The sequence below is a fragment of the Ovis aries genome, chromosome 15 (genome assembly GCF_016772045.2).
Source record: "Ovis aries strain OAR_USU_Benz2616 breed Rambouillet chromosome 15, ARS-UI_Ramb_v3.0, whole genome shotgun sequence".
In the NCBI taxonomy this organism is placed as follows: Eukaryota; Metazoa; Chordata; class Mammalia; order Artiodactyla; family Bovidae; genus Ovis; species Ovis aries.
In genome coordinates this window covers 73,273,705-73,416,360 of record NC_056068.1, presented here as the reverse complement: position 1 = coordinate 73,416,360, position 142,656 = coordinate 73,273,705, and the positions used below count along the sequence as shown (strand labels likewise).

The following is a 142,656-nucleotide window of genomic DNA, read 5'->3' as shown; positions in this document are numbered from 1 at the left end:
ATTCAGAATATTGAATTCCTGGTATACACCCAAAACTCTTGCAACTCCTGTATAGCAAGACACATGTACAAGTGGTTTCAGAGTAACACTCTCATGAGAGCAAAACCTCAGAAGCAACTCAAAGGCTCAACTATAGATGAATCAACATGGTGAAATTGCAGAGGGGAATATTATATGGTTGTCAAAATAAGTGAACCAGAGAGGCGCCATCACAGATCAGAGCCCAAGGAGACATGACAACGAAATGCAGTGTGGCGTCCTAGATTAGCTGCTGGAACAGGAAAAAAAAAAAGACGTTAGAGAGAAGATTAGTGAGATCCAGATAAAGTCTGTAGTTTCGTTACTACAGATTGCACCAGTGTTCACTTCTTAGTCTTGGTCTATGTTCTGTAGTTACGTAAGACGTTACTATCCGGGGAAGCTGGGTGAAGGGCAGATGGAACTTCTGTACACTTTGTCAGTTCGATGTAAGCCTAAAATTATTTCAAAATAAAAAGTTAGAACGGGGATGTCCTTGGTGGGCTAGGGGTTGAGAATCCTCCTTCCAGTGCAGGAGATGAGAGTTCGATCTCTGGTAGGGGGAACTAAGATCCCACGTGCTGTGGGGCAACTAAGCCCATGGTCCACAGCTACTGAGCCTGGGTGCCGCAGATGGAGGGAAGGGAGCCACAGGGACGATCCTGCATGCCACAACTAAGACCCAACACAGCCAAAATTAAATAAATATTTTTTTCAAAGTTAAAACTAAAATTTTAGAAGCTAAGTGAAACAGGGCAACACATAGCAATATGGATAAATCCTGAAGTGAAGTGAAGGCGCTCAGTCATGTCTGACTCTTTGTGACCCCATAAACTGTATAGTCCATGGAATTCTCCAGGCCAGAATGCTGGAGTGGGCAGCCTTTCCCTTCTCCTGGGGATCTTCCCAAACCAGGGATCAAACCCAGGCCTCCCACACCGCAGGTGGCTTCTTCACCAGCTGAGCCCCCGGGAAGCCCTGATAATAGAATATTGCCATGATCTGAATGTTTGTGTCCCCTGCACCAAAATTCGTATGTTGAAAATCTAAGGCCCAAGGTGATAGCTTCAAGAGGCGAGGCCTTTGGAAGGCAACCTGAAATGGAATTAGTGCCTTTATTAAAAAAAAAAAAAAAAGCTAGCTCACCCCCTCCCCCAAGTGCGGACGCAGCAAAAAGTCAGCAGTCTGCAACCAGGAAAAGGGTTTTCACCAGAACCAAATCATCCTACACTTTATATCAGCCTTGAAGGTCATAAGGAAGGGGTCCCCTAGGGCCTCCACTACGCTGCTTGGTTTCTGCATCTGTCCTTTGCTAGGTCCGTCAAGTGATGAAAAGGCAGCCACCTGGAGTACACCATCAGGGCACACCTGTGTCAGTGACGGCATTTTCTCAGATGTCTGTGGAGACGCCCCTCCATGGCTCCTTCTGAGTTTGGAGATGGGGCGTTCACTCGGGGCCCCACTTTTCTGCAGTTCATCATGATCCCCAGCAGCCTAACAGTTCCCACGCAAGGCTGGGTGGGCCAGCTGGGTGTGAGAAGGGGTCCTGGAGGTGTTGCCGTGGCCTCCGGCCAGGCCTAGACAGCACAGGATGACAGCTGCTTCTGGGGAGACCGGAGCCCTGTCTCCCTTGATGCCCCCTGCCTGCCTGCGGGTGGTAAATGCTTGTGCAACTTGGCAAGGTGGCCCCAGACAGTGAGGTTCCCATGGTGGGATCTGATGCCTGGAACACATGAACTCCCACCAAGCAAGTGAGCTTCCCAGAAACATGGCCAAGAGCAGGAGGCTGGGGAGGGGCTAAGCCCTATCCAGGGAGCACACCCTGTTCTTGGCTGTTCCTGGAACAGCAGCATGGTGGGGAGGGGGCTTCCAGACAGTCAGAGTCACAGCTCCCACCCCCACTGCATTGCAAGGGATTTCAAAGCCAAGACCCAGGATGGGGTCCAGGGAGGGGGACCCACAGCCTCCCATCAGGATGGCCTCATCAGTGGTTTTGTGTTGTTGGAAAGCTCTGCATTGGAGGCCCAGGATTGCAGCAACATGGGGCTTTAATCCAGGCTGGGCACAGGAATTTGTGGCCAGGAGCCCCGAAAGGGGAATAATTAATATCTCCAAAACTGGTCCTTCTGCCAGGCTCCATTTCCCCTTATGCCCCCGCCCCTCCCCAAAGAAGGTCTCATATGATTCTGTCTGCACCACAAAGGCTTGTATTCCAGAAGGTTTACAGAGATGTTTCTCACCGTTTCAGCCTGTCTCTCTCAGCCTCTTTCACACACAGACTCACAAGCTCTCTGTCTCACGTTGAGGGCAAGCAGAATGCAAATTTGCTCATCAGACAAAATCTAGAAACCGTGGAGCTTGGTGTAGCCTTCAGCCTGTCAGCCCTAGATGGTCTTGCTTCCCACAGAAATCACTGCCCTAGACCTGTATCCTTAGCTATAACTGAGGGGTTGGGGCTAAGCCATTGCTTTTCAGGATTTTTGAGCCAGGGATAACTTTACCAGTGAAGCTGGCCTGAGGACAGTTGAACCAATGGGCCACACCTGTACCACCACCTCCTGCAGATGCTTTCTCCTGGGCCTCAGGCCACCACCCTCATCCAGGTTTCACCTAACTTTGCTTCATGCCCATTCTAGGTCTCCTTTGCCATTTTTCTTTATCCTAAATAATTCCTGTTCTGCAGTCTGGTTCCTCTAAGCTTCTCAAAGCAGCCCAGCTGATCTTCCCAAAACTGTATATCCAGTCATGAACCTCACCTGCTACTATGGTCTGAATTATGATTCCCCAAATTCATATAGGAAGCCTTAACCTCCAAAGTGATGTTTTTTGAAGATAGAGCATTTAGGAGGTTTAGATGAAGTCATGGGGGTGGGGCCCTCATACTGGGATTAGTGCCCTTGTAGGAAGAAACAACAGAGAGTTTCCCTTCCCTCTCTCTGTCTCTCTGTCTCTCTCTGCTTTCTCTGTCTCTCTCTGTCATAGAAGCACACAGAGAGAAGGCGGCCATCTGCAAACCAGGAAGAGAGACTTTATCAGAAATTAAATCTGTCAGCACCTGATCTTGGACTTCCCAGCCCCTAGAATGGTAAAAAAAAAAAAAAAAAAAAAAGGTCTATTGTTTAAGCCACTCAGTGTATGGTATTTTGTTATAATAGCCCAAGCTAAGACATGGATTGAAAAAATCCTCCATGGCAACTGCCTAATCTCCCAAACTTCCACTCCCCATTCTCTCCCTCACACTCTTGGCTTCAGCTCTGCTGGATATGTATACACTCCAGTCAAACACTCCAGTACCACACCCCAGGTGAAATGTGCTTCTAAAAGTGATCAGACAGCTGTCCCCTGGACTCATCCTTGTGGAACCCTCTCCCCTTGAGAGTGGACTGGACCCAAGGACTCCATCCTAGTCACTTCTGACTAGCAAAGTAATGGGACTTCCCAGGTGGCACAGTGATAAAGAATCTGCCTGCCAATGCAAGAGATGCAATTTCAATCCCTGGGCTGGGAAGATACCCTGAAGCAGGGAATGGCAGCCTGCTCCAGCATTCTTGCCTTGAAAACTCAGTGGACAAAGGAGCGTGATGGGCTACAGTACATGAGGTTGCAAAGAGTTGCACACAACTGAGTGACTGAGCGCACACACACAGCAAAGGTACTGGCTGCCACTGAGACTGGGTCATGAAATACTGTGGCTTCTGTCCTGCTCTCTCATCTGCTCTCTCTGATAAAGCCACCTTCCATGTTGTGAACTCTCTGTGGAGAAGCCTACGTGGCAGGGAACTAAATTGGGCTGACCACTTGGGAGGAATGGAGGCCCTCATGTCAACAACCAAGGAGGAACTAAATTTAGCAAAAATTCCGTTGGTTGAGCTTGGAAGCAGATCCACTCCCAGTCAAGCCTTAAGATAACTATAGTCCCAGCTGAGACCTTGACTAAATGTAAGAGACCTGGAGCCGGAAGACCCAGCCAAACCACGTCCAGATTCTGACCCTCAGACTCTGTGAGATAGTAAATGTTTTAAGCCCCTAGCTTAGGGATTTATTTGTTATGCAACAATAGCTAACTAATACACCAGGCTTTACACACACTCTCCTCTCTGTCCAGGACACACCATTGACCCTCCAGACAGATGCTTCCTCAACAGGATAGCTTAGGCTCCTCTGGCCATCAGAGACCACCTGAACCTCACTTTTCAGTCCCCTTTTGCCCTAAATGCTCACCCTACTTGACTATATTGTAGTGCTGGAGAAGACTCTTGAGAGTCCCCTGAAAGGCATGTAGATCAAACCAGTCAATTCTAAGGGAAATAAACCCTGACTATTCATTGGAAGGACTGATGCTGAAGCTGAAGCTCCAAAACTTTGGCCACCAGATTCAAAGAGCCAACTCATTGGAAACAACCCTGATGCTGGGAAAGGTTGCAACCAAAAAGAGAAGGGGGCAGCAGAGGATGAAGTGGTTAGATAGCATCACAGACTCAAAGGACATGAACTGGAGCAGACTCTGGGAGAGAGTAGAGGACAGAGAAGCCTGGCATGCTGCAGTCCATGGGGTCTCAAAGAGTCAGACACAACTTAGCGACGGAACAACACAGAAAACTAAGAAAATGAACACAGAAGGAATTTAATACTTTTCAAATCACTGTAGAAAAAATGCAAAATTATGCAAGAAAGAGAACAATGCTATTATTTTGCATCTTTCCATGAATAATATTTACATAGTCATGATGATGAAGAGCTGGATAATGAATTTTACTAAAAATTGGGATAAATTGTTCAGGGAGGATGGAGGGAAAGGACAACCCCTTGTGTGCATAAAACCATTATGAGTGTGTAAAAGTTAAACCCTCAGTAGAGAGATCATAATTCTGAATAAATCAGAAAAACCAAGGACTTCTGATACAAAGATATTATTTAGAAATACAGAGGTAAATATAGGTAGCAGCCAAAAGAACTAAAAATACTACTTCTGAGAAGCAGAAAGAAGGGGGAATAGGAGCCTGCTGTTTTTAATGTAACAATTATTTGAATATAAATTTCTAAAGTTATGCACATATACTACTTTAAAAAAATAGGCATTACTTCTCAAAGAAAGTAAATAAGAAAGAAAGAATTTCCTATTATCAAACACCATAAAGAAAAAGAGTAGGTAATGAGAGTGACTAGTACTCTTGCCTGGCAAATCCCATGGACAGAGGAGCCTGGTAGGCTGCAGTCCATGGGGTCTCAAAGAGTCGGACACAACTGAGTGACTTCATTTTCAATTTTCACTTTCATGCACTGGAGGAGGAAATGGCAACCCACTCCAGTGTTCTTGCCTGGAGAATCCTAGGGACAGGGAAGCCTGGTGGGCTGCCATCTGTGGGGTCATACAGAGTCAGACACGACTGAAGTGACTTAGCAGCAGCAGTGATGAGGATGCTTCTTAAGATGGGTGGTCACGGAAGGCCTTTTGAGGAGGTGATCTCTGACTTAGTCCTACATGAGGAGTCAGCCACCTAAGGGAGTGGGGAAAGCAAACTAGACCCAGTGAACAGCACAAGCAAAGCCTTGGAGGTGAGACCAAGCTTGGATATTAGAAGGACGGGAACACCAGTGTGTGTGCACGATGGAGAGCAGAGAGAGTGACTGGATTGAACTGGAGACCCCCTGCAGTGTTATCAAGGGGGGTCTGGACTAGAAAGGAAGCCCAGAGGACACAGGAGAGTTGGCGAAGCCACATAGGAAACTCAAGAGGTGGAGGTTAAAAGTCACGGGACTGGAAGAGATCAGCCAGGCAAGGAGCAAACCTCAAGTCAACCTTGTTTTCAAGAGTCCCTTAGGACTTCCCTGGAGGTCCAGTGGTTGAGCATCTGCCTTGCAATGCAAGGGACATGGGTTCCACCCCTGGTAGGGGACCTAAGATCCCACGTACTGCAAAACAACCAAGCCCTTGCGCTCTGGAGCCCGTGAGACCCAACTGGAGAGTCGCATGCCGTAACAGAGACCCCGTGTGCTGCAACTGAGACCCGATACAGCCAGAGGAGTAGATACGTGAGCCCCTGGGGGGAGCCAGAAAGAAAAGGCAAGAAATTCAGGCGCGAGTTCCCTATTTGCCACCTACACAGATAAATACCAGAGAGAGAGGAGCTAACAACCACAACGGAGCTCTCATGTGCCACTCACCATTGCAAACCTCCTCTACTTTTTGAAGCAATTCCCCATCGACTATCACCACCTCATTTCACTCACTGAACAAAGGTTGGAATCAGAAATGTAATTAGAAACACGATTCTTCGGCTCATTGTCCAGCCTGCTCGAGGGCCTTGATAGCTCCTCTCCTCACCACCCACAGGCTCAGCCTCCCCTGACTCTCATCCTGACCCATCCCCTGGCCTCTCAGTCTCCTGTGGTTTCACTGATCTCTGTTCTAGGTTTTCTCTCTTCTGCGTTTTTGATGGAATAGACACTTAGACACCAGCTGCTTCTTCCTCCAATTCCAGCCTCAGAATTTGGCCCAGGGCTAAAATTCGGATTCCCTGGATCTCCCACCCCATCCCCCCGAAACTCCATGACCCGTGCCTGAGTCCTCAGCCCTGTCTGAGCACTCCCCAGGAGGCCAGGTGAGCCACTTTGACGGAGGGAAGTAAGTTGAGGACAGAACAGATGCTGAAAGCAGAATTCAGCTCCTCCTCCTCCCCATGGATGGGGAGCCCCTGTCTCCTTCCTCCTTACATTTAAAATCATATGCTGATCCCAGGGACCTATTCCAAGGGACAAGGTGGTATCAGCAAGCTAGCCCCCAGTTGCTTCACAGTAATAGCTCAAAATGCTGTCTTGAATGAAAAAAATAAGAAAACCTTGTTTTTGTCCTATGTGTAAAGACTGAGCACCAAATGAATCTGATATTATGATGTAAATGACTGATGTAGTAGAGCTTTTTGATATGTTTTGTGTTTTATTCTTTAAAGCCCAGCCTTGGGTTTACCTCCTCTGGGAAGACTCACTTAACCACCCCCAGCCCACAGAATTTCTCCTTTCTCTGAAAACAGATCTCTTGAGTGAGAGGGTGTCTACACAACTTACCCAGCCTAATTTATTCTCATGCACATCCAAAAACAGATAACAGAAAGTAGGATAAAGGAAGTCTCATTTTCTCATCAGGGAAAAAAAAAAAAAAAAAACCCTCTCAAAGGTCTTCTGCTCTTTAATAGTGCCCCCATTTAAAATCAGAAGGCTTTGGTTCACACCCCAACTCTGCCAACTACCTGTGTGACCTTGGGTAAGCTGCCGGTCCTCTCTGTCTCCTCGCTGATGGAGGGAAGAAGCACTGTGCCCTTCAGGAGCTCTTCCTAGGAACCACTGTCTAACTGCTTTGTAAACTGTCAAATGCTGAACAGATGTTAACTTACTAATTAGCATTAATACAATATTCAGGTTGTTCAGAATGTTAAGTACTTAAATAAAGAGCTTGCAACTACCTTAGGGCTGATATTTCATCATGGAGGCTGTTCTGGCCTCCCACTCATTCACACCACCCAAGGAGGGTGGCCGAGAAAGAGCGAAGAGTTGGGGAAACCAAAGCCCCCCAGAGAGTACATTGGCCTTGACCATGGGCGGAGCTGGGAGACATACCCAGACATCCTGACTCTGCACAAGGCGGAGGGCCAGCAGGGAAAGGGCTGCTCTGATGTGGCTTGGGGTATTGTTCAGTCCAGGGTTTTTTGGTTGTTTGGTGTTTCATGTCTTCATAGCTGTTCTTCTCTTTCTAATCCCAATAACAGAGGCAAAAGGAAGCCTAGGCAGTGGGGAGAAATTACTTGGAAACTGGGAGCTCTAAAAACCCATGTGTGGCAGGTCACTCCGACCTCTCCCTGGTGGAGGAGACAGAGGTGGTGTTGGGATCGGATCTTGGCTGGAAGCCTCCTGTGGAGGAGTCAATCCTCTTGCCCTCCCAGGAGAGGCTGGGCTGGGAGCTGGAAATCTCCCCGGCTCATCAGCGCATGAGTTGTCAGGATGGAAGGCACCCATGCCAGCTCGCAGACCCACAGTTCTCAAAATGGGTTGTTCAGGAAGCAATTCTGCTGGATCTTAACATGTGTTGTATGGAGGTAACATACCAGAGTTGAAAGCATTTGAGCAAGGCTCACAGTCAAGAGTCTTCTTTTTAAGTACAGGACCTCTCAGGACCTTGGGCTTCCCTGGTGGCTGAGATGGTAAAGAATCTGCCTGCAGTGCAGGAGACCCTGGGTTGGGAAGATTCCCTAGGGAAGGAATAGCTACCCACTCCAGTATTCTTGCCTCGAGAATTCAATGGACAGAGGAGCCTGGCAGGCTACAATCCCTGAGGTCGCAAAGAGTCGGACAAGACTGAGCATCTTTCACTCAGGACCTTAAATTCTCACATCTAATATTATGACTGTCCGAGAAAGGGCCATGAGAGATGCTATTGATTGAAAAATTATTTAATTTGATTTACATGATTTGTGTGTATAAGATCGTCCAGGAGCGCTACCGTTCTAGGCGGAGCGAAGTTGCCACAATCATGTTGTTTATTTCTCTAAAGTTACTCTAAATCCCCTTATGAGTTTGCACTCCATGGGAGAAGGAAAGAAGACGAGAAAGGAAGAAGTCAAGGCAGGGGTGAAAGAGAGAGGGAAGCTGAGTTTTACCTAGTCTGGTTCACAACTCCCTCTAATTCAACCACTTTAACAATCTCTTTCATCAGGCATTCTGTTCACTGACACTTCAATTCCTCCCCAGCTCTCCCTAACGCCTCCTCAGATAGCGACTGGATATTTTGGGAAGGGGCTTGTGTAATCTCCTGGCACACAGGGGCGTGGGCAGTGGATGTGGAGCCAGGCCCTTTGGGTGTGGGCTAGCTGATGTCCACCAAGTTCCCATCCTTCTGGCAGCTGCTGCTGGCCTCTGGAGCCATTGGCCTTGTAGTCAAAGCATCACTTAACACTCTCGTTGGATCAGTTCATAATTTATTAACATAAATACCTCTTTGGTATTTGGTATTTATGTCCTCCGCATTAATTTCCTCAAAATTGCAGGTTTGATGTGTGCTTTATTTTCTTCCAGGACCCTTTTAAATCAATTTCACAATTATCTTAAGTTCAGCCTTGTGAATCATAAGTTCACCCAAATCACTAGCGATTTGTCCCCCACCCTCGGACAAGTACCAGTCTGGACCCGTCTTGGAGGCTAGAAACACCAATCAATTTGATGTGGACCTTGCAGTTCTTTCCATGAGACCTGCGTCTGCACATGCATTTGCCCAAAAGAACTACTCATCTGACCCCATAACTATGGTGGCCGCTCAAGCTTCTGCAGGGGGCTCCAGGGAGGAGAACTGCATTGCACAGCTTGCCGTGAACTTACTTGAAATCTTTCCCCACCTGGCCCTCCCCTAGTCCCGCTTCCTGGCAGGTGTCACATCTCTTCCTCAATTCCACCCACTCCCCAAAAATAAGCCTTGTTTATTTTTAGAGTTTTTGCAATCTCTCAGCCGCACAACTGCCCCCAGAAAGCTCTCCCTGCGCAGAGCATTTTGATCCAGCTCTCCCGTCACCTGCCTCTGTTACACCCTCACATGCGGGGGGAACCCAGAGAGAGGGACTCCTGCTTGGAGGATAGGAAAAGAAAGGAGGATGGCAAAACTCTTTTTGATTTTCAAATCCTTGGGGAGAATGGATACATGTGTGTGAATGGCTGAGTCCCATTGCTGAAACTATCACTGCATTGTTAATTGGCCACACCCCAACACAAAATTAACAGTTAAAAAAGAGTCCTTGTCACCCAGGAGACTGAGGTCCAGAAGAGGCAATGAAGCAGCCCCAAGGTCAGCCACAAATTGTTGGCAAAGTTGGGGCTAGAACCCTGGTCGCCAGATTCCAAGTCCGTTTTTCCCTGTGGAGGCAGTGAGCTCAGTCCCAGGCTCGGCAGAGGGGAGAACCCAGGCTTTCCTCTCCAGGAAATGAAATGACCTCCTTTCTTTCCCCTACCCCAGCCCTGCCTGAGCCCCACTCTAAGCCCCCCACCATAAGAAACAGGATTTACAAGCCAGCTGCTATAATCCCTTTAAAATGAGGTTTGGGGACTACAGGGACTCTTTGGGCGTTTCATTTTTTCAAAACAATATTCCTGGCTCAAAAGCTAAGATTTCACCCTTCTCAGGAGAGTTAAGACAAAGATGGGCCAGGGTGGCCCAGGGCCCCAAGCTCCCTTCAGAGGTGAAAGGACACCCCCTGAGTTTCTCCCAGGGCTGCTGGGACAGGGTTTGTAGAAATAGGTGCTATTGTTCAGTGGCAATCCAGACATTGCTTTCTGCCCTAAAAAGCTCTCTGTTCCAAGCTTAAAAATGAAACTTCAAATGCACAGCCCACACAGAATTACTTTTAAGTATTACCACTGATAGCTCATCCTTCCTGACAGTCAGTCTTGATGGAACAGGGGAGGCATGAGACCCCCAAAAGATAGAAAACGCTGGAAATACGATAGCAATGAGATGGGGAGAGATGGAGAGAGAGAAGAGGGGATGGATGAGGCTGCCTAAGACAAATACTGTGAAGTGCTCACTCCAAAGGGCTTCCCTGGAGGCTCAGCAGTAAAGAATCTACCTCCCAATGCAAGAGACCTTGACAAACACAGGTTCAGTCCCTGGGTGGGGGAGATCTCTTGGAAGAGAGCTCAGCAACCCACTCCAGTATTTTTGCTGGAGAATCCCCTGGACAGAGGAGCCTGGCAGGCTGCCTTCCATAGGGTCACACAGAGTCAGACACAACTGAAGCGACTTAGCACGTACATACGTTCCCTCCAAAGAATTGGAAGACCCTGACTCTTATGGTTTGTGACCTGGGGCAAATAAGTTTAACCATGCAGTATTTCAGGGACCATGCCTCTGCCTGCCAAGCCATCCCACTAGATAGGTATTATTAGTATAAGGAGCAACTCAGAGTAATCAACTCACCTGGGTTTGCCCAGGACTTGCCAGGTTGCAGTGCAACCCAGGGCAGCCCCTTAGTCTCAAACCAAGGGGAGGAGCTGACTGCCTTAAGCACACCCACTTACACTCAGGCCCTGCCCTCCTTTCCCAGCTGCCCTGATGAGTCCTCACACAGCTCACCCCCTCTTCATGGCTGATTCAGCAGGTTTGGGCTGAAGCTCAGGACTGTGCATTTTTATCAGGCTCTCTGACCAGGGATTCAGTTGGGGAAACGCTGATTTAAAGGAGCCTCTAGGGGCTTTCCTGGTGGTCCAGTGAATTAAGAATCCACCTGGCAGTGCAGTGAACATCAGTTCCATCCCTGGTCCAGGAGATCTCATATACTATGAGGCAACTGAGCCCCTGAACCACAACGACTATGCTTGCGTTCTGGAACCCACGAGCTGCAGCTAACAAAGCCCGCGTGCCAGAGGGCCTGTGCTCCGAAACAAGAGAAGCCACAGCAAGGGGAGGCCCACACGCCATAACTGGAGAGCAGACCCTGCTCTCTGCAACTAGAGAAAGTCCTCGAGGAGCAGTGAGGACCCGTGCAGCCAAAAATAAATAGATATTTAAAAATAAAAATAAAAGAAAGGCGCTTTTAGCAAAACACTGAATAAACGCTACCCACAGGGGAGGTGTGGGGGTGATTGCTGGCCAGCTGTCATCCTCTCAGAGGTGGAAGGCTGAGCCTTAGAAACCCTCTCTCCCCTCCCCCCACAGCCCAATTATACCCAGAATGCAGCAGCTGGGGGTCTGATGGCCAAGAAACTGTGACGTAGTCCATATGAGGTACCAAGTGGTGGGACTTTGCAGCATCACTGTCACCTCTAACTTCCTGCTAATATGTACCAGGTGGGGCTGGGGGCATGGAGCAGCTTCAGTCTGCCTGCTTAGTTCAGGGCTCACGCATCCCTCCCAGGGCTGATTGATTAGGCACCGGAGCTGGTAGGGGGCACTTTGTCCTCGGGTCCTCAGCCCCATCTGAGGAGAGTCCCTGCACCCAAGACTCATGGTCTGCCTCCCTTTTATCTACAAGGCATCCTTTGGCCTGCCCCATGAGCACTGATGTCAACCCCCAGAAGCACTGAGCCGAATGACCACGTCTGTTCCCCAGCCCATCCACTCACGCCCCCCACCCCTTTGAAGAGGCCTCACTGGAAAGGCCCATGGAGGTGAGCAGTTGTGAGGAGGAGGGTACACGCACATCTGTGTCCCTGTGGGAGAGATGTGTGTTGGTTGCTCCATCTGTGTGTCCAGGTGTGTGAGCACATGCGTATGTGTGGGCACCTTATGTGTGGGGCCATCCATGTCTGCTGGGTGTGTGAACCAGCTGCTGGAGCTATGTGACAGTACGTGTCACACACGGGACGTGTAGGGGCCACGCGCACCTGTGTGTGTCTAGCTATGTCCGAGCACCTCACCTAGATGTGCTGTGAGTGTGTGACACATGGACAGAGATCTAGACTCATGTGTTCACCCTCAAAGAATCTCTGGTTTAGTAATTCGGTTCTGACTCAATGACCCACGGGCATCTAGACTTACCTTAAAAAATTCCTGGCTCCTTTACAAAAACAGTAGAGAGCATTACTTCAGTCATAATCTTTTCAAGTATTTTTATACGGTACCACATTTCAGGCTTCCCTGGAGGCTCAGACAGTGAAGAATCTGCCTACAATGCAGGAGACCCAGGTTCAATCCCTGGGTCAGGAAGATCCCCTGGAAAAGGCAATGGCAACCCACTCCAGCATTCTTACCTGGAGAATCCCGCGGACAGAGGAGTCTTGTGGGCTACAGTTTGTGGGGTTGGAAAGAATCAGACACAACCGAGCGACTGACACACACCACATTTCATCCTTCGAATGTGCTTTGAGTACGGTGATTGAATTCATGGCCCCAGTCACTGACTTCCTTAAAGGTGCCCTTTGCAATGTGACTGTGCTCCAACCCCCATGCAGAGGTGGAGTCCACTTCACCTCTCCTTCGTCTGAGCTAATCAGAGCCTCTCACCTTGGCCAGTAGAATGGGGTGGAAGTGAGGCAGTGCCAGCTCCAAGCGCAGGCCTTGGGAAGTCTGGCATCTCCCACTCACTCATGTGGAACTGTGTCACAGGCTCATGAAGAAGGGTGGGCCAGGGACTTCCCTGATGGTCCAGTGGTTAAGGCTTTGCCTTCCAAATGCCGGGGGTGCAGGTTCGATCCCTGGTCAGGGAGCTAAGATTCTTACGTGACTCATGGCCGAAAAGCCAAACCATAAAACAGAAGCAATATTATAACAAATTCAATAAAGACTTTAAGAAGAAGGGTGGGGTGGGGGAAAGAAGCCTGGAACAGCCCACTGGGAGGCAGAGACTTAGCTCTGTCCGTGTGATGTGCCAGGTGGCCCGTGTAGCATCTTCCAATGTGCGCCTGTAATGATGTTCCTGAAGGCAGTTGGGACCATCCCAGGGCGGTCCATAGTCAGCTAACTCCCAAGGATGTGAAGACCTAGCTGAGATGAGCAGGGCTGCCTGCTCAGCCCACAGCTGCCTGCTCAGGGGGAGTGTAGACTCAAGAGCAGGAACTGACGCTTGTCATCTTCATCTGCTTGGCTGTGGAGGGGTTGCTCCTGAGACAGGCATCATCATTCTCTCCATTTCACAGATGAGAACACTGAGAATAAATAAAAAAACTTCCCAAGTTCTCACAGCTTAAATGTAAACAGAAATTGTGTTAGTCACTCAGTCGGGTCCAACTCTTTGCAACCCCATGAACTGTCAACCGCTAGGCTCCTCTGTCCATGGGATTCTCCTGGCAAGAATACTGGAGTGGGATGCCATTCCCTTCTCCAAGGGGTCTTCCAAACCCAGGGATCGAACCTGGGTCCCCTGCATTTGGAGATTCTTTACTGCCTGAGAGAGCAGGGAAGCCCATAAACAACGCAAAAAAAAAAAAAAAAAAAAAGCCTGTAAAAAAAAGTAAGGGATTCAAATCCACCTAGTCTGGTCTAGGGTTTTCAAGTCTTAGCCCGCTCAGGCTGCCAAGTAAAATAGCACACACTCAGAAGCTTAAGCAACAGAACTTTATTGTCTCTCAGTTCTGGAAGCTAGAAGTTCAAGATGAAAGTGCCGTCAGGGTTGGTTTCTGCGGAGGCTCTCTCCTTGGCTTGTAGACACCACTTTCTCACTCCTGCAGCCCTGCTCATCTCCTCACATGGTCCTTCCTCTGTGCACGTGGAGGGAGATCTCTGGTGTCACTTCCTCTTCTTATAAGGGCACCAACCCCATCGAATTAGGGCCCCGCATTTACAATCCCATTTAACTCTGAGGCCTTGTCTCCAAACCCAGAAACCTTGGAAGTCAGGGCTTCAACATGTGAATTCAGGGGTGCGGGGCAGCACAGTTCAGTTCAGAACAAGGAGTGAACCTCTTTACCAGGCCACTTCACAGGCATGGTGTGGGCCACAATAGGAATGATGCCTTCCATCTTGAAGGCCCTAGAACTGAGCTCTGAGCTGCAGGCAAGGGACACAGGAAAGCTGGCCCGGCCTGTGCACAGCAACCGTGTCAGCCCCAAGGAGTATGTCCCTCTTCTGGTTCTCCATGGGTAGGGAACTCCTGCAGGACAAGGCTGCATCTCCCCCCCTCCATCGTTGTGTTTTTGTGCCTGGCATGAGCCTGGCCCAGGGTAGACAGGGAGGGAGGGGAAGCTTTGATTCAGAACCTGTACCCTCCCCACCCTTCCCCAGGGCACATGCTAGCCATTTCCCTAAATGAACAAAGCCCAGGATGCCCATGGTAATCAACTCAGTCGCTCACTCAGTTGATCAGTCACATCCAACTCTTTGTGACCCATGGATTGTAGCCTGCCAGGCTCCTCTGTCCATGAGGGTTCTCCAGGCAAGAACACTGGAGTGAGTTGCTGTGCCCTCCTCCAGGGGATCTTCCCAGCCCAAGGATCGAACCCAGGTCTCCCACATTGCAGGCAGACTCTTTACCGTCTGAGCCACCAGGGAAGCCCCAGTCAACTCGGTATGTCACCCTTGACCAGCTTGCTCCCTTTCCCACTCTGGATTCCCCACTCTTCTGCTGGAGTTTCCTGGGATCAACCCCCACATCAGCTACTTGCAATGGACTTCTGTTCTCTGTGTCAGCTCTTGGGGGAGCCCAAACTTAGAGAACTTCCAGAATCTGGTTCAGACCCTGATGTCTAAGATGATTCAGAGAATCAATCCCAGGGCAGGGGACGGGTGGGGGGAGGGAAGGGCACAGATACATCCTCTAGAAGTTCCAGAGAGATTGACTTCTGCCCACCCACCTTGACCAAGGCGGGAGACTCCCAGGCTGAGGGTAGGGACGGGGGCAGCTTCATCCTGAGCATGGGTCATTTCTCATGTTGGGGTGTCCCCCAAGTGATCACAGCTTGCGGCCAGACCATAGCTGGGAACAAGCAGGACCCAGCTGACTGTGCCAGAGGCCTCACTTCCTAAGATTTTCCTTTGCGTGTTGAGTTTCTCATTCACAGGCCTGTAAACAAGGCTACATCCAGACCAGCGCCTCTCTTGACCTGCCAGGCCCTGCCGGACAACAGAGCCCCGGGTTTCTCTCCCTGAAGGGAAAAGGAAAGCTCCAATGCCCACTCCCTCTTCCCTCTCTCTGGACCCTCCAGGACCTCTCTGACCATCACCCAGCAAACAGGACTTTCCCACCTCAGAAATGCCCTCAGAATCAGCCAAATGCTAAAAATGTGTTGACCCCGAGCCCATGCTGCTGGGCCCAGCCCCATAGTCCGCTCCTGGGAGCATCTCCTTCTCTGGTGTGTTGACCCCGAGCCCGTGCTGCCGGGCCCAGCCCCATAGTCCGCCCCTCGGAGCATCTCCTTCTCTGGTGTGTTGACCCCGAGCCCGTGCTGCCGGGCCCAGCCCCATAGTCCGCTCCTGGGAGCATCTCCTTCTCTGGTGTGTTGACCCCGAGCCCGTGCTGCCGGGCCCAGCCCCATAGTCCGCTCCTGGGAGCATCTCCTTCTCTGGTGTGACTGGATTTTCCCAGCCCTGCCAGGGATGGTCAGTAGGTTTCTTGTAACTCGGTTTCTCAGCCCATGTCCCTTTTTAACATCATAAAATTTTTAATGTTCTTTTATTTAAAAAAGGGGGGGATGGAATAAGAAGGGGAAAAAACGAGCAACTATAAACAAAACATAAAAGTTGTTTAATGGACGGCATAATGAGGCCGCCAGGAAACAGCCTGGCATTGATTTTCCCTGACATTTCACCTATTAAATTATGAGCTTCTTAAGGAAGAGCTCAGATTTTTTTTTCCCCTTCTTCTTCAGTCCATTAAGATTCCTTAATGAAGAACAAAGCTGCTATTGTCTGACTCGACATGGGTCCAAGTTCCTTGATGGGCAAATGGTGGTGCTTGGAGGGCAAGGGAGCCAGGAGGTACAAGATGCCTCCTGATTTGGGGGCCTGGTGGTGAAGGCCAAGCCAGGACCTAACACCTCGAGCCTCTTCTTAAGGATCTGATGGGCTGTCTGGTTCTGTCTCTGAAGTCAGGGTCAGGAGCAGGAAGTGTGGGGACGATTCCTTTGGGTGGGGTTGCCATGAGAACATGGAAAGATCTAGAGCTACCCAGCTGCTTTCAGGAAAATCTCGGTGGGTAAGCCAAGAATGCAGAGTATTGAAACATAATTCACACACTCGGTACTAACCCTGTAGCAGGGATCCATATTTAACAGATGAGGAAACTGAGATTCTGAGGCATTAAATGATTTGCCGAAGGTCAAACAACACTGTGTTTAGTTGGCAAGGGCAGGATTCTCTCCTCATTCCACGTGTTTCCAAAGCTCACGTTCTGTTCACTATATACGCTGCCTCCATTTGCAGGGTCCCAGGCACCAGGGAGGGGCAGGGCACCGTGAGGAGCTGGCTTCCTGGTGTGAGCCAGCGCCGCCTGGAGGAGGCAGCCACAGCCTCTCTGCCTTAATAATTCTCCCCATCAGCAGGACCCGAACCCACTTCCTTTCATACCCAATGCCCATTTCTCTCCCTCTCTCATCCCTTTATAAATCTTGTTTTCAGCACCTTCATTCACAGAGAGGTGTCAACAGTTATTAACTGCTTAATGTCAAACTCCTCCCGGGAGTATTTATGTCTTGGAAAGGATGAAAGTCTAAAACTCAAGGCACAGAGCCACGATACAGCACTTCAGGCGTGTGGGAACAGACTATTTTAAGGCTTTTCTGGCTGTTGAATAAAGCACCATGGGTCTCTTGTGTAGTCAGTCTGAGAGCGTGAGCCAAGGATGGTTACAGATCCCAGAAGGGGAAGCCTACTTTGTTAGGTATCCTGAGTCATTCTAGCCCACGTCCATGACTTTGACGCATGACTAACAAGTGGGGAGGTGTGGCATGCCTAGGCTCATGGACTCCAAGGCGTGCTTTCCCCACCCTGATATTATTTCACCAAGGGTAGGTACAGCCAGTGGGCAAGGACCATTCACACGTTTTACCCTCCCGAAGACAGAAAGACGGTCCTTCCAACAATCCAGGAACCAAAGCACTGCCACTTCTGCCTTAAAAGGACCTCACCTGGACCACTAATCCCCAAAAACCTCCCGAGAGGTTACAACAGAGTGCCAGGCACTCCGCTTGCTTGATAACATTGATAATGCCAGTGCCACTTGACTTATAAATGGGGAAACTGAGCCACAGAGAGGTAAAAGAACTGGCCCAATTCACACAGGCAGAGCGGGAATTTATTCTAGTTCTGTGTGATCTATAATCCCAGACCTTTCCAGGAGCAGCAAGAACACAGACTTGCCCTGCCTGGGAGGCCACACAGGCTTAGCCAAGTCTGCCCCTTGAGATGAAGTCAGGAGGAACTGGCTCCCCCTCTGTGGGCACCTGCTGTTTTCAGCAGTCCGGTTCCACTCCCCACAGTGATACCAGTACCACGGTTTTCCCTTTTCACTCTCCCCGCCCCTAATATGGGCACATGACCCAGGCCTGGCCAATCAAGTGATTTCATCTTCCCAGTCCACAGTGATTGGTTCAGGACAGGGCATGTGACAATTCGGACCAATAAGAGTGAGGCCTGAAACTTTTACTGTGTGGGATGGGAAAGAGGCCCTGCTATTTTACTCTATTAGCTAGGCTGCTGGGAAGGAAAGCCTGGAGCTGCTGGTGGCTACCTTCATGCTATTTAGGAATGAAAACAAAGGAAAGCAAAGTCAAGAAACAGAGAAAGGCAAGTTCCTGGTGGCGGAATCAGAGCCCTGGGTAGGCTCCCACGAACTAGTTCCTGGGCTCAGGTTCATTATTAGCCTGAACCAATAAGATCCTTACGCTCCTTGATCAAGTATTGCCAAATAAAATCCAGGAAATTTGGATTTCAGACAAGTAACAAATAATTCTTTATGTATCGCTAATATTGTATGAAACATACAAAAATTGTTGATTATCTGAAATTCAAATTTAACTCAGCATCCTGTATTTTTATTTGTTAAATCTTGCAAACCCTCCCTGACAGCACCCCCCTGCCCCGCCCCGGCCGCCCAGGTAAGTAGTGCACTGTGGGAGGCCTCACATGGGCCATGTCCTGCCAAAGCCACTCTAGGGGTCGGCATTCATCTGTGTCCTCTGTCCCTCCTCCCCGTGCCCACTTTTGCTGAGCAAAGCTCCTGTTCTCCCCTCCCCCTTTCTCCCTCCTCCCAAGGATTATCAATAATTTCTTCAGTGCGAGGACATAGATATTTATTATCCTTCTTTTACAAATGAGAAAACTGAGGGTAAGAGAGATTAACTCAGTTTGACGATTACATGTACATAGCAGAGTCCAAATACAGAGGAAATAGCAGAATTCACTGGCACTGAGCTCCCTGATCTGCACATTAAAACACCATGGCCACCTGAAAACTTGGCCAAGACCTTGACACTTTCACCCTCAGTTCAGTTCAGTCCCTCAGTCATGGCCGACCCTTCGCGACCCTGTGGACTGCAGCATGCCAGGCTTCCCTGTCCATCACCATATCCCTGAGTTTGCTCAAACTCGTATCAATCAAGTCGGTGATGCCATCCAGCCATCTCATCCTCTGTCGTCCCCTTCTCCTGCCTTCCATCTTTTCCAGCATCAGGATCTTTTCCAGTGAGTCAGTTTTTCGCATCAGGTGGCCAAATATTGGAGCTTCAGCAACAGTCCTTCAGCGAATATTCAGGACTGATCTTTAGGATGGACTGGTTGGCTCTCCTTACAGTCCAAGGGACTCTCAAGAGCCTTCTCCAGCACCACAGTTCAAAAGCATCAATTCTTCAGCACTCAGCTTTCTTTACAGTCCAACTCTCACATCCATACATGACGGGAAAAACCATAGCTTTGACTAGAGGGACCTTTGTTGGCAAAGTAATGTCTCTGCTTTTTAATATGCTCTCACCCTAACTCCATTATATTGTCATCCACAGACACCTTAACCCCAACAGGAAGCTCCCAGGGTTCTCTTCAGGCCAGTGACATGATGGAAAGAGCCCTGGACCATGGGTCAGGACACTAGGCTGAACTGAACTTTGCTTTTCAGCCCTAGGGTAACGTCAGGCCAATTGCTTCCAGGGTGGGCAGCCCTGTTCATCTGCAGGAACCCCTCTGTCTTCCGTGGCATCCTCACCACGTTCCAGAGCTCATAGGGAAAAGTCTCAGTGCCCTGCCTGTCCTAGATGACAGGAGTGGGAACAGGATTCGCACCTTTATTCCATGGAACCCCACTCTCCAGTCCAGCGTGATTGGCCCAAGAATTATGTATGTAATCCAGGCAGGGAAACTCAATCTCTTAATGAGGTTTGCTACATGGCTTGCTGGCAGAGAGCCATATAGTGTCTCCTCTTCTGGATCCCAGGCACCGTGCATGCCTCAGGCTCCTAGACGGTATCTTTTCTACCACAGAGAGAAAACTTACCTGAGAATAAAGCTGTACAGAGAAAAGCAGAGTCGAGAGGTAGAAAAGGCAAAGACATAGAGCCCCTGGTTCCAGCCTGACTGAAGACAGTGATCTCCGGGATTCCTGGATACAGGGAAACAGGTCAGTGTATATATGACCTCTGACACCCAGACCTTAGGAAACCTAAGCCAGAGGCAAAGGATATCAGGACCTGACTGCTTTAGGGGAAATTTTGTAAAATAGAACTGTAAAATCTTGATTTTGCAAAATATCAACATATCACTTCTTTTGGGGGTCTTCCCGATGGCTCAGTGGTAACAGTAGGCCTGCAGTGCAGGAGATGCAGTTTCCATCCTTGGGTCAGGAAGATCCCTTGGAGGAGGGCACAACAACCTACTCCAGTATTCTTGCCCGAATAATCCCATGGATGGAGGAGCTCGGTAGGCTACAGGCCATAGGGTCGTGAAGAGTCAGAGGTGACTGACAGGACTGAACGCACGCACACACACACACTTATTTTTCTGCTGCTTCAGCTATGAATTTTGTCAAAAGCTGGTGGGTTGGTGTCTTCTTTTGGTTTTGCTGCTTTTTTTCTTCCAGCATGGAGATATTTTGAAAACCCGTGTTGAGCTAGATACCAATCTAGAGATGGGACATAAAGGGGAGAGCTACTCCAGGAAGAAAGGGAGTGTAATTCCCTGGGCCCACCTGCTGCAGCCTAGGGGGAGCAGAATGCCAAATGAGCTCAGCGGAGCTAGGGAGGCCATGTCCTTTACTCACTGCTCCTGGGTACCCAAGTGCCCTCGTAAGCTCCCCTCCTAACCTTCTCTCAGGAAAGAGCGGATCCCAGTTTTCAGCAATTTTGGATTATATTTATTATCATTAATATTAAAAATATTTTCACCAGTTTAGATTAAAATGCAGCAACTTAACTCTCCTCTTCCCCAGGTATCCAGTCTGATCTCTTGCTGTAATACAGTGGTGGCACCTGGAAAAACAATATCAAGTCTCAGATTTGGTTGTGGGATTGTTCCCTTAGGATGAATAAACATTTCCTATGGAATTCTTTGGGCCGGTGTTTCTCAGGGTGTTTCCTATGGACAACCTGTGACACAGCTTCTAGAGAGGCCTTAATTTTTAAGTAGATTCCTGGGCCCTATCTCAACATTCAAAAAACTAAGATCATGGCATCCAGTTCCACCACTTCACGGCAAATAGATGGGGAACAAGTAGAAGCAGTGACAGATTGTAGTTTCTTGGGCTCCAAAATCACTGCAGATGGTGTCTGCAGCCGTGAAATTAAAAGATGCTTGCTTTTTTGGAAGGAAAGTCATGACAGACAGTGTATTAAAAAGCAGAGACATCACTTTTCCAACAACGGTCCACATAGTCAAAGCTATGGTTTTTCCAGTAGTCGTATAGAGGGATGTGAGAGCTGGACCATAAAGAAGGCTGAGAGCCAAAGAATTGGTGCTTTCAAACTGTGGTGTTGGAGAATACTCTTGAGAGTCTTTTGGACAGCAAGATCAAACCAGTTAATCCTAGAGGAAATCAATCCTGAATATTCATTGAAAGGACTGATGCTGAAGTTGAAGCTCCAATACTTTAGCCACCTGATGCAAAGAGCCGACTCATTGGAAAAGACCCTGATGCTGGGAAAGATTGAAGGCAAAAGGAGAAGAGGGCAGCAGAGGATGAGATGGTTAGATGGCATCACTGACTCAACAGTCATGAATTTGAGCAAACTCCAGGAGACAGTGAAGGAAAGGGAAGCCATGGGGTCGCAAAGAGTCACTTATGGCTTAGCAACTGAATAACAACAATCTCAAACTTACTGAGTTGGAATCTTTCAGGAGAGGGCCCACGACTCTTCATTATAATCACCCCCTCCCTCACCCACCTCCAGATGAGTCTTAAGCAGAGCAAAGTTTGAGACCTGCTGCTGCTGCTGCTGCTAAGTCGCTTCAGTCGTGTCCGACTCTGTGCAACCCCATAGACACCAGCCCACCAGGCTCCCCCATCCCTGGGATTCTCTAAGGAAGAATACTGGAGTGGGTTGCCATTTTCTTCTCCAATGCATGAAAGTGAAAAGTCAAAGTGAACTCGCTCAGTCGTGTCCGACTCTTCTCGACCCCATGACCTGCTAGCAAAAGCCAAAAGGCCGCTATCTCCCTGCCCAAGTCCATGTCCTGGCTGAGATTCACATGTAGACAGGGAGTAGAAGCTGGAGTGACGGCCTGAGCGTGTAATGCCAAGGAACCCTGAGGCTGTCTTCCACCAGGACTGGAATCAACCACACTCTCTTCTTAGCACTTTTTTTTGGTTTGTTTGTTTTCTGTGGATTTTTTGTTTGTTTGTTTTTGCTTGTTTTATCTGTTTGTGGTTTTTTGTTTGTTTTTGTTTTGATTTTGTTTCTAGCTTTTGGGGTCACCCCCCTCCCCCACCATGGGGTCTTAGTTTCCTAACCAAGGATCGAACCTGGGCCCTCAACAGTGAAAACATGGAGTTCTAACCACTGAATCAACAGGGAATTCTCCATAGCACAGTTTCAAGATTGCAGTAGAGAATATGCCTGATGGGAGCAATGCAGGAATGCAGTACCAGCGCTTACTGGGCAGCGTCTGAGTTTGATCTTGGCTCTGACACCAGTTGACTGTGTGGTCCTGGACAAGTCACTTCCCTTTGCTGGATTTCCCTTCCCAATTTGTCAGATAGGGAGGCTGGACTACACCAGTCATTGTGAAAGGTTTTTTAAGCAGCAGAGCTTTTTCTCCAGGAAAGCATGACATGGGCCCTGATATGGTGAGAGGACTTACTCTGGTTGAACCAGGACTGGGGAGCTGAATCAGTTAGAATGCAAGTTCCACTGACAGGAACCTATCTGTGTCTCTGTCTCTGTATCATCTCCAACTATGTCTCCCCACCATCTGATCGCAAGCATTCCAGAGCTGACTTGATGATTCCCAGTCTCCCACTATCATGTTGCTCTGCCATTCCTAGGCAGCTGCCCTGGTCCTCATGGTCAAGACTGGATAACGACCAGCAAGCTCAGATTGCAGCCAGAGAAGGGGACGACATGCCCTTTCCTTTTAAAGTCATGACCCATAATTGTACACATCATTTCTACCTGTATCCCCCTTCTTTCTTCCTGGAAGCGTCCCATTTTATCAGGGGAGTATCTATCCCCTACAGCTCAAACCAGTGTGGCCCCATCTCCAGCTGTAAAGGTGTATTCCCACTGGTCTAAGCCGACCACTGTAGTCCGTTCTCCTGTCTGGGATCGATTTAGACCTGGGCCAGTGACTCAATTCTGACCAATAAGATTGAGGAGAAGTATACGGAGGGCTTCTGGGAAGGGTTTCTCCACTGATTTACAGAAGATACCAGGAAGTGCCATGTCTGCCCATAGCATCGGAAATTGCTACAGACCTTGACCACCAAGAGGGGACTCATCTGGAGGAGAAGCCAACCCTCTGAGTTTGCACGACGGAAAGGTCTCAGTGGCTGCAGTCCAGCTCCTGCCCTAGCACAGGGCCTTTGCACATGCAGTGCTCACTGCCAGGAACACGTTCCCCAGTTCTCTTCTAGCTCATTTTTACCTTTCATTTGGATCTCTGCTCAAAGCCAGCTCCTAAAAAGGATTTCTCTGACTTCTTTCTCCTCCTTCTCTCTCTTTCCCCTTGTTTGTTTTATTTTCATAGCTCTTATTTGACATTGTTATTTATACATATTACATATATTATGTATATATAATACACATATATTATCATATACAATGTGGATATATAATATATATGTACATTGTGTTAATGTACGTATACACACACACATGATATATTTATTTAATATATTTCATGTATTATTTATATATTTCATATTTATATAAATATATACATATATAGTACATATATGTTATATATATACACTACTTATTACACATGTATAATATTAAGTATATAATATATATGTATAATGTACACACTCTCTTTATGTGTGTATATATATATATGTCTATATATATACACACATATGTTCACGTACACATTTAGTGTATGCATGTTGTCCTTCACCCGAGCGTGCAAGCTCCAAAAAGGCAAAGATCTTGTTTTTCACCACTGTAACCCCAGGGTTTAGGAGAGTGCCTGGCATCTAGAAGGAGCCCAGTTGTATCTGATGAATGGAAGACAGGAAGGAAGAAAGGGAGAAAGGAGACCCGCGTTCCTGATGACACTGTGGAGCCTCTAAATTAATCAGTCCTGAGGACTTCTTCTTGCTCGTAATAATAGATATCCCCTATTAAAGAAGTTGAAGCCTGTTGATTTGGGGGTTCCGGTTGCTGGCAGCTGAAAGCTCCCTATCCCAGGTGTCTGTAGAGTCCCCTCTGTCAGGGAATCCCTTCCCTCGTGAGGCTCCCTGATTCGTGCACCCCTTCCAGGCTTGCCTGCCATTCTGCACACTCTCCACAGAGCTCCAGCAGGGGAAGTGTAGCTGGGGGGTGTAAGCAGCAACATGGCAGGCAAATCCTAGTTCCTCCACTCACCAGCTGATGATCTCTAGCTTCAGTCCCCTCAACTATAAGATGAAATTCAGTGAAGTTCCAGGAAGGCCTTGGAGTCCGGTGAATTTGGGTAGAAGACCACACTGACCACTTTTCAGCAGTGCGGTCTGGAGCCATAACCGTCTCTCCGTGCCCCATGCTCCTCCCCCATCTGATGGGGACAATAACAGCGCTGACTTCAATGAATTATACAAGGTGGTGCATATGAACTGCTCCTTGCTCCTGAGTCCTGGTGTGCACAAGTTTTTGTTTGTGCCCTCCAAGAGTCTCTGGCATTGAAGATCATGGCATCTGGTCCTATCATTTCATGGCAAATAGATGGGGGAATAATGGAAACAGTGACAGACTTTATTTGGGCTCCAAAATCACTGCAGATGGTGACTGCAGCCATGAAATTAAAAGACACTTGCTCCTTGGAAGAAAAGCTATGACAAACCTAGACAGCATATTCAAAAGCAGAGACATCACTTTGACAACAAAGATCTGTATAGTCAAAGCTATGGTTTTTCCAGTAGTCACATACAAATGTGAGAGTTGGACCGTAAAGAAAGCTGAGCACCAAAGAATTGATGCTTTCGAACTGTGGTGTTGGAGAAGACTCTTGAGAGTTCCTTAAACAGCAAGGAGATCAAACCAGTCCATCCTAAAGGAAATCAACCCTGAATATTCATTGGAAAAACTGGTGCTGAAGCTGAAACTCTAATACTTCAGTCATCTGATGAGAGGAGCTGACTCACTGGAAAAGACCTTGATGCTGGAAAGACTGAGGGCAGGAGGAGAAGGGGATGACAGAGGATGAGATGGTAGGATGGCATCAGTGACTGAATGGACATGAATTTGAGCAAACTCTAGGAGATTGTGAAGGACAGGGGAGCCTGGCATGCTACAATCCATGGGGTCACAAAGAGTCAGACGTAGCTTAGCAACTGAATGAAAACGAATATGAAAGGCTTCTCACAGGGTTTGGCATATAAGTGCTAAATAAAAGCTAATTCTTTGGTGTGTGTAGGCACATCCATGATCAATCCCTTTCAAGGATACAAGGACTACAAGACCCAGCTTCTGCCCTCTAGAGGACCCAGAAGAGACAGCTGAAGAGACAGGTAGGGCCAGCTCTTGTAGGATGTGCCCAGGATGGTCCCAGGAGACCTGGAGAGATTCCTTTCTGACCCTCTGCAGGTGGGGTCAGCCTCCTCCCTGCCAAGGAGTTCACACTAGGAGAGTGTCTTACACAGGTGGGCGGCCCAGGAGCCCTACTTGGCCCTGACCTTGGGAAATTTCAGCCCCAGGTCAGCCCCCTCCACCACCCACAGGAAGTAGCGGAGGCCACTTGCTCATCCCTCCTTCGGGGCAGGTTATAAACTGAAGGCATTAGGTTTGCTAATCGCCTGTAATCACCTTGTTTGAATTAGCATGGCAAGTGCTTCCGACTAAATGGTCTGTTATTCCAAATAACCCTTGGTGGTTTTAATTAAGTCCCCTGGAATGCTCGGCCTCCTGGCCCTCGGCTTTATTAGGGAAAGGTCCTGTAAACCGCAGGATGGGGCGTGATTCCTGACCCCCTCCCCCTCGCCACAGACCTTAATAAAGAGAAGCAGGAGAAGGGATTTTATCCGTCCAAACTTGGAATGCTCCGCTCTATTTTTAAACCTAACTCAGGATGGAGAAGATGAGGCCACCGCCCATCACCCGCCCCACTCTTGGGTTCCATCTGCTTCCAGCAACCTCAAGAGCTGTGGCCCAGAGACCCACCGCAGAAAGCCCTCAGTCTGCTTATGCTTGGCTTTGAAACAGGCCATCCCGTTCTCCCTTGTTCTGTTTGGCTTATGCCAAGGTTGGACAGCAAGGAGATCCGACCAGTCCATCCTGAAGGAAATCAGTCCTGAATATTCATTGGAAGGACTGATGCTGAAGCTGAAACTCCAATACTTTGGTCATGTGATGCGAAGAACTGACTCATTTGAAAAGATCCTGATGCTGGCAAAGATTGAAGGCGGGAGGAGAAGGGGATGACGAGGATGAGATGGTTGGATGGCATTGCCGACTCAATGGACATGAGTTTAAGTAAACTCCAGGAGTTGGTGATGGAGAGGGAGGCCTGGAGTGCTGCAGTCCATGGGGTTGCAAAGAGTCGGACACGACTTAGAGACTGAACTGAACTCAACTGATGGAGAGTTCTTATTAGCATCACCCCAACTGAGTTGCGGAGGAGAGGATGCGCAGTGGAACAGGCTTCTCAAGTTTGGGCGGTACAGGAACACCTGGGGATCTTGTTAAAATGCAGGTTTGGGTGCAGTGGGTCTGGGGTGGTACCCAGGGCTTCTCCATTTCCAGCCAGCTCCAAGATGCAGAGGACCACGCCCGGAGAAATAAGGTAGCTGTCATGTTGGCTGAAGAAAAGGAAGCTGACATGTCCCCTCCAGGCCAGGGCCTGTGCTGGGCTCTACCGTTGTTGTTCAGTTGCTCAGTCATGTCTGACTCTTTGCAGCCCCACAGACTGCAGCATGCCAGGCTTCCTTGTCCTTCACTATCTCCCGGAGTTTGCTCAGACGCATATCCATTGAGTTGGGCTCTACCATGCTCACTCCTGTTTCACACCCTGGTCAAAGCCACATGTCACTCTGGGGCAGGGGGATGTTTATTCGCATTCCCTCTCTTGAGAAAGCTGAGGCTCCAAGAGCTGCAGAGGATGTTCCAGACTTGAGCCAATAAAAGGGGTAGGATGGAGAGGCTCATGGCACACTCAGCCCCGGAGGCTAGGAGTGTGTGTGGGTCAGGAGGATATTTCCTAAGACAAGCGGGCTACCAGGATGCAAAACTCCGGCTCTTTCCCAGTCTTCCGACCTTATGTCTCGTGTGCTCCATCCACAGTGTCTCATGAGCTTGGCAGGGACCCCCTTTACCAGGGTTCAGCCCTGCAAAAGTGGCGAGAGGCAGAAGAAAACCTCCATTCATTCTACAGCTTTTCCCTGGGCCAAGGGCCTAGTCCATAGGAGCGACTAAAGAAAGGGATGAGGAAGTGCCTTCCATGTCCAGGACCTCAGCAAGATGCTGGTCGCATGGCAGGGAGCCCAGCAGATGCTGGGCCTGCCCTCAAGGGGTTGACAGTCTTAAGGAGTATTGGGCAGAGTGTAGGGGCTTGTTCTGTCCTGGCCCTGTGCTACTTGCCTTGCAGACCTTATCCCACCAAATCCTTTCAAGCACCATAGAAGAGGCTGAGGATCAGAGAGGGTGAGTCACTTGCTCAGGATCACACAGCTGCTCATCCAGCAGGAGAGACAGGGTTTGAAGCTGCTTCTCTAGACCTGTCGTCTCCCCTTACTGCAGCCATCAGAACCAGGCTGAGGAGGGAAGGGAGAGTCTTCAGGGTGGAGCTGACTACAAAGGGATGGTTTTGCTTAATTGCCGGGGAGTAGGGGGACATTTTCCCCTGTCCCCACCCTGACGCCACGGTGAACCTTGAACTGCTAAATTGAGTGAGATGGGGCAGGGCCAAAGGTGAAGAGAGCCTGCTTGCAGCCCATGGGGCTGGGGAAATGAGCTAATTAGGACCTTTCAGCGGTGCTGACCCACAGCTGGGCGGCCCCAGCTGGTTTTGGGTGGACATAGTCCTCCCTGCCCGGAGTTCGGAGGGTCAGCCCTGCCTGTCTGCTCCCTTGGGTCCATGCACCTCTGTGGACGGAGGGTTCATTTTATTTCCTTTCTTTGGAGATGCTTGGTCATTGTGGGAATGGTGGGTTCCAGAAAGTGTCTCCTAGGGAGGCTCATGCCGCCCAGATCCCTGGCTTTATTCTGGCCTTACATGTAAATCTACGGGCCTGGACTGGAAGCTCCGGGGCTACTAGGACATAGGAAAGAGTCCGCCCTGTTGACCACTGGCTCCCCAGCACTTAGCGTGGGGTCTGCCCTGGGTGCTCAATGAATCTATTTTGAAAGAATTAAAAAAGAAACTAGCTGTGTAAATCACAAGGGTGTGTGCTAGCTTTTTCTGGGCAGTGTGGGGGTGGCTTGGGTTTGGTTTGCTTTGGCAGGATTCATTCAATTAACACTTACTGGTAATTATCTCTGTACCAGGCATTGGGAAGGCAAAGCTTCAGTGAGTCCCTGGGGAGCCACAGGCCTGTGATCAAAATCGTGCCTGTGCTTGTAAGTGTTTCCAGGTCTTTACGTCTGTTACAGAGAGTCAAGGAAGGCTTCTCAGAAGTGGTGACCTTGGAGCACATCCCAAAGGAGGAGTCAGCTTGATCAGGTGGAGACATGGGATGGCCATCAACTGCCAAGTCCTCAGTAGGAGCAAGGGTCAGGGATCTTCAAGGTTCTAATCAGAAGAGAGCATCAAACCTCCGTGGACCTGAATCCCCGACTCTGCGGCCGCTGCTGTTAGTCCCTGATACAGGGCTCTCAGGAAAGCAAGGGAACTTTTGACTTAACTCAGAAAAGGGACCCAAAGGAGATGGGAATGAATGAATGTTAAGTACTTAGGCAAGACCTGGATCAATAATGGGAGTGAAAACAGACAGGGCCCTGACTTTCTGGGAGCTCCTAGTGGGAAAGTGTGATGTCAACCACTTATAACACACAGTAGGTACAAACTGGAGGTGCTGAGAGGGGAGGACACAGAGTGTCACAGAGGGAACTGACCTAGTTGGGGCAGGGACGTGGGAAAGACTTCTGGAATAGCTGATGTTTGAGCATCTCACATTTACTTCTAGGTCCAGTGCTCAGCACTGTGCTGACCTAGCAAAGCTCAATGCTGCTGCTGCTGCTGCTAAGTCGCTTCAGTCGTGTATGACTCTGTGCAACCCCACAGGCCACAGCCCACCAGGCTCTCCCATCTCTGGGATTCTCTAGGCAAGAATACTGGAGTGGGTTGCCATTTCCTTCTCCAATGTGTGAAAGTGAAAAGTCAAAGCTCAATGAAAGGAAGTAAATGCAATGTTACTGAAAGCTCACTTTATTGAGACCCCATAACCAGGGAAGGAAGGCCTAATAATTACACCCATTTTACAGATGAGGAAAGTGAGGATCAGAGGGTCCCACTGAGGGTGTGCAGTAGAGCTGAGATTAAAACCTAGGCAAGTTCCACAACACAGGGCCTCCTGCTTCTCCAAAACTAATGTGGGGAAAACTGAATAGATTTATCAGTAGATCCATAAATTCTTTAAACAAGGCAATGCATGAGCAAGCTTCCAGCAGAAGCCAAGTATGTGGAGGCTGCCCAGCAAATCTGAGGGAAGGGGTCTTAAAGAGAAAGTGACTGGATGATTATTCCGGTTGTCTCTTGGGAACACGGTTTCTCTAAGGGAGTCACCATTCCAGGGGGCAAGTAAGAACATGGGTTAAAGCCTTTAAATGTAACAGTGCTTAAATCATTACTGTTATGATTTGCAAACTCTGTACAGAGAGTCTTGGTGATAACTGACTGGGGCCATATGCATGGAAAAGGCTCATGTCCTCCAGAAATCACATTTCTAGCTAAGGAGACAAGACAGAAATACCTGGATGTCTGAAAAGTTTGATAATACAATAGAGAAGGGATGGCAGCAACCCATTCAGCGTAAAAGAGAGCGATTCAGGTTTAACCCTCAGTCTGGAGCCATCACCAGAGGTAGAGGGTGGAGAAAAGTTTCCGGTGGAAGGAAAGATGTTGCTAGGTCTTGAAGGATGGAGGAAATCTGATTAGAGGGCTGGATCGGGGAAGCCATCCTGTTCATTTCTATCATCCTTGAAACAAATCCCTTTGGCATGTAGAACAAGCTACATCAGCTCTCCTTAAGAACAAGATTTATTTATTTATTTTATTAAGGAAAAAAAAGTCCAATCTGAGAAGAAAGGAGGACAGGGGGAGAATGCCCTGTGCCTTCCTCATCCATCCAGAAAATGACTGGTCTGGAGAAAGTGGTCCCCAGCAGCTGAAAGGCTGAGGTGCCCCTCTGGCAACCATGGAAAGATTTTTCTGTTTTCCTAATGTTCTCCAGAAAACGTGGTCCCTGAGAGACGAGACATGGTCAAAATTGGCCCCCCAAAACTAAGAGATTTCTGCTGAAAACAGCTCAAAATACCTAGAACTTGGAGTCATGTGGCTTCTCTTGGGACTAGTTGATTATGCCTTACTAGCCTGCCCGTGACATGCAAGGATCACTCAGCTCACAGCTCTGATCATGGCTGGAACCCTCTGCCTCCCGTGGGCCCCAGCATCCTGGCTACCAGGCCAAGGATTCCTGCTTTCCCTCCTTCAAGGACTTAACTCAAGCCCAAGTCTCGATTTCCTTCATCAGGTGAGAAGCAGGCCGGGCTGAAAGCCCCGCTACCACCCGGACTCCCCGGAAATACCGACACCCACCGCAGACATGGGACCGCAGGTCAGTGAGCAGAGAGCTGGCCACCTGCCCCACCGCCCATCCCATCCGAGCAGTGATCAGCCCTGAGAAGGCAGCGAGCAGGGGAAGCAGAGTGACATTGGAGTCAAACCCTCGCATATCAGTTTTGATTTCAACTGGAATTGCCTCCCTCGGCTGGATTTCAAAAGACAGCGTTACTAATGAGAAACACACAAGTTCTTGAAATGAAGTTAACTTCTTTAAAAAAAAAAAAAAAAAAGGCCTTTTCTTTAGCTCTGTTGATATATATTAGAACCACATTGTCTAAGAGTGGCGGGGGGTGGGGGGGGGGCCGGATAAAAAGCCGTTCTGCTTCTGAACAGAAATTCAGGAGTCCTGCACTTGGGAAGATGCAGGAGGCTGGTGTCCCGGCCCATCCTGTCTCCTGGGACCTGGGTCATTTTTGGTTTGGGTTTTGTGTTTCCAGGGCACTAGAGACTTGCAAGTTCCAACTAAAGAAGGAAAAAAAAAAGGAGAGAGGGTATAGAGTGTCTGAAGTGGGCAGAAATGAATGCAAATGGGCAGTTTGGATTTTTAAAGTGCTGGTTCGATAACTGTTTTCGTGAGAAGGCGGTGCAGAGTCCAGGAGGGACAGGGCTATGGCCTGCCCTTTCCCCTTCCATTCCCCACCTCTGGGCTCCGGGCAAGTCACGGCATCCTGTATTTATCTGCCTCCTCCACCTTTCCACGGGACCCTGAGAACATCTGCCTCACAGGGTCCCTCGGAGGGCTTAAGGTGACCCTAGAGGAAGTGCCTGGTGTGTGTGCGACATTCCATCCGTGGCCAGAACATGGCACTTACATTGGGAGTGTCTTGGTCATGGGAATTGTTGGACCCTGAGTGTTTTGGGGCTGGTTCTTTCTGAAGATACTGCGTCTAGTTTTCTCTGGAACCCTTTCTCCTCCACTGACAGAGGCCTTTCTCTTCCCAGAAGAGGTGAGGAGAAGGGAGCCACTTCTTCTTGGGAACAGTCAAGCCGATCAAGACTTGAAGAGGACAGGGACACCCTGCCTTTGCAGGAGGCTTCAGCAGAGAGGCTGTTTCTGAATATTCCAGGGGCTGGTTCCTCCCAGAACCTCTGAGCAGGCCCCTGACTATCCACTTCCTCCCTTTCCGCATCAGATCTGCGCCTGGAAAGGCAGTGTGGGCTCCTGGAAGGCTCTCCAGCCTGGGAGCCAGCAGCCCCACTCTGGTCCCCATTCCAGCAGTGACTTCCCCTCTCTGGGCCTCAGCTTACCCATCCGCGCCCTAAGGGAGCTGGATGAGATGATGCCCAGGGTCTTTTCCAGAGCTGATGGTGCACTCAGCTATGAAGGGCTGAGATGCTGTATGGACTGCAAAGGCTTCCTGATGCCCAACAGAGGGACTTACGGAAGCTGGGCATCCCATCTGAGTCAGCTCACAGCCTTCAGCATCTTCTGCAACCTCCTGATGCGGCCGGGCCCCTCAAAACACTGATGGAGTCAGGAGAAGGGTGGCTTTGTCCCCATTCTTGTGGGGCTCCCAGGGGATGAAGATGCATTCTTGTGCATAGCCAGGCGAAGTTTCAACCCCGAGGGAAACCAAGCTTCCCAAGGGAAGAAAGGGGGCTCTGTGTGTCCTAAAACATACTGCAGTGCTGTGCTGAGTCGCTCAGCACTCAGTCATGTCTGATTCTTTGCAACCCCATGGACTGGAACCCACACCAGGCTCCTCCCACCATGGGGATTCTCCAGGCAAGAATACTGGAGTGGGTTGCCATGCCCTCCTCCAGGGGATCTTCCCGACCCAGGGATCAAACCCGGGTCTCCTGCATGGCAGGCAGATCCTTTACCATTTTAGCCACTGGGGAAGCCCAAGAATATATTACAGGGGCTCCTTTTTCCCTCCGGAGGGATGAAGACTAGTCATGATGAAATCGGGTTTGGAAGAGGGGACAGGGTCCCAGCGTGAACCAGGGCCTGTTCTTGGCTCCATGTGGCTTTGATCTATTCCTTTAGCTTTCCCTGGGGGCCTTAGTTCTAAGAAACAGGACCTTTGTCTTTTGTCAAAGTGGCCTGAGGACAAATCACAGAACCCCCTCCCCTCCTCCGCTGTGCCCCTCACCTCCCCACTGCGCTCCAGGCTGGGACTCTTTCCGAGGTCTCTGGGGCCACCAGAAGTTTTCCTGGCATTTAGAACAAAGTGGGGAGAAGTGGTGTAAATTGCAAGGGGTTTCTTCCTCCCAGCCCTGGGGGATCAGCAATCTGGTCCCAGTCCTGCTCCCTTCTCAGCTGAGGAGCGTAAAGTCTCCACTTCTCTGAGCCTCAGTCTTTCCAGCTGTGAAAGGAGAATGGCCACCTCTCAAGTCTATCCTGAGGACTAGAGCAGTGGCTGGCCCTCTCTGATTGGGAGGGGCCCCCATTCGGATACCTGTCAGGTATCATGTACCCTTTGCAAGTCTGGAAATTGTCTAGAGGCAAAGTGAGGAGTCAAGTTAGGAGCTGCCCCCCAAGAAACCCATCTTAGCCTTCCCGCCTCTTGGACGGTCCTTCCGTCTCTCAGGTGGGGCCTGGCACGTGTCGTCTCTGGGGCAGAACAGAATCTCCCAGCAGACCAGCCCCTGCTTGTGCCCAGATGTGGTCTGGAGACAGCCAGTCAGGAGAGGGGGTGGAACCTGCCCTGGGAGAGGGAGGCCGCGGCCAGGATAGCCCCGGTGCCCGGGGTCTCACAGCTGCCCCATCTCGGGCGTCCCTGGAGTCGGCTACCCTGAGGGACGGTCAGCCCGGCCGGCACCAGCCTCCTCCCCGGAGGCTGTCCCATGCCTCCTGGCTGCTCCAAGTCTGGGGACTCATTTTCAGCCTGAGTCAGACCCTGACCCAACCAGCCTCAAACCCTTCCAGTCACCTTGAACGAGGAATGTTTTTTTCATTAACGTCCTCCTTCTCTGCTCCCCTCCCCAGCCCCCCAAAGAGGCCCCCAAGCTTGAGCTTCCTCTCCTTGTCTCTGCAACTTCATAATATCCCCAGGCAGCTGGGAGGGAGAAGGCAGTGATCTCAGCTGACAGCCATGCACTGCAGCCCCTGCCGCCCACCCCGACCCCTCAGCTAGAAAGCTGTTTTCCTTCCCTTCGCCCACAGTGGAGACAGCTCCGCGCCCAGATGACTTCCCCACCACCACCGCCCACCACCGCCCCCCGCGAGGGCTCCCAAGAGCTTCTACCCCAGAGGTGGGCTCTGAGGCTGAAAAGGGCGGCCTCCATCTTGTCTGTCTTTTTCAATCTTCCTTGTCCCCATTTGACAGATGAGGAAACTGAGGTGTCTTGTTCTGACCTTCCTCCCTGAGTGCAGACCTTGCTTGGGGGAGGTGAGGCTGGGCCCTAGGCTCTCTGGGCAACGCCCCGGCTTCTCCCAGGAGGCCCTGGCCTCTCCAGCTGCTCTGGGTCTGTGCTGACCCAGCGCTTCATCCGCCTCTGCTCACCACCTCTGTCTTCCTCTCTCCTCCCTTCCAAAATGCTGACTTCAGTCAACAACACAACTTTACTTGGGTGGGAACTGACAGGCCTATGGCCTGAGGAGTCAGATGGAGCACACTTCACTCTTTCAAAAGCAAAAGAAAAAAAATGGAGAAGCATAATTTGGCTTTAGAGTCTAATAAACTTTGGTTCAAACTCAGACTCTGCCGCTTACTGGCTCTGGGACTCCCCACAAGACACTTAACTTCTTTGAGTGTCGGCTGTCTCTTCTGTTAAACAGACTTATTTTTAAAAAAGCACCTACATCCAAGGATTTGGGGGAGAATTAAGTGAGAATCTTAAGCGCTCAGAAAAGTGTTAGCAATGACAATGGAGAAGAGAAAGGATGGCGACAAAGAGGAAGAGGGGTTTTTGAAGGCTCTGGATGCTTACTGCAAATTGTAACCACAACTACACTGTACTACACTACGTGGCCCTGAATTGCCCTCCACCAACATCAGGAATGGGAGAGAGGAAGCAACCCTGGAGGTCTGGACCTGCGCTGTCTCATACGGCGGCCACTAGCCACACATGGGCTATTTAAGTTAAAATTAATTTAAATCTAACATCCAGTTCCTCAGTCACACTAGCCAGGCATCAGGAGCTTGGAAGCCACGTGTGGCTGGTGGCTCTGCTATGGGACAACACAGAGAAGTCCTAGAGTGCAGATCTAAAACCTGGGCTCCGGAGCCAGGCTGCCCAGATTAAGATCTTGGTTTTGCCACCTAAGAACCGTGCACCAGGTGGCTCAGTGGTAAAGAATCCGCCTGCCAATGCAGGAGACGCAGGATACACAGGAAACACAGGTTCAATCCCCGGGTCGGGAAGATCCCCTGGAGGAGGAAAGGGCAACCCACTCCAGTAGTCTTGCCTGGAAAACTCCATGGATAGAGGAGCCTGACGAGCTACAGTCCATGGAATCTCAAGAGTCAGACACGGCAGAGCACACACTCGCGTCACTCTAGGCAAATGACTGCCTTTCCGTCTACCTCAGCTTCTTCATCTGCAAAAGGGGGTTGATCATAGTCCATACCTCCTAGAGCTGTTTTGAAGATGAACTAATATTTGTAGAGCATTTCATTAGCACTTTACCTAATAAGGGCTCATCAATAAAAATCAGTTTGCCAGTTGTGGAATTTGGTACTGTGTCCCTATGTGTAAATGTCCCTATGTATAAAGGTTTTGCTCTTCACTGTACATACACACACACACACACACACACACACACACACAGCATCTATCCAAATTCTGGATTCCATACCAAATGAGTCATGCACATGTAATATTCATATTTAATTTCAATACCGGTACATAATATAAGTGACCAATATTAAGGGAAATATGTCAGAAACCAAGGATCTGCAAGAAACAGCAGCTGAACACTAGATCTTACCCAGAGCTTCCTGGTGGCCAAAGTGCAAAAGAGAACACAACGCAGTTTTGTTCTTATCGTCTGCTGAGCAAATGAGGTCATGTGCTTTCCTTCAAAAGGAAATCTTGATATGTGTGTGCATCACTGTAGAATAAAAGCCTAAGGTTAGACCTCTCTTCTGGCAAATTCCAGAGTCTCTCAGCTCCTACACACAAGTAAGAGATGAAAACCCCACCAGTATGTCTCCCCATAACCTCTGCCCCCAAGAAGCAGAGTTTTCCAATAATCTCTGAAGGGTTCCCACCTGACCCTGATCCCCCCTAAGCCCCTCCCTCATGAAACAAGCACAGTGTGTTCCAGCTGCTTCAGAGCCTGGCACAATCTGTTCAGAGTGCAAGACTCGCCACAGAGGCTAGAAGAGATCCTCTGCCAAGCGATCCTGGGGTATCATCCTTTTCACAACCGGAGGAAATGGACTCACAGAGACTCTTGTCCTCAGCAGGGAGCAGATCAGTTTCCAGACCTGTCAGAAACAGCAAGGACACCCACGGCAGCATCTCGGAGGCCCAGAGATCTGTGCCCACCCTAAGCTTCCTCAGGCTTCGTCTGCCTTCTGCCTGGGAGTGGGCATCAGGCTCTGGGCAAGGCGGGTGGTGAGGAGCCTCAGGAGGTGCAGGATGTGGCCACTAACAGGATTAGCCTCAGACTCATACCAACCCCCTGCACCACCACCACCACTCCGCGGGACATCTTCCTGATTCACCAAACAGGCCACCCATCTTCTCCCTGACCCCCACCCCCAGGTCTGGTGGCCTAGCAAGTGACATTGACAAGTGTCCAGGCTGGATCTGAAGAAACCTGCAGAGAATGGCTGGGCCCAGGGCCAGCCTAGGGGACATAAGTAGCACTCAGCCACGGCCAGACGTCTGCCCTGGCCAGTGAGCATCCCTCCTGGATCTCCGTCCTCCATGGAGCCCAGCTCAGTCACTTCAGCTAACCTCTGCTTTTACTGCTTTTAGCTGCTAAGAGGACAGCTCTCCTCTACAGCTAGGCTCACTGGGAAAGTGAATTTTTTACATGCTTAATTAATTTTTATTGACGCATAGTTGATTTACAATGCTGTGTTACTTTCCACTGTACAGCAAAGTGAATCAGCTCTTGGGATCTTCAAGCTCAAAAAAACCTGTAAGACCCAAAGCAAGAAAACTATGATGGTGACTGATGGGCAGGCAAGTTGCTTTGGTTCAAGGCCCCTGTCATGGACTGAACTATGTCCCCACATAATTCATATGCTGAAGTTCTAACCCCCAGTACCTCAGAATGTGACTATATATATATATATATATATATGTGGGGCTTCCCTCATAGCTCAGTCAGTAAAGAATCCACCTGCAATGCAAGAGACCTGGGTTCAATCCCTGGGTCGGGAAGATCCCCTGGAGAAGGGAATGGCAATCCACTCCAGTATTCTTGCCTGGAAAATCGCATGGACAGAAGAGCCTGGCGGGCTACAGTCCATGGGGTCGCAAGAGTCGGGCACGACTGAGCGACTAAACCACCACCATATACATATATGTATATATGGAGGTCAGGCCTTCAAAGAGTTAATTAAGGTAACATAAAGCCATATGGGTGGGCTGAGACCCAGTGACTGGTGTCCCTCTAAGAAGAGGGGATTGGGACACAGACATGCACGGAGGGACAACCACGTGACGACGTGGGGAGCAGAGCACACCCTGAGGACAGAAGCCTCGGGAGAAACCAGCCCTCCTGACGCCTTGATCGTGGACGTCCAGCCTCGAGAACAGTGAGCAAATAAATTCCTGTTGTTTGGGCTACCCAGTCTGTGGTCCTCTGCTACGGCAGCACAAACTAACAGCCCCTAATGAGTCTCCACAGCCACTGAGGCAATGGGCCATTCAAGGGGGCTGGTCCCCAGCATCTTTTGGGGATGACCCGCCCTATAAGGAGTCCTGAAGGGACAAACTCATCTGCCCAATTAAAGCCTACTTCTGAAATTGTTTACTGCATAAAGTGGTGGCTACTGGGGGGAAAGCCCAAGATTTTTTAAGTGAAAAAAATATTACATGAGAGAAAACTGCAATGTCCTGCTCTGTTAAAAAAAAAATCTGTGTATATGAATATATATCAATGTATCCATTACTGACTATGCCAAAGCCTTTGACTGTGGGGACCACAACAAACTGTGGAAAATTCTTAAAGAGACAGGAATACCAGACCACCTGACCTGCCTCTTGAGAAACCTGTATGCAGATCAGGAAGCAACAGTTAGAACTGGACATGGAACAACAGACTGGTTCCAAATAGGAAAAGGAGTACGTCGAGGCTGTATATTGTCACCCTGCTTATTTAACTTGTACACAGAGTACATCATGAGAAACACTGGGCTGGAAGAAGCACAAGCTGGAATCAAGACTGCAGGGAGAAATATCAATAACCTCAGATATGCAGATGATACCACCCTTATGGCAGAAAGTGAAGAGGAACTAAAGAGCCTCTTGATGAAAGTGAAAGAGGAGAGTGAAAAAGTTGGCTTAAAACTCAACATTCAGAAAACGAAGATCATGGCATCTGGTCCCATCACTTCATGGCAAATAGATGGGGAAACAGTGGAAATAGTGACAGACTTTATTTTGGGGGGACTCCAAAATCCCTGCAGATGGTGATTGCAGCCATGAAATTAAAAGATGCTTGCTCCTTGGAAGAAAAGTTATGACCAACCTAGACAGCATATTCAAAAGCAGAGACATTACTTTGCCAACAAAGGTCCATCTAGTCCAAGCTATGGTTTTTCCAGTAGTCACGTATGGATGTAAGAGTGAGTGAAGTGAAGTCGCTCAGTCGTGTCCAACTCTTTGCGACCGTAACTTATCAGGCTCATCTGTCCATGGGATTTTCCAGGCAATAGTACTGGAGTGAATTGCCATTTCCTTCTCCAGTGGATCTTCCCGACCCAGATATCTAACCCAGGTCTCCTGCGTTGTAGACAGACGCTTTACCATCTGAGCCACCAGGGAATCCCTATGGATGTAAGAGGTGGACTATAAAGAAAGCTGAGCACCGAAGAACTGATGCATTTGAACTGTGGTGTTGGAGAAGACTCTTGAGAGTTCCTTGGACTGCAAGGAGATCCAACCAGTCCATCCTAAAGGAAATCAGTCCTGAATATTCATTGGAAGGACTGATGCTGAAGTTGAAACTCCAATACTTTGGCCACCTGATGTGAAGAACTGACTCATTGGAAAAGACCCTGATGCTGGGAAAGATTGAAGGCAAGAGGAGAAGCAGACGACAGAGGATGAGATGGTTGGATGGCATCACCAACCTAATGCACATGAGTTTGAGTAAACTCCAGGAGTTGGTGATGGACAGGGAAGCCTGGCGTACTGCAGTCCATGAGGTTGCAGACAGTCGGACTCGACTGAGCGACTGAACTGAACTGATACATAACATACGTATACATATTATATATGTACATACTTATGTGTGAGGGCTTAATCTCTCAGTCATGTCCAACTCTCTGCAGCCCCGTGGACTGTAGCCCTCAAATCCTAAAGGAAATCAACCCTGAATACTCTTTGGAAGGACTGATGCTGAAGCTGAAGCTCCAATATTTTGGCCACCTGATGCAAAGAGCCAACTCATTGGGAAAGATCCTGATGCTAGGAAAGATTGAAGGCAGGAGAAGGGGGCAACAGAGGATGAGATTACTGGGTGAGATCGCATCATTGACACAACAGACATGAGTTTGAGCAAACTCCAGGAAATAGTGAAGGACAGGGAAGCCTGGTGTGCTGCAGTCCATGGGGCCTCAGAGAGTTGACTCAACAGTAGGCTCCTCTGTCCATGGTATTTTCCAGGCAAGAATACTGAAGCAGGTTGCCACTATGGGGATCTTCCCAACCCAGGAATCGAACCCCCATCTTTTGCATCTCCTGCATTGAATTGGCAGGCAGATTCTCTGCCACTAGCGCCACCTGGGAAACCCCATGTACAGACACAGCACATGTGTATTCATAACATATTAATGTATTATGATGAACACCCACTCACCATCCTCTTGGTAACAACATCCCGATTCTCTTCTTCCCCACTCTCCAGTGAGGTGTTTCTTAAATCTGGGATAGCTGGACATGGGCTTCCCTGGTAGCTCAGCTGATAAAGAATCTGTCTGCAATGTAGGAGACCCGGTTCAATTCCTGGGTCAGGAAGTTCCCCTAAAGAAGGGCTAGATCACCCACTCCAGTATTCTTGGGCTTCCCTGGTGGCTCAGATGGTAAAGAATCGCCTGCAATACAAGAGACTTGAGTTCGATCCATGGGTTGGGAAGATCCCCTGGAGGAGGCAAAGACTGCCCACTCCAGTATTCTGGCCTGGAGAACTCCATGGACAGAGGAACCTGGTGGCCTATACTCCATAAGGTCACACAGAGTTGGACACGACTGAAGTGACTTAACATACACACACAGACATACACACACATATATAAACACACATACCTGCATAACTACCCCCAGATCAGGAATATAGAACATTTCCAACCCTCTTAGAACACACCCTGTGCCCTCTCCTGGTCAATCCCGGCCTTAATTCTAGAGGAAATTTCATCACAAGGATTTGCCCTCTACCAGGTGAACCGTGAACTTCCTGATGTTCAAGCTGGCTTTAGAAAAGGCAGAGGAACCAGAGATCAAATTGCCAACATCTGTGGATCATGGAGAAAGCAAGAGAGTTCCAGAAAACATCTATTTCTGCTTTATTGACTATGCCAAAGCCTTTGATTGTGTGGATCACAATAAACTGTGGAAAATTCTGAAAGAGATGGGAATACCAGACCACCTGTCCTGACTCTTGAGAAATTTGTATGCAGACCAGGAAGCAACAGTTAGAACTGGACATGGAACAACAGACTGGTTCCAAATAGAAAAAGGAGTACATCAAGGCTGTATATTGTCACCCTGCTTATTTAACTTCTATGCAGAGTACATCATGAGAAACGCTAGACTGGAAGAAACATAAGCTGGAATCAAGATTGCTGGGAGAAATACCAATAACCTCAGGTATGCAGATGACACCACTCTTATGGCAGAAAGTGAAGAGGAGCTAAAAAGCCTCTTGATGAAAGTGAAAGAGGAGAGTGAAAAAGTTGGCTTAAAGCTCAACATCCAGAAAACGAAGATCACGGCATCTGGTCCCATCACTTCATGGCAAATAGATGGGGAAACAGTGGAAACAGTGTCAGACTTTATTTTTGGGGGCTCCAAAATCACTGCAGATGGTGATTGCAGCCATGAAATTAAAAGACACTTACTCCTTGGAAGAAAAGTTATGACCAACCTAGATAGCATATTCAAAAGCAGAGACATTACTTTGCCAACAAAGGTCCGTCTAGTCAAGGCTATGGTTTTTCCAGTGGTCATGTATGGATGTGAGAGTTGGACTGTGAAGAAGGCTGAGCGCCGAAGAATTGATGTTTTTGAACTGTGGTGTTGGAGAAGACTCTTGAGAGTCCCTTGGACTGCAAGGAGATCCAACCAGTCCATTCTGAAGAAGATCAACCCTGGGATTGCTTTGGAAGGATTGATGCTAAAGCTGAAACTCCAGTACTTTGGCCACCTCATGCGAAGAGCTGACTCATTGGAAAAGACTTTGATGCTGGGAGGGATTGGGGGCAGGAGGAGAAGGGGACGACCGAGGATGAGATGGCTGGATGGCATCACTGACTCGATGGACGTGAGTCTGAGTGAACTCTGGGAGTTGGTGATGGACAAGGAGGCCTGGCGTGCTGTGATTCATGGGGTCGCAAAGAGTCAGACACGACTGAGCAACTGAACTGAACTGAACTGAACTGAGGCCATATGCTCTGGGTAGAGTTCATTCCACGTCCCCTTGTGAGACATGTGACTCAGGCTAGCCAATCAGAGCATCGCATTCCTCTAAACACAGTGACTGGTTTAGGGGTTGGCTGAAGGTGAGCAGGGCTGGAACCGCCATGCCAGCAGAGGCAGGGAGTTGTTTTCACCGAGGTGCAGGCTGAAAGATAGTGTATGAACGCCTGGTGCCACAGGAGGCCCTCCATGGGGCTTGGAAGAGTCAGGAGGGCAGATGAAAAGGCTGAAAATTGGAGAGAAACTGGAGACATTGTTTGAGACCCCAGATCAAGCTGCAGCCACAAGAGCCAGTTCAGAATCTCTTTTGCTGAAGCCGTTCTGCTACATTAACTGACGCATGCATGCCATCAAGAAAAATCAGAATGAATATATATCAAGTGCAAATATAATCATACGCATCCTTACTTAAGGGGCTCCCCTAGTGGCTCAGCAGTAAAGAATCCACCTGCCAATGCGGGAGATGCGTGTTCCATCCCTGGGCTGGGAAGATCCCTGGAGAAGAGAATGGCAACCCACTCCAGTATTCTTGCCTGGGAAACCCCACGGACAGAGAAGCCTGGAGAACTATATTTCATAGGGTTGCAACAGCACTGGACCCAACTTAGAGACTAAACAGCAATCGTTACTTTAAACAGTTTATAGCTTTCTTGGCTCTTAGAACAAAGACCCAAAAATCTCACCATGGTCTTCACAAAACCCCAGGAGCCTCTGCCGCTTCACCATGAACCAGTCCCTCTGGTCACATCACTCTTCTCCCTCTTGCCACCGGCCTTTGCATGGACGTTTTCCTTCTTCCTTGACCTCTCTTTCTTCCCATCTTCACAAACATGGGAGATTCCCAGCTCTATCTTGACTTCCTCAACAAAGCTTCACTAGAAATCCTCATGAAAGTTCCTCTCCCCAGTTTTATGCATTCATCTCTCTTCTTTTCAAAGCAAAACACAGCTGACTTTTTACAATTGTGTGACCGTTTCCCCCTCTTCTCCATTCAGCTGTGAGTCCCATCAGGGCACAAATGTCATCTGTGTTTGTTCACTGTTGCCCCTCCAGTCAAACCTGACACTTAGTAGGTTTGAAAGCAAATTGGAATTAACTGTGGTTGGTGGGAGGGGGATAGGAATAATACTGATATTTACTTTCTAAGTCATGTACATTTCTAGAAGTTCTACTTCTCCAGAAGTACCTATTATGTAGTTTTATAATCAGAGAATGAATGGAAGACTTATTTTTAAAGAATGAAAAATAATGGCTTTTCTCTCCAATGGCAACCCACTCCAGTACTCTCGCCTGGAAAGTCCCATGGATGGAGGAGCCTGCTAGGCTGCAGTCCATGGATTCGCTAAGAGTCCGATACGACTGAGCGACTTCACTTTCACTTTTCACTTTCATGCATTGGAGAAGGAAATGGCAACCCACTCCAGTGTTCTTGCCTGGAGAATCCCAGGGACGGCAGAGCCTGGTGGGCTGCCATCTATGGGGCCGCACAGAGTCGGACATGACTGAAGCGACTTAGCAGCAGCATACATTGGCCAGAGGTATTTGTTCCAGCATCAAAGTATATGGGAAATGATCCTTTTAGTTTTTTTCATATCCTCACATCTACACACACCCCCATGAAACTAGTGGATGGAATTATTTGCCTTTTGCTCCCACAGATTTTTCTAACCTTAGTGCTTGCTGCTGGGTGTCTGCTAGGAGCACTTTCAGACAAAAATATAAGTGAACAGGTAGCCAGTGGATATCAACTGCAAGACTCGAAAGGAAGTTAGTTTTTTGTGTTGGGATTTTCCCCCTGAGTAGGTGTACCCGACAATGTGAGTTTTCCAGCACACATCTAGGAAGTCATGTCTTCTGCAAGTAAAATGATTCCTGATTTACATGATGGGATTAAAGCATGGGGATCCCTGGAGCTTTTCCATCAGCTCCAGGACATCCAGGTGTTCGGCCGTCTGGTCGCAGCTGAAAGGAGGCAATGCTGTACCAAAACCAGAAAGAGGGGGCTGGGCGTCAGGGAACAGGCCCTGGGCAGGGCCATGGGGTGGGGGGTGGGGGGGTTGATGGTTAGCTCCCAGTCCTGTTCTCCTTTCACTCTGTGATCTAGGACAAGGACCTCCATCTCTAGGTCTCAGTTTACCCATCCCTAAAATGGAACGGGGGCGTTTAATCAGATCAGAAGTTTCCAAATTTGATTTTGAATGAAAAGCTTATTTTCTATTCAAGCAACATCAGAAGCAGAAGTTCAATACCTCAACAGGTAAAAGCAGAACTGCTCTGTCTGAAGTGGGAATGGGGCTCTGAGATCTGTCCATATGCTGCTCATTCTAGTTCCCTGACCCCTGGTCACAACACCTGTATGTGTGTACACACGCTTGCATACATGCACATGAGCACACGCTCACACGTGAACAACACACTTGCACATTCACAGCAGCGGACTGTAGGGACCACTCCATAGAATTCCCAGAATTCCCAGAGGCGCATCCCCAGGGCACCAGGGACCAGAGTCTACAAGCTGTGGGCAAATGCCCTCCCGACTCTGACTTGACATGCTACTGCTGCTGCTGAGTCGTTCAGTCATGTATGACTCTGCGACCCAATGAACCACAGCCCACCAGGCTCCTCTGTCCATGCAATTCTCCAGGCAAGAATACTGGAGTGGGTTGCCATTTCCTTCTCCAGGGGATCTTCCTGAGCCGGGGATCAAATCCAAGGCCCCTGCACTGCAGACAGATTCTTTACTGTCTGTTCCACCAGGGGAGCCCCAGAGAGTCTGTGATTTTGTGTATTTTCATATTAACTGTGCCTGATTCCTGTCTTTCCCTCCCTGATTGGTTTTTATTATTATTATTTTACACATTATTATCTTGCACATTTCCTCAGCATCTTTTGACTGAGTCAGTGAAAATGAGCACATGTCAGGCATTACGCTGGGGATACAGAAGCACACAAGAGGCGGTGTTGCCGTGATGGTGCTTACAGTCCTGGAGGGAAATAAGTCCTAACCCAGCAATGGCATGGATATCACGGGACGGTGGCAGTAAGCGCTATCAACAGAAGCTCCAAGATCCCACAAGAACACGTGTCCCCAGGGCCAGGCTGGGCACAGACAGAGAAGCAGCTTTCACATGCAGTCGTCCCTCAGTCTCCACAGGGGATTGGTTCCAGGACCTCTGCAGATACTGAAATCCGATGTTCAAGTCACTTACCTAAGATGGTGTGGTACTGTCAGCCATCTATATCTGAGGCTATGGAGCCCACACCTGCGGAGTGCCCACCGATGCAGACTGCCCACTGTAGGGACCTGGTGGAGGCAGAGGCAAGGGGAGAGAAAGAACATCAGAGAGTGGAGGGAGCATGTGCAGAGGCCCTGAGTCTGAATCCTAGCACGTCTGGGGGCAGGCAGAAGGACAGGGCCTTGCAAGGTGTGTTAGGAGGCTGATCTTTATCCTGAAAGAAGTGTGAAGCCCTGAAAGACGTATGAACCCGGAGTCGTCATATATACATACATACAGCAGCCTTTATTAAGCTCCTACTGTGCATAGCCACTGTTCTGGACCCCGGAGATAAAATACTTTTAAGAAAAAAGACAAAATCATCTACTTTCTGGACTTCCCTGGTGGTAGAGTGGCTAAGAATCCACCTACCAGTGCAGGGCACATGAGTTCGATCCCTGGTCTGGGAAGATTCCACATGGCAGGAAGCAGCTAAGCTGGTGTGTTGCAACAACTGAGCCTGCGTGCCCTAGAGCCTGTGCCCCGCAACGAGAGAAGCCGCCCCAAGGAGAAGCTCATGAACTGAAACTAGGAAATAGTCCCCACTCTCCACAACTAGAGAAAGCCCAGCTACAGCAACGGAGACCCGGCACAATCCCACAAATAGAATAAGTCATTTTAAAAAACCCTCTGCCCTCTTGGAGTTTGTTTTTTAATAGTAGAGCGAGAGTCATAGTGGAATGAAAACAGAGAAGTTGTCAGATGTAGGACCAGGTAGATCCAGGCTTTTGTGGGACCTGAAGCTTATACAGTTTGGTGGGGAGAGGGGATTCCTTATGAAAAAAGAATGAAAAATTATCAGTATCAACTCAGGTGTCGGGCCTTGGAACCTACTGATGAGGGGCTCTGAAGCTTAAGCATCATCGGCTTCTTAGAAACTCCACCACTAGCCGGACAATGGTCAACGTGATGAAGAAAGGCAAGGGGTTGGAAGCAGAGGAACGTCAGCAGTGTTGGCGAAGGGGGCTGCCACTTGAAATGGGGTAGAGCAACAGGGTCTGAGAAGATGTCCTCGGGAAAACCTAGATGAGATAAGGGAACCACACGGTTATTGGGGGGAAGAGCATTCCAGGCAGAAGGAACAGCATGTGCAAAGCCTCTGAGCCTGAAACCTGCCTGGAGAACCTCAGAGCAGAAACTGAAGGGCAAGAGGGGAGGAGACGAGCCAGGAGGTAGTTGAGGCCAATGGAATCAGACCGGTGCTTTTCAAGGTCATCCTGGCCCCTGTGAGGATCCAAGGAGAACAGGAGTGGAAGCCCGGAGAACAGGCACATCTCAGGGAGAGATGCTATCCACGGGCCTGAAACAGACAGACACGGGTGCATTTCGAGAGGAAGTACACACAGGGGGACATCTCAGCAGAGCAAAGGGCGTGGCCAGACAAGAAAAGGAAAGGGAGGGGCCAGAGAAGAAAGCTAGGAGAGTGCGCAGAAAGGGGACAGCATCTTCCTGCCACATTTCACTCACACCCCCAAAATCTCTTTCAACAAGTTAAATTGTGTCCTTCTGTCTGCCAACGTAACTCTCTCATCAGAGGTTGTTTATCATCCTCCAAGGTGGCAGCGCCTTTTCGCATCAGCCACAAAAGGCCTTCTGTGCTCCCACCCAGTGAACCCTGAAGCCCAGTAAGGCCCCTGTGGGGGTAGTGGCCGATCCTTTTTGAAGAGGGTGAAGCAATCCTGACGCAGGCGATGCCAGGGAAGCAAGAGGAAGGCCAGATGGCCAGGACCGGAGCTCGCAGTTTTGGTGGCAGAACGGGTGGGGTGGTGTGGGGGGTGAGGGGGGCCACGACCAGCTAATCAGCACGGAGATTGGGGAAGGCAGCCCCTGCCGCAGCCCCGGGCAGTGCTGTTTAGAACAGGCCACCTTTCATGACCATCGCACCTTCTGAACAGGCTGTGACGACCCAGCCTGACGAAGCAGCCAGCCATTCGTGTCTCCCAAGGCTGGGCACATTCCTTGCCTTCCCTGTTCCAGATGGGGAAGGGATCTGGCGAGACTCTGAGTCACCAGCCAAGTCAGAGTCATCGACCAAATCAGAGGCAGAGGGGTCCACTGAACACCAGCTTCACATTATTCCAATCTGTGTGCCGTGTTTGGGGAAGAATAGGTGGCTTGCCACAGGGCCAGAGAGCCGGCTTTGTGTCCCAGCCTTGCTATGGCAAGCTGTGTGAACTTGGGCAGATTACTGACCTCTCTGGGCCTCTTCAAACTCATCTATAAAATGCGGACAATGCTATAACACCACCCACCAAGGCAGCCATGAGGATTAACTAGGAGCCCAGAACAGAAAGTTAAGTCAATAAGTTGAGGCCAATATTGCTATTTACAAACCCAAATTCAAGGCTACTAGGCTGACACAGGAACCTTGGCACTGAGGCTTTTAAACTGTAGCTGTTTTAAATTTGGACCCTCGACCAAGGCACCTCAAGTTCTAGCACACTGTTCCAATTGAAAACCCAAAGACTGTGGGAACTTCTTGGACAGGGGAGGGAAGTCAGGCTCCTCCAGCCCTGGGAAGAAGGAAAGGCATCGAGTCAGTTCAGAGGCAGGAGGTGACAGGTCTTGGCAGGCAGGGGAAACACCTTTGGGAGGCGACCAAAGGCTCGTGTCTGTTGCAGGAAGACCGCCGTGCCCAGACAGTGGGGCTCCTTCCAGAGCAAGTCGGGGCCATCCAGGACTCCAACTCAGAGGGCCAGTCAGGGAGACAGACTTATCTCTAAAACTGACAGCGGTGACTATGAGGGCAGGCCCCATGTGGCTTCAAGAAGGGCTTACTGAGTGAGCGCAGGGCCAAGCATTGCGCTAACTTGGGAAGAACATGGCTAACAGGGCGCAGCCGTCTTTGCAGAGCTCAAGAAATCGGGTATGTTCTGACCTCCTCTGTGAGTTTTTATCAACGTTATCCCCTTGCAGCCTCAGAACCGCCTTAGGAAGCAGCAGGAGGAAACTTGGGTTCAGAAGGAGCAGCCCCCAGTCATCGGCAGACCCCAGAGAAGACCCCCGTCTACCTGCTCATACCACCGTGTCTAGGGCCCTCAGATTCTGAGCCCCGCCCTCTCGTCATGCTTGCCCACAAACCACCTCTCCTGTGTCCACGAAAAATCACGTCCAGGCTTGCTGGTGATAAGTTTGAAGGGAGAGCAGCTCTGGACACCAGCTCTAACCCGTTCCAATCTGTGCACTGTGTCTGGGGCAGAACAGACAGTCCACCGTGGGGCCAGAGACCTGGCTTTGTGTCTCAGCTCTGCCATTATACGCTGTGTGATCCTGGGCAGGTTACTAACTTCTTTGAGCCTCCGTTTTCCCATCTATAAAATGGGGACAGTGCTATCATGCCATACCGCAGCAGCAGTGAGGATTAAGTCAGTGCCCAGAAAGTTGAGAAAGTCAGTAGGTCAAGGCCAATATCGGCATTTACAGACCAAAATTCAAGGCCACTAGGCTGACAGTGGCACTGAGGGTTTTAAACCATACCTAGAAAGCCAGAGCATCCAGATCTCATCACTCAAGCGCAGCGCCCTGCCCCCGCCTCCGCCCTTGGCCACTTGCCCCATCACTGGGTCCAGGATCAGCCCCACCCAGAGGGCCACCCCCTGAGTGTCTCACACTCAGACCCCACGGGGACCCCCCAGGCCACCACTGCCGTCAAGCAGGCAAACCCAACCATGACCCAAAACCACAGTGATTTTTCTGAACCTTGAAATGAGCACAAACCTTCCTGATTTCCAGAACCTCAAATCTCGTCAGAGGTTCACACCTCCTGCAGGCAAAACCAGCCAACAAACAGAAAACATCCAGACAGACGGATCCAAGCCTGAACATGTGCTCCCAGATGGTGTCAGGCCAAACCTAGTGCCCCCAAACTTCCGGCCATGGTTTCGAGCTTTTGAATATGAGGAGGAAGGCGCTTTTGAATATGAGGAGGAGGGCGCTTTTGAATATGAGGAGGAAGGCGCTTTTGAATATGAGGAGGAGTCAAACCGAAGGAGGCTGGGGGCAGGGCAACCAGCAGAGCAAAGATGAGGTGTGTTAAGGTGCAAAGACAAGGCCTCTCGTGGTCTCAGGGTGGGGGACGGTATCTGTAGTGCTGATGAAGTAGGTTCTTTTCTAGGAAGCCACCAGTTCCCCGCACCCCCAGGGTCCTCAGGAGGAGAGGTAGGGAGCAGAGGACGAAGCTAGGCCAGTCTGTGGCCAAGGAGGGGGCCACCTCACCACCAAACCAGGGTGTGGGGCATGGACTGGACCAGAGTCACCCTCTTGCCTCCCTGCTTCCTGTCCCTCCAGGCATCACACGGATGGGAGGTGTGGGCGTGGGGAGCCTTCATCCTAGGTGGCATAGAGGTCCTGCCCTTGAGGACTCCTTCCTCCCGCATCTGGCCTAACTTGGATCCCTGGGGAAACAGTTGTTGGGGAGATGGGAGAGGACAGGACTCAGGCAGTGGAGGAGCAAGGGTCAGTTCAGTTCAGTTCAGTCGCTCAGTTGTGTCTGACTCTTTGTGACCCCATGGATTGCAGCACGCCAGGCTTCCCTTTCCATCACCAACTTCCGGAGTTTACTCAAACTCATGTCCATTGAGTCGGTGATGCCATCCAACCATCTCATCCTTTGTCATCCCCTTCTCCCACCTTCAATCTTTCCCAGCCTCAGGGTCTTTTCAAATGAGTCAGTTCTTCACATCAGGTGGCCAAAGTATTGGAGCTTCAGCTTCAGTATCAGTCCTTCCAATAAATATTCAGGACTGATTTCCTTTAGGATGGACTGGTTGGATCTCCTTGCAGTCCAAGGGACTCTCAAGAGTCTTCTCCAACACCACAGTTCAAAAGCATCAATTCTTGGGTGCTCAGCTTTCTTCACAGTCCAACTCTCACATCCATACATGACCACAGGAAAAAGCATAGCCTTGACCAGACGAAACTTTGTTGGCAAAGTAATGTCTCTGCTTTTGAATATGCTATCTAGGTTGGTCATAACTTTCCTTCCAAGGAGTAAGCGTCTTTTAATTTCATGGCTGCAATCACCATCTGCAGTGATTTTAGAGCCCCGCACCCCCCCAAATAAAGTAAGCCACTGTTTCCACTGTTTCCCCATCTATTTCCCATGAAGTGATGGGACCGGATGCCATGATCTTCGTTTTCTGAATGTTTAGCTTTAAGCCAACTTTTTCACTCTCCTCTTTCACTTTCATCAAGAGGCTCTTTAGTTTCTCTTCACTTTCTTCCATAAGGGTGGTGTCATCTGCATATCTGAGGTTATTGATATTTCTCCCTGCAATCTTGATTCCAGCTTGTGCTTCTTCTAGCCCTGTGTTTCTCATGATGTACTCTGAATGTAAGTTAAATAAGCAGGGTGACAGTATACAGCCTTGCTGCTGCTGCTGCTACTAAGTCACTTCAGTCGTGTCCAACTCTGTGTGACCCCATAGACAGCAGCCCACCAGGCTACCCTGTCCCTGGGATTCTCCAGGCAAGAACACTGGAGTGGGTTGCCATTTCCTTCTCCAATGTATGAAAGTGAAAAGTGAAAGGGAAGTCACTCAGTCATTTCCGACTCTTCGCGACCCCATGGACTGCAGCCTACCAGGCTCCTCCGTCCGTGGGAGTTTCCAGGCAAGAGTACTGGAGTGGGGTGCCATTGCCTTCTCTGATACAGCCTTGACATACTCCTTTTCCTATTTGGAACCAGTCTGTTGTTCCATGTCCAGTTCTAACTGGTGCTTCCTGACCTGCATATAGGTTTCTCAAGAGGCAGGTCAGGTGGTCTGTATTCCCATCTTTTTCAGAATTTTCCACAGTTTATTGTGATCCACAGAGTCAAATGCTTTGGCACAGTCAATAAAGCAGAAATAGATGTTTTTCTGGAACTCTCTTGCTTTTTTGATGATCCAGCAGATGTTGGCAATTTGATCTCTGGTTCCTCTGCCTTTTCTATCTCTGGTTCCTCTGTCTTTTCTAAAACCAGCTTGAGCATCTGGAAGTTCATGGTTCACGTATTGCTGAAGCCTGGCTTGGAGAATTTTGAGCATTACTTTACTAGTGTGTGAGATGAGTGCAATTGTGTGGTAGTTTGAGCATTCTTTGGCATTGCCTTTCTTTGGGATTGGAATGAAAATTGACCTTTTCCAGTCCTGCGGCCACTGCTGAGTTTTCCAAATTTGCTGGCACATTGAGTGCAGCACTTTCACAGCGTTGTCTTTCAGGATTTGAAATTGCTCAACTGGAATTCCATTATCTCCGCTAGCTTTGTTCATAGTGATGTTTTCCAAGGCCCACTTGACTTCACATTCCAAGATGTCTGGCTCTAGATGTGTGATCACACCATCATGATTATCTTGGTCATGAAGATCTTTATTGTACAGTTCTTCTGTGTATTCTTGCCACTTCTTCTTAATGTTTTCTGCTTCTGTTGGGTCCAGACCATTTCTGTCCTTTATCGAGCCCATCTTCACATGAAATGTTCCCTTGGTATCTCTAATTTTCTTGAAGAGATCTCTAGTCTTTCCCATTCTGTTGTTTTCCTCTATTTCTTTGCATTGATTGCTGAGGAAGGCTTTCTTATCTCTTCTTGCTATTCTTTGGAACTCTGCATTCAGATGCTTATATCTTTCCTTTTCTCCTTTGCTTTTCGCCTCTCTTCTTTTCACAGCTATTTGTAAGGCCTCCCCAGATGGGCCCCTTAGATGCTCCCAACGATGAGGATAAAGGGGGAGCAGGCAGCATAGTTCCCACGTGTGTTTCCCGGCCACGCTCAGCTCTGTGGGGACAGGTGCGGAAGCGCAGAAGGGAGACGGCAGCAGGTGACTGAAGACTCTGAAGATGGGTCTTGGCATCTCTGGAGCTGAGGGGCCAGGAGATGGTGCCTGACACACACAGAAGTTGCCAGGTACAGAAATCACCAAGCCTTTCCCCAAAACGAGGTGTCTGCCCTATCCAGCCAGCACTCTGAGTTCGTGGTTGAAAGCCATGTGCCCCTCAGCCCTGAGTAGGGGGCTGTCTCAGCGCTGCCCCTCCCACAGGGAACCAGCTGCATCCCTGTGGGGCCTGTGGGGGGAGGCTGGAGCCGGGTGGGAGGGGCAGGCACTGGAGACTCAGAGGCCACTGAAGGATGAGCTCCAGAGCGTGGAGGTGGGGAGGGAGGGAGAGGGACAAGACCCCCTTCCTTGGTGGCAGGAAGATAACAGGGTGGGGCTTAAATCCTCAAGGGTCCCAGAAATAGAATGGAGCTGGTGTTCTCAAGAACCAGGTCACCTCAGTCAAGGCTCAGTCCTTTTTCTGGGACAGTGAGCCTTTCTCTTGGTGAGACAACATTCTGGAAAATTCTAGCATAAAGTAGATTGTATAGATCAGGACACCAAGGGCCAGAGAGGGCTGTGTCTAAGTCTGCATTTTACTCCTATGTGGTTTTAGCAAACTAACCTCTCAGTTTCTCAGTGTTCCAGTCTGTAAAATGAGGGTAATAAGAGCAATTAAAAGACACTTGCTTCTTGGAAGGAAAGCTATGATAAGCCTAGACAGCGTGTTAAAAAGGAAAGACATCACTTTGCCGGCAAAGATCCATATAGTCACAGCTATGGTTTTTCCAGTAGCCATGTACAGATATGAGAGTTGGGCCACAAAGAAGGCTGAGCACTAAAAAACTGGTGCTTTCAAACTGTCGTGCTGGAGAAGACTCTTCAGAATCCTTTGGACTGCAAGGAGAGCAAACCAGTCAATCCTAAAGGAAATCAACCCTGAATATTCTTTGGAAGGACTGATGCTGAAGCTGAGGCCCCAATCCTTTGACCGTTTGATGAGAAAAGCCAACTCGTTGGAAAAGACCCTGATGCTGGGAAAGATTGAAGGCAGGAGGAGAAGGGGACGACAGAGGATAAGAGGGTTGGATGGCATCACCGACTCAACAGACATGAGTTTGAGCAAACTCCAGAAGCTGGTGAAGCACCGGGAAGCCTGGTGCTGCAGTCTATGGGGTCACAAAGAGTCGGACACAATTTAGCAACTGGACGACAGACAGCACTGGTGTGAGGGCTTGAGTGAGGTTTCACGAACAAGGCTCCAGGCACATAGGAGCTGCTCTGAACGTTTTAGGTCACTCCTGGAGTGGCTGGTTGCCCCAGATGCCCAGAGGCGCTGGGCATCCTGAAATGCTTACCCACCCCCCAACAAAATGCTGCCGCCTCAGCACAGGCTCTGAGCCCTGACACCCGCAGCCTCGCCCAGCGCCCAAGTCCGTTTAAAGAGGGCAGTTGCTGGGTTCCCAGTTGGCATTCGCTGAGCCCCTCCATGGAAAAAAACTTCGATGGGCTGGAAAATCCCAACTACAGTTACATTTTCAAACCTTCTCACAATCCAAATGTCAACACCAATCGAAACAATATGTTTATTTGCAGACCTCCTGCCAGACTGGATTAATTTCTACAGGCTCAAAGCCCATTCTGGAACTGTAATGTCTCAATTTTACAGATGAGAGGAGGGAGGGGAAAAAAAAAAAGAGCCAATCCTTCTTTGCCTTCTCGATTTGGGAACTGTTGGGACCAGGAGGGTAGATTCCATGGCCGGCTCTGTCGCCCAGAAGGTCCCAACCCGCAGAAACGGTGCCTGGGGTCCTAATCACCCCTGCGACTCACATCTGCAAACACGTCTCTTCTCCTGGTTTCTACCTCACAGCTTCCTTCTCCGTCTGCTCTTACGGGTCACCAATTTCTCTGCCTGATGGGGATCTGGAGGTGTGGCAGGTGGCTGGAGGCATTCAGCCAAGGTGGGGAAAATTGAAGCCAAACAGAGGGATGAAACATCTCCGGAGTCCCCGGGGTTCACATGGGCCCCAGATGAGCGCAGACTCAATGTGTGGCTTTGTAATAAAGAGAAGGATGTCTTGAGTCCAGACACTGGGCCCTGCTGGCAGGGGACTCGGCCCTGTCTCAGGCATCCTGGCATGTGCCAGGCATTAAGTGGGTGCTTTGCCCATCTGAAGTCTCACAGCAGTTTGGCAAGGCGGATGTTGCCACTGTACCCATTTTGCTGATGAGGAAACTGAGGCTTGCTGGAGACCTCCAGCACACACGTGACAGAGTCAGGGATGGAGGCCAGCCTGTCCAAAGACCTTATTCTTTCCAGCCCTGAGAACAGGAAAATGGAAGATAGGTCTCCAGGGGAAAGCACTCCCTGCCTCAAAAATGAAGGGGCAACCAGTTCCCCAGGATGAGAGCAGAGGAGACAGGAGATTGGACTCTTCAATACTGTTTGGTTTTATCTAGCACATTCCCTCTGCTTCCAGTTCAATCTAGCTGAATCCAATCTAAGTTTCCTAGGTGGCTCAGGTGGTAAAGAATCCACCTGCCAACACAGGAGATATGGGTTTGATCCCTGGGTTAGGAAGATCTCTTGGAGAAGGAAATGGCAACTCACTCCAGCAATCACATTCTTGCCCAGGAAGTCCCATGGACAGAGGAGGCTGGTGGGCCATGGAGGTCCACGGAGGTCGCAAAAGAATCAGATACAGCTTAACAACTGAACAACAGCAATGACAGCCCGCTGCTGCTGCTGCTAAGTCGCTTCAGTCGTGCCCGACTCTGTGCAACCCCAGAGAGGGCAGCCCTCCAGGCTCCCCTGTCCCTGGGATTCTCCAGGCCTACCCTCAGAAAATTCAAATTCTAAGAGTATTGTGAGAAATATGCAAAATCATACACATGGAGGGACTGTGAAAACCCCTCATCTTTCTTTCCCAGCTGCAACCCTCACCGTGTCAAAACTCCTATGCATCCTTCAAGAAACCTCTCCTCTTTCCCCATGCTTTTACCTCTGGAAAACACTTTTTTTGTTCTCCCTGGTATCTTATGTAGAAGCTTATATGTGAGCCCTTGTGAGTCCAGTAAACAGCTTGGCACACAAGGCTCTCAGAAAAATCTATGTTAAAGGAATGAATTGAGAATGAAGATAGGTGAGCCCCAGGAGGAAGGTACCCTCAGCGCACCCATTTTAGAGATGAGGAAACTGAGGCTCAGAAAGGTGAACTGACCTGCCCCAGGTCCTACAGCAACAGTAGCTGGTTCATGGCCCAGGTCTGTTTGATTCCTCATTCTTGTCTACAGAGTCAAGAGGGGTCCACTGTGCCCACTCAGGACGCGCCCCCCCCGGGACCCCTGACCAGTGACCTGTAGTCACTGGTCACTACAGGGATCAGACTGGGCTTCCAGGAAGTCAGGTGGAGAAGCTAGAGGGCTTCACTGGCCTTCCTGTTTGCATCTCAAAGATAGATCAGAGGGGGCTTCTGATAGGTCCAAAGGACCCAGGCCATGAGACTCAGGGGCTCAGGATGGACACGTAAGTCGATTCACTTCAAATGGGTCTCACCTTTGTTCCTTGATGGGAGATCAGGGTCAACTAGGCACACCACCCCCAGGCCCAGGCTGGCAGAGGGAGGAAGGGGTCTTCCCCACAGCTGGTAAAGGGGTAGAAGCAGCAAAACAGACAGTTAAAGGGGGATGCATGTGTAGGACAGTCCCTCAAACTTCATCCTCATTTGATCATCAGTCCAGGGGTCCCCAGGAGAGTCCTGGAGCCACAGGGCAAAGCCAAACGCAGATCAGGGTTCACGTCAGCAGCAGAGCAGCTGGCCGCAGGGAGCAAAGGGGAGGTTGTCCAGGCAGGTTCTGTGATGGGATCCCAGGGCCTGGCAGGGATGTCAGCCCTCTTAAACACGTTTATAAAAGAGGGCCAGGGTCCATGTGCCCATCCATGCATGTGTTTCTTCATATGCGCTTTTCTCTAATCAAGGTTTAGAATTATAGAAGGAGTGAACAGATAGACAAAGGAAATCCACCCATGATCCCACCTTCTGAAGATAATCATCGTTTTACCTGATTGATATATCCGATTCCAGATTATTTTCTATGCATGTTTGTTTGTTTTAAAAATAGGATTACGCTCTTCAAAGCTATTTGGTAACCTACTCTTTTCACTTTACGATGTAAAATTATTATGTGTACTGACATGCTTTCATAATCACACAAAATTTCTGGAAGAATATGCAAGAAAATATTAATTCGGTTGCTTCTGGAAAGGGAGACTGCAGATCCAAATTGGGAGGAAAAATGACTTCTAGTTCCATACACTTTTATTTATTAAGTGCATCTAGTGTTTATAACATGCCAGGCACACTGTTCTTCTAAGCACTGTACAAACATTAAGGTATTTCATTTACTTTAAAAATACTTCTGTACAGCTTTCATTTCTTACCAGATGTATGTGTTACTTTCGCAATTACAAAAATGAGTCTGTATTAGTGCCTGCAGTGAACATCTCTCCACATCAAATAATACCTATCTTACGTATTACCAGGTGGATCAGTGGTAAAGAATCTGCCTGCCATTGCAGGAGACATAGGAGACACAGGTGCGATCCCTGGATCGGGAAGGTCCCCTGGAGAAGGGACTGGCAACCCGCTCTAGTATTCTTGCCTGGAAAATCCCATGGAGAGAGGAGCCTGGTGGCTACAGTCCAGAGGGTCACAAAGAGTCGGGCACAACTGAATATGCACACATGTGCCTGTCACCTCTACCAGCCGGCTGCAGTTTTCCATTACACAGGGGCCTCAGCCGGGCCCATCTGAATGACCAGCCCAGGGTGGAGAAGATCAGCTTTACCAGCTTCCTTGAAAAGGAGCAGAAGCCAGGAGAAACGACACCAGCATTGGCCAACCACGTCTGCACATGTTTTATAAACAGAAACATTTCTCTGTCCTTGAACCAAACCAGGTGGCAGATAAAAAGCCAGACGAGCCATGCTGATTTGTTGAACTTCAAACCAAAAGGACCCAAACCCTAATTTAAAAAAAAAAGAAAATGTCCATGGAACCAGACCTATTTCCTTAAACTCCCAAGGCCGCCGGCTCGGACTGGCACCAGACTTCTGTATTTTCATAAGGAGTTCAGTTAGACCACTGCTCAGATCTCTGTCTGAGAAGCTCTGTTTCAGGGTCTCAGGGCCCTGCCTTTTTGTCAGCGGGGTGACAGCTTGGGACATCCTTCAGAGAGGCTAGGTTCAAGATTCAGACGAGAAAGCCCTGGGCTTCAGGTGACCTTAAATGAGTGAAAAACTGTTCTGAGCTTGAGTCCTACTTCCTGGGACTGCTGTAGGATTGAATCGTCCTAGAAAGAGGGCCCCTAAAACAATAGCCTTGAATTTGACTCCAGCCCCTTAGTGAATGAAGCCATAGGTCATTCTGGGATGAAGGCATAGACGCGGCTAGTGGAGTCGAGGCCTCAAAAAACAGCACTCTCCGTGCTGACCCACAGGCCTCTTCAAAGCAGCTCAGAGCCTGGGCTCAGAGGCTGGATGCTGCCGCCTGGTTCCAGGCCCCGAAGGTCACGGGCCGGAAGGAGAAGCAGTAGTGACCCCAGCGGCTCTCCTTTCTGAGGTCACACCTGCCCCCATACACCCCTTCACCTACACTCACACAGTCCCCTGGCCCAGCCGTATGCAGAGGGGGGCCCACCTCCCACCACTGAGGCCTCTGCCAGTGCTGCCACCCTGCCCAGCTCTCGCGAGCCCCATCTCTCCCTGCTGACCAGGAGGAGAGGGGAGAAGGGCTGAAATCTGTGTGCCGCGGCCCTGGACTGCCCTCCGGGGAAGCAGCTCAGCCCTTCCAGGCTGAAGCGGGGGTTTCAAGAGAGGAACATTCCCAAAGCCAGCCCAGGAGGCCTCACGAGAGACCCTGGCGCCCCAGCACTGCGCTCTCTGCCTCTCCTGGAGCCTCCCCCGCGGCAGGCTAAGGCGGATCCTGAGCAGCTTATTCTGAAAAGGTATTTATCTTTTAACAAGCTTTCCTAACATCATGAGAGCCCAAGTAGCCTAGGATGGCCTCACAAATAAGAGACATTCCTGGGGGCAAGAGTGCTCCCCCGCCTCCCTGGGAAGGGGCCTCCAAGCCGCCATCCAGGCCCAGCTGTCTGCTCGGAGGGAAAAAAAAAAAAAACTGTGCCACAAAATAAGCCAGCACCCCAGCCCCTGCGCCCCACCTCTGATCGCTGTTTGGGACCAACCTCCTTCCCTGTTCCCATTCTGGCCTGGGGACGGCTGGCAGTTAGACATCAAATGGGAGCTAAGCCCAGGTCAGATCTGTCTCCCAAGCCTCGCTGGGGGAGAGGGGTCAGGCCCTCCGGTCTCAGGCACCAGGCCCCCCCATCTCCCAGGACTATTGTGACAGCTCAGGAAAGGGTTTTTACCTGAAACACAGTCCCCCGTCCTCAGGAAAGACTTTGATCACTGCAAACCCCGAATGAAAACCATCTTTATACGCCCAGGAGATGCCAGGTCCCCACCAACCAACAGGAGTCAGGCCCTCCAAGGAAGGTTCCAGAACTTGGAATGTTCCCACAGAGGCCAAGTTGGCAAGTGAGTCCTGGGGAAGTAGAGTCCACAAATTCCCAAAAGCATCCAGTGGTAACCCGTCCCCACCCCCACTCATCCGAACTCGCCCTGCAAATACCTCACATTCTTCCAAATTAGAAGGGCCAGTCCCTATTTCCAGGAAAATGCAATCTAAGACTAAAATCCCCCCAGTCAAAAGGAGGCACCGGGCCCCTTAGAAGCCGAGACCCTGCTCTCTGCTCGCCTTGTCTGCCCTCCCTCTGGCCAGCTTCAGTTTGCTGGCACTGACTGTGGCCACCCTTAACTAATAATAATCACCTGGAGAAGCTAATGCTACCTGGACATAGCTTATCAACCTGTAATTTAGGGTTGTTGATTTCTGGGCTAAGCAAACACAAAGAATGTCACTTTGGCCTTGCCACTCATCTGCCGTTGCCGAACATTAAGTGGAAAAAAACAAAAACACTTTCCTATCAAGCCGGCGTTTGGGTCTGCCCTAAAATGCATACACAATTCATAATGATGCATTTGATTAATGGTAAACGAGCATGGAATTCTGACGACCAACTCATGTGACGGCCACATTAGCACCAGATGAAACTGTCATGTGGGTGATGTGACGAAAAACCGAGACCAGGAGCCTGAAATCAGGGGACCAGGGCCGTGGGGCAGACGAAGGCCAAGCTTTCTGCAATTTCTTTTTTTTTTTCCTTTAAGAGAGGGAAGCCAAACAATCCTCCACAAACGAACATCCAGGAAAAAAATGAATCCAATTTACACTCAGAAGTTGTCACTACAAATGAAAATGTGAGTGAGCATCTAACAGAAAAGGGTGGACTTCCTTTTTGTCTCTGCTCTCAGCATGGGTGAGCTGATAAATCCCCAAAGAGATCAATCTGGGCAAGCAGTATCTCGTGATTCTCTGATAAGTTCAGCTACTCCTGATGGTCAGGAAAGCCGTTTTTTCAGAAAGGACAGAGCTCTTAAAACCAGTCGGGCGTTTAAAACTGCGCTGAATAAGAGTCACCGGGACCTCGGAGAAGCAGGCAGCACGGCTGGCCTGTGGCCGCGAACCAGCCCGGCACCAGCCCGGCACCTCAGCCAGCGGGTCGGCGTTTCAAACGCCTGTGCTTGGCTGGGTGTGGAATGTCTCAAACTACAGCCCGGGCCGGTCTTATTGGAAACATTATCTTTTCCATCAATAATACCTCTAGGTTCTTTATTAGCAAACTCCCTGGCAAAAGCTGACATATTTACAGCACGCAGTAAACTTTACGTATCTGCAACAATATTAGAGGAAAGAGGGAGAGAGCCCCACTCAGTGACCACGACAAATCATTCCGTTTTCAACTGATCAAGTGAGGGACTAATTGTCCCGAAGAGAAGGACTCCTGCGACTCCCAGCCCATCCAGCGGCCAGAAGGAGCCTAAACAAAGATGAAAAAAGTATGTGTGAGGATTGGAAACATAAGAATACATATTTAAAAAAAAAAAAAAAGAAAGAAAGAAAAGAAAAGAAAACCCAACTGATATCACCGTCTAGGCTGAAGGAGAAACCCGATCTTGAGTTGGAATGGTTAACATTTGGGGTTGTTTGGAGAGAATTGCTCCAAGCTGTTTTTGTTCAAAATGTATAGATTTAAGGTAAGAAGCTCTGTGTAGGTCATAACCACTCTGGGAACAATCCCTCATTACTTTGCATCTGACAAAGGTAGGGACGAATTTTGTTTTTGCCTTTCTTTAACTGGGTAGCTTGATCGGTTTTAACTTGGAAACGCGCTAGGAAAATATTTACTTGTCTTGTTCTTTTTATCTGTCAGTGTTTTCTCCTTTGAGGTCATGGCTTTCTCTTTAGTTTATCACCCCTTTCCCTCTTGCATTCAGACCAATGAAGCATCTAGCCAGGGTCCCGACTGTACTCCAGCTTCCTGGAGAAAGAAAGCCAATTTCATAGAAATTCACAAAAGGAAAATTATATATATATACACGTATATATGTTTAGTGAAATCTCAAAGTTCCCAATGATGGGTACTGGAGAAGGAAGGGCCCCTAATCAGCAGAGAAAATTATTTGTTTTGGTGAAAATAGGAATAGATGCATATTTATTGGGGAGGTCTCCCATCAGTGGTCTTATGGGAAGTATTTGATTTTTGCGTTGTTATTTGGCAAATCCAAAGAGGGAATTGGGTAGTCGTTTGAAGCTTCTGTTTTCCATCCATTTCCATACATCTCTCTCCCTCCCTTAAACTTTACATTAAACCATTTTCCTCCAGGAAAAAAAGAAAAAAGAGAATATTTCCAGCTCTTAAAAAAAAAAAACATAAATCCTTCTTCAGAAGAAAATATCAAAGGCATCTTAGGCAGGAAATAAAAATAACTGTGTTGTAGAAGGACAATTTTTTAAAAAGATTTTCAGACTCTGTATTTGAACAGAAAGATTTTGGAAACTTGCCTTAAGAGCTGGCTTCATTTGTAGGAATCTGCTCCTATAGCCAGCATTTTTAAATCCCTCTTCAAAATAATAACTTCACAAATGGACTCTCACACACCTTCACCATTTACCAAAAAATAAAAACAAAAAATAGGAGAGTGGAATGCATTTAAATCAGAAAATTCATCTTCAGGGGCAAACTTTTGATAAAGAAATCTACATTAAGAGTTCTGTTTTTAAAAGCAGTGGTTGGGACAGATTAAAAAGCAAATTGGTGACAATAAAATGTCATCAGATTTTTATACGTTTGCTGTACAGAACATCATCAAAGTCACCCCATCTGTTAACATGGTTTTTATATATCTTTTGTATGCGGCATCAATTTAATTTTTATCAACAATGACAGTCCCAATCTCCAAATATTTGTGTCAGGGGCAGGAAAGGGATACGCACCCAAAAATACCCTCAAAATCATATACTGATGTCAACACCACTCTTTAGAGCTGTTTTGCTTTTGCGGTTTTGCTTTTGTAAAAACATCTCTTCCACGGGCTTTTTGTCCATACCATATCTATTTATGATTTCTTTCCTTGCAGTAATGGGGACCGCAGCTTTTGGCTGCTCCATCAGCAATATCTTTTAATTTGTTCTTTCAACCTCAGGGAAGCCATACTATTTCTTTTTTCAGTTGGTCTGGGCTGGAAATGAGTTCCACAATTTACAGGGTCCTCTGCATCCCTTATCCCATAACAATACAAGATGTGGAAAATGTGCTTAAGGTTGAAAATCGCATTTCGAAAATCCAACCCTTTCTCTTTCTAGACTTTTGCTAAGCAGCTTATTGTACAAATCCAGGTATTGCTTAAATATCTCTAGGGGTTAAAAAAAAAAGAGCATGATGTACTATTTATTATATTTCATTAGATAAACCTCAAAAAAGTAAACATTTTCTCCCCTCGATTCACCCATTGCCTGTTTCAGATTTTAATGCAATGATATGTTTTTTCAGGATCTCGAATATTTATATTTCAGAACTTACATATCTTTATTTAAACCATACAGTCCCAATCTCCCAAACCCTGGATTTTTAATATTTTGGCGACTGAAATCTGGCGTGTTTGAAGGTTTGCCTCTCTGCAGAAGTCTCTTGTTATCCAAAGTAGCAAAACAAACGAGGGGCTGATTATAAACTGCCCAACGCTGGCTGCTAGCGCAGCAAAAACACTTCAGCCGACCCCCTTCACGCTCTGCCCCAGGGACAACTACTTTCTTAATAATAAATCAGGAAAATGTAAAATGTTTTCTTTAAATTAAAAATCGAAACGAATTGTTTTAATGAATATCTCTGGTTATGAGGGTAAAGCATGCCTTCGTGTGTACACTTTCTGAAGAAAAATTTCCTGTGTGGTTTTCCCTGTGAGATCAAAAGGAACTAATTAACTTTTCTATAAGGTAAACAAAACTTTAACTTGAAATATCCCCATGAAGTATGTGGGACGTGAGCTTTTTGTGTGAGTGAAAGCAGGGGAGGGGGGCGGAGGGGGGAGGGGGGGAGGCAGAAGGGAGTTGGATTTAATTTTATATTTGAAATCGTCTCATGCTCGGAAGGTATTGGAAACTCAGGGCTGTCCAAGAGTCAGCCTTCTTTTTTTTCTCCCCCATTACCAAAATGATATTTAAATCAAAGGCTGAAATGTGGCCAAGTTCAAATCCCTCGTAAGATTAATAGGGCATTGTTCTGTTCATAGGAAATTCGTTCTTCTTAGAACCCCTTTAAGAAGAACTGGATGTGTGAAGGAGGCTTCGGGGAAAGAGTGTGGGAAAGGGAGAAGTCTGGAAAACCGGCCCGTTGGTTGAGAGGGAGGGCGGGACGCAGAGAGGACCTTCCGGAGGGCAGACGACCGCTCTCCCCACCCCCAAGCGGCAGTGAGTGGGGGTCAAGGAGGACCGGGTCCCCGGCTGGAGCCCCCTCTCCCCAGGACTTGGCTCGTTTTCTCAGGTTTCTGGGACAAATGAACAGGAGGAGGAAGCAGCTCTGAGCGGGTCTTGGGGTTGTGCCCTTTCTGGGGCGCTACCCCCTGGGTTGAGAGGTCTCTGCTGAGAGATGAGATTGCTGCCCAGCCCCTCCCAGGAGGAGCAGCTGCAGCGTAGGGCTGCTCCCCTCCCAGGACACAGAGTCCTTGGCCTGCTGGGCCAGCCGCCCCGGGGGCCAGGGCCCCGCGGCTGGGCCTCCTCCCTGCCCTTGCCAGGGAAGGGACAGGCGGCCAGCCCAGAGGACAGAGTCTGCAGGAGGCAGCCTGTGCGGGAGGACGAAGTTCCTTCTCGCCGGAGCAAAGACGGGAGACTCATCTGTATGCCTCCACAGTCTGCCCCAGCAAGACAGGAGACTCATCCATATCCCTCCAGAGTCTGCCCCAGGGCCTCAGTGTCCCCAGAGCGGAGGCAGGGGTCACACACACCCTCCCACCCTCACACAGGGACACTCACCTCCACTCACCAGCTCTTCCATCAGCCCTGCCTGGCAGATGATGCTAACTGTGGTCCTAATAGCTAATGTTCATTCAGAGCTTCCCAGGTGCCCGGCTCTGTGCTAAGTGCTTGGGCTAAAACTTCACAGCACGTTGGAGGTGGTAATATTATCCCCTTTTAAACAGATGAGGAAGAGAGGGCTGGAGTAACTTGTTCAGGGGCACCCAGCAACTTACATAGGACATCATTCGTTACAAAGGGGCGTGGGGATTTAGCAACAAAGGGCCCCCTCCTTCACAATCCCTGTTTAGTAGCCAAGAAGCTAGATAAACAGACCGGCTTAGTTATTACAGGAAGTGTCTTCGACCAGGTTTGTCTGCCAAGGCTCTCCGCCACTTACCTAGGGTTTTGGGGGAGGGGGACACCAGTGTGACCTGCAGGGACCTCCCCCTGGGGATGTTCTCACCCCGTGCCACTAGCACAGGCTCGGTTGGATCAGTCCCCAGATGTGGATTGATTATGGGATTAGTGCGGAAACACGTTTAGTTCTTTCATTGATTTCTCCAGCATCTAAGTTTGCAAAAGATTTGCTTTTATACCAGTTGACAGGGATGAGCTGAGCTGTGCTGTTCTAAGTCGCTTCAGTCCTGTCTGGTTCTTGGGGACCTCATGGATTGTGTAGCCCACCAGGCTCCTCTGTCCACCGGATTCTCCAGGCAAAAATACTGGAGTGGGTGCCCATGCCCTCCTCCAGGGGATCTTCTAGGCCCAGGGATCAAACTGGCGTCTCTTATGCCTCCTGCATTGGCAGGTGGGTTCTTTACCTCTAGCGCCTCCTGGGAAGAGGCCACCGCCAAAACACATCCTTCTCACTTACTACAGCATCCGGGGATGGCTCTTGAAGGAATAGGAAGGATAGGTTTGTGGGGGAGGGCACCTTGCAGGAAGCCCATGTTGTCTTTTTTTTTTTTTTTTTAATAATTTCGTTTATTTATTTATTTTGACTTCGCTGGGTCTTAGTCGCTGCGAGGGTTTTTTCTCTGGTTGCGGAAGCCCGTGTACGGGCTTCTCATTGCAGGGGCTTCTCCTGCTGTGGCGCTCGGGCTCGCGAGGCGTGGACTTCAGTACCTGCGGTTCACGGGCTCAGTAGCTGCAGGTCCGGGGCGCCAGAGGACAGGCTCAGTAGCGTGGCTCACAGGCCTTTCCTGGGTCAGGGATTGAACCCTGCACTAGCGGGTTGAATCCTTCTTGAATCCTCCTGCACTAGCGGAAGGATTCTTTACCGCTGAGCCGCCAGGAAAGCCTCCCATGTTCTCTCTGATGGAGCCCTTGGAAGAGGCCAGAACTGATGTCCTTCCTAATGGCATTTGTTGCTGGTGTTGTTTAGTTGCTCGGTCACGTCCAGCTCTTTGCAACCCCATGGACTGTAGCCCACCAGGCTCCTCTCTCCATGGAATTCTCCAGGCAAGAATACTGGAGTGAAAGTGAAAGCGAAACGCTCAGTCGTGTCCGACTCTCTGCGACCCCATGGGCTATAGCCCACCAGGCTCCTCCCTCCCTGGGATTCTCCAGGCAAGAATACCAGAGTAGGTTGCCATTTCTTTTTCCAGGGGATCTTCCCCACCCAAGGATTGAATCCAAGTCTCCTGCATTGCAAGCAGATTCTTTACCACCAAGTCACCATGGACGCCCTCCTAATGGTATACCAGAGGAGGGAAAAAAAAATCCCCAAAGTTTGAATACCCCCCAAACATATTCTTTTTGCTCTAGAGAATAACTAAATCCTCACAGAAAAAGAACAAAAAGGGAAGGTCAAGCAGGCAATACATAGCTATTACCTAGATTCAGCAGCTGGACCAATACAGGAGTTGAGTCAGACCGATGTTGCCACATCCTGGCTGTGTGACCTTGAGCAAGGTGCTTTACCTCTCTGAACCTCAGCTTCCTCATCTGTTAAACAGAGATCATTCCAGTGACCTGCTTTTCCAGGAAGAACATGTGTGCAGTCTGGAGCATCCATCTTCACAGGAGCTTAAAGAAAGATCGTTCCCTTCCCGCCCCTTCCAAGCCTCACCTGGAAAGAATCTCCACCCTTGAACTGCTCTTCTGCTTCTAGCATCCCTTACTGTGTTTAAGCTCTCATCCTTTCAGGAATGTTTACTTATTATAGGACGTGTCCTTGGCCAGAGCCCCTCTGACACAGGCAGATCTCGTTCGTTTTCTGTTAACCCAGCAGCCAATTCCTGCCCCAAGCTGACTGCCCACCCACCCTCTTCCCTAAGACGCCGCGTTGGCTTTAGGGTCTTAGCAGAGAATTCCCTGTCTACCAGGGTGAAAACACTGCTCCTCTGAGCCCTCACAGTCCCGAAGGCCCAGAGCTCTATCCCCAGGCCTCAAAGTCATTAATTCTTTCAGCAAACACCAGTTGATGGCCTACTGTATGCAGGTTGGCATGCTGGTTACTGGGAATTCAGATGTGAAAGTGCCATACAAGGGCCACCCCCAGCATCCCCCACTCCGGTGGGCACGGTCAGACAAGGCCTGTGGCACAGGAGGGTCCTGGTCCAAGGCGGGTGGTGAGCTGCAGCATTTCTGGAGCAGGGAGTCTGCTGAGTCAGAGCGTATTTGCACAAGCCTCCCTCCACTGCCTGGTGGCCCTGGACACACCCCTTCACCTGGCTAAACCCCGGAGTTCCCAGATTTTATGAAGAGCCTCCTAGGAGGCAGGCTCTGGGCTGGGCTGTGGAGGAAGAACAGCCAAGTCCCAACAGCACCCTTGGAGTCCAGCAGGCGGGGCAGGGGGAGATCGTATCACTTCAGTTACGAAAGGAAGGGTGACAGCAGAGCGGCCCCTCCCCTGGCCTGGCCCCCTCATGGAGAGAAGTGCCATCAGGGAGGGGGTGGCATTGAGAAGCACACAGCAGGTCTCCAAAGTGGTGCTGGGGCCACAAAGCATCCAGCGCCCTTGTATCCAGAGAGGATACGTCCCACTCTGAGGATGCTCGGAGTGCGAGAAGGCAGGAACAGGTAGCCGTGCCCCGAGATGCTACTCTTCTCAAAGTGCGTTTCTGTTCCAAGTCCCCACCAAGACAGAGGGAGTGACAGCTTGGGGACAACTGACCAGAAGGGGCTGGGAGCCCCAAGCCTCACCCTGATGGCATTCCTCCCGCCCCCGCTGTCTGTCCCGTGCTGACCCCTCTCTCATTTGGGGGCTGGAGCTCACCTCCAGGCTCCAGCCTGTTCCCAGCCAGGGAATTTGAAGTATACGGCTTTCCAGCAGCCATGCTCCCTCACTGGCATCTAGATATTAGGTTGGCTTCTGGTATAACCAGCTACGTGTATACATTACTGTGTACGAACGCGAGTTCTTCTCTATCTACACACCCACATGTACGCACACACCCTGCACAAGGTGAATACTGAATAAATATTTGCTGGATGGAATTGTTGAGCAGATATATGTATGCATCTGTTATGAATATGTAAGCATCCAGTATGCATAGAGAGATAGACACATATGGTTTTGTATACAAGGTTAGAGATCAGTTTATATGAGTGCGCAGATACACATAACTTTATTTCCAGTTGGCATCAGGCAGTCAGCTGGCATCTGGTATAAACTAACTGTTCCTGCAGTTGGTCCAAGCATGTAATCTGGATGTACAGAGTAAAAACTAGAGTTGCTTTTTTTTCCTTCTTTTTCTTCAAAATGTTTAATATACAACTTGCGAGACTTCTGATAAAGATTACATAAATGTGATCAACTTGTACCCTAACTGTTAACTTGGAATTTCCAAAATTAACAGTAAAAAAATAACACAGGGCTCTCAGTCCTTCCAGAAGGAACTAGGAAGCCCAGCTCTGAAGAATCGCTGTATTTAGACATGACAGTGAAAGTCACTCGGTTGTGTCCGACTCTTCGTGATTGCATGGACTATACAGTCCATGGAATTTCTCCAGGCCGGAACATGGGAGTGGGTAGCCTTTCCCTTTTCCAGGGGGTTTTCCCAACCCAGGGATTGAACCCAGGTCTCCCACACTGCAGGCAGATTCTTTACCAGCTGAGCCACAAGGGAAGCCCAAGAATACTGAAGTGGATGGCCTAACCCTTCTCCAAGGATCTTCCCGACCCAGGAATCCCAGAGCCAAATTCCACTGTCTTTACTGAACCGCTTTAGCCTTGGAGGCATCATTTCATCTCATCCTCACAGCACCCTCTGAACCAGTGTCATGCTCACTACGAGGATGCTCAGCCAGGCCTGGAGAGATCAGTGACTGATGCCAGGCCATCCTGCTCATAACTGATGGAGTTCGTTTGTCAGCTTTCTTAACAAGAAGCCATAACAAAGTACCACACGCTGAGTGGCTTGAAACAACAGAAACTTACTCTCGTCCAGTGCTGGGGCCAGGAGTCCAAACTCAAGGTGTCAGCAGGGCCGAACTCTCTGCTAAGGAAAGGGCCCTCCTTTGCCTCTCGCCACTCCTGGGCAGCGCCGGCAGCCGTTGAGATTCTTTGGCTTGCGGGTCCGACACTGCATCTCTGCCCCCATCTCACAGGGCCTTCGCCCCTGCGTGTCTGTGTCTAGATTCCCACTGCTTACAAGGGTGCCAGGCACGGACTTAGAGCCCACTCTAATCCAGGCTGATCTCATCTTAACTCACGACACCTGCAATTACACCTCTGTCCTCACAAGGTCACATGCACAAGTTCCAGGTGGTCGTGAATTGGGAGGGGACCCTACTCAGCCCCGCTCACCTAGGACTTGAGCCAGGTCTGTATGGCTCTTGCATCCCTGCCCTCCCCAGTATAACCGGGCCCGGTCCTGCCTTTGTGGCAGAGCCCTCTGGCTGACCTTTCCTTCTCCGTCTAAGTCAGGGTCACACACAACCCAGAGGAACACAAGCAGCTGTTTGCCCTCCTTTGCAGTGGTGACCGAATTGCACAAGAGGCATTCACATGTGCCGAAGTTCGGAGCAGGGAGGGGCCGACATGGAGGGGAGGGCCCTTGGTGACAGCTGGCCCGGAAACATCCTCCCGGAGTCCTGCCGTCCAGCTTCGGTCTGCTGTCCCTGCAGGTCCCCGGAACACAGCGTCCTCTCCACGCATCCCTCCTCATCCCCCTCCAGCTGCTCCCTGCCATCCCAGACACGTGCTCCCCTCTCCGCAGGATCACACTCAGGAAGCCACGGTGGAGACCCCGTAGCTTTGGGAATCGAGCTGGAGCAGCAGCCAGGGACAAGCACCCAGAGAGGTCCTGGGCTCATCTGGGGAAAGCTTGTAGCTCCGTCCCTGCCATCCCCTGGGAAAAGCGGAAGAAGGAAAACCAGGTGAGGCGCGTCCCTGGGTCACCCACGGGGAACTCTGCAGGGGCTGCCCGCAGGGACTGGGGGCTGACAGCACTGGGCCCCTGGGCGCCTGTTCAGCTGTTGCTCTGTGGTGGCGTCACATTTGTCATCAGTGCCACCACTCACCATAAAGTGTTGGGCGTTCTGTAGGCTGACTCTTGGGGTCTGACTGCTGGACCTGGCCCTTCCTCACTGGGTGACCGTCAACAAATTAACTGACCTCTCTTTGCCTATGCCCTCTTCTGTAAAAGGGGCAACTATAGTATCAACCTTACATAGGGATGATAATTAAGCAAGTTTCTGCACATAAAATGCTTCGCATAATAACAGGTGCTTAGTAAACATCCTTTAGGGGTCAGCCATTCTCATCATGAACATCGTCACGACTATTGGTCCTTGTAAACCGACATGCAGCAAGATGAGGGAGTGAGGCAGAGAAATTCTGGGTCACAGGCTTATCACGGTTTCCATACATAGCCTTGTTTTTGCAGATTTGGATTTTTATAGAGTAGGAGCTCAGTTGGTAGGAGAATCTGCCTGTGAATACAGAGACTTGGGTTCGACCCCTGGGTCAGGAAGATTCCCTGGAGAAGGCAATGGCTACCCACTCTAGTAACCTTGCCTGGGAGATCCCATGGACCAAGGAGCCTGGTGGGCTACAGTCCATGGAACCGCAGAGTCAGACACAGTGAGCGACAGCAGGCACACAGGATACAGTGAAATCCACTAACTCTCAGCACCAGTGGTTCCGGTCCTGCCCAAGTCACATCACTTGCCTGCACCTCTGGTTCCTCACCTGTAAAATGGGATAACAATTCATACCTCCGGAGAATTGTTCGAAGAATTAGAAACAATGAGCATCATCGTCTGGCACGTGGCAGAAACACAGTAAACAGTGGTGATGGTTCTTATTCAGCGTCCTCTCACCTTCTAAGGTAAACGTGTGGAAGCTCCAGGTGGTGGCCTCCGGGGAAGGGGATTCTAGATAGCAGAGTTAAAGGGTGACTGTCACGCACACCCACCCCTCCCCTCCACCCCTTCGATCTTCTAGTCCGTGTGTGTAACAGGGGGGATCGGGTGCAGAGCATCACACAGGGAGTCGCGGGCCAGAACCAGGCACTGACTGCCAGGCTGGGGCTCAATGTCTGGAAGCCCCGAGGGAGAGTGGGGGAGGATGAGGAAGCAGGCCCCTGAGGGGTGAGCACTCATAAATTCATTGGCAAGTAATTTACGGCAGCCAAGTGTAACACCTAATGCCTGCCCGTGTGAGAGGTTAATGGGGAAGGTTAAGGGGCACAGGCCAGCTGATTTATGGGCCTGGCCAGAGGCTTTCATCCTGGCCAAGGCTCTGGCTCCAGAGACGGGGCTGGGGGAGAGAGAAGGGACAGGGGCAGACCAGGTTGCTAGAGGGTACAGAGGGAATGTGGGGGAGAGGGAGGCTCCAGGAGAAGTGTGATCGGAGAAGGGAGGGAACAGCGTAGAAAAAATAGGCAGAAAGGGATCAGGGCAAGCAGGGTACCATTATACACACGCCTGCAAGGCAGCAGTCATAGAAACCACTTGTTCCAAGGCTTGTCTCAGGTGTAGCCATCACATGACAGGTTTCAGAACAGTGTGCGTCCATCGGCACGGCCAGAAAAACCAAATGTTAACAAAGACATTCAGCGATGCAAACCAGGGGATGATTGATACTTGCAAAGAGGGAAGTGATTGACAAATAAGTTCATCATCAACATAATATTACAGTCTGTGGCCAAACCGGGCTAGGAGACAAAAGGCCTTGAGTCCAGCCTGCTGGCTCCAGTGCTTACTCGCTGAGTGTCAAGAGTCTCGGTTCCCCGGCCAGTCAGTGGCAACGCTCATGCCTACTGCCAAGGGTGCTTCTGTGCATTCAGCGATCACCTAGCCAGGTGACCCCTCCTGGAGAGGGTGAGAGGCAAGGGCTGTGTCTGAAGGGATACCAAGGGCAGTTAACACCTTTTAAAATTAACACCAAAAAGGGCAGGGAGTAGTCATCAGTCATTCACCCCCCTGGCACTGGGAGGGTGTTCACAGGGCAGATGGACCTGCACGAGGGCCCCCGCCTCCTAAAACAGACTGATTTGGTCACATTCAAGAAGATTAAATACAACAAAATGAAGGCTGAGAAGATTTTTTTTGAGACAACCCAATAGGTACCCTGCTTCCTGAACACCAGGCCCAGAAATTCCTGGGAGCCCAGGGCAGGGCCAAAACTGGCGATCCCAGTAAGAAACCCAGACCTCACACACCAGGACTCCAGAGCCCAGCCAGCCCCGTCCCACCCACCCGTCCATGCAGGCCTCCAGCCCCCAGGTGGCGCCACAGTGAGGAAGCCGGGGTGAGAGGCCAGGTGATCTGCCCCAGGTTGCACAGCCTGTTGGTATGAGCTGAGCTAAGCCAAGAATCTGGATTCTCGGGTCTAAATTCAGAAGCTCCTCCTGGGCACGGTTCCTTGGCTGCTGAGCCCCTGCACGTTGCCATCGGTTCACAGAGGGCCCAGGATCACTGGTGGGGAAAGGCAGGGATGGGGACAGTCTTGCTGGATGCCCCTCACCGCCTCTAGAGTGTCCCCACTCCGCCCCCCCCCCCCCCCCCCCCGCCACCGCCAAGGACCACCTCCCCCTTGCCTGGGTCCCTCCCTCTCTGCTCTCTTCCCCTCCCTCTGCTAAATCCCTCTGGAGGAATTCTGTGTCTTGAGCCCCTGCAAGCCCATCCGCATCCCCCACACCCTGTTCTAGCCCCCACAAATGCCAACTTTCCCACAGTGGAGGTGGGGCACTCCTCCCGATTCAGACCCTCCAACCACCCCCCACCATACCAGCCATCTGACTCCATTCCTGGGTGGGGGCTGTGTTCACAGTCTGGGGCAGGGCAGTGGGGATGGACAGGCCATTGGTACCCCAGGCGCACACGTCCACATGCACACAGGCCTTCAGTTAGAGCAAACGCCCCCACCCATGTGAATACACACACGTGCAGACGTGTGCACACATGTAGAGAACCCCATAGACACATGAACCCTCGCAAACGAGGCTGGCACATGCCTCTCTCTCGACACAGTTTCAATCCACAAAATGTCAGCCGGCATCCACAAGTAACTTAAAATTCTATTAAAATGTTGACTGCAGACTCACCAGAAAAGGAAGATCATATTCGTACTGTCTTAGGTGGAAAAATACCTTCAAGACTCTCTCTCCCCAACTCCTAGACCTGGTAGCTTCCTCCGAAGCCTCCCTTCTCTGACTCCAGACCCCCAAAACTCCCCCTCTCACCCGTAGGCCACACCTCCACCCTTTCTCTATGTTCTCCTGCTTTCTATGTCTCTGCAGCCTTTCCCATAGAAGTCTGCCTAGTTTGTCCAGCTTCTCTGCCCCCGTCTTCCCTCCACACTTACTGATCCACACAGTAGGGTAGGGCAGGGTCAGATCTTTGTGTTTTACACACACACACAAATACAGATGACCTTGTGAGTTATACAGCCAACAAAAATGAGACCAGGAGCTAACTGTGGCTCAGATCATGAACTCCTTATTACCAAATTCAGACTCAAATTGAAGAAAATAGGGAAAACCACTAGACCATTCAGGTATGACCTAAATCAAATCCCTTATGATTATACAGTGGAAGTGAGAAATAGATTTAAGGGCCTAGATCTGGTAGATAGAGTGCCTGATGAACTATGGAATGAGGTTCGTGACATTGTACAGGAGACAGGGATCAAGACCATCCCCATGGGAAAGAAATGCAAAAAAGCAAAATGGCTGTCTGGGGAGGCCTTACAAATAGCTGTGAAAAGAAGAGAGGCGAAAAGCAAAGGAGAAAAGGAAAGATAAAAGCATCTGAATGCAGAGTTCCAAAGAATAGCAAGAAGAGATAAGAAAGCCTTCTTCAGTGATCAATGCAAAGAAATAGAGGAAAACAACAGAACGGGAAAGACTAGAGATCTCTTCAAGAAAATTAGAGATACCAAGGGAATATATCATGCAAAGAGGGGCTCAATAAAGGACAGAAATAGTATGGACCTAACAGAAGCAGAAGATATTAAGAAGAGGTGGCAAGAATACACGGAAGAACTGTACAAAAAAGATCTTCACGACCCAGATAATCATGATGATGTGATCACTAATCTAGAACCAGACATCTTGGAATGTGAAGTCAAGTGGGGCTTAGAAAGCATCACTATGAACAAAGCTAGTGGAGGTGATGGAATTCCAGTTGAGCTGTTTCAAATGTTGAAAGATGATGCTGTGAAAGTGCTGCACTCAATATGCCAGCAAATTTGGAAAACTCAGCAGTGGCCACAGGACTGGAAAAGATCAGTTTTCATTCCAATTCCAAAGAAAGGCAATGCAAAAGAATGCTCAGACTACCGCACAATTGCACTCATCTCACACACTAGTAAAGTAATGCTCCAAATTCTCCAAGCCAGACTTCAGCAATACGTAAACCATGAACTCCCTGATGTTCAAGCTGGTTTTTGAAAAGGCAGAGGAACCAGAAATCAAATTGCCAACATCCGCTGGATCATGGAAAAAGCAAGAGAGTTCCAGAAAAACATCTATTTCTGCTTTATTGACTATGCCAAAGCCTTTGATTGTGTGGATCACAATAAACTGTGGAAAATTCTGAAAGTGATGGGAATACCAGACCACCTGACCTGCCTCTTGAGAAATCTGTATGCAGGCCAGGAAGCAGCAGTTAGAACTGGACATGGAACAACAGACTGGTTCCAAATAGGAAAAGGAGTACCTCAAGGCTGTATATTGTCGCCCTGCTTATTTAACTTCTATGCAGAGTACATCATGAGAAACACCAGACTGGAAGAAACACAAGCTGGAATCAAGATTGGCGGGAGAAATATCAATAACCTCAGATATGCAGATGACACCACTCTTATGGAAGAAAGTGAAGAGGAGCTAAAAAGCCTCTTGATGAAAGTGAAAGAGGAGAGTGAAAAAGTTGGCTTAAATCTCAACATTCAGAAAATGAAGATCATGGCATCTGGTCCCATCACTTCATGGGAAATAAATGGGGAAACAGTAGAAACAGTGTCAGACTTTATTTTGGGGGGCTCCAAAATCACTGCAGATGGTGACTGCGGCCATGAAATTAAAAGACGCTTACTCCTTGGAAGAAAAGTTATGACCAACCTAGATAGTATATTCAAAAGCAGAGACATTACTTTGCCGGCTAAGGTCCGTCTAGTCAAGGCTGTGGTTTTTCCTGTGGTCATGTATGGATGTGAGAGTTGGACTGTGAAGAAGGCTGAGCGCTGAAGAATTGATGCTTTTGAACTGTGGTGTTGGAGAAGACTCTTGAGAGTCCCTTGGACTGCAAGGAGATCCAACCAGTCCATTCTGAAGGAGATCAACCCTGGGATTTCTTTGGAAGGAATGATGCTAAAGCTGCAACTCCAGTACTTTGGCCACTTCATGCGAAGAGTTGACTCATTGGAAAAGACTGTGATGCTGGGAGGGATTGGGGGCAGGAGAAGAAGGGGATGACCGAGGATGAGATGGCTGGATGGCATCACGGACTTGAAGGATGTGAGTCTGAGTGAACTCCAGGAGATGGTGATGGACAGGGAGGCCTGGCGTGCTGCGATTCATGGGGTCACAAAGAATCAGACACGACTGAGTGACTGAACTGAACTGAACAAGGCGACCACATCATAGCCTGGGTCAGGACCCTCATGCCTTCCTTCTGCCCGCCTGGTTTCCAGGCTGCAGTACTGAAATGGGGGAGGAGAATTGGGCAGAGCATCACAAGACCTGGCCCTGTATCTGCTTTGTCACTTCCTGACTGTGTGAGTCCAGAGGGGTCATTCAGATTCCCCAGGAGGCCATGCATCTGAGAAGTGAGCTGAGCACAGCCTTTCCATCCCAGTCCAAACCCCAATGCCAACTCAGCCACCTCCTCGCTGTGTGTCTTTAGGCAAGCACACAACCTCTCTGAGTTTTTACTTCTTCGTTATGAAATGGTATAGAATGATAACAACGTGATGGGTTTCTGTGAAAACTACAGAAAGTAAACTATTGTAGGATCATGAATATAAATATTCGGGAAGTATTTATTCAGACACAGGGGCCTCAAGTTTCCATTTCTGATAAGACCTTCTATTTGCAACAGAGCACTCACTCTATCAGAAGCCAGGTGGGTGGGCTTAGGTTGTGTGGGGCAGAACAGCACAGATTTCAGTGAAACATTCCAGGGTCAGAATCCCAGCTCTGCCCTTCCTGTGTGCCCTTTGTCAAAACTCCTGGCCCCTTCTCTGCCTCAGTTTTCCTGTCTGGAACATGGGGATAACCATAAGATCACTCTGAAGATGATCTTTTCATTCAGATGAAAAATAAAATATTTTCCAAACACCTCTTCTGTACCAAGCGCTTCTCCAGGCCATGGTGTATGAACAAACAGACAATTTTCTTGTCATTGTAATAGGAAAGATGCATAGTAGACAAAGTAAAAAGATAAATGAACCAGATCATTACAGCTAGTGACAAATGTTGTGAAGAATTAAAGCAGGTGAGGGGCAGTGAGTCCCCAAAGAGGGAGTTAATTTTAACTGGCGGTGTGGAGGGGGGAGGGGTGGCGCAGAGGAGGGAATTCATGGGATAAGTCGAGAATTGGGCCTGATCCATAATAGGTGCTCAGTAAATGGTACTGGCGATAATTACTTCTGTAGGGTAGACATCTATACAGCTTGCTCAGGAAGGGCCTCTGTGAGGCCCCAGATGGAGCAGGCCTGGCTGCTCTGTTTGAGAAGGGAGAGATGGCAGGGTGCAGGATGGCTCAGCTAGGGGAAAACTTCCTCCAGCTGCCATGATGGCCTGGAAGCTCCTTCGCCACCTCCCCCTCCAGCCCCATCAGGCTTTCATTTCCTCAGGCAGAGTCTGAGTGCCAGCGCCCTGCTGCCAGCCTGAACAGCACATCAGAGATCAAGACCACTTGCTGAGGGTTTCACAGGGTGTAAAGTGATCGGCACCCATCAAAGTTGGAGGGGTTGCAGGGTGGGGACTCAGATCCTGCTGAAAGGCTCAGAAACACTTTGGAAAGAGCCAAGAGCAGCCCTGATCCTTGGCTTTGCCCTGGCACTATTTATTTCAGCTTTAAAATGCAATGGGCCAGGCTGAGAGTTTGTAAAAGGGAAGAATGTATGGTGTCCTCACAGAGCCAGGATGAGTGAGGGGGTCTTCCTGAGAGCTCCCCACTATGAGCAATGCAGCTTCCTGCCAGTCCATACCTCCAGAGCCGCTAGTAAGCACTGTCTGTGTGTAGTTCCTAGGACGGGTACCCGGAGCATCACATACAATGTCTGCTTCTCATCTCCTTAGAGAAAGGGAGAACATTTATCAAGTGCCTGCTGTGCAACAGGCTTCCTCATCATCTTCAATCCTCAGGGCAATGCACCGAGGCCAGCATTATCATCCTCATTTATCAGATAAGCAAACAAGAGGCCCAGAGAGGTTAAGGAATTGATCTGAGGTCAACCAGCAAATAAGTGGAAGAGGCAGGGTTTGAAACCCTTCATGAAAAAACAGTTTTTCGCCATGGAGAAGGCAAAGCAAAGCAGCTTGGAACAGGCTGTCCTTCCCTTCTGGGGAGGGCTGTGCGGTGAAGGTAGGGAAAGGGAGGGCCCCAACCCAGCCAGCTGACGGTGCCCACAGGGGTAGAACCAGGTCCCCTCCCAACCTGAACAGTGAGTCAAGCGCATCCCGTGAATGACTTTCTCAAATAATCCTCTCCTTCTCCCACCTCCCAGGATCCAACTGCTGAAGTTATCCCCAGCTTACAGATGAGAAAACTGAGGTCTTACACCAATAAGCGCAAATCATCTGACTGCAGTGTCTGACCCACCCACTTTTGTGCCTCACAATCACTGAGACATACATGCTGTTAGGGGCCACCCTGTGTCCCAGGCACGCCATAGTTTACAACCGTTTTTTTCTGTTCATTATCCCCACCGAGAATTTGAGTATTATCCCCTGTCTCCGGAACAGGGCAACCCTAGAACCCAGGCTTTGATCACTGGCCCCATGGGAAGACAGGCTGGGGAAATGTGAGGTTCTTAGAAGGAGAGGCTGCTGGGGGCCAAGGCACAGGGCAGATGAGCATTAGTCAGCTATCAGGCAGTGGGACCCTCAGCCTCAGCCTCCAGGAAGCGGTCCCCACCCATCTGTGACCGTCTGGACCAGTGTCCCATCTTTCGTTTCTACCTGGAGTCAAAAGAATAAACTAGAAGCCTCCCTTCTGACGCTGGGGATAAGACGACTAAAATATAGCACCTTTGAAGGAAAAGGGATTGTGATCTGATCTCCACGTGATTTTGAACTATTTAGATTCTTTTTTAGGGAGAAAATCATTAACCATTCCAAAATAGCTGCCTTCGCGGAAGCAATTCACATGGAATGAAACAGAATGCTCCAACCTACTCAGTTCACTTGTTCATTCATTCAATATTCTTCCATCTGAGCCCGTTCCACCCACAGATTCCACTACAAGTGTTAAGTGAATGGAATGAATGCTGTTCAGGGGAAGGGCCCATAACTCTAGCGGAGAAAGGATGTGGGGAAAGTTCCAGAAGATGAGACTTCTCAGCCTCAGAAGCTGAGGGAAGAGAAAAGGGCATCTCAGGCTGAATGCATGGTATGGGCAAAGGAGACATTCCAGAAACCCTCTGGACACCCACCTTGGCAGGACCTGGCCAGGGCCTCCCCCCATCAACCTCCTAGAGCTGAGGCCACTGGCACTTCTCATAGGGTGTCATGATTGCCCTTCTTCCTTTCCAAATGTTGGCTCCCCAATTTGTGGGGACCTTTTTTTTTATTATTAAAAACACACAGTTAATGGCTAGGAAAGAGGAGCCTTTTCGGTTTTTTTGTTTTTTTTTTTTTTTGCTTTCTCCCTCCCCACCCTGAGCCCCCACTCTGACTGGAATGTAGCCATCAAAATAAACATTAAATGCAAAATGCCAGAGCTGAGTTATTACTTGTGAGGGTGCTGGGAGAAAAATTTATAGCAACATTACAGTGTTTTGTTAGAAATCTCTTAATGCACCAAAATGGGAAGGTGTGTGTGTTTTTTATTAAAATGTGACACTCTATAAATCCAATCTGTGGGAAGGACACAGGTGGCAACCCGGGGACTATCCGTGGAGCCATCCTGCTCTCTGGCCTCGGAGCAGCCTCTCCCCAGCCCTGATCCCTCACCTCTCTCCTCCCCTGCAGAAAAAACCTTGCTCCTCCCTCACCACCCCACAAAGAGGAGCCGCAAGGGGTGTGAAGACCTCTGTGAGACTTCCCTCAGGGTCTGACTAAAAGTTGCAATTTTCTTAAAAGGCTTCTCAGAGCGGTAGGGCCCCCACAGGGCCTTTATGAAGTTTGTCTGACAGGGCGAAGAAATTTCCTGTCGGTCCATTTTCACAAATTGAGATTCTGGCTGATGCTGCATTTTTCAAGGGCTTCTTTGTAAAAAGGCAACTGGTTTCTGCCTCTAGAATGTTCTGGAATGTCCTTCCTCAAGAGGGCAGATGGTATCATGGAGGCAGGATGGTGGGTTCATTTTCTCCTTTTAACCGCAAGTGGGAGTGTCCTTCCTTAAAGAGAACGGGAGATTTCTATTCTCTCCAATGTTTCTGAAGGTGGCATTAAAGGATTCCTTTGTGACATTCAATCAGAGATTTCTGATTTGACAGGAGTCTGGCAGCCCCTGAAGTTGAATATGAAACTGACTGTATGCACCTGTACTGGCGTTAAAGGGTAGTCCCCCAAAGATGGTGGCCCACAGTACCTGTGAGACCAAGCTTGTTTATAGAAAAGATGTGTGCTCCGTCACACAGTCATGACTCTTTAGCCTGCCGTAGGATTCTCCAGGCAAGAATACTAGAGTGGGTTGCCATTTCCTTATCCAGGGGATCTTCCTGACCCAGGGATCAAAGCCGGATCTTCTGTGTCTCTTGCGTTGGCAGGCGGGCTCTTTACTGCTGAAACACGTGGGAAGCCCTACAGAAAGGATATTTGCAGTTTAATTAAGTAAAGGGCCTCAAGAAGACCTGATCTTGGGCTCTCCAGCTGGTAGTCTCTGATTCTGATGGCGAGCGTCTTTATAAGAGCGGAAGACAGAAAGTTCATGAAGACGAAGGTGGTGATGGGAAAAGCGAAGACAGGAGGGCCTGGAGCCACCAGAAGCTGGGAAACGCAAGCAAGTCTCCTCCTATGAACTTGGCCCCGAGACGCCTTGATTTCAGACTTCTGGCCTCCAGAGCTGAGATAGAATACATGGCTGTTCTTGCAAACCACCAAGTTTGCAGTCATTTGTTACAAACCCTTGGAAACTAAGGCAGCATTTAGCTGCATCTTTCCAAGAAGAGGGTCCTCAGCTTTCATCGGATGATCAAAGAAGTAGCTTTCCTTAAAAGACTGAGAGCCTGTGATTTAAAATGTTTGTGTGAAATAGAGTCCTCACTCCTGCAGGATGAGAATTTTATCTATAGCTTTTAGATGGGCAGGGCCATTAAAGACCCTCTCTCTGGACCTGGTTCTCCAGCTCCCTGTCCAATAATTCCCTGTGCCCACCCCACACTCTCAGGCACACACTGGTTCCCCCATGGATTCTGAATAAACACCCTACTCCCATCTCCAGGGCTCCCAGGTTTCCTGAGCTCAACTTTGCAAGTCATTTGTAAACAGAGCTCCTGTTAAAGGCATTGAAAAGATAAGTTGAAAGGGCATGAAGTGCTGACCTCTCACTGCACACAGCTCAGTTCTGGAGAAAGTAAGTGTTGAAAAAGAAAAATAGGTCCTTTTGGGGTGATGGAAGTGTTTTGGAACTAGACAGAGACAGTGGTTGTACAACACTGCAAATGTGTAAATGCCACTGAATCGCTCACTTTTAGATGGTTATGTATTAGTAGCTCAGTCGTGTCCGGCTGTGCGACCTCATGGACCTGCCAGGCTCCTCTGTCTGTGGGATTCTCCAGGCAAGAACACTAGAGAGCATAGCCACTCTCTTCTCCAGGGGATCTCCCCGATCCAGTGATCGAATTTGGGTCTCTTGCATTGCAGGCATATTCTGTTACCGTCTGAGCCTCCAGGGAAGCCCTAAATGGTTAATTTTGAGTTATGTGGATTTCACCTTAAAACAGGAAAAGAAAAAAATACATCGATTACTATTTGGCAATGCTCATTTTGTCCGCTACCTTCACCCCCAAGAAACTGAAAGTGAGTCCAGTTAGCTTGGCAAGGGTGAGGGCAAGACCAATGCACTTGTTTCTAAAGAAGACCCACCATGAAAGGACTCCATGGGCCATCAAAGAGCAAGGCACATGGTCCTGGGTGAAGCGCTCTGGAATCCTGGAATCCTGGTGAGGGGTGATCTGAACTGGACAGGAGGTCAGGGTGGCCACAAGAACTGAGTGTTCCTCCAAGTCCCCCAAAAGATTAACAACTGGAGTTTAGGGAGCGCCTACCCAGGTGATCTCTGCTCCCCACAGCTTTCCCAGGAGATGAGAAGAGTCACTGCCATTTCACAGATAAGCACAGTGAAGCACCGGGAGGAGAATGGATCGCCCAAGCTTGCATCAGCCCGGATCAGCGCTAGCGCCCAGAAGCCTGCCTCCAGAAGCTGAGCGTTCTCAACTACCCGTTGAAAAATTCCACTACGACCTGGAAACGAATTCAACTTGGAGAAAGCAGCTAGGCGTTTCCGCGCTCCCGAGGATGGCAAGGCACCTGGGGAGAAGAGGCTGAGACAAGAACCCGGGTGTCCAAGCCCCCAGCGCGTCAAGGCGCGGGGGCGAAGGACGCAGGGCCCGGCTCTGCAGTCACAGTTCGTGCCGCCGCCGCCGCCGCCGCCGACTCCGGTGGGGTCGCCCCTCCCGGGGTGTTCGGCCGTGTGCCCTTCAGCCTCCCAGGCCCTGGGTGAGGACTCTGGCGGGGATCAGCAGAGGCGCGAGGGGCCCTGACCTGACACCGAATAAACGCAGCAAAAGCGCCACCTCCTAAGGATGTCCGCGGGCGGGTTCCTGGGGCCTCGCCTCTGTGCCCTGGCGGCGGCTCAAGCCTGGAGGGGGGACTAGATTTGGTTGTTTCTTTATCTTATTAGTTGCCTTGCTTTGGTTTTCCAAGTCAATTCCCTCCGGCCTGGGGCGGCCCGCCAGCACTCGCCATAGCGTCCCTGAAGACTTAAGACTGCACTGCATTTGCGTCCTTCCCTCCTCAGTCAAGGCCGCTCTCCCCACCCTCACCCCACCCCGACCCCACCCCACCCCCACCCCCATCCCTGGGCTCTGGGCGGAGAGGTTGACTCCAGAAGTGTCCACAGCCCGGCCGCAGCTGTGCTCTCTGGACCGGGCTCCTTGCAAGCGGGGAGTGCGGCCACCGGTCCCAAGGCGGGAAGGACCCCTGGTGGGGTAGGTGAGAGAGGGTCAAAGTTAGGCCGTGGCATCCTCAGATGGGGGGGTTTAGGTAAGTTGGCAGACATCTAGTAAGATCAGGAGGCAATAGAAATAGAATAACTATCATCATTTACTAAGCACCTACTACGTGCCAGGCACTCAGTCAAGCGCCCTTGGTTATCAGTCTCTCCTTGCGTCTCGGGCATCCAGGGTTACTCAACAAGTGCTTGTCTCCCGCATTCTCCTTCACCCTCCCCTCCTCCCCATCCTCTCGCCTCCAGCGCTCCTCCCTGCCAATCACAAACCCCCGGATTACACGGATCAGATGGTGCGCTCCGGCTGGCTCCTTCGACAGGTGCTGGGGCCCAGACCTCTCCGCCTGGAGGCAGGAGGTGAAGGGAGGAGGGACAGGCAGGAGGCGCTGTGGCCAGATCCGGGGGCCCTGTGCCTGAGGCCTCTGCCCGCTCTGGACGCTGGGACAAACATACCAGGCCTGGGAGCCGGGAGCCCCAAATTTGAGAGACATCCCGACCTCTTGCTCAAAGTGTGCTATGGGCAAGGGGCGTCCATTTCCCTGCCTGTAAAGCGAGGACATAAACCCTCCACCACAGGACAGTCATGAGTTTACAGAGAAGCAAGGGGGGTGAAGGCACTGCTGCTGAAAGCGCTGAGGTGGGGCCGAGCCGGGGTGCAGTTTCCCCCTCCCCAAAACACAACACACAGCCTCCATCTCGCATGCACTAACTATCAGGAATGGCTGGACCACGGAGCCTGAAAAATCCTTTGGCCTTTTCACTCCTGGTGCTTTAAAAGACCCTGACCAGGGAGGAGCTGTGGTCTGAAAGCTGAATATGACTGGCCGTCACGACGGTTGAAGGGCAGGAATTCCAACTGGTCATTTCTGGTTCCTTAAGTCTGGGCTGTGAAGTTTAAAAGAGCAGAGTGTTCCAGACTGAAAGGAGATTACCAGTGCTGATACTAGAAAACTCCTTAAGTGAGCAGGATCTTATTTCATCTTGGCAGCTGTTCAGCGAAATAGGTGCTACTCATCTCCCCACTTTACAGGAGAGGAAACTGAGGTCCATGAGCATAGTCACATAGCCCATGTTACACAGGGAAAATTGGCAGAAATGGGATTCAAACTTGAATCTACAGCTGGCCTCTTGACCACTAATGGAATCACTAATTCTGCCTCCTCCCTGAATCACCCTCCCCCCTGTTTTTCCAGCCCCAGAGGCCTGCCAGAGACAGCTCCTGAGCCCAGCTCTGTCCTAGAGGGAATCCAGTAGCCCCTCCCACCATCCATGAGCCCAGCACTGGGGGGACTGCAGGAATTACAGTCAACACAACTGCCACTGGCTGCCCAAGAATTCTTGGGTCTGAGGGAGGGGACAAGGGAACAAGCGAAATCTTAGAGGAGAAGGACTCTCGGGTTGTGGGAAAGAAGAAAAGGGAATTAGGGGCCATGCTCCCCGCCCCTTCCCAGTGATGGCAGCAGAGTGTGGTCAGGGCACTGAGAGGGTGTGGTGCCAGGAGGCTCCATGGGTCGGTGTGCAGGAGCGGAGTGGAGACAGGAGCGCAGAGGGGAAGGACCCCCCAGGGCTGACCCCAAGCATCCCAGAGAGAGGGGGGCAGAGAGGTGGGGGGAGAACCCGAAGCCTAGCCTGTCCCAGTCACCTCTCCCCCTCCCTGGCTCCAGCTCAGTTTTCTGAGCGGTAGATTGGGAAGACCACCCCTTACAGTAAGACCTGTAGGCTGTCAGCTCAACTGTCCCAGCTCCTCACGGAGGCCTCTCTGTCGCAGGGGGAAAAGTGTTCCCAGGGAGGAAGCGGGTAAAGTCTAGGTCTGAGGGGACCGAGGGACTCTGGAAAGAGCTCCGTTTTGTCCCAAGGGACCAGTTCTGCTTAAATCAATGAGGTTTACCCCTGTGGGGGGATTGGGGACCCCCTTTGAGACTGTTGAAAGTTTTAAACCTGCTCCCCAGAAACAGGCACACACAGACTCACAGTGTGAGGAAGCTCTCCGGCCCCTCTCGCCGTCCACACTCCCTTCCCTCCATCACTGAAGCCTTCATCTCCCCAGCCGGGAAATGGGTAGAAAGTTACACTTCCTTAGAACTAAGGCTGAGCAGGGAAGGGCAGATCCTCTCCACCCAGGAAGCACCCCGAGGAAATGAGACCTCATTTCTGCCCACGAGGCGCCTCAGGACTCCTGTTTATGCAAGCTGGTGTGTTCTGGCCTCCACCTTCCCACCGCCCATCTTTTTGAAATCCTAGAGGAATGGCTTCCAGGAGAGGGGAGAAGACAAAGAGGGGACACGGGGCTCCAGTCCCAACACCTGGCTGGGGTTTTGGCTAATGACGTTTGGGAATTATCTGCGGAGGTGAATGATCTGTGTTCTGCTGAGCTGTAACTGATACGTAAGAGGTGCAAGGACCCCTGTAGGAGGACTTCCGGTTCCAACTTCCTCTCCGGATCCAGGATTAAGGCGGTCGCCCCGGCGATGTCCAGGCCTCCCCTCACGAGCTTTCCAGCCAAGTAGGGTTTTCCGGGGGGCTTCGCCAGACCCCAGTTTCGCCAGCTGTGGCCCTCTCAGTTCTCTCTCCCTGCCCTGAGCTCTTTGCTCTGCCCCTGCGGATAAGTAGGGCGCAGGGAGCCAGGCTCCATCGCGCGCCTGGACCGCGCGTTCAGACAGGAGCCCCAGTCCCGCGCTGAAAAGCACCAGGGCGACCGGGAAGGCAGACCCCAGAAACGCACCGTGGGGCCAGGGAAGGGCGGTGGAGGGATGTGTTCCTGCGAGCGAGGGCGTCGGGGCTGGTCATTTTAAAAACCGTCATCCCTCCAGCTTTGTACTCACTGACCCTCCCGACCGAACAGTGTGCAAGCGTCTATAACCCACTAGAACGCCCCGTGTACCCGCATCTCGGGAGTTAGCGTTTTTCCCATATGAATGAAGATCCGTCCCTGAATGCAGACCTCCTTTTGGCCCCTCGCTCCCCGGCCTTAGAAAGCGGAGAATGGGGAAGAGGAGGTCCTTCTGGGGCCTCTCCCCGCGCTGAATCCCCGGGCGTGCGCCACCAGGGAGCCGACCAGGGGCCAGAGCGCGAACGCTGAACACCTAAACTGGGGGTACCGGTCCGGGTGAGAGATGGAGGCCGTGGGCGAGGAGGGAGGGCAGGCGACCCGGCGCGCTCGGAGCCTGGTGGCCCCTCGCGAGGGCCTCCCTCGGCTCAAAACGCCTAAGAGACCCTCGCTTCTTGCCCCGGGCAGCCTGGCGCACTAGGGTGCGGACCGGCTTGGGGGGGTGCGCCCGCCCACGCCGTGGGGCCTTGGAGTCTTCGGAGAACGTTGGTGGGGAGTGCCTCCCTCCCGGGCTCCATCCCCCAGCGGGCGCGGCCGCCCCGGGGGCTGCGCGGGGGCTGGAGCCTAATGCAGGAAGGTGACTAGGTGTCTGCATTCCTGGGAGATCGGGCAGACGCTGGAAGGCTGGACGCCGGTGGGGAACGCTGGCGCGGACCTCGGGGTGATAGCCTGGTCCTCCGCCGCAGGACCAGGGTCCGCGCGTGCGGCCGAAGCTGGCGAGCGCCCCCAGCCCCTCGCCCCTTATGCCCGCGGCACTGGAGAAGGGGGGAGCTTCTCTGAGCGCCCGGTAGGCCGAGAGGATTCGGGAACCTTTCCACCCGTGTCGCCGCAGAGATCTTAGAGAACGCGCAGTGGTTAAGAGCGTGGGTTCTGAGATCAAGTCACCGGAGTTCGAATCCCAAGTCGTCTCCTGTGCTGTGTGACTGTAAGCAATTGCTTCACTTCTCTGTGCTTCGATATATTTTCTAAAATCATTGTAAAATGAGGATAATAGTACCACCACAGGGCCGTTTCGAGGACTGCAAAGATCTCTGCGCAAGAGCTGACCTTTAACAGCTGTCCAAAACACAGTTGCTAATTTATGTCCTGCTGGGAATGTGAGGTCTGTGTGCCCAGGTCTGCAGAGCAGAAGCATTTCTGCCCAAGATTTGTAAGATCCTTGGCCTTCCCCCTTCATATCCTGACTCTTCCCGCCCCCTCTGCAGATGTCCAAAATGTCTATTCAGCAGCCCCAACCTTTCAAGCAATCTTTGTTGCCTCCTGGCATTTACAAAGTGGCAAGCGCAAGCCAAGTAGTACATGACTCAGTGAGGTGCGTATGGTCCCGGTTTTACCCACACGGGGGGCCAAGACTTGGGGCACTGTCAGGAGAAGTCAAGTAGCAGATAAGCAGGGCTGTTCCCCTCCCCAGCTCCACTGTCTGTAGGAGGTGGAGACTGCAGCGCCGGATGGCTTGGAGGGAGCTCAGACCACCGAATTCGTCCTCCCCTTTGAAAGAAAAGACTGTCTGCCAGTCCATGCCTCCCCGTTCTCCAACTCAGTCCTACACCCCAGCCTCAAGAGCTCCCGCCCTGACCCTGAGCTGTAGGGCAGCTACAGCGATATTTCTCCTCTGGTATTCTTCATCTGTTCATTCAACTCACTGGTTCATTCACTCATTTAGTCACTTGCTCAATAGATATTTATCGAGTGCTGAGTGGTGCTACGTGCCAAGCCCTGTATTTCCTCCTGGGGTGAGAGTAGCTATGGGCTCACTTTCTGGTAGGAAAACAGACAATGAAACAAGTAGGTTGATAAATGTGGGAGAAAATGTCAGGTCCGAATAGAGGCGATCGAGGAAATAACCAGGCAGATGCTAGGGTGGTGAAGGAAGGCCTCCAAGAGGAGGTGACATTGAGCACTTGGCTTTGACAAAATCTTTGTCACCACTCCCTCTTCCCAGACTGTGTGTGGAGCCTATCGAAGGGGGAAGCTGCTTCCAAGAGGGTGAAGTGGGACAGTGCCACAGGGAGAGAGAAGGGACAGCCTAAGGGTGTGTCTGCCAGGGCTGGGGACAGGAATCAGGACTCAACGCAGAGGGACTGGCTGCACCCACTATTCCTAGTACATTAAAGTGACTGGAATTGTAGAGCTACTTACTGCCAGACACATCAGTGATGGAGGGACAGTCAGCAAGCCGGAGGAGCCTTAGCCCAGGAAGCAATAACGCGAGGGGAGAGCAAAGACCAGAACCAGGCTTGAGAGTCACCCACCTTGCTTCTGGGTGGAAAGAGGCCCTGCACCCTTGCAGGGGAACTGGGTGGGAGAGCCTTGGCTTTCAGCTATGGCAGACGGATGGATGGATACATGGATGGATGGAGAGATGGAGGGAGAGATGAAGGGAATTAGGGAGGCATGGGCTGATCAACCCGCAAATGACTTAGTGCACACAGAAATAACCAGCTACACTTCTCATTCTCCTAGAAAAGACATGTTTGAAGGGACTTGGGGGGGCGGTCTGTGGAGATTTTCATGGGGAAAACAACATGCCCAGAATGTTCTCACTGGTCGCAGGCAAATCCGCATGCACGTTCTCACCCACACACACACATTCACTCTTTCTGAGTTCACCTCTAAGGTACCGTGAAAGAAGGTAGAAGGCCCCCCTGCTGGTTCCAAGGACCAAGACCTCAGTGCACCAGAAGGGTTTCTGACTGAGGACACCAGAGTCTGTGCCTGGAGGGCTGGGAGGCTGAAATTCCTCCCTGGGTTGAGGGTGGCCAGGAAAAGGTTAAATAATGGAGCAGAGATGAAACTGGTGATAAGATCATGGGGTGGGTAGGTGGCAAGAGGCAGCACTCAAAGCTTTCTGGAAGGCAGCTATGCACTATACCACCAACACAAAGAAAGCTTTCTGGATCGCAGCAAGGTTGTTTTTGGTTTTGTCTTTTTGCATTGCCAGCCAGAGCAGCTCAGAAGTTACTAGAAAATATGGTCATTGCCATTCTACCTGTCTAGTGACCATGCCCCACCCCATATAGCTGACTTCTCTTAGTTTCCCTCTTGTGTCTACTCCTGGAATTGGAAAATGAGGGGAGAGATGTAGAAGGATCGGAGACATCATCTGGGTTCTAGTGGCCAGTTTTGGGGCGCAGGGGACCGGAGTAGCCTTCTCAGCTTGGAATGCCTTAGCGAAAATGTGCCTCTAAGATCTCAGACTAAACCGCTCAGCGTTCTCATTTATTCATTCAATGCACATTTTATGGGCACCTAGGATGTGCCAAGCCCTGCAGTGAACAAGACAGGCCTGGTCCCTTCTCTGAGAGAACTCACTGTTCTTGTGTGGCCAGGGTTACTCTTAATTTTGTCTTTTGTCGCTTGATTCATGAAGAGGGGGAGGGCGAGCAGCCGGTCGTCCTTGGCTAGAGGAAACCAAATATGCTGGGAACTGCCTCGCTGAGCAGTGGAAGGAACCCAGGCTCTAATATTTTATCCCATAAATATTTGTGGGGCGCCAGGCAGCGCAGAAGCTGCCATCTTGCAACCTCAGACTAGTGCGATGGAGATGAACACTGAACCGGCAACCAAACAACCCTGAAGTCCAAAACAGAGCTGCACCTAGACTGGGAAAGATGGGAAGACTTCCTGGAGGAAGACACTCTTTGCTGAACACCAAGTTATTGGCAAGACAAAAAGCACAGGGATGAAACGGGAATTCCATAACTTGGCAGAGTCTAAGAACTAAAAGAAACTAGGGCTGAACAGGAGAATTTGGGACGATGGCAGGCTCACTCACTTTTGGCTAACTGAGGCTGGAAATTAGTTGCTGTCTTTGAGTTTCAGTCTACCCATCTGGAAAATGGGTATGAGGAGACGACCAGCATCCCCAGATTGTTGGGGGAGCCCCAAGAGATGGCTTTGGCACAATAAGGGCTCAGTATATATGAGATCCCCACTTGGCTTAGGCCTGTGAGCCAGAGAGGTGCGGGTCCCTATGGGCAGTGGGGGAGGGGTTCGGGCCTGCGCACCCCGGGCCACGGTTTGCAGAATATCTTTATTAACGAGCACTTCAAGGTAAGCCGCGATGGAAACCAGATGTGGGATCGCGCAGTCGGCGGCAGAGCAAGGAACAGAGATACCAAGGGAGAGGGGTGGGGGTGAGGATTAGCTAGGATAAGGTTGGGGGTAGAAGCATGACGTCCCCCCTCCCCGATATTTCTTCTTAGGGGGACCTTTTAGGTGCAGAAGATTGACTTCTGACCTACATTCCTGGGTTCAGGGCGCTCAGGCCCTCTCTCATTTTACTTTGCCCCTTCACCTTTCACCCCACTCCCAGCTTCCCTTGAGATATGTCTTCTATCCTTTTCTCTGCAGTTTATCCAGAACTGCTCTTACTGGGCTCCTCCAAACCCGAGTCATTCTACAGTCAGAGATCCGTTTCCCCCGTTCTGCGTGTTTTCATTTTCGCTGTCAGCAACGTCATCCCAGATCGGCGGAGGGACCAGCCTCAGCGTGGGTTTCAAGGCAGGCGCTGCTGCTTCCGAGCTGTGTGACCTCAGTCAAGGGCTCATACCTCTCTGAGCCTCGGTTTGCTCATGGGGAAATTTGGGGACCCCGATTTCCATCAAGCACGGTTGCTGTGAGGCGCAATCAGTGATTAGCCCTGTGGAAGGGACGCGGCTCACTGTAGCAAAGTCCTGTTCCCTGGCTGTGGTCAGTTCCAGGGCCCTGAGGCGCACACAACCCGTCAAATCCATGCCATTAGTTTTCCAGTGGGGACTGTGAGGCCAGAGATTAGAGACTGTCTCACCCCCACCTGAGCAGTGAGCAGGTGACTGTGCAGCGGTGAGGCGCAGGTCTCCCAACTTTACACTCTCAAAGAGCCCTTAACCCAGCCAGAAAATCTCCTGGGCTGGGCGCAAAGCTTCAGAAACTGGACCAGCCTGCTGCTTCTCCAGAGTCTGAGTGAACATGGATTCCTCCGAAACCCTAGCTCGTGCCCGTAAGGGGAGGAAAACAGTTAACAAGAAAGTTGCCGTGCGCAGGGTGACTGCAGCGCGCGGGTGTGTGTGTGTGACATGAAAGTTGTGTTACTTTCAAGGAGGAACCGACAATAAGGAAAAGGGGTTGGAAATAGAGCAAAAGGCGCCAGTTGGGAAGACGAAAGTTGCGCGCTAAGTTTACCGAAGCTGCGCGCTAAATTCGCAGGGATGTGCCCCCAACGACTTGCCTGCACCCAGAAGCTAGCGGCCTCTCTGACTCCAAATGTCAAACCCTGTCAGATTTTTTGGATTGTTTTTCGTTTTTTTTTTTTTTTTTTTAAATCCATCACTAAAGTTGTGCATGCCCCCCTCCCATAGGCCAAAGCTTGGACCCACCTAGCCTCGGGAGCCCGGGAGTCCAGAGACCTCCCTGGCCCCGCCTTGACTTGAAAAGGCCTTCGGGCGGCTCCGCGTAGAATCCCCTCCGAGTGGCGACCGAATTAGTAGCATCTCCTTAAAAGAAAGGAAGGGAGAAAGGGTGAGGGTGAGGGAGAAGGGGAGTAGGCAGAGAGGAGGAGAGGGAAACGGAAGGGAAAAAGAAAGAGTCGGGGGGTGGGGGGGAAGGCACTCTCTTTTTCCGGTTCAAAAACCTTAAGAGGGTTTGGGAGATCTGGTCAACTTTCCGAAACATCTGAATCTTTTTACAGTCCTCGGTTCTTTCCCTTGGCCAGCTGTGGGGAGGGAGAAGGGAGAGAAAGGAGGGGGTGAGGAGCCGGAGAGAGAGGCGTGGAGGGGAGGAGGGGGAGCGAGCAGGCCCGCGCGGAGCGCACAGCCACCGCCTCCCGGCCTCTCCAAACTCCCGGCCAAGGCGCGCGGTGGCGTCCTCGCGCTCTCGCTCGCGCCCCCGCCCGTCGCCCGCGCGAGCCAGGCATGAATGCTGAGACTTGCGTCTCTTACTGCGAGTCGCCGGCTGCTGCCATGGACGCCTACTACAGCCCGGTGTCGCAGAGCCGGGAGGGCTCGTCGCCTTTTAGGGCATACCCCGGCGGTGATAAGTTCAGCACAACTTTCCTGTCGGCTGCCGCCAAAGGGCAGGGATTCGGGGACGCCAAGAGCCGGGCCCGCTACGGCGCCGGGCAGCAGGACCCGGCGGCACCTCTGGAGAGCGGCGCCGGGGCGCGGGGCTCCTTCAGCAAGTTCCAGCCGCAGCCGCCCGCGCCGCAGCCGCAGCCGCCCGCGCCGCAGCCGCATCTCTACTTGCAACGAGGCGCCTGCAAGACGCCCCCGGACAGCAGCCTCAAACTCCAGGAAGGCGGCGGCGGCCACAACGCGGCCTTGCAGGTCCCCTGCTACGGTGAGTGCACGTGCGAATCCCTCGGGGCTGGGGACTCCTGGACCCAGGGCTCCGGGACCTTCGAAACGCGATCAGCTTGCCGGAGGCGAGAGTTGGCGGGCTGGGGAGGCGCGGGGCCGAGCGGTTTGTGACTTTGGGTCGGAAAATGGGGATCGACCGGTCCGAGGGGACCGGGGAAATCCGTCCAGCCCCCTTGGGATCCCTCGGCCAAGGGCACGAAGCGTTGGCTGTTAAAACTCAAGCCGGAGTTCGTTTCTCCTCCTTTACGCCGTTTCCGCAAACCGCTTGCTTTGCGCTGCCTGCCGGGCCGGCTTCGAAGCGGATGCTTCGCAGCACCGGCTCCCGGCGTGCGGCGGGAAACAGTCGCAGCGCAACGCTTAGGCTCCGAGTTCCCGGGCCGCCGAGGCCTGGCTCCTGGCCGGCTGGAAGGCTCCTCGGGAGGCGCTGCAGGTGGGAGCATCGCAGGTGCGGAGCCCGGCCGGGAGCCTGAAGCGCGGCCGGCGGGACGCGCCGGGGGTGCGGTGGCGCAGGGGAGCCAGCCGGGCGCGGGTTCGAAGACGCCCGAGGCCGCGGATGACCCAAATCGAGGTGGCTCGCGGCAGGCGAGGCGGGCGAGTCAGAGTTCCCAAGCGCTTCGCCTTGGGCGATCCCAGGAGGCGATCGGCCTCCAAACCACGCTTTAGGACCGAGCGGCTGGGAAAACAGGAAGCCACAGAGCTCCAGGCGGCGCGGTGCTGGGCCAGAGGGAAGGTTCTGGGTCCTGATTTGGGCCCAGCGGGAACTCGAGGCCTAAATGACCTCCAAGCCCCCTTGAACGCGACCGCGGGGCGCAGGCCTGGGCCCCGGAGCGCCGCGACCAAAGAGGAGGAGAGGGCTTCTCAAGGGCGGCCTGTGGCCAGAACCTTCTCTGCTACGGGATCGGCACTGGTGAGCCCCAGTCTGGCAGGGAGAGAAACTGAGACGGATGGGAGAATCTCTGGGCTAGGAGCGCTGGGTTCACACGCTCCCCCTTGGGCCACGGCCCTCACAAAGGGCCCTGGAAATGAGCTGGTTCTGACAGTACAGTGGGTTTGGCTGCACTGATCCAGGTGAGGTGGAGAGACACCGGCCCGGGGACAGAGGTGGACGTGGTGGAGGCCTTGGCGACTGGAATAACCTTAGGAAACAACTTCTGTGGATGCTTTTTTTTTTTTACACTCAGCCTGGAACTGGCTCCCCACAGGCTCAGAAGGGGTCCACTAAGTGGTTGTTGACACGCACAAACATTCACAGGGCCGTACTCTTGTCTACACTTGGATTCTACACAGACTCTCACACACACAAAACCTCTTCTTTAGGAGCAGCGGGCTCACACACATGCCTAGTACACTCGTGTGGCCTCACACAGAGCCGCATGCTCTCAAACCTAGAGAACAGACAAGCAGGTTGAGAGCTCCGGGGCTTTCCCCACTTCCTCTACCTTGCCTCTCCACCTTCCTGTTGGAATGAGTTCAGGCGGCAGCGTGAATCACAGCCGCAGCTCTGCACAGATGCTCCTTCCACATTCAGGCAGCGAGGGGCTCTCACCCTGTCCATGCGCCCCCCCACCTCTCCGGGGTTCAGGCTTCCTCCTCCCCCAGGCCCCTCCTGGCCCCTGTCCTTTGGGAACGTTAGGTGTGGGCATATCCCAGACGGAACGCCCCATGGACAGTTTTCTCTCCCTCTGCACTGGTTTTTCATATTTTAGAGAAATTCCCCAGCAAGGCGTCTGAGAAAGTAGGCAAGGAGAGATCCTACGTGGCTCCCAATGTCTCATTTGGAAATGTTTTCGGCTTCAGAGGGAAAGGGGGAAAGTGTGAGACCCTTCTGAGCAGCCCTGCTGGCCCCTCACTACCAGTCTCCATAATGCACCCTCGATGGGCAGTGGCCATGGGGCCCCCCGCTGACCTGCGAGTGAGGCGCTTCTCTAAAGCCCCATTTCCTCACCTGCATCCCAGGGAGATGTCGGTCAGGCCTCAGTGGGTAGTGAGTGTCTGCCCCCCTCTCCCGCCCCCCAGCCCAGAGAGACAGCAGAGTCTAGCCTGCTCCCTCCATGTTTCTTCCGTCGGCCTCTGTGCTGCGTTGGGAACCTGTAAGCACCCGCTTGTGAGGACAGGGTGGGCGCTGACCCTGCGCTGGTAAAAACCCAAAGCCGCAGGTTGGGACAAAAGGCAGCTTGGAAACACCAACAGGACTGCCCTCCCCGGCTGTGCAAGATGGAGGCACCGCGCAGGGCGCGGCCGCAAACTACGGACAGCTCTGCTTATTCGTTTCCTTCTCTCAGCAGCTGCTGTCTCTCTGGCCAGGAGGAGATTTCTGGCTCTTGTAGGGGGAAAAAAAGGCACTTAGGCCCCAAAGGAGGAATCCGAGGCACCAAGAGGTGAGGTTCTGGCGCCCACAGAGGCGGCTGGGCAGAGGACCTTTGGAGCTGGCAGCACGCAGGCACTCTGAAGCACATACATACCGACATGGTTCTCTCCCTACATTCGTGAGAGTGTGCACCCCAAAGGGGGAAAGTGAGTGAGTAGGAGGGAAAAGCCTCGGAGGTTCCCGGGAGCTTGGCGAAAGCCAGAGGCAGACTCAGCTTTGGTGCTAGGCTGACTGTGGCTCGGGCCCCCACCCAGTGGGGCTTCGGCCTGGCAACCACCTTTCCAGCTCTGTTGGTTCAGGGGCCAGAGGCCAGTTCCTCCTCTGTGTAACTGCTCGGAGCAAAAGTGAGGGTCTGAGGTCTCCTCCTCCGGGAGCCAGTTCGTGGATCCAAGCGCTCCTTGACGGGAGAGCTGTGGGCCCAGGGGCTGCTCTGGGGCCACCGCCCGAGGGCCCGGAGCAGGGAGCCGCCTGCAGCCTCCAGTGGGGGTGCTACTCGGAGATGTGGAACTCCGAGGGGAGACACGCATCCAGGCTGCAGAAGTCCCTGCCCCTAACTGCGCCTCCGCTGCTTCCCGGTCAGTACTGAAAGGGTCACGAACAAGGTGACTCCATGGTTCCCTTCAGGCAGATGCATTCGCTATATTATGCAAGAGCCCCACCGTATCCTGCCTACTGCAATCCCAACCCCACCAGGGTCCCTGGGGCCACACTTCACCCTTCCAAAGTCCCCACTGGTCCTGGCCCATCCTTGGCCGCTTGAGCCTCAGGAGACCCACCGTGTTGGAGACCCGATGTTTTTCAGCTGCTGGAAGAGCCTCATCCCCGCAGGAGTTGGGACCCTGGCATCTCGCTCGCAAAGGGGGCCAACTCTCCAAGCCGCGCTCGGCACCCCAGGCCTCGGCCAGGCGCACCGGGAAGCTTCCGAAAGCAGCCTTGCTACCTCCTCTTTCGCTTTCGATTCGGATTCGGTGCACTCAGGTTTTCGTTGCTGGCCGATTGCTACCTCCCCATCCCGGCGCTTGCGAAGGCAGCACTCTCAGCGCAGAGGTCTTGGGAGACCTGGGCCGGGCCGGAGACCCCTGGGGCGCCACCGAGGGGCTGGCCTTGATTTGTTGAATTAGACGCAGTGATTGAATGCTAGAGATGTTTTATTCCCCCCGCCGGCACCGAGACAATCCACACTCCACGAAATGTGTAAACTCCATGTGGGTCATAGTCAAATTAAGCCAAAGAACCAGGGTATGCTTCATGTAAGAGGGATCCCCAAAAAGACAGGGAGAAACTGAGGGGCGCACATTAGCCTTAAGAACCCATGGATGATTGTGGGATGAGGAAGGGAAAACTCAAGCATAGGAGCTGTGACGTCCAGGATCCCCAGTCAATTGGGGGTGGGGAGGAGAGGAAGAAAGATGCTTTTAATTTTTTACTTTGTTAATTTCTATAACCGTCAGTCTGCTGGAACAGTTCAGCCTAAACACATACAATCTTAAATAGAAAAACAGGAGGCCCAGATTAAAGGTCTCCTATTATTTTAAAACAGTCGATGTGTCTTTATTATAATTTATATACAGTGAAGCACCCGGTTAATGAAACGTTGGAAGAATTGTTAATTACGTGCTCACGGTATAACTACCATGTGGATGGAGATACAGACCATTTACACATTGTATCCCTAAACGAAAACTAGGGTGGGGGATTTTTTTTCACTTGTTTCAAGGAAATTTCTGAAGAGGCTTCGGGGGAGCCAGAGAACCTGCCCCACTCCCGATAGTGGCGTTTCTTGAGAGAATAAGCTTGCCAGTCGGGCATTTGCGCAGTCCTCACTCTTGCAAGGGAACGGCCGGCTGCCCCAGGAACCTTGCCGCCAAAGGCTCTCCCGAAGTCGCTGAAGCCCCGAGTGTTGTGCGCTGCAGAGAGGGGCCACAACAGGCAAACAAATTAAAAGTACCAAACGTAAAATGTCGCCATGCTCCGAGAGAACTTTCGTTTCAGAAAGCAGCTGCGCGCACGCTTCCCCGTGATCATACCTTATCCCTTGGCCCCAGTCCTTTTCTCTCTTCCCCCAAATCTGCGTGCGGCTTTGTTTCGGTGACAAATTGAAATATAAAATGGAAATATAACGGCCTTCGCGTCTACGGGGGCTGGGGGCAGGGAAGGAGAGGTCCCGGCGTTTGTCTGGGGTTTGGGCTTTTCCGTTCACCTCTAGTCCAGGGTGCCCGAAGTGGCGGGAGGAGAAAGGATAGGAAAACTGCCGGAATCCCCAGCGGCTCCGAGGGCTTGGGGTGGAGAACCGCGAAGCCCGAGCTGCAGCGGGTGAGCCTTTCGCGGCCGAGAAAGGGGAGTTGGTGGGGAGGATCTGGGAGAATGCCTGGCTGGAGGCAACCTCCGCGTCCTCAGCTCCCACGACCCTCCGCTCCCCACCAGGAAACCGAAGGACCGAGGCGCTGGCGGTGGGAGCGTGGTCCTATATCTGGACCCAGCTTACCCAGGTGCCACCTGGCCACATGCTCCCGCCCGCTACCCGGTTCCCCAGGAGGTATTACCGTCACAAGGCAGGTCATCAGATTCGAAAACCCAGAGAGCGGGTGCTTAGCTGCCGGATGATACCCCCCAGCAAATTTAGAGTGAAAGGCACCCTCCCCCCGCCCCGCCTCCCACCCCTTGGTCTGGGGCTGTGGGCACCACTGGCCAACGGCTGGTCCAGACTAGAGAGTTAAGAGGGCCTTCCTTCAAAACAGGGCCTTTTAAGAGAAACACTTCTGTCTGGCCAACAAGCCTTCCAGCCATAAGCTGGTGCTTCACAGCGATCCGAGTTCCTGGTGGTCCCCCAGGGGCCTCCCACCCAGAGGTGCAGCCTGTGCCCTCTTCTCTCGCCTACAGATGGGCGGTGACACCCCCACCTCTGTTCCCCGGGTGCCCGCGGGCAGCCGACGCCGTGCCGCCTGGACGGCGTTCTCTCCAGGAAAGCTGACTCAGGGGTGCGACCGGAGCCTCCAGTGTGTCCATGGAGGGGTCGCGAGACCCCAGACGCAACCAGCGGCCGTGCACCCCGCGCCTCCCTGGAACATTCTGCCGCCTTAGCCAAGACTCTGTTCTCTGCCCCATCCCACCTCCAACCAGCAGCTCCAAGGAAGAGAGGGAGCCATGGAAGGGGAGTTGAGGCTTGGCGGAGAGGAAAAGAGGTGTGCAAAGAGGAGGCTCGGAGCTGCAAAAGGCTGGGGACTGGGCAGCGGGCGGTTTTGGAATCCAGCTCCGGGGGCAGCTAGCAGAGTCACCACGGCGCGTGAGAGGAGGGTTACGGGGAGATATCGAAGCCCTCCCGCGTGGAGGGTCACTGACAGAGGCGCCGCCACCTGCCAACTACCCTTCTTTCCCTCCGACCGCACCTCGGTTGGTCGTGCACTGGGAACCACAGAATTGGGGCTGCTGCGCGGGCCATTGCAGCGGTGCGTTTTAGAGAGGGAGTCGGTGCGCGTTTCATCAGATTCTTAAAGCAGATTGTCCTGGAGAGTGGATTTCCTTCCAAACTAGGGGTTCAGGAACCTGGGCATCGGCCCCAAGCACCTTGAAGATGGACTGCCGGGGTCCGGGTCGGGGCAGAGCAGCAGGTTTTCCAAGCTGTCCGACGAGGCAGGGCTATGGCAGAGAAGATGGAGAGGCTGTGGAAGGTTTGGGGCGAGCGCTGAGGTCCAGCTGGGCACGTGTGCCGGGCAGGACACACAGTCCAGGCTGAGATGGTGGCGGGTCTCCACCACGGTGTTCTTTACTCCCCGCACGGCCTTGGGTCCCCTTCCCCTTCTGGATCCAGATTTTATTTCTACGAAATCCGGGTGTTTGGACAATTTCCAAAGGCCCTCTGGGGGTTACTCTGCTGGTGCTAATTTGGACCCCCCCCCGCCCCTCCCAGTTCCCTGGCCCTCCTCACCCTCCTCACTTCTCTTTTGTCCGGAAGGAAGCTGTGAGCACATCCCAGTACCTTTACTGGTGCGGGCGGAGGCCTGGGAGTGGGTGTGAACCCGAGTCCCGCGTGACTGTGGGGTGGTGTTCCCGGCTCACACTCATCTGTCCTGGACCAGGGTGTCTGTCCCAGGCTGATTCCAGGGACCATGCATGCGTACCAATTCCTGTGCACGCTTATATGGAAGCCTTGTGTGCCCCCTAGCACTTGCAAGGACACACCCAGTATAGTCAGCGTGCAGGTGAGAATGAGAACCTGCTCGGGATCCTGTGCGCCCCCCTCCCCCGGGGAATGGACCATGCTTGTGGGCAGTGCAACCACCAGAGTCTTGGGCCAGGAGGCGGTGACAAAGAGCCTGTGCTTCCTGACCTGTGGCCTTCCCTGGTGGTGGCTGGTCGTGGCTCCCCGGGGAGGCTGACTCACCGAGTAGCCGGCAGAGTCTCCCTGGGGCCTTTGGAGGCTGACTCACCGAGTAGCCGGCAGAGTCTCCCTGGGGCCTTTAGGCCCCAGAGCCTTCCTAGAGCTCTCACCCAGCCCACCCACACCGCAGTGGGGCCGCCTCCCACCTCCAGTTCTTGAGCATTGGAAGAGAAAGCGGCCTGAGCACCATCTTTATGCGCACTGCAGATCTTATTTGGCAAACGGAGGCCTGGGCTTCTCTGGTGGCTCAGTGGTAAAGAACTCACCTGCTGATGCAGGAGACACGGGCTGGGGGTCGATCCCTGGGTCAGGAAGACCCCCCTGGAGAAGGAAATGGCAACCCCCTCCAGTATTCTTGCCTGGGAAAATCGCATGGACAGAGGCAGGCTACAGTCCACAGGGTTGCAAAAGAGTCGACCTAGCCGCTAATCAACAACAAACTGAGGCCTAAAGAGGAATGGAACCCCACAGGCAAGTCAGTGGGAAGGAAGGAAGGAAGGGCTGCGGAGGGTGGAGAAGGAAGAAGGAGATGGGGGCTCCCTGTGCCCCCTCCCCCACCATCTCCTTTCACTGTAATCCATCCAGTTAGCCACACACTCTGTGTCTCATACACAGTAGATGCTTGCCCCTTCCCTCTCCTTCAGAAATTAGATGGCTCCACCAGGAGCTCCTGGGGTTGCCAGGGCAACAGAAGAGCACCTGATGGGATTGCAGGAACTCATCCCCAAATGTGACCCAGCGGGGCAGGGACTTCTGCTCTCTGCCGGGCTCCCTAACCCAGGTTTTGTTTCCTAAGTGTGTGAAAACCCATCAGTGACAGCCCAAGGGCTGAGCCGGTGCTGAGGCCACGTGTGACCTATTTCCTCCTCTGAGGCTGACCACCTGCCAGGTCGGGGGCCTCGGTTGAGGCCAGAAGCCCGGAAGTCAACCCTCCAACATGATGGGTCCTGGTGTCGGGACGGGTATCCCGCCTAGTGTTGGAAGAGACACCAGACGCCTCCTGGCCCAAATGCCCAGTTTTCACAGAGAAGGGGACCAAAATGCCTAACTCCAGCTCCTCACCAAACTTTGCCTGTCCCTGTTCCAGGCCTCCTGGGGAATTCTGTGAGGCCCTGGACACAGCCTCTGCCTTCAGGACGGGATAGAGAGACAGACTAGTAGCTTGGTTCACTGCAGTTAATGGGTTGGTGCTGGAGAGGCGAAGCCCCAACTCAGGCTGGGCAGAGAAGGGCAGCAAAACTCAGCCAGCTCCCAGGTGTGTGGAGCTTTACCCAGTAAGGGGAGGGCCCAGAGTTGCCACAGAGCAGCTGGATCTTCTCTGGTGGCTGAAAAGCCCGTAGCTGCTTCTTTGCTTTCTCCTTCCCCTCTCCATGGCTTCTCTGGACATCAAGAGCTCTGGGTTCATATGTTGGCTCTTCCCTGGAAATTGCCTGTGTTTTTGAAATGGTCTGCTTATCTCTCTAGTTTATTTCTTCATTTGCAAAACGGGGGCTGTGTGGGCCAGTCCCGCCTCTGTGGGAGGAAATGTGAGGATGCAGAGAGGTGATATGCCTGCAGGGTTATCCTGCACGGGTGGCCAGTCTCCACTAAGGACTAAGGGATGCTGCCTTCTCGTTTCATCTTGCAGATGATGAAGGTATGTTGAATGGTGGTGGCAGTTGGGGGCCGGGGGGTGTTCTGATCAGGTTTCAGAGTGAGAAAGGAAATGCTGGGGCCTTCCTGGGTTTGTGGGCTTCCTTGATATCCAGGGGCTTCCCTGGTGGTTCAGACGGTGAAGAATTTGCCCTCAATGCAGGAGACCTGGGTTCGATCTCTGGGTCAGGAAGATCCTCTGGAGAAGGAAATGGCCACCCACTCCAGGATTCTTGCCCGGGGAATCCTATGGAAGGAGGAGCCTGGTGGGCTGCAGTCATGGGGTCAAAAGAGTTGGACATGACCGAGCAACTGAGCACTGATATCCAGGGGTCTCCCTGGCCCTGTGTGCAGCCCACCACTCAGCCACACAGGTTGATGTCTGGCTCACACCCCAGCACTGATGTAGGACAGCTCCCCAGACCCCCTGCGAGGAAGGAGCTCACAGAAGGGCAGAGAAGAGAAGGATGCCCCCAGTTCTACTGCACAGATCTCCTTTCAGGGCCTTGGTCTCCCATCTGAAAACCCCTGCTTGGGACTAGTTGATTTCAGAGGCCCTGGGGTTGTTCTGTGCTATTCCAGGCCTGGGTTTGAGGCATCAAGAAAGACTGGTGGGTCCCCCATGATCCTGAGGAGGACTCTGGGCCCCACCACTCTGCCCAAGGCATTATACCAAGAGACTCCTTGGTCTAGCCTGCAAAAGGGGAAGAGTCTGGCAGGCCTTGCTTGGCTCCATGCCTCAGTTTTCCCATGTGCAGGACATGGACTGTGAGGCTGGCGGGTGTGAGTCAAAAGGAGGTAAGAATTGGCGCTGGTGACACAGTGAGACACTCATGATCCCCGAGCACTCCTGTCTGTGCTGGTGTGATTTCACAGAACCCCAGTCCAGACCTGTGAGGGAGACCCTATTATCACCCCTATTTCACAGATAAAAGATGAGTAACTTACCTAACGTAGGACAGCTTGGAGGCAAGTTCTTGATGGCCAAGGGCTCCAAGAACCCAGAAGGCATCCTTCTGTGGGATGATCCTAATTGGATTTGAGGTCACTGTCCTCCTAGCTCAGGCTTCCCTGGTGGTTTAGATGGTAAAGAATCTGCCTGTCATGCAGGAGACCTGGATTCAATCCCTGGATTGGGAAGCTCTCCTGGAGGAGGGAAAGGCTACCCACTCCAGTATTCTTGTCTGGAGAATCCCCATGGACAGAGGAGCCTGGCAGGCTGCAGTCCATGGGGTCACAAAGAGTTGGACACGGCTGAGCGGCTAAACACAGCTCCTCCTATCTCAGATGACATGGGATGGAAAGATTTGCGTTTACAAACTTGGCCCCCAAAGGGCTCCTCCCATCCTCCCATCTGGAGGTGCAGTGGTGGTGGGTGGGGAGGAGGTCAAGGATGGGTGTGGGGCCCCAGGAGATCTGAGTCTAGACCTGACCCTGTGTCCTTGGGCCTAGCTGTTTCCCTGTTCAAGTGTCCTGCTGAGCTGTGCTCAGGTGTGGCATCGGCGCCTCTTAACTCTTGTGAGGGATTGCATCTTAAGTCCCAGAGGTCCCAGGATCATACCAGAACCTCTGATCAGGGCAGGGTGGAGCTGAAGACCACTGAAGACCTCATTGCAAACAATGAGGAAATACCTGCCTCCTGGGAGGTTGTGAGACCGAAGGAAGCTTTTGCCTTACAAAAGCCTGGAGCAGGGCTTGCTCTAAGGGGCAGGTGCTCAGTGAATTTTGGGAAGGAAGGGAGGAAGAGAGGGAGGGACAGGGGAGGGAGACAGGGAGGAGGGAGGCAGGGAGGAGGGAGGGAACCTTTCCATCCTCCTTCCCTTCCTCCTCCTTTTGAAGGAGGCATGGGCATGGGTGAGAACCCGACTTCTAGTTCTCTTCTACCCTGGCGAAAAATATTTCCTGCGGAGACCCCTCTGAAGCGTGGTAGAAGGAGCCCTTGAGCTGCTCCGTTCTGCACAGGCCTGGTGTCCTCTCAGGCTCTTGCAGTGAGAGGAACACCGAGGCTGCAGTCTCCTGGGCCGTCTCCCCCCTCACCCACCCACACACACCCTCCTCTCCTTGGGGCTCCCCGCTTCCCTGCAGTGAGTTGGGGGGGGGGCTAGTTCTTCTGCTGAAGCTCCTCCCTGGGTCCACCCACCTCCAGTCAGCCCCGCCCCTCCCCAGGGTTCTGAGATTCCCCGCCCCAGGGGATGCCCCACTCTGCTCAGGCCTATATGCCTTCCTAAGCTTACAGCCCAGATGAGAAGAAACATTGAGACTTAAGCCTGGGATGGAGTCAGCCCCCACGGGTGGCGGCCGACAGAGGTGGAGGAGACTCTGCTGGAAGGGCTCCCCCCTCCCTCTGTAGAGAAGGAGGTGGGCATAGACAAGCTAAGAGAGGTGTGCAGCCAAAGGCTCCTCCCCCCCATCCAACACATTCTGCTGCCAGTTGTGCGCTGTGTTGTTGGGTGTGGAACACTGGGCAGTGAGTGAGGTGATTCTTGCCCACGGGGAGGTAAATGTGCAAACATGGCGGTTCTTGGGAAAAGTGCAAATGGACTGGGACTTGGTGGGTAGGGGCATTTGAGGTGGGCCTTGGAGGTTGAATAGGAGTTCACCAACTGGAAGAGCTGGAAACAGCACTCGAGTCAGCAGAGAGAACTTGGGTCAGGAAAGTACATGGAATGCCTGGGAAAGAGCAGGTGTGTGACTTGCGCGGGCGTGATGGGTACAGGCAAGAATCAGCCTGAAGGACAGCAGGGGCAAAGCAGAGGGGGCCATTCACTTTCTGACGAGGGGTTCAGACTTTGGGAAGCCCCCTGGAAGCCTCTGAGCAGTGCAGTGAGAGGCTGTGACCCCAGACTTAGTGTGGCCTCTTTCAACATTCAAATCTTTATTTTAATTAGGGATAATTTTTATTGTGGTAAAATATGTGCTATGCTATGTCATGTCTGAATCTTTGTAACTCTGTGGACCATAGCCTGCCAGACTCCTTTGTCCATAGGATTCTCCAGGCAAGAATACTGGAGTGGGTTGCCATGCCCTCCTCCAGGGGATCTTCCCCACCCAGGGATCAAACCCGCGTCTCTTGCGTCTCCTGCATTGGCAGGCGGGTTCTTTACTGCTAGTGCCACCTGGGAAGCCCATGGTAAAATATACGTAACTTAAAATTTACCATTTTAAGGATTTAAAGTGGAAATTCACCGGCATCAAGTACATTCGTGGTGCTGTGTGACCATCACCACTATTTCCAGAACCCTTTGATCATCCCAGATGGGCCCATTAAACAAGAATCCCCCACCTCCCTCTCCTCCCATTCCCTGGAAGCCTCTGTTCTACTTTCTTTCTCTGAACTTTCCTACCCCAGGCACCTCATAGATGTCAAATTACACAATATTTGTCCTTCTGTGTTTGACCATTTTGTCAAACCATCATTGACCGTCTGTCTTTCTTCTTTGGAGAAATGTCTATTTATTTGCCCGTTTTTGAGTTGCGTTCTTGGCTTTTGTTGTTGAGTTATAGGAGTTTTATGTGTATTCTGGATATATCTATATACATATATGTGTGTTAGTCGCTCAGTCATGTCTAACTCTTTGCAACCCCATGGACTGTAGCCCGTCAGGCTCCCGTGTTCATGGGATTTCCCAGGCAAGAACACTGGACTGGGTTGCCATTCTCTTCTCCAGGGGATCTTTCTGACCCAGGGATCGAACTCTGGTCTCCTAGATTACAGGTGGATTCTTTAGCATCTGAGCCACCAGGGAACCCTATATATATATATGATAATCCCTTGTCAGATACATGATTTGCAAATATTTTCTCTATTGTTGTCTTCCCACTTTCCCGATAGTGTCCTTTTGATGCACAAAATTTAATTTTGAAAAAATCCAATTTATCAGTTTTTTCCTCGGTTGCTTGTGCTTTCATTGTTATACTCAAGAAATCATCGCTAACCCCAATGGCAGGAAGATTTTCCTTTTGTCTTCTTCTAAGAGCTTTATAGTTGTAGCTCTTAAGTTTAGGTCTTGAACCACGCTGAGTTAATTTTTGTAGATGGTATAGGATAAGGATCAATCTTTATTGTTTCATATGCGGATATCCACTTTTCCCGGTATCATTTGTTGAAAAGACTGCCCTTCCTCCATTGAATGGTCTTGGCTGCCTTGTCAAAAATCACGTGGCCCTGTACTTGAGAATTTATTTCCAGGCTCTCTATTCTGTAGCACTAGTCAATGTCCCCAGTGTGGCATGGCCTCCTGAGATGAAGGTCCAGAGTTCTAGAATATGAGGAACCTCGTTAAGTCATCCTGCTCAACCCCTCGCCTCCAGGCCAACGACTGACCCGCCAAAGAGATTCGGTCTGGGACGCATTTGTTTCCCAGGAGCCAGAGCGGATGAGAAACAGGGGAGGGCCGAGCTAGTGGCGAGGGTGCCCACACCCCAACCCTGGCCTCTGACTAGGCCTGTGGCCATACTTGGGAGCCCCCGTGTCCATCAGCTGCGTCTCCCGTGAGGTCATGGCCTTGGGGTAGATTCTCATGTGCTCTCATGTGCTCTCACACTACCCCCCAAGAGGACCAGATGGAGAGGGCTCCCTTCCATAAGGTGACCCCAGAGCCCTTTCCCCATGGGGCTGGGCGGAGCCCCCGGAGGGAAGTCCATGCACCCCACCCTGCTCTGTACTCCTGGGCCCGTGAATGTCCTGAAGGTTTTCTGCTTCCTCCTCATCAGAGACATCTGCTGCTCCCTGTGGCCCACCCCAGAGCTGTGTCATCCCCAGCTCTGCCCAGGGAGTGGCTCAGCCAGGGACCAGATAGGATTCAGCGCCCCTGGTGGGTAACCAGAGGGGCGGGGGGCAATGGAGGGCAACGGAGAGGTGAAGCAGTGAGAGCCCCAGAGGGGGCTCGCTCATGAGACCAGTACTTCCTGCCTCGAGACCCCCAGTTGGTTAAACAGAGGCCTGGTCTCCCGCCCAGGTGGAGTGGGTTGCCATTTCCTCCTCCAGGGGATCTTCCCTACCCAACGATTGGACTTGCATCTCCCAAGTCTCCTGTGTCTCCTGCATGACAGACGATTCTTTATCTTCCGAGCCTTCGGGGAAGCCCAAAGGCAAGTAACAGGCGCAGCATCTAATGCCTTGGAATCTTAGAAACCGTGTTCATCCTATGATTGGGCTGCGCCGGCTGCCTGAAGCTTCAGGTGCCTTTGGTTCAGTGAGGCCAGTATAGCCAGGACCTGGGAACAGATTTCAGCCTGTCCGGCTCAGTGACCTTGGGCAAATGAGTTGACCTCTTTGCCTCCTTGCCTCAATTTTCCTTGTCTGTAAAGTGGGCATATGAATCATATCTACCATGAAGGAATGTTGTGAGGATTGAGTAGGGTGATATAGGTAAAGAGCTTACAGGAGCAGAAGTGCTCAATAAATGTTAGTTGTTATTGTTGATAATAGGATGTTGCTGGAACTTTGAGTAGGTGAGGCCGGAAACTTTGACAGACAGTTATGGTTGACTTGAAGGCATAAAATTGAAAAATCAACAAATTATTGCTGAGTCTATATTGTGTGGTTGACAAAGCATTTTAAAATACGGATGAGTGATGAAAAAAGGGTGTAAGCTGGCTGTCTGCCCAGCATGGGGGCTGGAGGGATCAAGGAGGGGAGAAGGGTAGTCCTAGGCCCCTCAGACCCTTCAAGCCATGTCTGCTGGGGAGTTTAGGCTTCCCTTCCTTAAACTCGCAAGAATGACCGCTCCTGGAACGGCCTCCCCATTGGCTCGGCATCAGCTCTGTGCCAGGGATCAGGGGCTGCCTTGGAAAGACCTTGCCTGAGTGGGCAGCCAGGGCCAGGGTTTACCTAATGAGCTACCCAGGACTCAGCCCCTCGGATAAGATTACAGAAAGCCCCTTTTGTGCTCCGTGAGGTCCATTCTCACTGTTTCGTGGGGTGAGTCATTCCCCTGACGAGTATCGTGCTGTCGCTTCAGTCGGGTCTGACTCTGCGACTCTGTGGACCCGTAGCCCGCCAGGCTGCTCTGCCAATAGGATCCTCCAGGCAAGAGTACTGGAGTGGGTTGCTATACTCTCTTCCAGAGGATCGTCCCGACCCAGGGAATGAACCTGCATCTCTCACATCTCCTATGTTAGCAGGCGGGTTCTTTACCACTACCACCACCCTGGGTAACCCTGAATAATCTTATCTGTCTCTATCAACCTCAGGAAACTTTAACTGGAAACCTCACAATTAATCCAGCCATAATTTTCCCCTTCTTGTCCAAGGGGAGAAAACATACTCTTGCTTTTGGGGCTTGTAAATGATTGTTTACTTTACCATGAACACATCTGGAGGAAGAAAACACTTGATTTTGGTGGGAAAAACATTCTCTCTAGGCCGATGTGGTTGTTCGACAGACTGAGACAGTTACTTAACAAGATTCATTTAATTCAGGTATCTGTTGAGTTGGTTGTTCAACAGGTATTTTTTGAGTGCCAGATGTGCGGACCAGAGTTTGTCAGGACGTTTCCCTGTCTGTGATGCAGATGCTGTCTAATGGTAGAGGCTGCCGTGCATCCACGCTTGGCAATGCTTTGTGGAAAGCCGTCGAATTATTAGGAGTAGTTCGGGGGCTTCCCTTGTGGCTCAGCTGGTAAAGAATCTGCCTGCAATGCAGGAGACCTGGGTTCGACCCCTGGGTTGGGAAGATTCCCCTGGAGAAGGGAAAGGCTACCCACTCCAGTATTCTGGCCTGGAGAATTCCATGGACTGTATAGTCCATAGGGTCGCAAAGAGTTGGACATGACTGAGCGACTTTCACAGAAGAAGAAGGGGAGTTTGGAGGAGGGCACAGCAGAGACTCTACAAAGAGGAAGTGGTAACAGACTTGGGCCTGGAAAGGTGATTTGGGATTCGCTGGCAGAAAGGGCCCCGACACAGCCCTGAATCACCAAGGGCTGTGTGACAGCAGACAGCAGTGCCAGTGGGAGCGGCGGTTCATTTCTGGAACTATCCCTCTCGACACTCCCCACCCCCAGATAGCTTTTGGGTGGTATGCTGGGTGGAGGACAGCGAAGGCCGCAAAGAGAGAATTCTTCTGCAGCCGTTAAATATTGGTGTGCCTGCATAGGAGAGTCATCCAGATGTTACCAAGTGTCTAAGCGGGAGCGAGGTTTTTGGAAGGAGCTTGCAACTGCTCTGACCTTTGTCAACTGGCACATAAGCCACACTGTCTTCAGGGCAGCGCTTAAAATTACAGTCCTCCTTTCATGGCTGCATTACAAGTTGCAACCTAACCTAGGTCAGAATGCATTGATGGAAGGGGCTTTCTTGAACATCGGCTAGCAGTTTTAAATATCTATAACAAATGACAAGCGGAATAGGTTCAGTGTTTCACCCCGTTTATTTCTCTGTTATATGTATGTAGAAATGAGCCTTGATTGGAAGGGGACTGGGGTGGGGGGAGCTGCTTGGGACAGAGGTCTGTGGAATGTTCTGGGCAGCTGGAGCTGGGGAAACTTGAGCTGAAGAGCGTACACCTGGGGCGGGGGCAGGGGCAGGGGGAGGGTGAGACACTGCAGCTTGAGGGGCTCTTCTGCGGTCTCGCAGCCGCCCTGGCCTAACTTCCCTCCAAATAATAAGTGTGTTAATCTCCCATGGAGGATTCCTGTTGACAGACAGCGCACTGGGTGTCAGGCAGAGGTGTGCCTTCTCGCCCTTGGCCTCACTGAGATCTCACAAACATGCTGGGAAGTGGGTCCCCTCCCCTTTACTTTACAGATGAGGAAGCCGAGTCCCGCTTTGCCAAGGCGTGAGTGGTTTGGAAGCCTCCTAAGCAGTCTCCCTGAGAAATTTCCCCATCTCTTTGATGGGGAGAGCTGACATTTCTTCATCGTATGCACAGAGCTAGCTGAACACAGCTTCGACAGACCCCTCCAACCAGATCGCTGCCCATCTAGAGATCTGGAGAGGCCCCAGACACACTGCTTCCCACGCCAGGCTGGCCTAGATAGATGCCCCTGCCCTATCCACCTCCCTCCACCATAATCACTGCCTCCTTCATGAAGCAGGGCTTTTGTAAGGGAGGGGCTGTGCTTTATTGGACTTCGTGTTTCCATCACCTGGAGCTTTGCCCAGCACATAACTAGCGCTCCAGAAATGCTGCTGAATGAATGCATGCAGCAAGTCAGGGGCAGTTTCAGGAGTCAACCCAAGTCCGTCCTGCTCCAAAGACTTCTCATTCATTTCACCTAGAGCAGGATTTCAGCTTCTCCCTCTTGCCTCCCTTGGATCCAGCAATGGTATTACAGTGTCCCCAAGGGGATGCTTGGGAATGTAGGTTTTCTGATGCAGAGGAGAAGTGGAGGCCCTGAGGGGTTAAGGAGATAAGGACATGCCCAAGGCCACATGGTTCTGTGAAGGTAGAGGGGGACAAGGGGCAGACACACCACCGAGCTGACCTGAAATCAGAAGACAGTCCTTCCACTGACAGGCGATGTGATCACTCAGGGGGCTTCCGTATCCTGCCTGAAAGGGAAGGGATGGCCCAGGGTGGTCCCTGAGCTCTGGGGCTTCTTGTTGGGCTGAAGGGAGAATGGAGGAGGTTCCTTCTGTTTCTCTGGGAGTAGACCCAGCCTGGGCTGGTGCCCCTTCCCCCTGCTGAGTCCCTGGATCCCCTCCAGCCTCATGAGGCAGGGCTTGGGGATGAGACCTGGGCTGGGCCAGGAAGCGGGGAGCTGGGAAACCTCAGTGTCCATGAGGAGGGCTGCTCACAGGGGTAGTTAGAGTCCCTGACTGAGGTCACGACCCCAGCCCACCCCAGGGAACATCACGAGGTGATGTCTAAGTGTTAGATCATAAATGGGGCTTCTCATGGTGACCCATGGGCTTCCCTTGTAGCTCAGTTAGTAAAGAATCTACCTGCAATGAAGGAGATCCGGGTTCGATTCCTGAGTCAGGAAGATCCCCTGGAGAAGGAAATGGCAACCCTCTCCAGTGTTCTTGCCTGGATAATCCCAGGGACAGAGGAGCCTGGTGGGCTACAGCCCGTGGGGTCGCAAGAGTTGGACACGACTGAGCGACTACACCACCGAAGCCAGCACATGGTGACCCCAAAGCTCTGTTGAGGTTAGTCCTCTGAGATGGAAATTTCTCCTCAGGCTCAACTGTATCACCCAAAGACAAGACCGAGTCAGCCAGTGCCCTCCCCAGCCCCCAAGACTGCCTGCCTGTGTCCAAGAGACAGCTCATCACCACGTGAGAGGCCGTGGACGGGACACGAGTCTTGGAGTTGGACCATCTGGGTTCAAATCCCAGCTCTGCCCCTCCTCGCTTTGTGATCTTGAGCAAGTCAAGCTTCTCTGGACCTCAGTTTCCTCATCACTGACCTCTTGGGGATCTGAGGAGAATCAGATGAGACAGTGAGTGGGTCAGAACTGCTCCAACGCAAGCAATTGTGTGAGTGTCTCATTGTTGTCACCAGCCCTGGGGGAGGGCCCTTAGGGCTTCTCACTTAGTAATTTAGGACCAGTTCAGCTGAAAGCTGGGTGTCCTGTTTTGCCATAAAATGTGGTCATCGGGCCTTGCCAAGGCCTCTGAGATGTCAGTTCTCAGGTCAAGTTCACATCCTTGCTAAAGCCTCTCCTGACCTTTTCAGCCAGCACCGGCCACTCTTCTCGTAGAGCCTGCCTTGCCCAGCTCTTGCTGTCAGGCCGTGGTGTCGTCTGTCTGTTCTGTGAGGCCATGTCTAAAGGGAAGCCCTGGGGAGGTGCTTGGTGAATGAACAAACAAGTCAACCAAGGAATGAACAGATGCAACCCAAGCCACAGCGTCAGGGAGAAGAGAAGAGAAAAGGATCTGGGGCCTAAGCTAGGATACGGAGAGGACCGTGGGGACTGGAGGAAGGCCGGACAGAGGCCCACAGGGACCCTAGCCAGTGGTGGACTTTCTTTTCTTTCTCTCCAATTTTTAAAAAAATTTAAAAATACAAGTAAAAATAAAACTTAACCATCATAACCATTTTTAAGTGTACGGTCCAGTGGCATGAAGAGCATTCGCAATGTTGTGCAACCATCACCACCATCCAGCCTCATAGCTCTCTTCACCTTGTCAAACTGAAACCCTGTCCCCATGAGACACTAACTCTGCACCCTCCTGGGCCCCAGCCCCTGGCAGCCATTGCTCTACTTTGTGTCTCCGTGAACGCGACCACTCCAGGGACTCATGTAAGTGGAATGGCGCAGGATTTGCCTTTCTGTGACTGCTTTGTTTCATTCAACATGATGTCCTCAAGGCTCATCCGTGCTGTAGCAGGTGCCGGAATTGCCCTCCTTTCTGAGGCTGAATAATCATCCTCTGTGTGGAGGTTCATCTCCACCGACGAACACGGGTTGCTTGCCAGTTCCAGCTATTGTCGGTGGGCTTCTTTTTAACCACTTCTCTTTGGATTCAGGGAAGCCTTACCTGTTTGGACTAACTGTAAGAGAGCTGAAATTAAAATAGGCTCAAACAATACCAAGTACTTTTAAGTTCCAAGGATAGCTTGACCTCAGCTAACAAAATACTGCCTCCTACGGTCTTAGAAGAACCGCATTCTTTAATGGGGTCTATGGAAAAACGAGAGTTTCCATAGGACTGGGGAGTCAAGGTTTGTCCCTTGAGTTGATCTGCCTTGTGATTTTGATTTCAGCGTGCAAGCCCTTTTGCAGAAGTCGTGGATGGTGCTGGTGAGGGGGAGGCAGAAAGATTGCTTACTAGACTCTAGTCTGGGTCCTGTACAAATTGTCACAAATGCCGGTTTACAACTTGGATTCCTGGATAAAGTGCTTTCTTCCTATTTGTCTGCATTCTTGTTATTTTTAAAAGCTTTTCGTTTTGACATGTTTTCAGACACCAGGAAAAGTTAAACATAGAATACGAAGGATTCCCAGATCCCTTTGACACCGATCCCCCATATCTTAAAGTTTAACCATATTTGCATTATTGCCCTTACTCTCTCGTGTGCTCTTTCTGTAGGTATATAGTAATATATATTCAGATGCACACATACATATTATTTCTTTCAGAACCGTTTGGGGGTAAGTCGCAGACATAGGCCTTTTTACTTTTAAATACTTCGGTATTTAGCAGAGAATTGAATATAAATCCAGACCCAGTGTCAGGAAGAGGAAAAGAAAGAATTAGTTGAATGTAAATTGGGGGATGGAGTGACCCTGAAAACAAGGTCCCGAGAAAAGGCCTTGCTCCACATTGAAGGGCCCAGATGTTCTATGAAGTTCAATCAGGACAGTTTCACCAGAGCCAGCACTGAAGGCTGGACACGTTGGGCAGATTTAGAGGCATCAGAGAGGAGGAATTTTCCAGTGGCTCCCGCTCTTTTCTTCCCCTTCTTCCCTGACTCTGTCACCTGGCTGCCCTGTCCCAGCCCCACACTGGGTATCCACTCCAGGAGGGCCCAGAGGAAGATGCCCCAGGCTTAGGGTTCAAATCCTGCCTCTCAGCAGCTGTGCATTCTTAGACAAGTCCTTTACGCCCTCTGGCCTCAGTCTCTGGAGCTGTAAAATGGGCATATTTCACATGGCTGTTGTAAACAGCAGTGAGAGCATGTTAGTAAACCATGAAGCTCCTAGTGTGTAGTGAGAGCCCAGGGTTGAGTCCTTTTCCTTCCTGATTCTGGGGAGCCCCCTTGATCCTCTGGCTTACAGGAAACCCCTCCCCTCAGTGTGGAGTGATGGAAGAGGGGCCTGCAATCCCTGCGACTGCTGACGCTTCCCTGGGGAAGAGCCCACAGAGGAGCCAGCAACAAATCCGTGAGCCACCTGGACAGCCGACTGGGCAAAACTGGGGTGGGGTAGCCTGGGCATGGCTCACCTGTCAGTATCTGGAGGGCCAGCGATGCCCCTCGGGTCTCCACGAAGGGAGGAGATTGCAGGCAATAAGAAGAACTCGGGTCAGGCCAGCCGCCCGGTGGCGGTGACGTTCAGTGGATTCCCTCTCTCTGAGCCTCAGTTTGCCCATCTGTAAAATGAGGGTGCTCAAGGCTGGGGACTGACACGCCAAGAACTTGAACACCCTCAGAACCAGAGGCGGAAAGAGCCCTGCAGAGAAGGGCAGGGACCCGCCTCACCCGCCGCTGTGTGGAGGGTGGGATATCGGCAGACACATAGTAGGGCTGAATCACCACTTGTTTGGCCAGCCCCCCGGGAAGGGGCCTGGGTCTTTAACCAAACTGGGAGAAACACCTGGGGCCCTGGGGCCTCACTTCTGGCCCTGAGGAAGGTAATTGGGACTGCAGTGCCTCCTGGTGGCCAGTGTGAGCCACTGCAGCCTTGATCCTGACCGGCAGGATGGGGGTGCCTAGAGCCTTCAGGCAGGGGCCCCCGCAAACCTGCCCTGTGGGTGAAGACAACATCCCAGTCTTGGCTTCCTGGAGGGGGCTGCACCTCCTCCGTAACCCTCCTCTCCTCTCCCTGGCAGGAGATCAGGCAGGGCTTGCTGACGTGAAGAAGCAGAGAAGCCAAAAGCCTTGCCCGAGGCCATAGCAGCAGCTGTAGCTCCATGGGGCTTTGGTCCTACACGACCTGCCCCCGTGGCTGGCTTCTCTGAGCCCCATCACCCCACAAGGACCAAGCTCCAGCCCCATGCCACAGCCGCCCCACAGCAGAGTGTGCTGGGGGATCACAGCCCCACACCGGCTCTGGAGCCCAGCCTCATGGCCTCGGGCCCCCTTGCTCTGGATGCCCTTGTCCCCCTCAGCAGGGCACGCAGAACTGCCTGGAGCTACCAAAGGCAGAAGGAGCCGGGGCCCAGCTCAGGACCCCGAAGTGCATCAGGGCAGCCCTATTCCCAATGGCTCACGGTCGAGCGGGAGGCCAGACCACACCACCGTACTTCAGAGTGGGAAATTCAGCCTTTAAGAGAGAAGCCCGACCCTGGGGTCAGAGAGGAAGAAGGAGTCACCTTTGCATTGAGCCTTGGAAGCTCAGTAGAAACAATTCACAAAAGAAGAAATGCAACAAATTAAAAGTTAACTTCACTAGTAACGTGTGCCTGTGTGTGTAAGGGTGCTTGGCCTCAGTCATGTCCAATTCTTTGTGGCCTCATGAGCTCTAGACTGCCAGGCTCGCGGGGTTTTTTTCGGCAAGAGTACTGGAGTGGGTTGCCATTTTGTCCTCCAGGAGATCTTCCCGACCCAGGGAGCGAGCTGCTGTCTCCTGCATTGGCAGATGGACTCTTTACCACTGAGCCTCCTGGGAAGCCCACATTAAAAAAAAAAAAAAAAAATTAAATTCAAATGAGATTTCACTTTTATCCATCACACTGGCAAAGATTTTTATAAACAGTGTAATGATTGGTACTTGTCCTGAAGCAGGCAGGCATGCTGAAAAAATGGGCACATTTCTAGAAGACACACTTATCAGAGCTCTTAAGGTGTGACTATGACCTACTCAGTATTTCTAGTTCTTGGAACTTTTACAAAAGTAACTGCCACAAAAATATCAAGGGACTTAACTATAAAGGTATTCATCACAGGCCTGTTACTATTTCAAACAATCAACAATTCGTGTGCCCAACAGTAAAGGACTGAGGAAAGAAAATAGAGTTTGTATTATAGGATACTGAAAGAGGAACTCCCCAGGTCATTAGGTACCCAGTATGCTACTGGAGATCAGTGGAGAAATAACTCCAGAAAGAATGAAGGGATGGAGCCAAAGCAAAAATAATACCCAGCTGTGCATATGACTGGTGATAGAAGCGAGAACTGATGCTGTACACAGCAATATTGCACAGGAACCTGGAATGTCAGGTCCATGAATCAAGGCAAATTGGAAGTGGTCAAACAAGAGATGGCAAGGGTGAACATCGACATTCTAGGAATCAGCGAACTAAAATGGACTGGAATGGGTGAATTTAACTCAGATGACCGTTATATCTACTACTGCAGGCAGGAATCCCTCAGAAGAAATGGAGTAGCCATCATGGTCAACAAAAGAGTCTGAAATGCAGTACTTGGATGCAATCTCAAAAACGACAGAATGATCTCTGTTCATTTCCAAGGCAAACCATTCAATATCAGTTATCCAAGTCTATGCCCAAACCAGTAATGCTGAAGAAACTGAAGTTAAACGGTTTTATGAAGATGTACAAGACCTTTTAGAACTAACACCCAAAAAAGATGTCCTTTTCATTATAGGGGACTGGAATGCTAAAGTAGGAAGTCAAGAAACACCCGGAGTAACAGGCAAATTTGGCCTTGAAATGCAGAATGAAGCAAGGCAAAGATTAATAGAGTTTTGCCAAGAAAATGCACTGGTCATAGCAAACACCCTCTTCCAACAACGCAAGAGAAGACTCTACACATGGACCTCACCAGATGGTCAACACTGAAATCAGACTGATTATATTCTTTGCAGCCAAAGATGGAGAAGCTCTACACAGTCAACAAAAACAAGACCAGGAGCTGACTGTGGCTCAGATCATGAACTCCTTATTACCAAATTCAGACTCCAATTGAAGAAAATAGGGAAAACTGCTAGACCATTCAGGTATGACCTAAATCAAATCCTTTATGATTATACAGTGGAAGTGAGAAATAGATTTAAGGGCCTAGATCTGATAGATAGAGTGCCTGATGAACGATGGAATGAGGTTCGTGACATTGTACAGGAGACAGGGATCAAGACCATCCCCATGGAAAAGAAATGCAAAAAAGCAAAATGGCTGTCTGGGGAGGCCTTACAAATAGCTGTGAAAAGAAGAGAGGCGAAAAGCAAAGGAGAAAAGGAAAGATATAAGCATCTGAATGCAGAGTTCCAAAGAATAGCAAGAAGAGATAAGAAAGCCTTCTTCAGCGATCAGTGCAAAGAAATAGAGGAAAACAACAGAATGGGAAAGACTAGAGATCTCTTCAAGAAAATTAGAGATACCAAGGGAACATTTCATGCAAAGATGGGCTCAATAAAGGACAGAAATAGTATGGACCTAACAGAAGCAGAAGATATTAAGAAGAGGTGGCAAGAATACACGGAAGAACTGTACAAAAAAGATCTTCACGCCCCAGATAATCACGATGATGTGATCACTCATCTAGAGCCAGACATTCTGGAATGTGAAGTCAAGTGGGCCTTAGAAAGCATCACTATGAACAAAGCTAGTGGAGGTGATGGCATTCCAGTTGAGCTGTTTCAAATCCTGAAAGATGATGCTGTGAAAGTGCTGCACTCAATATGCCAGCAAATTTGGAAAACTCAGCAGTGGCCACAGGACTGGAAAACATTAGTTTTCATTCCAATTCCAAAGAAAGGCAATGCAAAAGAATGCTCAGACTACCGCACAATTGCACTCATCTCATATGCTAGTAAAGTAATGCTCAAAATTCTCCAAGCCAGGCTTCAGCAATACGTGAACCATGAACTCCCTGATGTTCAAGCTGGTTTTGGAAAAGGCAGAGGAACCAGAGATCAAATTGCCAACATCCGCTGGATCATCAAAAGAGCAAGAGAGTTCCAGAAAAACATCTATTTCTGCTTTATTGACTATGCCAAAGCCTTTGACTGTGGGGATCACAATAAACTGTGGAAAATTCTGAAAGTGATGGGAATACCAGACCACCTGACCTGCCTCTTGAGAAACCTATATGCAGGTCAGGAAGCAACAGCTAGAACTGGACATGGAACAACAGACTGGTTCCAAATAGGAAAAGGAGTACATCAAGGCTGTATATTGTCACCCTGCTTATTTAACTTCTATGCAGAGTACATCATGAGAAACGCTGGACTGGAAGAAACACAAGCTGGAATCAAGATTGGCGGGAGAAATATCAATAACCTCAGATATGCAGATGATACCACCCTTATGGCAGAAAGTGAAGAGGAGCTAAAAAGCCTCTTGATGAAAGTGAAAGAGGAGAGTGAAAAAGTTGGCTTAAATCTCAACATTCAGAAAATGAAGATCATGGCATCTGGTCCCATCACTTCATGGGAAATAGATGGGAAACAGTGGAAACAGTGTCAGACTTTATTTTTTGGGGCTCCAAAGTCACTGCAGATGGTGATTGCAGCCATGAAATTAAAAGACGCTTACTCCTTGGAAGCAAAGTTATGACCAACCTAGGTAGTATATTCAAAAGCAGAGACATTACTTTGCCGACTAAGGTCCGTCTAGTCAAGACTATGGTTTTTCCTGTGGTCATGTATGGATGTGAGAGTTGGACTATGAAGAAGGCTGAGCGCCGAAGAATTGATGCTTTTGAACTGTGGTGTTGGAGAAGACTCTTGAGAGTCCCTTGGACTGCAAGGAGATCCAACCAGTCCATTCTGAAGGAGATCAACCTTGGGATTTCTTTGGAAGGAATGATGCTAAAGCTGAAGCTCCAGTACTTTGGCCACCTCATGAGAAGAGTTGACTCATTGGAAAAGACTGTGATGCTGGGAGGGATTGGGGGCAGGAGGAGAAGGGGACAACCAAGGATGAGATGGCTGGATGGCATCACGGACTCGATGGACGTGAGTCTGAGTGAACTCCGGGAGATGGTGATGGACAGGGAGGCCTGGTGTGCTGCGATTCATGGGGTCGCAAAGAGTTGGACACAACCAAGCGACTGAACTGAACTGTGCAATGGAATACTACGCAGCCATTAAAAATGATGTATTAGCAGAAGAATATAGAATAGGATGGAAAGATGTACAGGGTAGTGATAGGTTTTAAGAAAGGCTTTTATAAAAAATTATGTTTCCCTTTCCTGCTCGTGATTTATAGTTTTCTTCTTGGGGCTTGTCTTCGTATAGAACATAGATACCTATGTGAAGCGGGGGTGGGGAGGAAAGCCACGAAGCTTCCAGAGGCAGATACCCAGGGAGAGTGGGAGTTAGCCAGATGCACGAAGGGCAGAAGGCATCCCAGTGAGAAGGACACAGGGGTGGGGAAGCCTGAAGCCGCTCGAGCAGTGTGTTGGGGGCACGCGGGCAGGTCGGTGGAACCAGAAGCGAGGTGGAGGGGCGGGTGTGGCAAGACCTAAGTGTGGGGAGGACGGTGGCCAGTCCTGGCTGGGGAATCCTGAATACCACAGTCACCCTGACTCGAGCATTTTCAGTTTTAGCAAAAAATAACAAATAAAAATCTAACAACAAAACCGGTATGTTCCGTTTAATCTGAAGTTCAAATAAACAATGAATAATGTTCAGTACATTGTGCCCCTACATAAAAACGGGTTCCATTCCAAGAGTGAGTTCGTAACTTCACTTGGTTCGTTAAGTCCAAGCAAGTTAGCCTAGATACCCAACTAACAAAACCGGCTATATAGTACTGTATGGAAATAGGTTTATCATACTTTTCACACAAATAATATCAATAAAAACAAACAAAAAATAAAACATTTCTCATCTTCCAGTAGAGTACCTTGAAAAGTGCAGTAGTACAGTATCACAGCTGGCATAGAGGAGCTGGCATCCCGCACACAAGCAAGAAGAGCTGCTGGCTGGAGGAGGGACAGGAGCTGGGAGATGGCAGAGCTGAAGGATTGTCAGCTGGTTGGGTGGCATCCCTGACTCAATGGACAAGAGTTTGAGCAAACCCTGGGAGCTAGTGAAGGCCAGGGAAGCCTGGTGTGTTGCAGTCCATGGAGTTGCAAAGAGTCGGACATGATTTAGCAACTGAACAGCAACAGCGAGAGCTCTGGGAACCAGCGAAGGCCTTTGGAGAGGGTGGCCTAGACCAGGAGAGTGTGTCTTAGACACTGTCTCTGGTTGTAGTGGAGCGTGGTGAGTCTGAGGGCAGAGAAACTGGTGAGGTCTGAATGTAAGCCTTGCGGTGTACGGGCTTCTCGTTGTGGTGGCCCCTCTGGTGGTGGAGTCCAGGCTCCAGGGCACCTTGGCTTCAGTACTTGCCGCACGTGGGCTCAGCGTTTGAGGTTCCCAGGCTCTGGAGCACAGGCTCGATAGTCACGTTGCAGTTTGGCAATCCACTCCAGTATCCTTGCCTGGAAAAGCCCATGGGCCGAGGAGCCTGGTGGGCTGCAGTTCACGGGGTTGCAGAGAGTCGAACACGACTGAGCAACTGGCAGACAGACAGATGGGCTTAGCTGCTCCACAGCATGTGGGGTCTTCCCAGACCAGGGATCGAACCTGCGTCCCCTGCACTGGCAGGCAGATTCTTTACCCCTGAGCCACCAGGGAAGCCCTGTACTTTGCCTATTTTTTATTTTTAAAATAGCATGCTGAAAAATTTAAACTGAGGAGGGAGCGTGATTCTATGAATTTGAACACGTTCCTGTACAGACCCGAGTACTCAAAATCACACCTGGGATACAAGCTCCGATAATTCCACACGCCAGCCCTTTGGGGTTAAAGCCACCCCAGCCCTCAGCCCCAGGCCGTCTGGGATCCGTCCTCTGTCCTGGTACCATTTATTCTCCAGTTGCTAAGCCGTGTCTGACTCTTCATGACCTCATGGACCGTCAGGCTCCTGGGTCCTCCGCTGTCTCCTGGAGTTTGCTCAAATTCACGTCCACTGAGTTGGTTACCTTTCCCAGAATGGCATGCAATAAATAAGTGGAGTCAGGCACCGTATGCATCTGGAGACTGGCCTCTTTTACAGACAGTGATGCTGTCTTTGAGAGTCATCCACGCCATAGTTGACATCACTAGTTTGCTCTTTTTATCTCTGAGTAGTAGCCCATTGCGTGGCTGTTCCATGGTTTAAAGGACATTTGGGCTGTTTCCAGTTTGAGGCAATTGTGAACAAAGCCACTATAAATATTTGCATACAGGTTTGCTATGAAAAGAAGTGTTTGTCTCTTGAGGGCAAATGCCTAGCAGTGGGATTTCTGGCTCCAGCCATGAGAGTGTGTTTCATGGTGTAAGACAGCTGCGCTGTTTTCCCACCAGTGATGGAATCGAGTTCCACGCGCTTCAGTTCCTTGATATTGCTTGGTATCGTCAAGTTGTTTATTTCCATCACAGTAGGTATGTAGCCATATCTCATGAATATCCCTAGTAAATAATCTCTAACAGGTAATAATTGAGCTGGTTATTATGTTTGTTAGTTGCTCAGCCTTGTCCGACTCTTTGGGATCCTGTGAACTGTAGCCCGCCAGGCTCCTCTGTCCAGGAAATTCTCCAGGCAAGGGAATAGGGTAGCCATTCCCTTCTCCAGGGGATCTTCCCAAGTCAGGGATTGAACCTGGGTCTCCTGCATTGCAGGCGGATTCTTCACCATCTGAACCACCAGATGTATATCTTCTTGGGTGAAATGTCCTTTCAAATAGTTTACCCATCTATCCTCTAAGTGCCACGCTTTATTGCCATTCACTGGTTTCCCGCTAATGTGCTTTTTACTGTTCTTCCAGGACCCTGTCCAGGAAACCACATCACATTTAGTCCCCCATGTCTCAGCCTCCTGTGATGTGCGACCATTTCTCAGACTTTCCTTGTTTGGAGAAGCACAGTTGGGCCTTGGGTGGGTGTGTGTTGGTGGCAGGAGTGCCTACATCGCCTTGTGGGTGGCTGGCTGAGTCCCTGGCTTACCTGTCCTCTTCCACCTGGCAGTTCCTCCTGGACAGGAACACAGTCCATCTCAGCCCGGTACACACAGATATGCTCCACGTGTGTTTGCTGAAAGGTCGCCCCAGCACGAGCTCCCCCTTTGGTTTATTTTATTAGGCCTGGGCCTAAAACTCGGGCCATCCAAGCTGAACTCCAGACAGAGCCCAGTGGCAGATAAGGTGGGCTGGGGACATGATCGATGGCTCACCTTTAACCTCTGCCCCCACCCCGCACAACTGTTTGGACAGCGATGCGTTTACTTGGTGCCCTTTAAACAGCATGAAAGGGCCTCACGCTGGCCTGTTTTGTTTAAGGAGATTGCATTGGCGCTGTGCACGCTGCCACAGGGCATGTGAGGCTGGCTCACCCGAGAATAGGGCGAGCGGTGTGTCCCCCATAAAGCAGATGTTTGGAGGAAAAATAGATATAATCAAAACCATGGAGGATAAAATTACTCCAGCCCCTTAGACAGACGCTCCATACGTCAGAGCGTATGCACAACTACACACACACACACACACACACACACAACTCATGTTCAGACCCACCCATGGGTGCCTGCAGGCTCACGCTCACTCACACACACACACAATAGCACACATCCACTGGCACACACGCCCCACTGGTGTGCCTGCCCTTGACCATACAAGCCTGCACGCTCTGCAGACCTATCTGCAGGCAACCACACATATGCTCCCCACACCCATTCACAACAGCAGGCTTGTACTACATGCCCAAGGGCGCACATCTGTACACACGAAAGGGATACACGCAGAGAGGGCTCCAGCATCCTCTCCCCAAATGGCTTCAGAAGCTCATTCTCCTTAAATCACAGTCACAAAAATAATTCTCTTGAAATCACAGTCATGAAAAAAAAAATTAAGGTGAACTTTGGAAATCTTTCAAGGCCTTTCATGTCAAAAAAAAAAAAAAAAAAGGTTAGACTAGGTTGGAGCAACACCCTAGGGTTCAACCAGGATGAGTAGATAGAAGCTAAGGGAATGAAGGGGCTTTCCTGGTGGCTCGGACAGTAAAGAATCCGCCTGAAATGCAGGAGACCTGGGTTAGATCCTTGGGTCGGGAAGATCCCTGGAGGAGGGAATGGCAACCTACTCCAGTATTTTCGCCTAGGGAATTCCATGGACAGAGGACTCTGGTGGGCGAAGAATCAGACACAACTGAGTGACTAAGCACACAAGCAAGAGAATGAAGAAAGGTCCCCCGTTTCTTGTATCTCTGAAAAGCCAACAGCCAAGGCTGTCCGGCACAGACCAGGTGGCCCCCAGAAGAGGCGAGGCCTCCTCCCCAGGAGGAGAACAGGCTCAAGGGTGTCTGTGACTCCGGATGAAGAATAAGCCTTGAACCAAATGCCGCCCACTCATCGGAAGTGGTCATGGGAGTCTGAAGGGTGTGCATCCGTCCCGGGGGGCAGGCACTCCAGATTCTCGATGCTCTGTGCACAATACATGATTCCTCTGGGTAGTCTGGGATGTATTTCCAGATCAAGACATTCCAGGGGAAGCTGCAGCTTGTGAGGACATTGTCTTGGGCCCCCAAAGCCTGGGACAAAGCCCGCCCAGGGGTCCCTCCCCGCCCTGGGCGGGGCCAGAGACCGTGAGGAGGAGCTCCTCTGAGGAGGATGGGGGGAAGCCAGCTGGGCAGGCAGGTGGTCCTAGCGAGGTCTGTCATTGTTCAGCTGCATACCAGCAGCGGATGCCATGTGGCCTCAAGAAGGCGCGCCCGGCAAAGGGGTTAGCTGGGGGTTTCCAGGGGCCTTTCCTGTCTCCTGGTGTGGCAGTACAATAAATGCAGAGCCGGTTCCTGGCGGATCCTGCACCGGGTTTCTGGAAATGTCAATTCCAGAGCCCCCATTCGGCGCTCCTGTGGCCTCCCCCAGCGTGTCCTCTTGCTCACTGTGTGGAGACGTCGTCTGTGTCTGCCTGTCCTTCCTCCTGCCCTCCTTGCGGTCTGCCATCTTCCCCTCTTGTCCCTCAGTTATCTCACCTCCCCCTCCTGTTTCAGCTGTCAGTTCTGATGGAGACTCTACTCCCTGCATGCCCCTTTCATGCATCCTCACCACCTTTCTCCATTGTCTCCGAGGATGCGTTTGTTCAACAGACATCTCTGCACGTACCCTATAGGTACTGGCAGTGAGTGCACAGAGGTAGCTGGATCGGGGGAGAGCTCGATAACGTTTGTATTGTCCATTGATTCCTTGGTAACCTCCTGCTGGCCCTATCCTGGGCTGAGTAGGGACAAATGGCCCAAGGTTCCAGCCCTCAGGGAACTGGTTCTCTAACGAGAAGCTGGACCTTCAGGGTTTGATTAAAACATAGGCAGCAACTAGAAGGAGGGGGTCTGTATGATTGCTGCAGTCTGGCAAGGCTTCCTGGAGGAGCTGGCGCTTGACTGGACCTTGGAGGTCAGCTGGAAAAAAGGGACGTTCTAGGCAGGTGGACAGAGGAGGAGTGAGGGAGAGCAAGGAGGTCAGTGGTTTCCTTTGTTCAGGAGTGATTCAGCCTGAGGCTTGGGCCCTCTGTTTTCAGCAGCCGTCTTGAGGAGGGCCTTACGGAGCAAGCTGGGTCCTGACCAGGCCCAGGTCTTGGGCCACGGTGACAAGTCTCTACCGAGCCTCTCTGGATCCTCTAGTTGGAGAGCGATCTGCTGGCTTTGCCCAGGCCCAGCACCACCACCCATCCCATCCCTGGCGTTCTCCTGTCTCACACGGGCCTGTTAAACCTGACGCCTCCTACAGAACAGTAGCGAGAGCTATATTTATTCAGGAGGATGGAACACTCAGAGGCATGGTAGCCATCTCCAGGTGTCTGCAGGGCTGCCTTGGGGAAGGCCCATGGAGGTTTAGAACCCGCGCCAATGAGCCAGACTGCAGGAGAAAGTCACAGGCTGGACCTGTGGACAGATGTTCCAGTGGTCCTGGGGGCGATGACAGTACTGGGTGCAGATGCTTATAGGGTGGCAGGAGGTGGGAACTGATGCCCCCAAGCCTGGCTCTTTGGGAATGAGTACCTTGGCTTGTCATTCTGATGGGTTGGGTCAGAACCTTGGGGAATTTTCCTTTGCTGTCTCAATTAGGGGCCCAGCCTCAGAACCTAAAGTGAAGTAGGTGAAGTCACTCAGTCATGTCCGACTCTTTGTGACCCCATGGCCTATAGACTACTAGGCTCCTCCATCCATGGAACTTTCCAAGCAAGAGTACTAGAGTGGGCTACCATTTCCTTCTCCAGAGGATCTTCCCAACCCAGGAATCGAACCCGGGTCTCCTGCATTACAGACAGATGCTTTACCGCCTGAGCCACCTAAAGCATGATTGATAATCAAGACTTGAGATTTGGAAGGTTTCATCCTTCTTCAAGGGCCAGAGAGGCCTCGGTTTGCCAGAATCCCTTCCGTCTTGAAATCTTGAAGCCTTTCTAGTTAGCTGACGTTTGCCTGGATAGATATGCCCCCAACCTCTCCCCACTCCAGGTCCCAAGGGGAAGGTCCCACTGGAGACTAAGGCAGGAGGGCTGCCCCACGAGGCCGAGACTCCATTCCTGCCTGCTGTCCCCACTGTGTACAGGGCTTGCCTGCTCCCATTGGCACGGGAGGCTCTGGTACTTAGAAGGCGTTGTCTGAAGTCACAGGCAGACTTCAGGAGAACCGGGACAAGGAAGATCTCTGCACCTTGGGCCTGGGGTCTCCCACGCTGCTCCCCACACCATGCTATCTCCCCACTCCTACCCTTTCAGTGGGTGGATGGAGGTGGGGAAACTTCTCTACTTGGACGAGTGGGTGTTCAGCCAGCTCCACCCGCAGTGAGCCTAGAACCAGCTCAGCGGGGGTGGGCTTCTCCCAGGGGCCGCATCCTCACTCTCATCCTCGGGGACTGGTTCTCTGCCTCCTTGATGCACAGACCACACCTCTTGATTATGTGAGGCCCTGGAGATTCCTTCTGGTCTTCCCTGTCTCCCCGGGAAAGGCCCCAAGACCACTGGGTAGGAGTGAAGGACTGACCCAGAGCTGAGAGGCTGCACCCTGTCCCTAATTAGGGCACATTTCTTACTCTCTCTGGCCTCTGTTTCCCCTGAATTAGCACAAGGAGTTTAGTCCCTACCGTCCCTCGATGTTTATAACATGGAGTTTCCCCTGCCTCAGCCCAGCCCCTTTTGCTGTGTGGAGTGGTCCTGAGCCCAGGCTGGATGCCAGAGGATATGGGAAGGGTTCACGGGGTCATGGGATGGGGTCTGGGCAGCAGGGCTTGGGCAGAAGGGGCAGGGGCTGCAGCCACTGCCTGCCCCCCGAGTCTGGCCTCCAGGAAGTTGCATAACAGAGATGTTTATTTTTGGAGAGACTGGGTGGGATTTCTTCTCTTTAAAAAAAAAAAAAGAAACCCAAAACATAAAATGTATTTGTCTGCCAGGAAGATAAATATCTTTGCTGAAAGCTCTCAGCCCAGCTGCCAGCTGCAGTTTGCATGACGCTGTCACCAAAGCCGTGGCGGTCTGCATGTGCCTGGACTCACATGGGTGTCATCTGTGGTGCCCAAGGGCCGGCCCCCCAGCCTGCTGGCACCCATGCTGCCAGTGGCCCTCAGGAACAGCCTCCGGAAGCTGCTTCCAGGCCCGCTCTCAGCATTCACCTCCTCTCCCTTTCCTTACCGCCTTGGGGAGAATGACCGAGGCAACCTGTCCCTCTCAGCTCCCAGCAATAAGAGAGCCCCCAGTGAACGCAGAGCGCCAGGGAGGAGGGTGGATCCGAAGCTTCGGCCCCAGGATCTGATCAGAATCAAGGGACCAGGGCGAGAGGCAGCATCCTGACCCCTGACACCTGGGGCTCAGATCTACTCCCAGAGGAGGAGACTGAAGGTCAGAGTGGTGGGAGCCCACACCGACCACAGATGCTCGTTGTGATCAGAGCTTTCACATGTGAAAGGCTTTGTCGGATGCTCCCCACACATGTCTTATTACCCTGTATGTTATCTCACTCTATAAAAGTCACAGTCCCCAATGGAATTTGGCTCAGAGAGGGACTCACACCCCATCCACTCCCGCTCCTGGGCTCCAGGGCTCCAGGGAAGGCCTGCCCACTGGGAGGACTCCTCCAGGGCTAGACTCTCCTGCTGCTCACAAGTCTAGACCAGAACAGGGAGTAACTTTACCTGTAAGATGTTTTAATCCCACAGCTACCCTTTGAAAGAAAAGAAGGAAAGAAAGTGAAGTCGCTCAGTCGTGTCTGACTCTTTGTGACCCCATGGACTGTAGCCCACCAGGCTCCTCCGTCCATGGGGATTCTCCAGGCAAGACTACTACAGTGGGTTGCCATTTCCTTCTCCAGGAGATCTTCCTGACCCAGGGGTTGAACCCGGGTCTCCCACATTGTAGGCAGACGCTTTACCATCTGAGCCACTAGGGCAGTCCCTATGAGGGAGATCCAAGTATCTGTGCCCTCGTTTCACAGAGGGGGAGACTGAGGCACAGAGCAGTTCAGTGAATGGTCCAAGCACACAGCTCAGGAGTCAGACACGGGGGGAACTCACACCCTGGGGCCAGTTGCAGGACCTGTCCCCTAACCTCCACCCTGGGGCAAGTATGTCTGCCCAGGGCGCTGACGGGGCTATCTGAACAAGGATGAGCTCGCCCTCCCTGCCCTGCCCTCTGTCTTCTCACCTTGATCTGCACTGGCTAACTGGTCCTTGCCAGCTCTGAGTGTCCAGGAATCAGCTGGCAGAGTCCCATTCTGCTAGACCGCGGTTGCTGTGGGCCCCGGGACCATGAGCTTTGTGTAAATCTGCTGGGGCCCCCAGCTCAGCATCCTGGGCATGTCACAGGGAGGACCCCCTATTTCCTTAGTAAACACAGCCCCCACCTGGAGGGGCCAGGATGCTGAACCCCAAACAGAACCAGGCCAGGCAAGGAGAAGCCTCTCGTCCTCACCCTAAGGCCAGTTGGGCCAGACATGGCTGCTGGCTGAGCTCTTGAGTCCGAAGGACTGAGTCAACATCCTCAACACCCAAAGGAGAATTTCTGGCAAAGAGAGTCCTTCTAGGGAGGAGCCCAGGGTCAGCGGGGGTGGAGGGTAAGTGTTATAGAGGTCAGATTGGCTGGCCCAGAGTCATAGGACATGGGTGCTCAAAGGGGCCCATGCTGACCTAATGGCTCAGAGGCTCAGAGAGGACTTACCCAAGGTCACACAGCACGTTAGTGACATTAGAACCCAGGCCTCTGGACCTTGCATCCAGTGCTTCCCCGAGAAGGGAAAAGCAGGGAATGGCTCCCCCGTCCCTCCTCCCTCTCGGGCTGGGTTCAGCCATTGCTTTTTTGACTTTGTTTCCTCCCCCTTCAGCCAAAGAGAGCTCCCTGGGTGAGCCAGAGTTGCCACCCGACTCTGACACGGTGGGGATGGACAGCAGCTACCTCAGTGTGAAGGAAGCTGGGGTGAAGGGGCCCCAGGACCGGGCCAGCGCCGACCTCCCCAGCCCACTGGAGAAGGCTGACTCGGAGAGCAACAAGGGCAAGAAGCGGCGGAACAGAACCACCTTCACCAGCTACCAGCTGGAGGAGCTGGAGAAGGTCTTCCAGAAGACCCACTACCCCGACGTGTACGCACGGGAGCAGCTGGCCATGAGGACCGACCTCACCGAGGCCCGCGTGCAGGTCAGTGAGGGCGCCGGGGAAGGCGGGGAGAGCAGGGCCGGCCCTTCCGCCAGTGGCCCAAGCCAGGGCCGCTTGCCCGTCCCCAGGCGCACCAGGGCTTTCTTCACCTCGGCTCAAGGAGCTCGCCCCCCGCGCCCCTGCCGTAACCAGAGCAGGTAGGAGCTCGCCCCCCACGCCCCTGCCGTAACCAGAATGGGTAGGAGCTCACCCCCGCGCCCCTGCCGTACCAGAGCAGGTCTGCTTTTGTCCACGTTCCCATCCTGCTTCGTGCTCTGGTTGGAGCTGGCGTGGGGCTCCCAGGGGAGGGCAGGGAGCCCGTCAGCTATGCTGCTGAGTTCTGTGTGGCATGTGAGTCCAGGCTCTCTGGCGAAGGAGGTGATGACGATGACCGGTCTCTGCTCTGGGAGGCCTACCTCTTAGAAAGGAAGCAGGATGAACTTACAAGGCATCCATGGCGCCCCCTGGGCAGAAACCAAGACAATCCAACTCTTCTCTCTGCCCAGGCTGGCTGCCTCCTCCTCCATCTTTCAGGTCCCAGCTCAGAATGCCTCCTCTGAGAAGTCTTCCCAATCACCATGACTACTGCCCCCTACCATCAGCCAACCACCAAAACACTAATCCCAGCACAAGCCAGCAGAGCCCACCCTAGCTCAACACAACACAACACACCATAACCTACACCAACACAGCCCAGCACAGCCCAGCACAGCCCAGCACAAACAAGCAGAGCCTGAACCAACACAGCTCAGCTCAGCAGAGCCCAGCACACCCAGCACAGCCCAGCACAGCCCAGCACAAACAAGCAGAGCCTGAACCAACACAGCTCAGCTCAGCAGAGCCCAGCACAGCCCAGCACAAACAAGCAGAGCCTAAACCAACACAGCTCAGCTCAACAGAGCCCAGCACACCCAGCACAGCCCAGCACAGCCCAGCACAGCCCAGCACAAACAAGCAGAGCCTAAACCAACACAGCTCAGCTCAGCAGAGCCCAGCACACCCAACACAGGCCAGCAGAGCCCAATACAAAACAACATAGTCTAAACCAACACAGCTCAGCCCAACACAGCCCAGCACAACCCAGCACAAACAAGCAGAGCCTAAACCAACACAGCTCAGCTCAGCACAGCTCAGCACAGCCCAGCACACCCAACACAGCTCAGTGCAGCCCAACACAACTCAAGCCAACACAGCTCAGCTCAACAGAGCCCAGCACACCCAGCACAGCTCAGCACAGCCCAGCACAGCCCAGCACAAACAAGCAGAGCCTAAACCAACACAGCTCAGCTCAGCAGAGCCCAGCACACCCAGCACAGCCCAGCACAACACAACACAACTCAAGTCAACACAGCTCAGCTTAACAGAGCCCAGCACAGCTCAACACAGGCCAGCAGAGCCCAACACAACACATACAACCCATCATAACCAAAATCAACACATAACTCAACAGATTTCAGTACAATCTAACACAGCTCAACACAGCCCAACACAATATAACCCAAGTCAGCACAGCTCAACTCAACAGAGCCCAGCACACCCAGCACAGCCCAGCACAGCCCAGCACAAACAAGCAGAGCCTAAACCAACACAGCTTAGCTCATCAGAGCCCAGCACACCCAACACAGCTCAGCACAGCCCAGCACAACTCAAGTCAACCCAGCTCAGCTTAACAGAACCCAGCACAGCTCAACACAGGCCAACAGAGCCCAACACAACAAAACATAGTCTAAACCAACACAGCTCAGCCCAACACAACACATACAACCCATCATAACCAAAATCAACACATAACTCAACAGAGTTCAATACGACCCAACACAGCTCAACACAGCCCAACACAATATAACCCAAATCAGCACAGCATAGCTCAGCTCAACACAACACAACTCAAGTCAACCCAGCTCAGCTTAACAGAACCCAGCACAGCTCAACACAGGCCAGCAGAGCCCAACACAACACAACATAATCTAAACCAACACAGCTCAGCCCAACACAACACATACAACCCATCATAACCAAAATCAACACATAAATCAACAGGGTTCAATACAACCCAACACAGCCCAACACAGCTGAACACAACACAACACAACATAACCCAAATCAGTACAGCTCAGCTCAACAGAACCCAACACAGCTCAACACAGCCCAACACAACCAACATAACCCAAACTAACAGCTCAACCCAACACAGCCCAGCACAGCCCAGCACAAAAAAAACATAGCCTAAATTAACACAGCTCAGCTCAACACAACACAAGTCAACACAATACAACTCAAGTCAACACAGCTCAGCGTAACAGAACCCAGCACAGCTCAACACAGGCCAGCAGTGCCCAACACAACACACTATAGTCTAAACCAACACAGCCCAACACAGCACATACAACCCATCATAACCAAAATCAACACATAACTCAACAGAGTTCAATACGACCCAACACAGCTCAGTTCAGTTCAGTCGCTCAGTCGTGTCCGACTCTTTGCGACCCCATGAATTGCAGCATGCCAGGCCTCTCTGTCCATCACTAACTCTTGGAGTTCACTCAGACTCACGTCCGTCGAGTCAGTGATGCCATCCAGCCATCTCATCCTCTGTCATCCCCTTCTCCTCCTGCCCCCAACCCCTCCCAGCATCAGAGTCTTTTCCAGTGAGTCAACTCTTCGCATGAGGTGGCCAAAGTACTGGAGTTTCAGCTTTAGCATCATTCCTTCCAAAGAAATCCCAGGGCTAATCTCCTTCAGAATGGATTGGTTGGATCTCCTTGCAGTCCAAGGGACTCTCAAGAGTCTTCTCCAGCACCACAGTTGAAAAGCATCAATTCTTCGGCACTCAGCCTTCTTCACAGTCCAACTCACACATCCATACATGACTACTGGAAAAACCATAGCCTTGACACAGCTCAACACAGCCCAACACAACATAACCCAAATCAGCACAGCTCGACTCAACAGAACTGAACACAGTCCAACACAACCAACATAACCCAGACTAACAGCTCAGCCCAACACAACCCACATAACCCAACACAACAAAACCCAGCACAGCTCAACTGAACCCAGCAGAACCCAACCCAGTGCAGCTCAACACAACCAATCACGACCTAAACCAACACAGCTCAACTCAACAGAACTCAGCACAACCCAACACAATTCAGCGCACCACAGTGGAACCCCATACAGCTCAACCCAACCCAACCCGACATAACTCAACCTAACACAACACAAACAAACCAGGTCACCTTCTACCACATTGTCCTATTTTATCTTAGAATTTATGATTGGCTTAAATTATGTCATCTGTTTGTCTCCTCTCACTAGAATATGATGAGGGTAGGCACCGTCTGATTGTTCATCACTATAATTCCCGCCAATTAGAGAAGGCTGAACTAAGATCAGAAAAGGCAAAAAATAAATATACGTGGACCAACTGACCTCCTTTGTCCAGAGAGGTATGTCTCCCCTCCCTGCATGAAATTGTAACAAAGAAAAAAACAGAGAGGATGCAAAGTCCTCTAAGTACCCTAAACATAGATGACAAGATAAAGCTCAAGCTTCAGTGTAACACTAAATGAATGCCATGTTCAGCCTGCCTTCCCAACCCAAACCATGTTGAAATACCAAATCAAGTGTTTGCAGATAACTGTTTTTCCTTCTCTGGTGGGCTATAGAAATCAACAGCTTAAGCGCAAAGAGAAGTCTTTTTAAAAAGCAGCACAGCTCAGCTGGGGTCCTTTTGGTGCCAGAACTGAGAATCCTGTTACTCAGCAGACCCCAAGGGCACCCCTTCTTGCCTTTTTTCACTAAAGAATCGTCTGCAGAGTATTCCTGAAGTGGAGTGAAAGTCGCTCAGTTATGCCTGACTCTTGTGACCCCATGGACTGTAGCCTGCCAGGCTCCTCTGTCCATGGAATTCTCCAGGCAAGAATACTAGAGTGGGTAGCCATTCCCTTCTCCAGTGGATTTTTTCAACCCAGGGATCAAACCCAGGTTTCCTACATTGCAGAAGGATTCTTTACCACCTGTCACCAGGAAAGTAGAGTGTTCGTAAAGTGAAAAAAATCTCTCAGTTGTGTCCGACTCTTTGAGATCCCATGAACTGTAGCCTGCCAGGCTTCTCTGTCTGTGGATTCTTCCAGGCAAGAATACTGGAGTGGGTAGCCAGTTTCCTTCTCCAGGGGATCTTCCTGACCCAGGGATCGAACCCAAGTCTTCCACATTGCAGGCCAAGTTGTTATCATCTGAGCCGCCAGGGAACCCCTACGGTGTCAATAAAAGGCTCATCAGTCTCTGTTTAATGTTTGTATTAATAACATGGTCCAGAAACAAGATCATCTGAAATGGCTGAAGTGTAGGAGACTAGTAGTTGCCAGTGAATACACAGCCATCCAGAAACAGCAGGGGACTCTGAACGGTCAGCTCATCTATTCACAAATTCCCCAAAGCAAGCTTCCCACCTTATTCTTCTCCAGCTCACAGTGAGTGTTTGGGGAAGGAAGACAGGCAGCTGAGGCCTCACTGTGGTTCCAGAAACCTTCTCACACCCACTGTCTCACCTGAGTCATGTGACTTCTGGTGCCCCAGACTCTGGACAGGAACCCCAGCCTCTGGCCTCAGCTCATCCAGTGGATTTGAGAGGAGCATAAGGAGTCAGTGGAGAGAGAGCAGCTGGCTATGGGACGTTCCTGTAGGTGCTGTGTTGATGTGAAGCCAACTGTCCGTTTTCTGTGTGTGGTATACACGTGTACATGTGTGTGCACGTGTGTGTCCCTAACAAATGGACAGGAGTGCCCAGGAGTAGAATTTGCTTAGCATTGTTAGGATGATCCTTCTGGTACAACACACGAAATGACACTGGGTCATTTGACATGTTTCGCATTTTTCAGGCACCACAGTACAGCTTAGATGGAGTGTTCTCTCTACACACACACACACATTTATGCCTACTTCCAAAAAGGAGCTGGGGCAGCTTACACTTAAAATATTTATTTTCATCCTCGAACAATAACAATGTCATGAAATGGGAAGGTAATTATGTCAAAGACCTAGGCTAAGCTAAGGATCATAGATTCCACTGAGTGCAAATTTCGATGCTGAGCTTCCCAGCCGCCAAAGCAAAAAGGGTAACTGTGATGTGCTGCCGGTCTTATCATCTCAAGGGAAGGCCACAGAATTCTAGAAGGCTAGTGCTGGAGAGGACCACCTCATTCTCTCATTTGCTAACAAGGAGGAAGAGACCCAGAGGCAGGAAACCACCACCTGTGACCAGGTGACTCAGGAAAGGTGATGGGGTGGCTGTGCTGAGAACAGAATGAGGGACCCTGCTTCTTTTCCTGTAGTTTGCTTCACCAGGAACACGTGCCTAATTGTTCTGAGACTTTACTTTGTATAAAGGCAGAGTGGGTGGGATTGGCAAGTTCGTCAGACCTCTGGGTTGCGCCTGGCAGTGCCTTGGGGATGGGGGGGATTGGGGATAGAACCCCCTGCTTGCCTCTGATGGGTTTGTTGGGGGCCCGTACTCAGCTGATGGGAAGCCAGGTGCCTGGTGCAGAGTGACAGTGGGGACAGGGATGGCCACCCCCCCATCCCCGAGATGGACCTTTCCTGGGAAGAAACCCGGAGTTTGGAGCTGCTCCAGGGGGCTGCAGGGGCCTCTCTGTGCTGTCTGGGATTCCAATCTATGCAGCTGGTGTCTGAAGACAATAAGACAGAGGCCTCCCCGCCTTGGGCCACCCCGCCCTGGCCCCAGATGGGCTGCGGTTAGCGGGGGCCTCCGCCAAGACGGTTGGTTCCTTGGGGAGAGGCCCGTGCAGAGCGCGTCCAGGCCAGAGTAGGCCAGGAGCGGGGTGGTCCTGGGCTGCTGTGACGCACTGAAGGGAAGGCTGGGGCCTCTGGGTCCCTTCTCCTGCCCAGGGTTGCCCAGTGGAGACAAGCCTAGGGGCTGCAGAGCCTGAGGCCCAGGGCATCTAGGGATGCAGCTGTCAGCGCCCCGGGCTCCAAGGGTTAGAAACGGGAGGATGCTCTGAGCCTCGGGGGCCCATGAATGTGAGCACTGATGGGGCCTGGGAGGATACCCCTGCCACCACCCAAGTTTATGCATGATGAGAGTGAAGACCAGGAGGCTAACGGAGCTTAAGCCTTATCTGGGCAGAAAAGCTCCAGCCTCGTCTGCAGGGTGAGGCCCCAGGGAGGAAGGGGCTGGAGGTGGGAAGTTCTGTTCCCCTCGGCCTGCTCCCCACAGCCGTGCCACCTCCCACGATCTCCGTCTTAACCTGCAAAGAAACCCCTCTGCCTGACCCTCTTCACTCCCTTCCCAAAGGCCGAGCGCTCTCAGCTGCCTCTCCCCCGGCTCATCTGTCTTCCCAGATAACCCAGGTCGCCCCTCTCCCCCGCCTCTGCCCGCCGCCACCCCCCGCCCCCGCCAGCCGGCATTCCATCTCCCCCCACTCTGCTCCTCCCCTCACCCCCAGGCCCCCTTTGCCAGCCCGAACTTGCGTGTGTCACGTCCACCTGCCCCTCTGGACCCCGGGGCCCCCACCGTAGGGCCTGAGTCCACAGAGACTCAAGGGGGAGGCCCCCACCACGGTGGCAACCTCACTTTTTTCTAGGCTTCTCCTCAGCCCCGAAGAAAGCAGTCGTATATCTAGATGCTTCCAGTGGGCTTCTCCCCTCCCCCTGGCCTCCCCCCCTGCCCAGAAAACCCTGGGAGGCTGAGGAAGGAGCGGAAAGACTGAGCTAAGCCTGCAGGAAATTAAACATGAAATGAAAACAAGCGCCTCTGATTCATTCTCTCATCCTGCCCCCAGTCCCCCATTCCAGGCCACTGATAAAGGGGGATCCCATTTCAGCAGCCCGGAGAGGAGACCCGATCCGCCCTTGGCTCCCGGTGGGCGGCCTGGGCCTGGACTCCAGGAGCCCTGGGAGGAAAGGGGGGCCCCCCCCGGGAGGCTCTGGGACAGCGGCTGAGGCCCCAGCCTGGGAGGGGATCAGCTCCGGGGGGGACACAGGAGAGCTGAATCTCCTGCACTAGAGTCAAGATGGGAAACAGTGATGCTGAAAGATACTGGCCGCTTGGGTGTGTGTGTGTGTCTGTGTGTGTGCTGCTTGTGCTTGTATACCGGCTGGGAAGGTGCAGTCTCACCCTCCCTTGGGTGTGTGTGTGTGTGTATGTGATGTGTGTATGTGTTGCACATGTGTGTATGGTGTGTGTGTTGTGTTGTGTATGTGTGCTCTGTGTGTGTGTGTGTGACGCTTGTGCTTGTACACTGGCTGGGAAGGTGCAGTCTCACCCTCCCTTGGGTGTGTGTGTGTGTGCATGTGTTATGCGTGTATGTGATGTGTGTATGTGTTGCACATGTGTGTATGTTGTGTGTGTTGTGTTGTGTATGTGTGCTGTATGTGTGCTCTGTGTGTGTGTGTGTGTGTGTGTGTGTGTGTGACGCTTGTGCTTGTATACTGGCTGGGAAGGTGCAGTCTCACCCTCCCTTGGGGCTGTTTGGGTGTGTGTTTGTGTGCTGTGTGTGTGCTGTGTGTGTGTTGTATGTGTTGTGTATGTGTGCTGTTCGTGTGTTATGTGTATGTGTGGTGTGTGTTATGTGTATGTGTGGTATGTGTTGTGTGTATGTATGATGTGTGTATGTGTGTGTGTGTTGTGTGTGTGTGCTGTATGTCTGTGTGTGTGTGTGATGCTTGTATACTGGCTGGGAAGGTGCAGTCTCACCTTCCTTTGGGTGTGTGTGTGTGTGTGGTATGTATGTGTGTGTATTGTGTGTGTATATTGTGTGTGTGCTGTGTTGTGTGTGTGTTGTGTTGTGTATGTGTGCTGTGTGTGTTATGTGTATGTGTGGTGTGTGTTATGTGTATGTATGGTGTGTGTGTATGATGTGTGTGTTATGTGTATGTGTGTTGTGTGTGTGTTGTGTGTGTGCTGTATGTCTGTGTGTGTGTGATGCTTGTACTTGTATACTGGCTGGGAAGGTGCAGTCTCACCCTCCTTTGGGTGTGTGTATGTGTGTTGTGTGTATGTGTGATGTGTGTGTGTGTTGTGTGTATGTGTGGTGTGTGTGTGTGTTGTGTGTGTGTGTGATGCTTGTATACTGGCTGGGAAGGTGCGGTCTCACCCTTCCTTCCCACACTAACAAGAGCCACACCTACTCCTCATTTTTTTACTTACTTCTGGAAAAAGACAGCGGGAAGGGAGCTATAAATAAACCAGGATGAAGTCCTCTGAAAACTCCATGACAGCACTTGCCCTCCAGCTCGCCTACGGCCCTTGGAGGCACAGCCCCCGGGAAGCCGGCAGCACAGATGCTGGCCCAGTTTCCAGATGCACAAGCTGAGGCCCGTGTAAACGCGTGGCAGTCCAGCGGGTGCCGGTGGGCCTAGAAGCCTCTGTGCTGCCCCGTGGGGGGCGGGCCAAGCCCTCCAGCCCGGCTCCGCCTCCCTCCTCCCAGGAAGCTCCGTGCCCTGGGGTGCCAGGGGTGTGCCCTGGTGCCAGGGGTGTGTCCTGCACCAGAGTCAGAGTGCAACGAGCTGCCAGGAGTCTCCCTCTGAGGAGCTCTGGAGCTTGCCTGTGAGCCAGCCTGAAGCCAAGCCTGCTCACGCCCTCTCTCCCATCCTCCCTGGTCCCCGTCACCCTCTGCCCAGACCCCAAGTCACCTGCAGGGGTGGCAGACCCCAAGGCCAGCTCTTGCCCAAGAGCCTTGGAAAAGTTCTCAGCCTGCAAGAAGCACTCCTGCAAAGGAAGCTTCCACTAAGCCCAATAGCTTTTGTTTGAAGGTTCTCAATTTTTTTCCTAAGTATGATAAACAAGACCCCGGCTCATACACCTGACTCAGAGACCGCACTCCCCCAGAGGTCCCCTGGTCAAGCCCATTCGCCACCCCCGTGCTGAGTGACAGCTGGGCCTCCTCTCCTCCCCGGCATCAGGCTGCTCTTGGGGCCCGAGATTGCAGCAGCTTCCTCTCTTGACACCAAGGTGACCCTCCCACCTGGCATTCGAGGACCACTACCATCTGACTCCGCGATCCTTCCCCTCCCATCTCTCTCCCAGCTGGTGGCATGGCTGGGCCATTTCTAAACTCAGCCTGGACTTCTGTCCTTCCAGCCCCCACCTTCCCTCCACAAAGCTGTCCCTGACTGTCCTCCGACAGCCCATCTAAAGCCCTGTCTCCCAGAGAAGCTGTAACCCAGGGGGTCCAGACTCTGCACAAAAGGCTGCATGGGGGGATTCAGGAAGTGGAAAACAATGGAAAAACCACACGTGTGTGATCCTCTGTGCTTCCTTAGTCTCTCAGTCTTGTCCGACTCTCTGTGACCCTGTGGACTTAGCCTGCCAGGCTCTTCTGTCCATGGGATTCTCCAGGCAAGAATATTGGAGTGGGTTGCCATGCCCTCCTCCAGGAGCTCTTCCTGGGCCAGGGATTGAACTGGCGTCTTATATCTCCTGCATTGGCGGGTGGGTTCTTTACCACTTCGCCACCCAGAATGATTCTCTGGTGAAGCCTTCAAGGCTGTCATCAGATTCTGCCCAGTAGCCTGTGGCCCCGGAGGACTGGGCCGCCCCATGTCAGGGCTGGTTAGTTGACTGCTGAGGTGACTGGTGACGTGTTCTGTGTGTGTGACACTTGCCTGCTCTGGGTTCTGAAGCTCAGAAAATGAACCTTTTGGCCTGACGTCACGCCTACGACTGGGGTGTAAACTGCCTTCCTGGCTCTCAGCGTCGATCCTTCCAGATGGTCAGCTCTTGAGCACAGAGACCAAGGCAGATGTGTTATCTGTGACCTTATAACTACAGCCGGAGGGGCTTGAGGGCAAGGCTGGTGCTGCCCCGAACACGGGGGCCGCGGCTCCGGGCCTGACCCCGGCGACAACTGCTCTGTCCTGCAGGTCTGGTTCCAGAACCGGAGGGCCAAGTGGAGGAAGAGGGAACGCTTCGGGCAAATGCAGCAGGTTCGGAGCCACTTCTCCACGGCCTATGAGCTGCCCCTCCTCACCCGAGCGGAGAACTACGCCCAGGTGAGTCCCTGCCCGCAGCTGCTTGCTCTGGGGCCCTGAGGAGGAGCACCTTCCCCGGAGAGAGAGCTCGGGGCTCCGAGTCCCCGCTTCAGGTTCCAGGAGCGCACTGTGTCTCCAGGATGTGGGAGGCCCAGAATTCTCTCTGCCCCCCATAAGCGTTGACCCAGCCTTGGCTGGACTTTAGGGAAGGGGAGACTAGGGGAGGAGCTTGAGAATGACTTTTCCTTCGGCCCTTTGGTGACGGGCATCGGAACTGAGGAATGCTGAAGGCCAGGGGCCCTCCAGGCCACCGGGAGCCGCCCAGAGTGTTTCCTAGGAGAAGGGGGTCCTGATGTTGGAGGATGTGAGTGAGGCAAGGCTGGAATGAACGTGGGATTCTGAGACCCAGGATTTAGGCTGTCATCCCAGCTCCAGAGCTTTCTCCTTTCAGGCAAGTCACACGTCTGAGCCTCAAGTTTCTTCACCTAGGAATTGGGTATTTTCAAAGCACCTGCCTCAGGACCTCCCTGGCCAGTGGTTAAGACTCCGTGCTTCCACGGCCGGGGGACCTCAGGTTCAACCCCTAGTTGGGGAACTAAGATCCCACATCCCACACCATGTGGCCAAAAAAAAAAAAAAAAAGCACCTGCCTAAACTCTTTCACAAGGTTGTTGGAAGGTCTACGTTAGATAGTGCAAAAGTGCTTTGTGAATTACATGGTTTTAGGAAGGTTGCCTTGTATGGCCGCGGCTCTCCCAGGCGTCTGGCCCATCTCTTCCCATCCCTTCCAGAGCATCTTCTTCCACGGCTGTCTGTCAGTCCCTCTTCCTGGTGGCACTTGGGTCCTCAGTGGAATGTCAAGGGATGGGAAGCGATGTGGGTGAAGTCAGGTAGTGGGACCCTTGGAGAGGTGCGTCTGGGGCTGAGTGCCGTCCTGACGCCCCTCAACCTGCCCTGCAGAGGCGGCTGCTTCCTCCCTCTCAGGCCTCCTTGTGCTGTGGCCTCCGCCTTCTGCTCCAAGCCTGGGCCCGCCCAGCAGCAAGCCAGGCCACAGGCTTTCCTAGGCCTCCCTTTCCTCACTCTCCTGGAGCCGAGATAGCCCATGGTCCCTGGGTACCCAACGGGACCCGTGCTGCCGCTGCCACTCCGGGGATTCACATGGCAGGGGCAGGGGCAGGGGCAGGCCCAGGGGTGAGGCTGGGGAATGTGGGGGGGGGGTCTCCTGCACACACACCACCTGCATCAGCTCCCACCCCACCCGTATCTTCCTCTCCTCTCTCTGTCCTCCCAGCCAGCCTCCCTCTGTCCCTGGGAGGATGGACCTGCAGCCCGGACTCCCTGGCCTTGACCTCTGCTGCCCGAGCTCACACGCCAGAGGGGCTCATGCTCATTCTTCTCACGCAGCACCACACACGACATCCCCCAGGCCTCTCGAGAGAGGGGGTCCCCATCACCCGAACCTGCAAGCAGTTCTTGTCGCTGCAGTCCCCATGGCATCTGGGGGCATAACCCCCTAGTCACTCCTGTTATTACAAACTTCTCTGAATGTACTCCAAACACTGGGGGGTGCGGGCAGGGGGCAGGCTGGCAGAAGCTGCTCCAGGACCACTGAGAAGCCCTTTCACGTGGCTGAGAGGTGCACCATCTCCTCACAGCCCATCCTGTCCACCAACCCCCGCCCCTGCCCCCGATCACACAGGAGAGATGCATTTCTGGCTGAGTCCCCAGCTCTGCCTCCCCATAAATGCTGGGGGAAAGTGGGGTCTAGAGCTGGAAGCTGGGGAGGGGGAAAGGATTTTAGCTGCGCAGATAGAAGACAAAGTGTCCAGTTCAACCCCTCACCCGCTGCCCAAGCACCTTCCACCTTTTCCGCCTGTCTCTGCCCCAGCCTGGAGCCTGTGGGCATCCCGCCTGGCTCTATCCGTCCACTTACCACCTCCCGAGGCAGCCCTTTCGGACCCTGAGTTACTTCTGAAGCCTCAAGGGCATCGGCCCCTAGGACCTCCACTACTGACCTTGGCTTCTGAGAGAATTGAGGCCCCCGGACCGTCCACTCTCAGAGTGGACAGCTTCGGAGCCCACATTGCCAATGCCAGAGCTCTCTGAGCTCGTGTCCCCTCCCATTGATCAAGTCACAAGGGTGCACCAGGCCTTGGGAGGAGCCGGAGCGGAGTAAGGCCCAGGTGCTGACCCTAAATCGGTCCATGGATGGAGAGACAGAGTATGCCTCTGCGTCTAAAATCCGGGGCTGCTGGGAATTCCCTGGTGGTCCAATGACTAGGACTCTGACTCCAGGGGGCACAGGTTCGATCCCTGGTCAGGGAACTAAGATCCTGCAAGTGGTGTGGTCAAATAAGTAAACAAAATCAGGGGCTGCCCCAGGACAACCCTTTCACTGGACTCTTGATGGAATTCAGAGTTCAGGCCTTAAAATGGAGTTTCTGTCTGCTGCTCTCTTGGACCTGGGAACGGAGGAACCAGAGCATAAAACCCCAAGGGTCCTAGGGGGCTGGATGGCCAGGCAGGTTTGGAGAGCCTCCCAGGTAAACACTAAGGAATGGTTTTATCATCAGGATGTGTTCGTAAGTGAAGAGGGTTCCCCCGTGAGGGACAGGAAAGCACCCCCATGTCCCGCCAGCCTGTGATGCATCTCCCTCCCCTCTCCCCAGATTCAGAACCCGTCCTGGATCGGCAACAATGGGGCCGCCTCGCCCGTGCCGGCCTGTGTGGTGCCCTGTGACCCGGTGCCCGCCTGCATGTCCCCTCACGCCCACCCCCCCGGCTCTGGGGCCAGCGGCGTCACCGACTTCCTGAGCGTCTCTGGGGCTGGCAGCCACGTGGGCCAGACGCACATGGGCAGCCTGTTTGGAGCCGCGGGCCTCAGCCCAGGCCTCAATGGCTATGAGCTCAACGGGGAGCCGGACCGCAAGACTTCAAGCATTGCGGCCCTCCGCATGAAGGCCAAGGAGCACAGCGCGGCCATCTCCTGGGCCACATGACAGGGCCACCCCGCCCCATCCCTGCGCCCTCCCCTGCCCTGGGGCACTGGCCACACCCATGCTCCCCAGGCCCCCAGCGCCCCACTCGACTCCCCTCTTAGGCACCTGGCCTGGGCCCAGGGGCCTGACCCTCAGCACTTTCAGCCGCCCCAAGTCTGAGGCCCCTGGGGAACGCGGGGAGGGAAGGGGGCAGCGGGCACCAAGGCCGGGCCCCTCTCCTGGCCAGAGGCAGTGGAGGCAGCCAGGTGGCACGAGTTCTGCAGCTTTGCATCCATTATAAGCTGAAGACCCTTTCTCCCCACTCCTGCTCCTCCGCCCTGCCCGGTTTGACCATTGAGTCGAGGCTAGATTCCCACCTGGACCAGCTGTGGCTATAGTACCGTCAACGTCCGTCCTTCCCTCTGCTGTGTGGTCCCCGATCACCAGCCCGGTGACCGTGTCTGGAGAACAGATGCCCTGCCCAGTCAGCCTCTGCCATCCCATCTCCTGTGCTCTCCCTCAAAGCCTGCGGACTCCAACCTCCTAGACCCAAGGCACCCGCCTCGCTTTTACCCTGGGTGCGAGGAGCCCCCATCCTGCTGTCTGTCCCCCGTGCTGGATGCACCCGGAGGGACTGGGCAGAGAGAGAGAGGAGCTGAAGCCAAAGGAGCCCACCGTCACCCAGCCATGCTGGCCCCTTCGGACCCCAAGGCTCCGGATCTGGGTGAACAGTGCAGGGAAGGAGGCCCGCTGCCCGCGGCCCCCACGGTGCTGGAAGCAAGCTTCTAGGAGCTGGGAGGGCTGCAGGGAGGCGTCCTGGGAAGGCAGGGGCTCATGCACACACATCGGCTGCCTTGACGCCCCGCCTCAGGCAGGATGATGGTGGCAGGGGGCAGGTCTGGGTAGCTTTGTTCCTCATCCAGTCTGGCCCCTCCAGGGGGAATCTGAAGATCCTGGTCACTCGCTGGGGCTGCTGGGCCAGTGTCCTGGTGCGGAAGGACTCGCATCTTGACACAGCCTCTAGGGCCTGGGGGCATGGCACCAGAGGGTCCAGAGCAGGCTGTGGGGTCTGGCAGATGAGGGCACACTTGCCCGGCCTCAGACGGCCTTCCCGATTAGTGGCCTCCAGTGCCACCCCCGCCCAGAGCCTTCCTCGCAGTCCTCTGGGCATAGGGTAGAGAGTGCCTGCCCTGGCAATTCTGCCCTGGGGCACGGGCGACCCCAGCCCCTTGTTCTGGCTTCCGGAGGGCTCATGTGGGGCTGAGCTCCTTGGGGTCACTTGCTCTGTTCTGGACACAGTGCTTTCTGGAAGCCAGTCTCCCTGCCTGCAGGAAGAGGCCTCCTTCTCAGAGGGGGGGCTCCATTTCCGCCTGACATGCAGCCTGCAGCTTGAGTTTCAGCTCCAGGTCAGCTAAGCTTGGGGCATGGGGTACCCATCCTCCAGGGAGGCCTTTTGAGCGCTGGGAGGTCCCCTTGCAGGTATCCCCGAGGGGAAGGGCCTGCTTTTTCTCCCTTCTACCCCAGTCCTGTCAGTGAGGAGAGCTAGGTCTACCAGGCCCAGGGGCCCGGACTCAGCACAGCCTCTTGGGTGGGTAGGGAGGGGTGAGACCCTCCCCCTTTGAGCTGCTTAGGTTTTTGGGGATGTGGCCGTCTCCAGCTGTGTCTCAAGTCCTCTTGTGCTCTGGAAACAGGACTATGGAAGGAGCTGGCCTCGACCCTCCCCCTAGTAAGAGTCAGACTTCTTTGGGAATCGTAGCTCTAAAGTTGATCTTCTCGAAGTGAAAAGCATCTTGGACATTGAATTAAATGTTCTTGGAGGCTTAGCTTTAAGTGTTTTCTATGTTTGAGGATCTGGGAATAACTCTTAGGAAGACTTTTTTAGTTCTAAGCTTGGCTGAAACAACTCAAGACTCCCAAAATCTAGGAAAAGGAAGGAAGAAATGGCTTCAGGTTGGAGACAATCCCCCCTGTTCCTCCTTAAATGCCATCATGGCTGGAAAGACCTGGGACATATGTTCTGACCTGGGAGATATGTTCTCACCTGGGTGAGAATCAGACAGAGAGAGAGAACCAGGATAGACACTGAGGGGGAGGGAAGGGAGAGACACGGATCTTAAGTGGAACCTTCTGGAAGGGACCTCTGGTGATCAGTTCCGCTGTGTGTCTGCTTTCCACCTGGGCCAGACCTCAGTCAGGCAAATTCCATCCCTAGGCTTGAGAAGAAAAATCTTCCAATAGAAGAAGGCTCTTTGGCACTGACCGCCTGTCCCACCAATGCAGCTAAGTATTTAGGACTAAAACGTCAGCATGAAACACCTCTGCATCTCCCCACGGGCAGCTGCCCACCCCTAGGCCTGCCCTTTCCCTGTTCTAGCCCCTAGGGCTTGCCTGACACTCTAACAATCACAGACTCACCAAGCAGGAAGAGATCAGAAACCTAGCCTGCCCAATCCCTTCACAACAGAGATGACCCCAGTCCCCAGTGGGGAAGGTGATCATTCTGAGCCACGTTTCACTTGAGGCAGAGCTAAGAGAGGGGTTCTGATGATCGATGCTGTGTGGAGCTCCCCAGGGTTGGGGGCTGGGCCCAGGCCTTCTGCGTTCTCAGCTGCTGGGGTGGGAGGTACCCTGCAGCCTCTCCTGTGATGGCTGAAGCAAGCTTGGGTGTGACTCGGCTGGCGGCATCCTCAGGAGCACGGTCTGGTGAAGCCAGGTGCAGGGGAGAGTGGATGGCTCCGGGGGTCACTGTTAAGCCAATAAATAAGCTAAAAGAGGTGGGGTTTCCTTTGCCTTTTGCCTAAAATCTCAACAGAGATGGCCACACAAAACCGGAAATAATGGGTGGCTGGCAGGCCCCCTGGGCAGCCTCCTCATGCTGCCAGCCCCCTGAATCCTGCTGGGAACCAGACTCGGCGGCCAAGGCTTGACACTAAGGTGCTGCTACCATCCTCAGATGCCGTCGCTGCTCCCAGGGCAGCGTGGGGAGAGAGGGCTCCAGGGACTCATGGAGAGGCTTGTCCCTGAGTCTTCGACGGCACTTGGAGGACACGGGCTTTGGAACTTTCCTTGAATTCTTTCCACTATACTTGATTCTTGTCTTTCACCGCCACGCCCCCAGGGTGGGGAAGCACGGCGGCCAGGTTGGTTCAAAGACACTGCCGGGGACTGGCGGTAACAAGCGTGAGGTGGGTCCCCAGTACACGAGGCCGTGGCCACATCGGGCCCAGCGCCAGTGTCCCCTCTGCCCTCTTCCAGCTGGGTCGACGAGAGGAGCTCCTCCATGCAAAAGACCACGAATCCTGCTTTTGCGGCTTTTCTCCCCCTGGGCTGGACAATTCTGGGGCTTCCAATCCGCTTGACGGCCTGGCGAGTGCCAAAGCCAACAACAGGCCTGGCGGGGAGTGAGGATGGCTGGGCAAACAGGCCCCCAGGATAATGATCCATGACCACAAAAGAGAAAACTGGGAAGATAAGGAAAACTCAGCTCCTCAAATTCCCGGGGAACCCATGTGACGTCTGTAAAGATGCTAGGGGGAGGAAAGGTGTTCCGGTCAACCAGAGAGTAACCTACCCTGCCCTGTCCCTTCTTCCCCTTCACTTACACAGATAGAGCTAGGCCTTTATACTACTGATTCTGAAGGACAGTTTTCAATGTCTAATAGTCTGTTTGGTGTGCAGTGGGTTGAAAAGAGAGCTGAGTGCTGGAAGGAACATGAACCTCAATCAATAATGACTGTTCTCCTTGTAAGATATTGTAACCCTGTATAAATGCAACTTTTCCTTTAGCTTAATGGCCTGGGGTGGAATATTAAAAATATATATGAAAAAGACATTAAAAATTCAGAAAAAAAATGTATAAAAAAAAGGAGGTCGGTTCCATAAAGTTTTACTGCCTATACCACCATGTAACTACATTATAGCAAAATATTAAAAAAAAAAGTTCTTGCCTTTTAAAGTAAGTTATTGCACTTACATCTTTGGGGGGAGGGGAGGACTGTTGGAGTGTTGACGAGTAGGGGGCGCCGGGGTCCAGGCGAGGGGCCACGTGGAGCGTGGGTGCCGCTGCGCGTTCACAGAGCGCCCTTGGCTGGGCACGGCCCACACTGTCCGCTTGGCTGTTGTTTGCAATAAACTCCTTCTCCTTCCTCCCCTCAACTGGAACCTGTCTGTTTTGTTCCTAACTTGTGACAGATGAAATGTGATCAGAGGGGCCTCTGAAATCTCACGTTAATTGAAGTCGGCAAAAAATACTAACAGTGCCCTTTTGAACTGCTGACACAGTACAGAATGGATTACCAGGGCTAGATTAACAACAGGTGGCCGGCCAGGGCTCCTGCACAAAGAGGGGTGCATGGCTCGCGAGGGGCTGGAGCACCCCCCCAGCTAATCATCCCAGAGGACCTGCCTCCACGGCAGACAAGCAGCGGAGGGAAATCAGGGGCCGCCCCTGCGTCTCCAGTGCGCTCATCACGGCCCCTCGATATCACTGGTGCCATCTGGGTTTCCAGGGTCTGTTCTCTGAAAGCGAGGGGCCAGCCAGGGCATGGAGGTCAGGGTGGGGAGACCCGGCTGCTTGGGAAAAGTGGTGCAGGACAGACTTCCAGGAGAGGCAGGTCTCTGTCCCAGCTCTAATGCTTAGTGGCTGAGAGAACTTGCAGGAGGTAAGGCCTGGGGGTTTTTTAAAGCAAAGCAAAGCAAAGCACTAATATACAAATTATAAAGCCAAGCTGGAGGCCGAGATTTTGCTATGCCGTAGGTGCTTCCTTGCTTTCCAGCCTAAAGGTGACTCAAGCAGTTAGTCTCCCAGGGACCCCTCTGTATGCTGAAGGGGAGGCATCCTTGTTTGCCTGACCCTCAGCTCTCACATCTGAAGGAGGGGAAGAAGCCGGTCTCTGCCCAGTTTACCAGTTCGTGGGGAGGTTTGTGGGGCAATGGCCCATGCCTGGGCTTTGTAAGCTGGTGTGGCAATAGGACATGAAGGGCTGTGATTATTCCTGGAGAAAGACATCACCCTCCGGCTACCAGCTCTGAGCCTGACATGACACTCCTTTTCATCTTCT

At 51.7% G+C, this 142,656-nt stretch overlaps 1 protein-coding gene across 1 annotated transcript; it reads left to right on the top strand.

Moving 5' to 3' along the window:
• Positions 1–89,564: 89,564 nt before the first annotated feature.
• On the top strand, positions 89,565–141,551 carry ALX4 (ALX homeobox 4). Its single transcript, XM_027979052.3, has 4 exons — positions 89,565–90,065; positions 124,315–124,625; positions 134,511–134,639; positions 137,288–141,551. Exons 1-4 carry the CDS (start codon positions 89,642–89,644, stop codon positions 137,615–137,617), a joined length of 1,194 nt encoding a protein of 397 aa, XP_027834853.1. The 5' UTR covers positions 89,565–89,641; the 3' UTR covers positions 137,618–141,551.
• The last annotated feature ends 1,105 nt before the right edge of the window (positions 141,552–142,656 follow it).

Coding starts and splice junctions, on each gene's coding strand:
- ALX4 (XM_027979052.3), top strand. CDS start 89,642: ATGAATGCTGAGACTTGCGTCTCTTACTGCGAGTCGCCGGCTGCTGCC. Junction 90,066..124,314: donor CTTGCAGGTCCCCTGCTACG/GTGAGTGCACGT, acceptor CTCCCCCTTCAG/CCAAAGAGAGCTCCCTGGGT. Junction 124,626..134,510: donor TCACCGAGGCCCGCGTGCAG/GTCAGTGAGGGC, acceptor TCTGTCCTGCAG/GTCTGGTTCCAGAACCGGAG.